The 125,382-nt window shown below is 42.9% G+C and overlaps 3 protein-coding genes across 3 annotated transcripts; 2 read left to right on the forward strand and 1 right to left on the reverse strand.

The window, feature by feature from the left end:
• The first annotated feature begins 234 nt into the window (after positions 1–234).
• Positions 235–43,366, forward strand: PRPSAP1 (phosphoribosyl pyrophosphate synthetase associated protein 1). The gene is made up of 10 exons (XM_036756029.1): positions 235–1,092; positions 19,387–19,439; positions 22,520–22,586; positions 29,589–29,761; positions 30,833–30,948; positions 31,380–31,435; positions 32,048–32,193; positions 38,948–39,018; positions 40,112–40,258; positions 41,240–43,366. Exons 1-10 carry the CDS (start codon positions 923–925, stop codon positions 41,396–41,398), a joined length of 1,158 nt encoding a protein of 385 aa, XP_036611924.1. The 5' UTR covers positions 235–922; the 3' UTR covers positions 41,399–43,366.
• Positions 43,367–53,152: 9,786 nt separating this feature from the next.
• Positions 53,153–72,840, forward strand: QRICH2 (glutamine rich 2). Its single transcript, XM_036755645.1, has 15 exons — positions 53,153–53,882; positions 54,454–54,539; positions 54,683–54,780; positions 55,440–55,554; positions 56,469–56,723; positions 58,800–58,922; positions 59,233–59,307; positions 59,564–59,728; positions 60,072–60,193; positions 62,073–62,138; positions 62,859–62,960; positions 66,973–67,173; positions 68,657–68,807; positions 69,329–69,464; positions 72,734–72,840. The coding sequence occupies exons 1-15, from the start codon at positions 53,153–53,155 to the stop codon at positions 72,838–72,840; spliced, it is 2,532 nt and encodes an 843-aa protein (XP_036611540.1).
• Positions 72,841–86,341: 13,501 nt separating this feature from the next.
• On the reverse strand, positions 86,342–98,034 carry UBALD2 (UBA like domain containing 2). Its single transcript, XM_036753429.1, has 3 exons — positions 97,608–98,034; positions 96,543–96,605; positions 86,342–87,705 (listed from the first exon to the last, which is right to left on the reverse strand). The coding sequence occupies exons 1-3, from the start codon at positions 97,725–97,727 to the stop codon at positions 87,388–87,390; spliced, it is 501 nt and encodes a 166-aa protein (XP_036609324.1). The 5' UTR covers positions 97,728–98,034; the 3' UTR covers positions 86,342–87,387.
• Between the last annotated feature and the right edge of the window lie 27,348 nt (positions 98,035–125,382).

The following is a 125,382-nucleotide window of genomic DNA, read 5'->3' on the forward strand; positions in this document are numbered from 1 at the left end:
CGTCTCCTCCCTCCCCCCATCCGGATGTTAAACATTTACCAGCACACCTCTGCTCTAAGGTTCCTTGTAACACTAAACCTATGCTCCTATGACTAACACTTACAATCCATGCTGTTAGTCGCGGATCGGGGCCTCCAGCCTTGTCCGTGGATTTTTATCTATTACTGGAGGTTCCACGTGCACGATAGGTTGCTCGGACAATCAGCTTACCCCCTTCCCCGCCCCCACCCCCCCACCCCAGCAACGCGCATGTGCCGAGGACCATAGAGGTATACGGCTATGGCGTGGAACACATATCATTTAGCAATGGATGCCCCGTCTTGAAGAAAATTCTTGGCTCTGTTCTCTCCGTCCGGTTCTCTCTAAACAACTAGTGTCCAAAGCTAAAATCTAAGAACTTTATTGCTTTGGATCTCGGCTACTGCAGTGTTTAAAACACAATGGCCCTCGGCGTCGGCCATCTTGGATTGGGGCAGAAACGTTAACCATGGGACCGCCCAGCACGGCGCCGGCCGAAGCTCCGAGAAGGAAAGAGTCCCCCTGGTGGCCGGAAGCGGAAACGATGCCTTCCTTTCTACTTTCCATAGAGAAACAGCCTCGGGCGGACCGTCGGAGGAGGAGACTGAGGCGAGAGGGAACGACGCTCTAGCCGGCGCCTCTCGGATTCTAAGAGGGGGCTGGGCCTAGCTCCTTCCCAGTAGTTGGAGCACGAGGGGCGGGGCGGGCGGTCACCAGGGCCCGGAGGGCAGCGGGGGAGGTCCGAGATTACTGGGGGCTCGGACGGAGACCACCGGACTCCTCCCTTCCTGTTCCGACTTCGTCCCCTCCTCCCGCCGCGTTTGCTTCCCCAGGCCGATGCAGCCTTCCCCTCGGCCTCAGTAGTTCTTCCTGCCTCCCCGCGCCGCCTGCGCCGGGTTGGACGATGCCCAAGAAGCTGCTGCTGCTGCCCCCGCTGTCCGTATCCTCAACCTTTCGCGCTCTTCGAGCCCGACCCGCCGCCTTCCCAACCATGAACGCCGCCCGTACGGGATACCGGGTCTTTTCGGCCAATTCCACCGCCGCCTGCACCGAGCTGGCCAAGCGCATCACCGAGTAAGCGGCTGGGGACGCGCATGCGCGGCGTCGGGGTGGCTGGGCCTGGTTTTGGAATCTGGGGAGACAGGGGTTCGAATCTTGGGTGAGTTATTTCTCCGGCTGTAGGCCTCAGTTTCCCCTTCCGTAAAGGAGAGGGGCTATGCTAAAGGTGTCAGGACCACTTTGCGGCATTAAGTTTGGTACTACCGTATGGCATTTGGGCCTGAGAGAGGGGAGGCAGGTTTGCAAAAGAATGAACAGGTGCAAGGCCTCCTTTTCACGGACTCCCTGTGTTGTTGTGTCTGGCCTAGTGTCTTTTTTATCAGTTTTGCGTCGTGGCATCTGAGGAAAGACCTAGTTATATCCACTTCGGCTGTTTCCTAATTGGTTAAAAAAAAAAAAACCAGGACTAATAGGAGATAAGAGTCTGGGTATCCCTCCGTTCCCCCTTCAATATCCTATTGCTACTTACAGACGGGCCACTGATACCTGCACTCAGTTTTTTCTTCTCATTAGAGGTTAGTGTTATCCAGATTCATCAAGCTGATCCAAATCTCAGTGGCTGTGTCATAGACAGCTCTGTTATTCTCTTAATTTCTCTGTTATTCTCCCAAATTCTCAGTGAGGTCAGTGCCCTAAAGTTTACAATTCTATTGGGATGATTGGATCTTGGAATTAAAGCTGGTCTGGATCCTAAGTACTCTAATCAACCCTCTCCCCTTTCATTTTAAAGACTGGAAACTTGTGAGATAGATAAGTGATTTCCCTTGCTGTTCTTTTTACTCCTCCCATTGTGCAAAAAAAAAAATTTTAAAGAAAATTTTCCGCCTTCAAGCTTACCTTCTTTTGGGATGATGGGATCACAGAGTTAAATCTGGTCTTTACCTTAAGTAATTTTATCTACCCTCTCTTTCATTTTGAAGTTGAAGAAACTCGTGAAATAAAGTGATTTACCCAACAGTTCTTTTATTCCTCCCTCATTGATTCTCTGGGCTGTTTGGTGATGCAGAGGATGGAGCACTAACCCTGGAGTCAGGAATTCTGAGTTCATATTCAGTCTCTGACACTTACTAGATGTATGACCCTGGGCAAGTTGCTTAATCCCTATTTGCCTCAGTTCCTAGTCTGTAATAAGGGGACACACTGGAAAAGAAAATGGCAAACCACTCCATTATCTTTTCCAAGAAAATCCCACAGACACAGCTCATGGGGTTACATACCATCAGATACAACTGAACAACAAAATTGATTCTCTGTCCCATTCCTCCTTAGGCAGTTTCAGATCTTTACTCAATCTAGTAGTCTCTGATAAAGAGGTGGCTCTTCTCTTATCTAAGAATCCTTGATCTCACCCCTCTTTTCAAGCATGTTGTTCCCACTATCATCCTCTCTCTAATCTTCAAACTCCTTGCTGCTTACAAACACACCTGAGTCTCCCTTAGATCCCACTATCCCTGCTCATTATCATCCCAGCTGGTATCTGGACTTTATCTCCTGTTAAACCCATGCAGTCTGACTTCCAATGCCGTCACTCACCTGAGACTACTCTCTCCAAAATTATCAATTGTCTCTTGACTTTCTCAGTCCTTATTCTCCTTGATCTCCGAAACATTTGAGATTGTTCACCTCCTTTTTGTACTCTTCTTTTTGGATTTTTGTTAACACTATTCTCTCCTGGTTCACCTCCCTCTCTGGCCAATTCTGAGTCTCTTTGATGATTTGTCATCCATGCCACGCTCCCTAACTGTGGGTATTTACCAAGGCTCTATAGGGTGTACTCTGTGAATGTACTCCCTCACTTGGTGATCTCATCAGCTTCCATCAACTCTCATCTCTGTGCCAATGACTTCTAAATATATATCTAGTCCTAGTTTCTGTCCTAAGCTCCAATTACTCATAACAAACTGTCAGAAGGACAGTTCCATCTGAATAACCCATAGGCACCTGAGATTCAAGTATCTGTGGGAGCCAAGACGGTGGAATGACAGGAAGCAGTGTGTTTGGGCTTCCCTCCACAAACTCCTCCAGACAGATATACACTGAATCTTGATGGGGAAATACAGAAGAAATCAGTAAGTCATTTGTCTAGTTTATCTCCAGATATGGAGACAGGGAGATCAAGTCTAGTCAGAGGCCTGTGGAGTGCTCCAGCCTCTAAGGAGAGGATGTGCACCAAGCCGAGAGGGGAATTCCAACCTTATACTGAAGGAGGCACCACAGCAGGACAGGTACAAGCTAGAAGCTTTGTGACCTGCTACCCAGTTCTGAGTTACAGATCAAAGGTGGACGGACTGAGAAAGGGACCTGTGCAGGGGAGTGGCATCCCTGGGAAAGGAGGCCCTGGACTGTATGGGGGAGAAAGGAAGTTCAGAAGCTGGCAGCAGCAGTGGTCCAGCTTTCACTCTGAGCTCAGAGCAGGGTCTTATTTCCAGCATCTAGCCTAGTTTGCAGAGGAATGACCAGGGCAGGAAACTCACACCAAGGGGGGAACCCACAGTTCTTCAACTATGAACCAGTAGCACTTTCCAGCTGGCTGACAGAAGTGGAGTCCAGGAACAGTCTACTTGTTGCTCAGGCCCAAATCCAGGTCAGGAACTTGCAGGGTTTAGACTAGGGTGGCCAGCAATTGAAATTTGCCCTGGATCACACCACTTGGGAGCCTTGAAAGCTTGCAGGTCCCCAGCCTGTCCCTGAGATCCTGGAATAACACAACACTTGAGTACCCAAGAAAACAACAGAACAGCCCAGATCCTCCCTCCAGAAGTGCCTTAAAACCCAGACTTAACATCTAGAATGAGGAAACCCAAGAAAATCCCACCACAAAGAGCTGTTACGGTGGCAAGAAACTCTAAGACACAGACTCAGAAGAGAATGATTCAAATACAGCTTGGGCAAATACCTAGAATTCCTAGAAGAAATTAAGCAAGAGTTTAAAAAAAGTTAAAATATTTTTGTAAATGGAATGAGAGCACTTGAGGAAAAAATTGGAAAAGAAATGAGAGATATGGAAGAAAGAATTGAAAGGGGAGTTAATAGCTTGGCACAAGAAGTATAAAAGCAACAAGCTCCTTGAAAATTATATAAATGTGATAGAATCCTATTGTACTGAAATCTTATCAGTGTGTTGACCAACCAGGATTCCAGAGGACTAATGATGAAACATGCTACCCACCTGATAGAGGTTAAGGACTCAGAATGCAACAAAAATTTTTAGATATGGCCAATGCAGAAATTTGTTTTGATTAACCATTCATGTTTGTAATGGGTTTTGTTTTTCTTGTGTTCTCTGTTGAGGGAGGAGGAAAGTGGTAGGAGGGAAGGGTTCTGAAAAGGTAGATCTTAAACAGATCTAAATATTTTTTTTCAAGGGAAAAGACAATGTTTATTAGGGATTCACTATAATCTGTTGTCTTAAGAAATTCCATCCTTTGTGACACCTGTTTTCACAAACTGGGCTAGATTGAATCTGAGCACCTTCATGGAAGCAAGATGAGACTTATATACACAAAGATTGTGGGAGGGATTGAGGGGTGGTCTGGGGTGACTAGAGGAGGGGTTTGGGGGGGGTTCTGAGGAGGAGTCTAAGGAGGACCGAGATGAGGTCAGACTCCAGGGTGGGGACATAGCTGAAGGCTACCTGGAGATGAAAGACAACCAAAGGCTAGGGTATAGATATTTTGATGAGTATTAAGGGTGGGAAGCAGCTGGACAATAGAGGGCTAGGCTAGATGGAGATTTGGGCCTAATGATACTGTAAGGCTTATGGCCTTAGGGGAAGCCCAGATCTTGTTGGAAGATTCAGGGAGAGTTCAAGGGGGTTCCCAGAGACTGTACTCCAGATTCAAGGGGGTTCCCAGAGACTGCGCCCTCATCATTCCCCCCTCAAACAAATAGGACCCAAATTCTTTTGGGGTCAGGGACGAAGGTCTTAGCTTCTGAAACTGCTTCTGCTGGCAAGGGGCATAGAGCTGTCCCTGCCTTGATGGGTCCAGTTCAAGGGGTCTGAGTCATAGTCTGGAAGTTGATGGCTTGGAGCCTGGAAGAGACAAACCTGGCAAGGAGGTTAAGCAAACAACCAGACAGTATAGCAGTATAGAGAAAGGACAATTTCCCTGGAGGTTATTAAAGATGACTATTTCTTACCTAGCTCACCTAATCACTTGTACTGTGTACCACACTGCTTCAGGGTTCAGGAGTGTGTAGCACATCCAAATTAACTTGGGGGGTATCCAAGAGCAAGGCTTGATATTTGGTGAGCCTGTGGTTAGCTACCCACTGGTGGCCCTTTGCTTCTAGGATGCTCTGAACTCGATGGGGATTCAGAACTTCTAAAAGCTGGTCAACTAGAGGTTTAGAAGCTTCCTCAATTGGAATGGCTGTAGCAGCCAGAGAATCTAGTTGTTTTGAAAAACAGGCAACTGTGTTGGGACTGTCAAAGCCTGTCCTCTCCTTTCAACAACATACCAAGTGAAAGGTTTTTCTAGATTAGGTAGAGCTAATGCTGGAGTGTTGGTCACTTTATTTTTTAAAGTCTAAAGCTTTTGCTTAGTAGGGGCCCCACTCTAGAGGGAATGAGTCAGGGCCTTGAGTGGCAATGAATGGTTGCAATCCCTCCCAAGCCTTGGGCTTAATTGGATATTGAAGGCAATGGAGGGGAATGTGGAAAATATTATACTATTTTATATCATTTTTGTAATTTCAATAAGACTCAGGGCCTGAACTACTTAACCAGAAGAAAAGCCTGATCCTAACAGTCTCTTTGTTCTCTGAGTAAGCTCAGAGATATCTCTATCTTATATCAACAAAATCCAGATGGAGCATTCCTTGCTCTATCCATGGCCATTAAGGGTGAAAACCTTGACCCCAGACACTATCTTGAATTATGTGACTTTTCCTTATCTTAATATTTTATGGGCATATACTATGTTGTGGAATGTTAATGGCAAATTAAACACAGATCCTGGGGTAGTAATTCCAATTGACACTCTCTCAACTATCTGATTTGTTGTATTTATAATCTATTCTATTAAGGAAAATCCTCTTCTTGTATCATGGTTAAACATACATGGGGGTCATAAAAATGAGGTCATACAGGCTTGCTAGCTCTGCTAAAATAACATATATAAGTTTTCTCATTGCTTTGTTCAGGCAGCCAGAGTTTATACTCTGACTCCTTGTACGTACAAGTAAGCTAGCTCCACTATGCTTTAAGGGAAAATAATAAACAATATGGATTTTTCTATCACCTAGCTCTGTTGTTTCCTTCAACCAAATTTTCAGGTTTAACAGTTATGGTGCCATGACTTTCGGATGGAAATGATGGAAACGGGACAACGTAGCCTAACCTTGCCAACGCTTTTGGGTGCCATAGGATTAATTTTTCCTGGAATTTTGGCCTTGACAAGGTGGGGTAAGTTGTCTCTCTTCCCAGCTTCCAAAAAGAACTCCCACAAAATTGGTTGAAGTCTGGAAATTCCCTTTAAGCTAGCTCTGGGGGCAGGGATCAAATCTGTGGTAAAACGCAGATCTGCGGTCAAACGCACATAGATCCCCTGGAAACACCGATTGATCTAGAAAATTAACTATGGCAGTCAAAAACTAGAATTAGAAGTTCAACTGTTCCTCCACTCCCTCTCTTCCTTCGCTTGGAGGCTCTGGTCCTGGGGAGAAAAACTGCACTTTGCTTTTTCCCTCCCCTTCTGCCTCCCAGGAAGGGCTCTGATCCTGAGAGAGGTAACTCTGTTCTGCTACCGTTGCCTCCTCTCTCTCTTCCCTCCCCGCCCCTTTCCCCCTTTCCCTTAAGGGCTCTTTTTGCCTTCTGCCCTATTCCTGCTTCCTTCCCTTGAAGGCTCTGATTATGGGGAGGATAAATGCATTTTATCCTTACTCCTCGCCTTCTCTTACCTGTCCTAGTCCTCCTCCATCTCCCCTTTCACCATTCCTAAGGGATAGGATATGGAGAGTCAGAAAAATCAGGAACGCCAAGGCTTCCCCAAAGACCATAGGGGTGCTAATAGCTAACTCATGAAAGCTTCTAATTCTCTGTTGTTTGAACTCTGAGCTCAGTCTGTATTTGTTCTGTATTTGTTTTGTTAATTGTCTGTTAACTGTCTGTGTGAGAGCGTGTGCTGTGAAATGTCTATACTGTGTAAAATCTGAAACGCAGGTAGCCAGAGAATTCTAAGGCTGCAGTTAGGGAAACAGAGAGTCTATTTCCTTTTTCAATGTTTGGCCTGGCCAGCCAAACTTGAAGAAAAAAATAGAGCTGAAACATTTTAGCAGATTCTGGGATTGATTATTCATTAAAAGTTTGGAAATTGATTAGTTGGAATTTGGGGAGAGAACTCCTGAGACTGTAAAATCCCTCTAGGACCTCTCACTCTTGCTAAAACACTCTCCTAATGCTGATCACTTAGGTGAAGTTTACTTAAGTTACAATCATTGAGATCTTTCACCATTGTCCTGTCTCTGACCGAGCCAGAGCTGCAGTAAAAGTTAGAGCAGCTAAACAAACTCCTTTCCTCCCAAATCAGATTAGGAGAAGAGAATGCAGGAGAACTGTAGGGAAAACTTAAATCATCTTTCCCCACCTGGCAAAAGGAGGAGAAGGACAGAAATTCACAGACTGACAGTATTCTGACAGTCCTGTGCCCCTGGATACCTTTGTAGCCCATCCTTTTTGGCAAAGCTTGGAAATATCACCCCGGTCCTATGCATTCTGCCCACTCTGTCCCTAGCAGCTGCAAACTGCCCTAGGCTCAGTAACTTCTGCAGTTGTGGGGGAAGGGTGAGGTAGATGGATTTGGACTTTCTGCCTCCCAGAATTGTCACCACTGGGATACTAGCTTCTGCTCTAGGTAACTTCTCTAGGTAACTTCACACTTCTTGTTCCAACTGCAAAACTGTATTTTAATCTCTGTTTGACCTGTTTCCTGAGTTTTAAAGGGAAAGTAATAATGATGGTTGTTACGGGATCAAAATGATAATGATTGTAAAATGCTTGACATAAAGTCTGGTATATGTTAGATACAACGTTATTATTATCTCTCTCTGATATAATGTAATTGTTAACTTTTGAAGTGGTTTTTAAAATACCAGAAGTAATAAGCTGAATAATTTCTATATGTGGTAATCTGGAAATGCAGTAGATGTCATCTGAAAATTATTGTTTCTGTATTTCTAAACTTGCATTGTTTTCCCAAAAATTCTCTTAGATTGTGAAATTTGAGAAGACCATTGTGTGGTAAGAAATGATATTATAGCAGTTTTAATCTGATTTTGATATATGTGAATTGGGTTTCCAAAGGGAGGTGATAAAATCTGGAACTGTTATATGTGGTTATAACAAGTAAATAATTAATAATACTGATATTTAACCATGAGAACAGACTTTCTGTGTGAAAAAGTTTTCTATTATGAGAATATATCTGGTGATTTAAAGTTATAGTTTCAAATGATGAGATGAAAGATTCTCTGTGCAAGGAGATTTAGGAATATGTTCACCTAACTGATAAATGGGTTGTTTCAAGTTTTAAAATGCATAATTATGTTTAGGGCGCTGTTACATTTCTAAATTGTGTAATTTGACAAACAGACGTATCAGCAATATTGAAAAAATGCGGTAATCTTTTACAATGCTTAGAGTATTGGGCCTTAGAAATTAAAATGTTACCACTAGTGATTAAAATAATTTCTCTTATAATCTGGATGTTGTTAGATTAAGAATTGTAGTTAATTAAGAAATTGAGGTTTTTAACTGAAACAAGAACTTTTGAAACCATCTAGTCATGAATTCTTATCAATCTTGTGTGGTTTTCAGTGTAGAGGAATTACTCTGGAAAAAGCTTTTGAAAGTCCTGGTAAACTTTGTTATTGTGATAGGGTTAATTTAATTGAGTATGTAATTTATAGAAATTAAGTGTCCTCCCATTATAACACTTTTTGACTAAGGAATTTGTAATATCTAGGAATTCTGGGCAATATTTGAGAATGAGGACATTTGGTACCAACTTAGTTAATGAATTCCACCATTTAAGGATTAATTTGCTTTAAGGAAAGTACTTTTGGAAAATGTTCTGTAAAATCTTTTTGTATAATTTTAGAAGGCCCGCTGAATTTCCACCTGTAAGCCAATTGGTTGCAGTTCAAACCTATTGTGAGTTCTCGGAGTTTCTGGGTGAGAACCTAATTAGAATTATTAGAATTAATGCTTATCTATAAAAGCGCCCATTCAATGTCTTATTCAAGGTTCTTTTTTGAGTAAGGAGTTGGAAAGGACAGTCTGAATTCCTTATTCCTCCCCGCCCTTAGTTTAGATAAGAAGATTCACCTTAGCCCACCTGTCAGAAGGGAAGGAAAGGGGATGGGCAACAATTACTGGGATTTGAGTTTTTACTGAAAGAAAGAACAGTAGGGGTCAGAAGCCTAAAAAAAAAAAAACCTGGCTTTTTAAAGTCAGCAAAAGTGATGCGTTTTTAGGATAAGACTGGGTTTCGAGGAGGATGTGGGTCTTAAGGATACATTATTAGTGAAGCTTGCCATCTGATGGGAAAGAACCCATCCTCAGGGGGAGATGATGTGGCAGATCTCTTTAATCAGAAATAAGCAGGTAGTGACAAAAGGGAAGTTATCTGCCAGAATCTGTTACCATTGTGAAAGAAGTTTTTGAAAAATGGGAAATTGGATAAATGCAAATATGTAAAATCTTGTTGTTTTAATCAAATGACTGGTTATATTGGTACTCTTGTATAGTCAAATGAAAGATAATATGGTTTCTAAAGTGTTAATGAGAATAATTAGAAAGGGAAGAGAAGTTTTATGATGTAGGGTTGAATCATTATCCCGTGAACTAAGACTGGGATTTTAAAGTTGTATTGTATTTATGCGAGATAGAGTTCTTGGATGTTGTGAAGTGACATAAGAGCAATTGGGTATTGACACAAATAGTGTAATTAATTACTGCGACTAAATCAGAGACATCTTCAGTCTAGGTAAACAATTCTAGAAGTATTTTGGAAAATGTTTTTGTGATTTTAAGCGAGAGTTAGAGCTTAACAATGTGTATAAGACTCAATTCCTGAAGTGTTCCTTTTTCCTCCAGAAGGAATTAACAGGGACGTGAGGTCAGTCATTAACCTCTTTTGTTTGTTTAAGCAAACTGGAATGGGATTCCAGTATACACAGTTATGTCAGTAAAAAGTACTAACTTCTGAGTTGTTTTGTGTTATGGTTGAAATGTGAAGGGACACTGAGTAATAGGTTGGAAAGGTAAATAAAAGCTTGAGGGGATACGAAAGGCAGATGAGAAAGTTAGGGGACAAATGGGAGTTAGCTAAGCCTTCCCTGTCCTGAGAATGATAGTTTCAGATGGTTTTAGCAAGTTGGGAAAGAGTGTGAGGAAGTATTTAGAAGCTGGAAATGTTATGTAGCTTGACTTGTTAATTATTAGCTCAATGAAATTTGGGCAGTCTCATGTGAAGGATATTTATTTGCTATTTAAGATTTTATGGGACTACAATTTAATATTGTTTTAAGCTCTGATTACAGGTTTAGGTCACGTGAAGCCAGTAGTAGTATGGCAGGCATTGCAAGCTGAGAACTTGAAAGGTCTGTGCCTGGGAAAAAGTCTTGAAGGCGACCTTGGACACAGCCTAGGTAGGATCTTCCTGACTCTATTTCCCAATTCTGCTATTTCCTTTCTGTAAAGGAAAATCCCCACCTGGTTACTCCTAAGCCCTGCTTTCAGCATCTAATGGCTATATGATTGGCTAACAGATATGACTCATGCCTGGAATCAAACAGAGCTAAGAAAGTTCTTTCCTTCTGTTAAGATATATGACATAGTCTCTCGTTTCTTTCATAGCAGACTTATATTATCAGGAAGTTTTGTAAGCACAATGCTAAATCTATTAGGTAATAGATGAATATTGGAATATCTCTGAGTTATTATAATAGGATACAGGAATGAATAGCTTACAATTTTAACCTATGTTCATGACCAAATAAAGATTAGAAGGAGTATAGAGATAACATCCTCCAAAAGGAGGAAATGATTAGACACAGTAATAAGACAAAGATGTAATGTGATAAATGTCTAATTAAATAGGATAGCAAATTTTGAGAGGAAAAGGCAATAGGACCAAATTGATTCCTCTAAGAATTATATACAGATGTGTATGATTGGCTCCAAAATTTATCAGTCATGGAAATTCAAGCTAGTAAGTGTGTTTAGGTAGTAAGATCTTAAATGTGGATTTTTGTACAAGAAAATTGTATGAGATAGTACAAGTGAAATTATATCTCCTTTATTAAAGTATCTGTCTGATGATTTTAAAAGGAAGATGGATTCAATTTATGGTTGAACCTTTATATTTTAAAGGACTCTTATACCAGGTACAAAATTTAGGTAAGGTTAGAAACAGTAGATGATATATGAACTGAAATACTCTGAAGTTAAAAGGAGAGCCAAATTTAAGTGATTAAGTTATATTAAGTTAGAATTGTCTGAGGATTTCTAGATCTGAACCAGAGAAGCAGAACTCTCTTTTACTATCTAGGAACCAGATAACCACAATCAGGCATCTGAAAAAAATTTTTTTTTTTTTTTTTTTGCTTTAAATGGACATTGGAAATATGTAACTGGGATTTAAAGCTATTTTGTATTTGTACTGTTTGAACTTAGCCCTGAGTGGCTGGGACCTATGTTGTGCTGTTTTTCTCTCAATTATCAAATTACATGTGTTCTGAGAGCTCCTGTCAGATCTGACTACTTCTATAGCTGCCAGCTTGTGGATATGGACTCCTTGATCCTTCTATCACATCTGATGATTGCCCGTGCTCCTGAGTGGACATCTGAGCCCATAGGACACCTTGCCCTCCGGTTTCAAAGAGCCTGAAGGGGACAGCATCGGACACAGGCAACCTTCCCAAGAGCCTGGACCAGAACCTGAATGAAGAACTGCTCTTTCCCTTTCTGAGTCCGTTGCATTCCCATTTACTTGTACCTTTGGTGTCTTTAGCTTATTTTACTTAGGTGTTCCAGTTTCCCCATTATGCTCCCTACTGATACCCCTTGCAACTTGCTCCCCCTGCTTGTTTACAAGTAGTTTATAATTACTGTGCATCTCTGGGGATGTCCAAACACAAAAAGAGAAAAAAAAACCTGAATCCACCTAGATAAGGATTTTTACAACTTTACCCCTGAGGAAGATAGAGGTTTTTCCATACCTTAATTGGTCTTCAGGTGAAGCTTTCAGCTTACCTTTGACCAAAAGGAGGAAATGTGGAAAATATTATACTATTTTATATCATTTTTGTAATTTCAATAAGACTCAGGGCCTGAACTACTTAACCAGAAGAAAAGCCTGATCCTAACAGTCTCTTTGTTCTCTGAGTAAGCTCAGAGATATCTCTATCTTATATCAACAAAATCCAGATGGAGCATTCCTTGCTCTATCCATGGCCATTAAGGGTGAAAACCTTGACCCCAGACACTATCTTGAATTATGTGACTTTTCCTTATCTTAATATTTTATGGGCATATACTATGTTGTGGAATGTTAATGGCAAATTAAACACAGAGATCCTGGGGTAGTAATTCCAATTGACACTCTCTCAACTATCTAATTTGTTGTATTTACAATCTATTCCATTAAGGAAAATCCTGTTCTTGTATCATGGTTAAACATACATGGGGGTCATAAAAATGAGGTCATACAGGCTTGCTAGCTCTGCTAAAATAACGTATATAAGTTTTCTCATTGCTTTGTTCAGGCAGCCAGAGTTTATACTCTGACTCCTTGTACGTACAAGTAAGCTAGCTCCGCTATGCTTTAAGGGAAAATAATAAACAACACGGATTTTTCTATCACCTAGCTCTGTTGTTTCCTTAAACCAAATTTTCAGGTTTAACAGGAACTATGGCTGGGGTGGCAGAAGTAGCTTGCCCAGGAATCCCCTGATCCCAAACAATTGGCTCAACCTTCTCCCACACCTCTGAGGAAACATGGGGAGGTCTGGTAAACAGAGGGAAAAGGGAGTTATGAGGTTTAACTAGAGAAAATTGGCTTCCCAATTTCACCATCAGGTCCCTTCCCAGCAAGGGGGCAGGGCCAGAGAAGGAGTGTTCAGACAACAGATCCTTGATGCCCATGACCTGGTGGGTCGAGAGGCATATAGGGCCAGAGCAATTAGTTAAAACAAGAGAACATAGCTGGGATAAAGTGGGTAACCTTACCTTCTGCCTCGATTTTACCCAGGGCTCGATGAGAGAGGTGGAGAAAGTGGGAGCACTGCCAAGCCCCAGGCTTTCACCTCCTTCCAAGTCTTGAGAAGACTGGAGGACAGGGTACTGGGAGGAGGCTCTACCACTTTTCCAACCTCAGGGATAATTCTTCCTCCAATGTCCTTCCTGGTTACATGCTGGGCATGGTCCTTGGGGTGTGGATCCTGGAAGCTTCCTCCAGGGAGTGCCCTAGAGGGGCACTCCTTGGACCAGAGACCGTCCTTGTAGCATTGAAAGCAGCTTTCCCCACTGCCCAAGTTGCAGGGCTTCCTCCAAGGGGGTGCCCTGGAGGGGCGCTTCTTGGGTCTTTTCCTGGCCATGGCAGCAGCCAAGAATTGAGCATGTTCTCTTTCCCTGCGTTTTCTTTCCTCTGCTGCAAACAGGTCACTATTGTTGAAAACTCCGAAGGCTGTCTCCAGTAATGGTGCCTGAGGTATTTGGGGTCCCATTGCCAATTTCTGCAGTTTCCCCCTAATATTTGGAGCAGACTGAGTAACGAAATACATGTTAAGTATTGCCACCACTTCAATAGAATCAGGATCCAAACTTGTATACTTTTTTTTTTTTTTGGATGGCGGAAGGCAGGGCAATTGGGGTTAAGTGACTTGCCCAAGGTCACACAGCTAGTAAGCATGTCAAGTATCTAAGGCTGGATTTGAACTCAGGTCCTCCTGACTTCAGGGCTGGTGCTCTACTCACTGTGCCACCTAGCTGCCCCGCTTGTATACTTCTTAATAGCTTCTACTAGCTGGGCTCGAAAAAGAGCAGGGTTTTCCTTTTCTCCCTGAGTAATCTCCCTAATTTTTTGAAAACTTATTTGCTTTTGAAATGCAGTTCTCAGGCCTTCTAACAGGCAAATTATCATATGGTCTCTCTTTCCCCTATCTTTACTCTTTTGGTAATCCCATCCTGGGTCACTATTGGGAACAGCAGCTGTTCCTGGGGGGTATTTTATGGGGTCATTGCTAGCCAAACGATCCACAGATTTTTGGGTGTGTTCCCAGATTCTCCTCTCAGTGGCACAACAGGTAGAGAAAAGGATATGCAAATCACACCAAGAAAGTTCAAGTTGTAGGGACAGCTCCCTAAAACCCTCAGTAAACTTAGTGGGATCTTCTGAGTATCTCCCCAGTTTTTCTTTAATTTGAATGAGATCCGAAATGGAGAATGGAACATGCACTCTCCTTGTCCCCATAGGGGAGGCAGGCACTTCCCTCAGGGGAAAAAGCCTTGAAGGCACTGTGGGGCCTGGAGCTTGGGGACAGAGAGATCTGGCTGATCTGTATTAGACTGCAAGGCTGGGGGATCTGGCTGGCAAGGGAGATCAGCTGGTACCTGAGGAAGGGTAGGGGTCAGAAGGGGAGATACCCCAGAGACCTGCATGGGTGCCACCTCAGAGAGAGGGGCTAGGGGAGGAGATACTGCCATTGAGCCAGGGCTGGAGGCAGAGGCTGGAACCTGAGTAGGGGTTGCCTCAGGGGTAGGTCCCATGGTGATAGATACTGCAGGGCCTGAAATAGGGGCAGGCCATGAGGCCAGAACCTGAGTAGGTGTCCCTTCAGGGGAAGGGGCTACAGAGGGAGACACCTCAACCAGACCCTTGGCTGGGACCTCAGCAGGGGTCACCAAGGGGGGGAGCGGCCATGGGAGGAGATGCAGGGTAGGAGACTTGGACTGTGAAGAAGGCAGGAAAAGAGAGGGGTTGCACTACAGGAAACCAAGAGAAAGAGGGGATGGCCATGGAAGGGGGAGCACAGGAAACAAGGGTGCTCTGGGGAGGTTGGGGAACAGGAGGAGGGGCTGGGACTGTGAAGCCCTGGGGGCCATAAGGAGGGGATTACCCAACATGTCCTGTTGACCCCCATTGCCCCTTTGTGGGGGGGGCTCTAGCTAGGAGCATCTTACAGTCTTTTCTGAGAACGGGTTTCTGAGAGCTCGACGAAGGCTATTATGTAGGAAATTTCTCTCCATTTTCCTTCTCGCCAGCAGTATAGCTCTAGCTTCCAGTCTTGGCTGGAGAACTTGAGATGAGCAGTATTCCCGGTCTCAGGGAACCAAAAATGAAGAGGTCTAAGCAAAAGGATGATGGTAGTGAACCATAGGTTTCTAGGGGTGCTCGTGACCCCAAAATACCGACACACTAGGTCCTGCCGAAAGAATTCGACTGAAGCCTTCCCAGCCAGGGGAAAAGACAAAGTTTATTAGGGATTCACCATGTTGGGTTGTCTTAAGAAATCCCACCCTTTGTGACGCCTGTTTTCACACACGGGCCAGATTCAATCTACTGAGCTAGATTTGAATCTGAGCCAGATCTAAATATTTTTTAACAAATATTTTAAAATTTAGTATTTATAAACAAAACTCAGCTTTTCCCAAAAATCTACTTTCCTATTTCTGCCAAGATCATCATCATCATCTACTAGTTGCTGAGGATTTTGAACCTGTGTCACATCACATATCCAATCCCTTGCCAAATCTCGTCATTTGTATCTCCACAACATCTTTAAAGGACCCCTTCACTTACAGACACCATCCTAATTCTGGCCTACATTTCCTTTTACATGCACTGTTGCATTAATCTAACTGGGCTTCATATCCCTTCCCTCTCCAATCCATCCTCCACTGGGCAGCCAAAGTAATTTTCCAAAAGTGAAGGTCTAATAGCCCTTGTCTGCAGTAAACTCCTGTGGCTCTTTCTTGGCTGTAGAATCAAACTCCTGTTTGACTGTTAAATCCTCTCACAACCTGGTCCCTTCTTACCTATCCAGTTTGTAATTCAGCCATGTTGGCAAAGAGGACACTGTGTATCTCCCATCTCTTAGCATTGGCCACCCTCCATACCTAGAGTGTACTCTCTTCTCACCTCTTAGGGTCCAGGCTTCTTTCAAGATTTAGCTCACATTCCTCTTTTTACAGAAGGCTTTTCTCTATCCCTCCTAGTTCCTTCTCTCCCATAACCATCTTGTATTTAATTTTTATATTTGTCATTTATATATTTATATGTAAACTTGTGTTCTCCACTAAAATATAAGCTCCTCTTTTACTTTCTGTATTCATCTTGTTGCATTGCCCTGTGCCTGGCATATATATTCTTAATAAATGTTTGTTGATTGATTGTTGAATTGGAATAGTTAAATGATTTATAGAACATTGGAACTAAAAAGGACCTTAGAAATATCTAGCCTGGTCCTTTCATTTTATAGAAAGGAAATTGAAGCTGTTGCAAAGTCATATCTAGGTAGGTTCCAGCCCATGCCTTCTGACTCCCATTTAGTTCAACAAACATTTTGTTTAGCTTACTGCATGAAGGACATTCGAGGTGACAGAGGAGAGACATAGGTGAATAAAATAAGCTTTTGTCTTCCAGGAGGAGCTGTCTATACAAAATAGAGCATAAATGCTTAAGAAAGCACGCATTTAAGATATTTTTTGCCCAATGTCATCGTGGACTCCAGATTCTCTTAATTTTAGAGCCAAAATGGACCTTTAGAGTCTAATCTAACTTTCATTTTATTTGATTGGGGAAGTACTGACTTCCCTATTGAACCTCTCTGTCCTTTTTATTTTTTATTTCTTAAATTTTCAAAATTAAATTTTATTTTCTAACAGTGATCAGTCTTCCCTCCCTCTCCTCACCCTGCCTTTAGAAAGCAAGATAAATAAAACCCATAGCACAAACAAGTCAAGGGAAAGAAATTTTTACATTGGCTATAGCTTTAAAAATTATAATCTGCATTCTGAATCCTCTGTCAGTAATTGGTCAGCATGTTTCATCATGAGTCCTTTAGAATTGTGATTGGCGATTGTTTTGATCAGAGTGTATATATTTGGTTTTAATCAAAGTCTGTCTTTTCACTCCCCCCCTCCCTTTTCGTCCCCCCACTGAGAAGACAAGAAAAATAAAACCTATTACAAACATGTGCAGTCAAAACAAATTTCCATGTGGATCTTGTCCTAAAATATATTTGTCTTATTCTGAATCCTTTACCTCTATCAGAGGTGGGTAGCATATTTCATCATTAGTCATCTGGAAATCATGTTTAGTCATTACGTTGATAAGAGTTCAACTTAGTAGTATTCTATCACACTTACTATATGCCATAACTTGTTTATCCATTCCCTAATTTATGGAGAGCTCTTAGATTCCTATTCTTTGCCACCTTTGCACTTCAAAAAGAAATATAAGTATTTTTCTTTATCCTTAGACTTTTTTTGCTTAGGATTTAATTTACCCTCTCCCTTTTTCCTCTGATTTCTTTGTTGAATGAAGTGTATTTCTGTACATAAGTGTATTTGTATTCCTTCTTTTGACCAGTTCAGGTGAGAGTGAAGTTCAAGTGTCAGTCACTTTCCTCTTCTACTCCTTGCTAGTACGTGAGATAATATTCCCTTTCTTTACTTTGCCTTCCCCTCCCCCCCCTCCCCCAGTGTATTCTTCCCCTCGCTTTCCATCCTTTTCTTAAGATCATCAGGACATAACAGAAAAACTTTTCCCAGACCTTGGATTCCCTCTGTGAACTCTGATCAGAGGGACCACATGTATTATCTTTCTGTATTGGAAGGTAAGACGTTTATCTCTCATTTAGTTTTTTTAATCATTGTTCATTTTCGATGAATAAACACATTTTAAATGTTCAAATTTGTTTTTGAGCTTCATGTAGAGCTCCTATCTTTTCGTCAGGAATGCTTGGGAGGCCTCTTTCATTAAAGAGCCTTTTTTTTTTCTCCAGTAGCACCATATTCACTTTTGTTTGGTAAATTATTCTTGGTTGCAAACATGTCCTTTACCTTCTGGAATATTGCATTCTAAGGTCTCTGCTTCTTTATAGTGGTGACTGCTAAATCCTGTGATCCTGGCTTCCTCTTCGGTACTTGAATGCTTTCTGTCTGCTTGCAGTGATTTTATTGACCCAAATAACATTAAACTTTGGTTTTAAACTGGCTTTTTAGTAGAATAATAGCTTTATTAAAATGTAGTAAGGATTTGGAGTGAGATGGAATCTCACTTGGCGGGAAATTTAGTTCTTAAATTATTTGATTGCTTTTGAGGAAAACAGTAGTCTATTTTAACTGTAGTTTAACAGTAGTCTATTTTAATACGTTTTGGTATTTTTTACTTGTTTGCCTTTTATATTAAATAAAATACATGAAAAACTATAATTGCTCATGAAACTGAAAAGATTTTGCATCAATGGAAAGAATGCATTTTTATAATAAAGAAAACTGGTGATGGGGGGGTCTTTTAATAAAATATCTCTAATATATATCCAAAACACATAGGTAATTAACTCAAATATGTAATATACCTCGGGCCATTTCCCAGTGTGGTCAAAGGATATGAATAAATAATTCTAAAAATAGTTATAAACTATTAACCAGTCATATGAAAAATTGCTTCAGATCATTAATAGAAAAATGCTCATCAAAACAACCCTGTGGTTTTACCTCACAACCCCACAAATTGGCAGTAGTGTTAAATGGGCTCCAGAAAGAACAGCATACTGACAGTATAGCTGTGAATTAATTCAACCGTATTTGGAAAAATGCTTTCTTTAAAAAAATGCCTAAGTTGTCTATACTCTTTGACCCAGAAATACTGCTCATACCCCAAGTTAAAGATAGAAGTAAAACTCACTTATATGCCAAAATGCTCATAGCAGTTCTTTAGTGATAGCAAAGAACTAGAAACAAAGTAGATACTTACTAATAGACTGGGGAATGATGTAACAAATGGTAGTACAAAAATGTAATGGAATATTATTGTACCATACTAAGCCATAAATTATGAAAGATTCAGAAAAGCATAGGAAGACATGAATTGATGTAATTGGAACCAGGAAAACAATGCCCTCAATAAGTAACAGTGTAAATGGGAAGTATAAAAAAAAGAAAAGAATGTAGTATATATATATAGTGACCACACAACTCTGTAGAAGCAAAAAAATTATTAAAAGAAATTGTTAAATTATTATTATATAATTATTAGTTATTAAAAGAAAAATTATTCTTCTCTGTTTTTCCTCTTGCAGGCGTCTTGGTGCTGAGTTGGGAAAGTCTGTTGTGTACCAGGAGACAAATGGAGGTGAGAATTTTGCCTTTATTCACTAACTTGGCTTACTTTAGAAATAAGTTTGGTTATCCAACATTGTTACAAGCCACCAGAGTCTTTTACATACAGAGAGCTTCTTCTTCTTCTTCCTCTTCTTCTTCTTCCTCTTCTTTTGGGGTTAAGTGACTTGCCCAAGGTTACACAGCTAGTAAGTGTGTCAAGTGTCTGAGGCCTGATTTGAACTAAGGTCCTCCTAACTCCATGGCTGGTGCTGTACTCACTGCGCCACCTAGCTGCCCCCAGAAAGTTACTTCTTTAACAATAAAGATAAGTAGGATCGTGGATTAAGAGCTGGAAGAGACTCTCAAGGTCCGTCCCTCCTCATTTTACAAATGAGGAAACTGGGTCTCTTATCCGAGGTCATAGACATGGGAAGTGGCAGAGCCTGGATTTAGATTATGCTTACCTCCTGTCCTTTATGTTGTCTTTTTCCCAGCGTGCATCACTGTTTGTTATCCAGGATCCCAGAAGTATTTGCATTTAGAAAATGTTAGCCTTTTAGTGTTGATTCAATAAGCAATTAAGAGCTGACTGATCGAATGTACTCTGGACAGAAAGATGAAAAAACGACACAGTTCTTGGCCCTCAAAGAGCCTTCAGTGTGCTAGTAGTAAAAAAGAAATCTGGTGCATACTACATGGGGGGAGGTCGTGCTTCAGTTACTGATTTTTATTTGATTAGTGTGTGCTTCCAATATAAGAAAACAACTTTTCTTCTTTTCAGGAGAAGAAAAGCAAGCAATCAATAACCATATGAAAAAAATGCCCCAAATCCCTAATTACAAATGAAATACAAATTAATACAGCTTCAAGGTTATACGTTCCATCAATTGGCAAAGATGACAAAAGAAGAATACAGTAGTGAAGTTAGTTTGTTAATCTTTTTATTTTTACATCATCTACATTTCCTAATCCTGCATCACCCTCCTTTCACCCCAGAGAGCAATCCCTGATAACAGGCAATAAAACTAACCAACATATCAAAAAAGTCTGCCTTAATGGATCTACAATGTCCTCTTCCCCCAGACAAAGAAGTAGGAGGAGGTGCCTTTTCATATCTCTTGAGTCATTGTAATTTCACAGTATTCAGTTACAATTTCTTGTGCAAATTGATGTTTTAATTATTGTGTATATTATTTTCCTGGTTTGATTACTCTGTATTCATCATATTCGTTGTTTCTTAAAGTATAGCAATAAGCCATGACATCCATTTACCTCAGGAAATGGACATACTTTGTTTCTAGTTCTTCGATATTATGCTGCTATAAAGAAACTAGCCATTTTGTTAGGTGTTTTGAGAGAAGAGGTACATTAATGTACTATCATTGGTGGAGCCCAAATTTAATCATTCTGGAAAAGAGTTTGGAACTATGCCCCAGTGTCAGTAAATACTATATGGCCTTTGTACTAGGGATACTACTATCAGCCATATACCCCAAGTAGGTCAGGGACAGGTAGAAAAACCACTGTTCAAAAATAGATTAACAATTTTTGTCAAAACAAAATAGGTTTATGTCATTTGGAGAATAGCAGAACAGATTGTATTCGGATTTTGTAAAATAGAATTACATTCAAAATTATGAGTTATGGGTTCAGAGAAACCTTTATGACTTGTTTGAAGTGCAATAGAGTGAAATGATCAGGCTCAGAGATTAGTTAATGCCTTGACATCCTTACTGTTGTGAAGGAAGAGAACTTTAAAAGACTTCAGAACTGATCAAAGCAGTGAACTATAGTGAATTCGAAAAGACAGTTGGTAAAACACACTTCCTACTTTTTGGCAGAGAAGTGATAGGCTAGGGATTTAGATGAAATATGCCTCCTCCTCTGTGGCCAGTGAATTGATTTGTTTTGCTGAACTCTACAAACTTGTTAGAAGTGAGGGCTTTTCAGGAGAGTAGTGGGCATAGTGATAGATAATACAAAAAAGCATCAATGAAACTTTTTTACTACAGAGAGGGAAAGCGTGAATAGCATCGCAAATAGCAACTTTGTTTCTACGTTGTTAATTTTAACGTGTAGTTTTAAAAACCACATAACACAAGTTCACAATGTTTTATTCAGTCCTTTCTTGTTCTTTGTATATTGAAATGTCTGTATTTGCTGATGATTAAGTTCACAATAAAAAAGGAAAAAAAGGAATTAAAAAGAAGCATAATAATGGATAATTCCTTATTATTGTAAAGGCAATACCATCCAGTCTGTCAGGTCCACTACCTGGGAGTCGTCCTGGATTCATCACTCTCTCTTACCCCCCATATCCAAGCAGTTGCTAAGGCCTAATAAGTTCACCTTTGTAACCTGTTAAAATACATCCACTTCTTTCCTGACACTGCCACCACTGTAGTGCAGGCTCTCACCTCACACCTAGACTATTGTAATAGGCTGCTTGTGGGTCGGCCTGCTTCAGTCTCTCCCACTCCAATCCATCCTCCATTCGGTCCCTAAAAACATAGGTCTGATCATGTCACTCTCCTACTCAGTAAATTCTACTGGCTTCCTCTTGTCTCCAAGAGCAAATAAAAATGCTCTGTTTGGCATTCAGAGCCCTTTCTTTATAACCTAGCCCCCTCCTGTTTTTCCAGTAATACTGGTCTCCTGGCTGTTCCAAAAACAGGACACTCTGTCTCAGCTCTGGGCATTTTCTCTGGCTGTCCTCCATGCCTGGAATCCTTTCCCTACTCTGTTCCAATTACTGACCTCTTTGGCTTCTTTAGTTCCAAGTAAATTCTCCATCTTCTAGAGAAAGCTTTTCCCGATCTTTTCTTAATTCTAGTGCCTTCCCTCTGATTATTTCCTATTCATCCTTATATACAGCTTGCTTTTTGTGTATTTGTTTGCATGTTGTCTTCCCCATTAGACAGCAAGCCCCTTGAGGGCACAGACTGTCTTGCCTCTTTTTATATCCCTGGCACTTAAGCACAAAGCTGGGCTCATAGTAGGCACCTTATAAATGTTTATTGATAAGAATACTACTTTTTATAATATACCTTCAGCTATATTATTTGAGCTGTGAGCTATCTGAGTTTAAAATCTTTTTCCTTTGCTTTTCAGAAACAAGAGTTGAAATAAAAGAATCTGTTCGTGGTCAAGATATCTTCATTATACAGACAATACCAAGGTTAGAGCTCACTTATATGTGTCTTTTTCCTTTCAAGGACCTTGTATGTAGTATTACATAAATATTTCTGCCAAAACAATTTTTAGGTTCATGTAACTGTGTGTGCTCATTATTAGTGCAATATCTATTTCCCTTAGCAGTTCCTTCTAGTTATAGGAATTCTGCTGAGGGCTTTTTGTTACACACTGCCCATTGTTTATCCCCCTCTTATCAGTGGATCTCCATTTTTCTCAGAACTAGCAAAACAATGCCACCTTTTCCACCTCTCTCTTACTTCAGATCATCCTTCTACAGTCTATAAGAGCTTCCACTAAAGTTCTGTGCACATTAGACAAGTGCAAGGCGTGACAGTGTATGAATCTACATGTTGGGGATGACAGCATCCCTATTCCTATTCAGGGTCATGTCTCCATACCCTCCAATGTTTCCCCCCCAAAACACGCCAGTTTTTATTTATCCTGGAAGACAACATTTTCTGCAATATATCACCAATTGTTTAAAAAAATTCAAATTACAAATAAGAGTCATTAATAAGAAATTCAGTTTAACTCAAACGTTTATTAAGCACTTATGTGCTAGGGGTTAGGAGTACAAATACAAAATAAAGGAGAAGCAGCACCTTCCCTGAAGCAGGGGTTCTTAACTTGCAGTAAGGGAATTTGTTTTTCAAAACATTTTGATACCTGTATTTCAGAACGTTTGGTTCCCTTGTTATCCTATTTTATTTTATGCACCTCTGAGCATTCAGAGGGGGCTGTGAAACACAAAAAAGGTTAGGAACCCCTGGGCAAGATAGAAGTTGACATTTACATAGTGATAGAGGAGGCCAGATTAGATCACCTCTGACATCCCCGCTTACTCTGACCGTTTTGATCCTATGGTGCAAAGATGATTTCTAGCTTTTTCCTTTTATATAGTTGTAATCAACATGTATGTAGTTCTGGTTTTGCTGAGTGTCCTTTCACATAGGTCTTTCCATGTTTTTCTTTCATATTTATTTTCATTATATTAGTAATAATAATGATAGTAATAGTAGTAGCAGACATTTGTTTTGCTTATTATGTGCAAGGTCCTGTGCTAAGCACTTTACAAATATTAACTCATTTGATCCTTACAACAACCCTGGGAGGTAAATGCTATTATCGCCACAACTTTACAGATGAGGAAACTTGAGGCAAACAGGTTAAGTGACTTACACAGAATCACAGCCAGTAAGTGTCTGAGGGTAAATTTGAACTCAGGTCTTTCAAACTCCAGTCCCATTGCTCTTCCATCTGCTAGACTACCATTTATTTAGCTCTTCTCCAATTGGCTGTTTTCCAGGGGTTTGTTTTTTTTCCTATCACATAGAGCAGCTATAAATATTTTTGTATTTACAAGTTTTTTTTTTAAGTTACCACCAGGGAATAAAATTCAAATCAATGATTTGGAAGTTGTGTTACTTTCTGATTAATGTATTCATTCAACAGTTTACACAGGTGCTTAAATAAAATTGTTGTGCTAGACCCTGGTGGATGTATAAGAGGTAAATAGAGTCTCATAGATCTCAGTCTTTAGAGACCTTTTTTCTCTAAACTGTCCTTGATCAGGTTATACATTTCAGGAATATTTAATTCCTCCTCTGTCTTCTGAGTACTGAAACCAGCATGACAGAGGCCTGTACCTTGGTACATTCTTTAACCAGACTACATTCCTGTCGTGGTTGAATTTGAGTGAAATGGAATTAATGCAATAAAAGGTTTCTTTACCTAGTTGACCTCCCAACTCTTTGATACTCAAAGCATCTATCTTTTTTGTTTTGATTTGGTTTAAATAAATTTAAGCAACTTTAATGCACTTACCCCGAAAGCTGTACTATTTACATTAATTGCTCATTTGCTTCTGGATTTATAAAACATTTTTATTGTTGTAATTGGCCTGTAAAATCCGACGACAAGACTTCTTTCCAAGGACCAACCTCCCTAAATACAAGAGAAGCTCATCATCTGTAGGCTGTCCATTTGGTGAATTCTTGAGCCTTTATAACCCAGGAACACAGGTCCACAGTCCTGTTCTCTGCCCCTTCTTCCATTCCCACAATGACAGTGATACAGTGGTGGAAAAGGGATGGGGTGTGCCAAGAATCTCACCAGTTCTAGAGTCTGTAAACTTTGAATAGCAGATTCTTGTTCAGTAACCATCAAGGAGATAGATAAAGTGACTCAACCATCTTGACATTCTTGTTGTGAAGTAAGGCAGTATAAGAAGTGATACAAAAGTTGTCACCAAAAAAGAAATGTATGACCAGGAAAAAAGAGAGCCCTTAGTGAGAACATGAGATAACCAGTTGGACAGAATATGTGTGCTTCATCGAGTGCCTGTGAAATAGGAAGACACAAGGAAAGACTTTTTAATAGTTACATGAGGTATTCTATCATGTTAACATGTGTTATTTTGCTTAGCCACTCCCATATTTAACTATGTACAAGGTGTTTCCAAATTTTCCACTATTAGCATTGCTGTGAATATCTTTGTATAAATTGCTTTTTTCTTTTAGCATCTAATATTGAAATCCAGTTCAACAAAATACTTCTCACTTTAGGCGTACCAGATGCTAGACTCAAAGACTATCCCTCCTCTGGACTAAAAGTGACAGGTGGCTCAGTGAATAGAGTGCTGGGCCTGGAGTCAGGAAGATCTTTGTTCAAATACAGCCTGACACAGTAGCTGTGTGACCCTGGGCAAATCACTTAACCTCCATTTGCCTTAATCCACTGGAGAAGGAAATTGAAAACCATTTAGGTAACTCATTCCCGAGAAAACCACATAATGGGGTCTCAAAATCAGACATGACTCAACAGCAACATAAACCCTGTCAGGTTCCTAAGACTCTGAGTCATTTAACTGTAATTTCAGTAATATTTTGCTGTTCCCAAACTGGTTTGGGTAGTTGGAAAAATAAGTGATGCTGCCGTTGATCTGTATCTATGTGAGTTCTCAAAATAGTAGCCTTTACAAGTTAATATTTGCAGCAATCTTGACATTGATTTTAAAAAGGAAGAGCCAGTAACCAGAAGGAATTTCTCTTTAGAGTAAAACTAGAACAGCACCAATCGTCATTTGTAAGGGTGAATACCGAGGGACAGTAATCTAAAGCTTATTCACTGTGTGCTTCCTGTCTCTTGTCAAGCCTCCATCAGTAACATTCATGATGGGCTAGAATTTGTTTTTCAGTATTTTAATGTCTTCTTTATTGTTCTATAATTTAACTGGATTGCCTTATGTCACTGTTTAAGATTTTGTCTTTTATGATATTTTTGGCTTTAATCTTTTCTTGATGGACCAAACTGGTATCATGATTTATTTATTCATTTATATTTGACAAATATTTGCACATTTACTACATGTGAGACACAGAATATACTGTAATACAGACAGTAGCCAACAGTGGGTAATTCATTTAACTCCTCAATTTCTTTACCCATATGGGAGTGTGGGCTTGATAATTTCATAGTCCCTTTTACCTTTGAAATTCTATGATATTCATAAGGCTGCTCACTTTCTAAATAGTCCCAAACCACTGCAGTCTGGGTTTTTGTTTGTGGTTTATGGATTCCTTTTTTCTTTTCCCATTTTATTTCTCATTTTAGATTGAACCTTGTCTTGTGAGAAAAACAAAATAAGCAACGATGTCTAAAACCGTGACTGTTTTTGACATCCCTCACCAGTAGAATGTCAACTCTGAGTTGGGGGGCAGGAATTTTTTTACTTTTGCCTTTGTCTCTGCCAGTCTAGCACACAGGTGCTTGATATATGTTTATTGATTGTTTCCTGATGTTGACCATCTGGTATGAACCCAACTTTGTTTTGCTGAATTATTTGTTTTCTAGACATATCTCTCTAGTCTCATTTGAGGATTTTTTTTTTGCATGAACGTTCATTAGTGAATTTAATAATTCTCTTTCTCTACTTTGTTTCTCCTTGGTTTGAGTAACAAGACTATATTTGCCTCATAAAAGAATTTGGTAGCATACCTTCTGCCTCTGAAAGTATTTGAAAAAATTCACTTCCCCATGGATTTTTTTCTCTTTTGGCAATTCATTTATAGCTTGATCTCCCCCCTGTGGGCCCCCCCCCCCCCCATTGAGCTGTTTAAGGTGTAACAGCCTTCTGGCTGGGAAATTGAGAAAAATAACATTTTGAATTTATGTGACAGTGTAAGATTTACAAAAAAGTTGTATCAACCTTGTGAGTCAGTGTAAATAGTATAATTCTCATAAAAAGCAGAAAATAATATCTAACATTCTTTTGGCACTTTTAGGTTTACAAAAGGCTTGTACATCTAGTGTCTCAGATTCAGTTTGACAGCCATTTTATAGTTGTGGTTTTCATGGTTTTTTGTATATATTTGTATGTGTACCTGTCTTTTCCATTAGAATGGAAGTTCCTTTCTAATAGGGACTGTTTCATTCTTTGTATTTTTAACTCCAGTGCCTATGTTTTCTTTTTCTCCTCTGTTCATACTGCCCCCTTGTCTGAAATGTTTTCGTCCCCTCTCTTTATCTCCTAAATTCACACTCCTCCATTAAAGCCCAACATAAGACCTCCTCTGGTCTCCCAGATGTGGTAACAGCCCCTCTCCTCTTGAGCTTCACACAGCACTTGGTTTTATACCTCTCTAAGTCATTCTGTTGTTGCTGCTGAGTCACTTGAGCTGTCTGACTTTTCATGACCCCATTTGGGGTTTTCTTGGCAAAAATCCTGGAGTAGTTTGCCATTTCTTTCTCCAGCTCGTTTTACAGGTGAGGAAACTGAGGCAAACAGGGTGAAGTGGCTTGCCCAGGGTTATACAGTTAGTAAATGTTTGAGGTTGGATTTGAACTCAGATCTTCATAACTCCAGACCCAGTGCTCTATCCACTAGGCCACTTACCTGCCCCAATGAACTTACTAATTAGTTAATTAGTACCCATAATGCACTTACCATGTAATATTGTGTGTGTTGGAGTTTTATCCCTCTTCTATTATGTAAATTCTGTGAGTGCAAGAACTAGGTCTAAACTTGGATCTTCTCAGTAATCTACACCCAGGAGGAACAGGTAATATTTGTTTTGAATTCTCTGGAGAGGGACAGTCTCATACCAACTAAAAAAGGCAGTGTCTGAAGGAAAAGACAAAAATACATTACCAGTAGAGAAGAGGAATATCCTAAAGGGTCCCCATTCTGTTTCTCCCTTTGGAATATGAAACCAGTTACAGTTGTGGTCAGCTCATACAGAGAATGGCAATCTAGAATCATTGTTAACAGGATATAGATTTGTTATCTTTGGTCTATTATTTCCTTTTGAGAATAGATTAAAATGTATGTGAAGTAGATCTGAGAACTTTTTCATTCAGGACTACGGTGCAATGGGGGTTGGTTTCCCCCTGGTGGATGCTTTGGGGGTGGCAACTAAGCAGTAATACAGCGTGGCCTGGAGAATGTCTAAACAGATTGTGGTGTGTGAATGGAATGGAATACATTCACATGTATGGAGTACAACGTTAGAAGTAACAAATGGCATTCAGAGAAACACAGAGAGATCTGTACGAGCTGATAATAGAACAAAGCGAGCCAAACCAGAAGGACAATTTATACGACAGCTCACTGATACGGATGAAAACATTAGCATACGGCAACTGAATTCTGATTCATTGCAGTGCTCTATCTTAGTTCAAGGAGAACAAATGATAAATCAAGTCTCCCTCTTAGTAAAGAGGTGGGGGACTATGGGCACAGAATATTGTATATGCTGCCTGGCTTGATCTCTGCATTATCTGGTTTTTGTTTGTTTTTGTTAAAAGTTGGGATATGTACAAGAAATGAAAGCTATATGAGAAAAAATAACGAGATAAGCAAGATTTTCCCTGGATTCAGAAAAAAAAATTAGATGCCAGTATCAAAAGTGGGAGCTGTGGCTTGACCCCAAGGAATGTATGGTCATCCAGTTGGAGGTTGACTATTCCCCCATTGCTTTGATAACCGATCATGGTTGTTATTTCTAGTATAACTGTACCTATCCTTATCCCCAACACTCCCCAACTCTGCACTCACTTCTTAACTGAATATGTACAGGTATTACTGGGGAAAATTCGCTACCTACCCCGTATTATGATCTTTGTGGCTACAGAAGGCGGATTCTGTGCTTTAGGACAGTGACCACTGAGTGAAGACCTCTTTTCATTTGAGTTAGGACAGGATGAGTTACATTGGATATGGTCTGGATCACAAAAGTCACTACATTTGCTCACCACCCCCCCAAAAAACCAACCCACTTTCAAACTTTCATGTTAATGTTGAGGGTACTGCCATCTTTCCAGTCATCATGGTTCTCAAACTTTGTTTCTGACTCCTCACTTTCTCTTATTCCAAAACCATATATCCAGTCAGTTAGCAGATCTTTGTTCTACCTTCGCATCTCTTACATTCTACCACTTCTCTCTTTTCTTCTAGCAGCCTAAACTTTTTTACCATCTGAGGGTTAGAAATAAAAAATCAAGCGTATCCCTTAGAGAGAACAGATCTTTGAGTCCAACCATGATAATATTTTCCTTTTTTCTTTTTGGTGATTAGTTTTTTGTCCTTGGTAAAGGTAGTTCAGATGCTGTAAGACCTGAGAATTGTACACAAGCAGGTGGCTGTTGGTGTTACATCATGGTGACATGCACAGAGTCTGGTAGACCAGTGGTTGGGATCTGAAATGATCCTCACAGTTAGAAATATGTTAGCAGTCCTAAAAATCTAAGCATAGGGCCCAAGTGCCAGAGGTTGTTGGCTGTGTTGGGAAGTTAAATATTCAGAAATAGTTAGCGTGGACTGCTAAGTAGGTAGGGCTAGTGAATCTTCCCTAGAGCCCACATGAACAGAAGAAGAATTCTCATGTAATAGCTTAGCATTTGGATGTTTTTATTGGTCAGGAATTGGAATGTTTTTCAGGATTAAAAAATGAAAAGAATCCTAATGGTTAGATTTTAATGTTTTTAGAGATGTGAATACGGCTGTTATGGAGTTACTGATCATGGCCTACGCGCTGAAGACTGCCTGTGCCAGAAATATTATTGGAGTCATCCCTTACTTTCCCTACAGCAAACAAAGCAAAATGAGAAAGAGAGGTTCCATTGTGTGCAAGCTCCTAGCTTCCATGTTAGCCAAAGCAGGTAAGTACAACCAAAAATAAAAGAATTTTATATTCTATCACTTTGGCACTCTCATTATCAAAGGTGGATTAGAGCCAATTATTTCAAATGTGAACTTTTGGACGTTCCTCATTTTCTTCTGTGTGTCTGTAAATAAAGGAATGAATAGATAAATGGATAAAGAGAATAAAAAAAGTGAGTTGCTGGTCATTTGCATAGTATCAGTCCTTTGCTTGGTTTCTGTAGAATTCGTGTAGGGCTCTAGTGTTAATTTTGGCACAAACTTTTTTCTGTCTACCAACATGTTTCCCTTGCATAAGTCTTTAGATATTAGTCTTGTCATTGTATTAGTCTTTTACCTTGCCTGGCTTCATATATTTGCATTTCTTATTCACTAGTTCTGTTCCTGTCCAGATTGTTTTTCTTTCTTTTAATAGTTATTTGACCGAAATAAAAAAAAAAAACCCAGAGAGATCTCTTTCTTTCTATATATTCCGTATTTCTGGTGTTTCTGATTCTTTTTACCAAGGTAGCTTATTTTTCCAGCATTATTTTGCTTTCATGCCTATCAGTCAGGTTTTCTTCTACATCAGACAAGCAGGAATAACAGAATTTATGGTTAAACCTATAAATCACTTTGCTTTTGATGTTTTCACTTTGCTATTTTATTTTCCTAGTTTGCTACTCAGTCTGGCACTGCTTCACATTCTTTCTAATTATCTTTTAGTCAAACTATTGACATCTACATCTCTTAGTGTTTCAGTATACGTTGACTCATTATTTAAATTTCTTCTTTTATCTTCTCTGTTCTTTGCTGAGTTTTCAGGAACAAGTTCAAACAAACCCTAAGTAGGAGCAAACTTATTTTACTTCTCAGTTCGGCCTGGTGCATCCTTTGTGTCAGTTATTCTCATTGAGGTGTGATGTTTAAAGGACCTGTGTGTAACTGACTTGTTGAAGCCACCTTTGTTGAGCTGCCAGCATCACTCGCCACTCTTTCTCTCAGGGATCGTTAGTTAGACCGCAGGATGTTGTCCAGTGTATCGCTGTTTGTAGGTGAGAACATTTTAATTTTTTGTTTTAAAATTTCAGGTTTAACACACATTATAACTATGGATCTTCATCAAAAGGAAATACAAGGCTTTTTCAGCTTTCCTGTGGACAACCTTAGAGCATCACCTTTCCTACTTCAGTATATCCAAGAAGAAGTGAGAAAACTCTCCTCTTATGCCAACTAGCAAAAATATAGTAGTCCTCTTTAAAATATTATGTTACATTGTGCTTTTTCTGGTGTAGGAGTTGAGCATCTAAAAGGCAGAACAGATAATATTTCTCACAGAGGTCTCTTTTAATTATTTGAGTAAGGCATAAGCTATCTCAGCTTCCCTGTCAACAAGCCATGTGTGAAGCATCATGTTATTTGTAAGACAAAAGATTGCCTTTTCAGTGATATAACTGCAGGGTTTTTGTTTTTTGCTGATTTTAAATGACCAGTGTTTTAAAGGTTCTTCTTTAGTTGTCCTAGTATGTTACTCTGTTTTGTTTCACGTAATTTTTACATCTGATTTTTTAATCAAATTCTGTGACTAGTAATATCCAGTGACATTTTTATGATTCTTTTTTTTCCTTTCCAATCCAGATTCCAAATTACAGAAATGCAGTCATCGTAGCCAAGTCTCCTGATGCTGCAAAAAGGTAAATAAGCTGGAAATGTATGAGGTATCTCTGTTGCTCCTTTTATCAGAATCTAACTTTAATAGAACTCACTGACTCTCGTATACCATCATCAGTGAGGCTTGGTTGATGTAAGTGGGCTTTTTTCAAATTGGCACTTGCTATTTCCTCACTTTAAAGACATCATTATTTATATTCTTATGAGAGAGCATTAAGTTCTTCTTCAAAATTCTCAGGAAAAGGAAAGCAACTGGAACAATAAGCATTTTTCTGACTTTTGTTTTCAGGACGCTTCTGGTTGCAGACCTCTTTCCCATGGGGGAGGGTGGAGTGGTTATTGTGTCATAATATTGAACGAAGGACAACATTAAAGTTAGTTTAAGCTGACCTTACTGAACCCACAACACTGGTGTTAATATGGTTTTCCTGTGTAGCTTCAAAAGAATTCACCATCTACATCAGATATATATAAAATTGAGGGCCGGGCCATACTTTTTTTGGAAATACTTACTATGTTGGTACTTAATATGGTGTTGAAATTCATTGGAATGTTTTCTTGATGACAAGTAAATGTTACTGAAGTGATTCTTAGGGTTCTTTCTATGTCATGAATATTCTTGGGTTTTCTCCTAGGGCCCAGTCCTATGCTGAGAGACTCCGCCTGGGTTTGGCTGTAATACATGGAGAAGCTCAGTGTACAGAGCTCGACATGGATGATGGACGTCATTCTCCTCCAATGGTCAAAAATGCCACTGTGCACCCTGGTCTTGAGTTGCCTTGTAAGATTGCCTTTGTTTTTACATCTTTTGAAGGGCAGTATTTATGTAAAGGGCACTAAACCAAGACATGAGAAGACTTTAGTTGTTACTTTCACTTGTTGGGCCTCAGTTTCTTCTTCAGTGATTTGGGAGGGTTACGATCTCTATGGTCCTTTCCAGTTGTGTGAGTAGCCCAATAGTAGGAAACAATAACCTTTTGTTAACATAAATACAGCCTCGGTTTTACCACCATTTAATGTACATTTGAAGGAGATATAATGACAAATGAACCAATATAGACAAAATTTAGCACTTTATGGGCAAGATATTCACAGTTTTAAAATGAAATAATAAAAGGGAAGATTAGAACCCTTTCAAGTTTTTTATTTTAGTAAAATGGGCAGTTTTTAAAAGAAGGGGAATAATGAAATGGAAACTAGAGCCTAGTGACCAGGTGACTTTTTCCTACTCCTGTTGTAGTCTCTGGAAATTAGAGAACAGGTGTAGTTTGTTGCACGGCGTCCAACTAATCTCCTAATATCAGTCAGGAAATAATGCCTTTATGTTTTCACAACTAGGTCCTAATTCCAAGTTTTTAAAAACAGTATTGTCTGCATTGGATTATTTGAAATATTTAGCAACATAGACCAAACTGTCTTCTCTTTAAATCTTCATATGTATAAATCTTCAAATCTTCATAAATCTTCATAAACCTTCATATGCTGATAGGTGCAGAGAGCTTTATCCCCATCTCAGCGATTTGTTCTCATATTCTCACAAGATAGCCAAGTATAATTGGATGACCTAGGGCATTATCTAAAATCATGAATGCTTTTCACCAATAAAGAACTGAAAGCATCCAGTGGTTACAGCCTCTGAGAGCAAATGGATTTCCAGACCCATAAGCATTCATTTTTAATTTAAAATCCTCAACATTACTTCCTAATAAAAGTATGGGGAGATCCTTAGTCACTTTAAATCTAGGTTGAGCTTTTTCTTTCTTAGAAATGTAAGTTCTGGAAGACATCCTTTCCCAGAATAATCTTGTTTTATTCACGTTAAAATGTGTTGATCAATATATCCCCCTTCATTTATTTTCTTCAAAACGTCCTGATAGTTTACGGCTGTGTCCTCATCTGCATTGGCTGCCTCTCTGGGAATTATTCAATCAAAATCAATTTTAAATCATTTGAACCAACCATAACTTAATAGTAAAAGTTTCTTCACCGTCCACTTCATTTCCATTTTCTTTCACTGATTTAAATAAACTTGAAAACTTGTCTGAAGGATTGCACTGCTAAGAGGAATGCATTTTTTATTGCAACCTTCAATTACAGCTGAAAGACTTTCATCCTTGTAATACTTGTCCTTGTAGTTGTTTGCAAACCACACAAAACCTGTTGCATCTTTTTGCCCTTCTCCTTTATGTTTTATAATACTCCATGCTATAGATTTGGGCACTTTGACATCTTGTCCTATTTTAAAGTTACTGTGACCGCATTCATGCCATTCATTTAAATCACTCTTTTGTTCAAATGTACTATGTGTCCATTTGAAGTGTTGTTCTTTTTGTCCGTTTTGATAGGGGCTTCTCTTAAAAGAAATTAACTGTTGTAAATATGATCCACAGCTGCATATTACATCTACAGAAGACTTAGGCAGGTGTGGACAACACATTAATCATGGCCTAGCTATAATCTTTGTCTTTTTGGAGAATGCTCAAAGGTAGTTCAAATACTGGGCCTACAACATACGTGTTTTAGTAAGTACTAGCCCAAAAAACGAACCAAACAAAAACCCAGTCGACTTTCACTCTTAATGATATTATGTTGAACGCAAAGTTATCTCTTCAGGGGCTCTTTACTGGGTTGGTTTTTTTTTTTAATTCCATGTTGCTCCTGTGCTTTTAGTCTTTGCAGACTACAGATGGTTTTCACTTTACATAAGTGGACTGTTCCGCAGATCTCCATGTAAAAAGGGAGGGAGGGAGATAGGAAGAGAACCACACAGCAAGGGGGGGTGGGCTAAAGGCCTTAAAGCACATGTAGAGGAGCTGGACAGGCAGGTGGGTGGAAGAGAGCAAAAGTCTCCCAGGAATTTTTCTAGATTTGGTTTTTTTGCTGAGGGGGTGGGAGGCTGCCAAGCACTAAGCGGAGGGGCATAAGTGCAGGGAGAGAATACACAGTACTGTATGATCAAGTTGACTTTCTTTTTTTTGAATGAGGATTTCTTTCAGAATTTTCTGCGTGAAGTCAGATTTGCCTAATGCAACTTTGTGTAAATTAAGAACTCTATGTATAGACTTTTTAGTCAAGTCTGCTTAAGATAGTTGGAATACCCCCCATTCTGATATTTTCCCATGTACTTATTGCTTTGTCTCCACACTTTCTCAACCTGGAAGAAATCTTTCATGGAAGTACAAGTGAATTCATTTACAAGAAGCAAAGTTCATAGTGGTGATGGTAATAACTTTCTCCTCCTTAAACTGACGTGGTTTATTACCACAGTTATTACACATGATGGAATTCTGTTTTGACTGGGTTATTCAGGTACCAGCTTTCCAGAGCATAGCATAGCTTAAAGATGATATTTCTTTACATATCTGCACAAGTTGAAAAAGTTCCAAAAAGCATAACTTTGCAAAATGTGGAATTATGCTTTCAAAAATTAAGTATGCTTCAATACTGGTTATTTGGGGTGCTTCAGTGAGATGAGTACACATTTCAGTAACCAATATATTTATTATGATAACTACACTTCCTGCAAGAAGGCAGATGTTTGAAATAGTCTGTGACATTTAGTGACAGTGTTCTTGTCACACAGTAGTTTATCATATTTCTTTCTACACATGTAGACCTACATGAGACATCATTGTAGAAGAGCACTTCACTGCATTCAAATCCAGGGACCCTTATTTTAAATCCCATTTCATGTATTTTTTGATTATTGAAATAGAATCTGTCTCAGTCTATCAGAATTTTGTGCTTTATGATAACCTTTCTGTTTCTCCCATATTCCCAGCCTTAACAAATCTACATTGGTAAAGTGATCAGCCATTAGTTTGGCTCTAGAGAAGCTTTTGATTCAGTGTTAAATAAATTCACCTGATTATTTCTTTCTTCCCCCTCTCCCTCCTAGTCCCTTCTCTCTCTCTCCCCTTCTCTTCCCCCTGTCCCTCTTAGGTACTTATCATTGGACTTAAGAGATTCTTTTGCTTTTGGAAGCTCTAAACCCAGTGTGATCTTTTATTCTCTTAAAGAGTTAGTTGCCCCAAACTATGCCATAGTAAAAGGCTTCCAGTTTTTCTGTTATTTGATGTATATACAGGCACAGGAAAAGAAAGGGTAATGTTCCTGTCCTTTAGATAGGTTATATGGCAGGCTATTCCTATCCTAAAAAGAAGAGTTGTTCCAAAATATGCTTCTCAGATATTTTCATGTCCCCTTCTCACCATGACTCCCAGTTTTGTATGCAGCACATAATTGGTACAAAATTAGCTTGGAATGTTGTGCTTTATAGCAGTCTTAGTGCAACCACTGCTAATATGTAAAGATAGTTTCCATCAGAGAGAGAATAAGAAATTTAAGCATTTCTCTGTTAATATGGGTCTGTCTCAAATATATGTTGGTCATTGATTGGAAAGGCACTGCTTAGCCTTGGAACATTGTTGCTGTGCTAGTAATAAGTCCTGCCTAAAGAATGGATTTTTAGGTAATGGTGTATTCAGGTTTATAGAAGTGTCACGTTCACTTATTCTAGTAGCTTTACTCTTTTAACATGACAGCCTTTAAAAAAAATTTTGTTGAGCATAACTGAGACTAGATGTCACTTCTAATTTACAAAAACTAAACCTGCTGTGGGCTGGTCTAATTCATTATACACATATACAATGGTAAATTTGAGTTTACAGAAGGGATAATAGCTATCACTGGGGCCCGTGTTTTCTGGCATCATTTTTATTTTGCTTTCCTTGCCTGACGCTGTGGCTAGTTCTTGACCTGTCTGTGTTTTCTCTATCTTATTTAGCATCAGACTTTTGTTAAGTATATTTTTCTATTAAACTATAAATGCACCAAGTTGAGATGGGTGAAGAATGAAAAAACTTCTTTTTCCTCTTCATCTTCTCTTAGTACATAGCCAGGCTGGTATTTCATTCAAGTCCAGTCTAATCCAGCAAGCATTTATTTGGCTCTAGTGAAGGAGCTGTGATGGGGTTGTTAGAGTTCTTGAGCTTCTGAGTAGCTAAGGACCCAGCTGTGACTGTCACATTGTACTGGGGGGCTGGCTTACAAGTGCTAACATTAAACTCTTAAAGAATATTGTAGCCATTTCTGCTTTTTGCCTTAACTTCAAAATTAGCTTTGTTCCTTAAAAATGTGTGTCTTTCTTAATGAAATGGCAGAATAGAAGAAAGCTTCAAAGTTTAAAGAGCTTCTGTTGGTTTAGGTTTTTTTTGCTCATGGCATTTCTTTAATCCTACACCTTTTAAAAAAAACAATTAATATCTATTTCAGTTATTTATAAATTTATATAAATGTATAATATATATTATATATGAATTAAATTTATATATAAAATTTTTAAATAGATATTTATAAATTGCTTTTTAATATGAGATGCCTATTGGTTACTTCTACTCTTTTTTTTCATTATTTTTGGTTTTATTGATGCTATATATGAAAACACTTATTCTTCTACCCTTTTCTAAAGGGTAGTTCTTAGAATTGTCTTAACCAGTTTTGTCGAGTGTTTCTTTTGGGAGGAAGCCATTTGGTCACAGATTTTTTCTTTATTTTGCTACCTACCCTATTATTGAATTTCAAAAAAATATATTGGGGGAGAGAAGAAAAGATTATTTTTTTTTAGTAGAAAACTGACCACGAAATTGACAATCATGTTTTCTGCATTACAGTGGAACAGCTTCACTTCTGCTGGCATTTGATGTGGTTATGGGTAGATATTGGCTTGCAATTTCTTTTTTTGCAGAGGAAAAAAATGATCAAGAAAAGGGATCACATCTCTTTAAGAAGCGGGTAGGTCAACATAACCACCTACCTGTGTGATTTATATTAAACACAGAATTATAGGAAAGACAGTTTAACTGCTTCCATTGATAACTTTTCCCTTTTGAAAATAACTTTAATGTACAGGAGCTTTGGGACTTCTTGGCCTCTAGAATACAAGAAATAAAATTACTCTTGGTAATTTTTTCTTGAATAGGAAGTTGGGAAATATCTTAAATTTGCCAGTAAAATAGTCATTTCTTTTTCAGCTAATTTACCATCTGAGTTCAACAGACTTCTGTTCACTGAGCCGTAGAGTAAAATAGGCTTGGATTCAACTATTATAATCTCTTTGATAGTAAGAGCAAAACCCCAAAGTTAGATGACTTGTCAAAGTATTTCACTTAACTTTGAAATCAGAGGATTTTTCCGTCAATCTTTGTTTTATGCAAGGTCAGAACTTATCCTAAATTTCTACACTCTTAATTTCTATTCTAGATATTGTTAGCCTAAGTGGAACTGATTCCTTCTTGAGGAGAGCTTCAAATTCTGTTACTTGGCCCTTATGAGAGGTTGTTTTAAGGATTCTAGTGTAGTTCTTGTGGAGTGTGTTCATTGCCTCAGAGATGCAGTTAGGGACAACCACACCATTCTTCCTCCTGGCTTGTCTCCTTATTAATTTTCTAGCTTTGTGTTCAAAGACAGTTTGCACACATGGGAATATTCTCAATAAGTTTCCAGATTTTCAGATATTCTTTTCTCTAATGAGCTTAACCTCCACCCAGGGATAAAACCTAGAACCAGGGGTAGGGAACTTGCAGCCTGACGGCCTGAAGAGATACGTTCTCCTGTGGGGTACAGTTTTTTTCTCTCTCATTCTCAGACCATGAATTTACAGGGTTAGTTAGAATCACTGCTAATGTCTTTGTAATTTATTATTGAAGGAGGCAAGGTGGCACTCACCTGGGTTCAAGTACTACCTCTGGTACATACTGGCAAGTGGGAACCTGGGCAAGTCACTTTATCTCTCAGTGCTCCCCGCAGCTCTCAAATGGGATTTGCAGAGAAGATGCTCAGTTTTCCTGTTAGGGGAAGTTCCTCACCAGGAGCTCCCTACATTACATGCATGAAGTCACAAGGCCTTTAAAAATTATTTATGAACTGTATCAAGTAACTTAGAAATTCAGACCAGGTAGAGGAGGCCACATGGCTCTTAGAGCTTTCTCTCCTACACTCTCCTCCCAGCTGGTCTGAGGCAGGGCTTGCCAAAAGTGGGGATCGAGATTTAAACTCTGGGGGAAAGGATGTTGACTGATCTTCACTCTCATCAACAATCAAGTCAGCCTGGTCTCTGCTTCATATACTCCTGCCGTTCACCTTGTTGTCTTGCCTCTTGCTCTTTGGTCTGCACTCCTAATCCATTTGTGCCTTGACCCCAACCTCTCTGCCTCCCATGTGCAGCACCAAAGAACTCCTTTCCTTAAAGCACTACAACACCAAAACAAACTGATCTCTCTTGAAAGGTGTAGACAGGATTCTTTTTCATCCTGAGAAATCTTCCAGAGCCTCAGATCCCAGGGAGGTCCTTTTGAGTTTTTCTGGCTCTTGGCAACCTTGGGCCACTCTGGGTTTGATGATGGGGAAGCTTTGAGAATCTTATTGTTCAGTGGCAAAACCATTTTATGAAGTGAATGAAATACAGATATATACATGTATGTATGTATATTTCTCTTCTGATGTATAAATGCTAACCAAATTCTGTTTTTTTCTAGTGATGATGGCCAAAGAAAAACCACCAATCACTGTAGTTGGAGATGTTGGAGGAAGGATTGCCATCATAGTGGTATGGAATCCTCCTTATTCACAGCAAAAGCATTATAAACACTTGAACTTTAAAATGTAGTTTCTGCAAGATGACACTGCTACAATGCGCACGCACACACAACACACTCACGCACACAGGCACAGGGTTCTTGCTTTTGGTCTTTTTCATATCATGGTGATATACAAACACAATCTGTGGTGAGGCAGGGTTAAGTGCCTTGCCCAGGGTCACACAGCTATTAAGTATCAAGTGTCCGAGGCGAGATTTGAGGCCAGGTCCCCTGCTTCAGGGCCTGTGCTCTATCTAGACCTGCCCCAGCTACCTGCTGCTGATTGATATATTTGAAACAATGCCTCCGGTACTTTCACCCATTACCTCTGACCAATTTCTGAGATAATTGTCAGGGCCAGAATGTAATGAAATGAAACAAAAATAATAAAAATCTCAAAGTAACATTCAAACCCATGGTTTGTCACTATGCTTTTAACTACCCGAACTCACTGGCCAAACATACTAGCACCATGGTACTTAATAACAGATGTTACTTTTATTACAAAACTAAACCCTTGTCCAGAGTTCAGATTCCTCTTAACCTTTGGATAGTGTGTTTATGTCACTTGTGCATTCACCCGCAGCTCTACTTGGAATTGCTTAGCTGGAGCATAGAGTCTTATTTCCTTACTGAGGATTTCTTCTGGGTGCGATTCCAATGGACTTTATTTATCAAGAGCTTGCATGAGAGTCATAGCTACAGGAATTTATATACACTAAAATCCTGCTGTTGCTTGGGCTGGTAAGACAGCACATGCAAGCCTTTATTCCCATTCTTACTATTTCTACATGTTCATCCTTGGCTTAGGGTTGTCTTTAGTTGGAGTAGCCAGAATAATTGTAAACTCAGATAATATACACTGTGAAACAGCCTGCAGATAGAAATAAAAAATGCATTTTATTCCCTAATATTAGTCTTTTATTCCCTTTTTTAAAAAAAGGAAAGGTTACCAACAGGAGTTAAATTGTCTTTCTTTTAAGTCTATGTTTAAGGTAAACCATAGGAGTAGGTTAAGATAGTGGGCAATGGCTCTCTGATTGTGTTCTGTTCTTCCCCTAGGATGACATCATTGATGATGTGGAAAGTTTTGTTGCTGCTGCTGAGATCCTCAAAGAGCGAGGTGCCTACAAGATTTATGTCATGGCCACTCACGGCATCTTGTCTGCAGATGCACCCCGCCTAATTGAGGAATCCTCCATTGATGAAGTATGTCTGTTAAAGAGATTGGGGGGCACCTTTCTTTACTTCCAGCATGCTTGAGTCATTGCTCACTGCTACTCTTTCTGTGAGCAGCAAAAGCAAAAACCAAAACAAAACCCACAAACCTAGTACTTTTTTAAGCACATAGAATTAGAGAATACTAGAGCTAGAAAAAAAGTTACAGGTTCAGCCCTTTCATTTTACAGGTAAGGACGCTGGATCCCACAGAAGTGATTTGCCTAGGGTCACAGAGTTGTTGGACAGATCCATTACTAGAATCCAGGTCTTAAGGCCTGGAGTACAGTGTGGCTTGTTTGTAAGATAATTATGTAGGTATATTTATACAGTGTTGTACAATGCAAAATGTTTCATTCACAGGAACCCTACAGGTTGATATTGTAAGCATGAAATTGTGAATTTTTTCCATTTCACAGATTAGGGGTGGAGAGATGGAACAGTCAAGGTCAAACAGTTAAGAGATTCACACCGGGTCTTAGTGATTCTTTCTAGGACACTAAACAGGTGGCTTTTACTTACTAACAGTAAGATCAGGAAAGTATATTTCGGAATAAGTGAGTGATCATCAAGATCATTAGAAAATGTCAGCACAAAAGATTTTAAACCTAATCTTCTTAACTTTATGGTTTATAGACACCTCCAGTTGTTTACTTATATATCTTTGGGAAGGTGATTTTCCCAATTCAGGTTCTCCAGGGTGGATCAGAAACTTCAGCAGAATATTTAATTAGGCGGTTCATGGCATCATTCCAGTGCTCAGATTCAACAGTTTATAATTATTTAGAAATGGCTTCCTTTTAAATCTGGCATCCTCTCCTCCTCCACCTTTTTTGTTTTTTAAATTGCCATCTAGCTTAGTGTTCTGTTGTTGAAACAAATCTTTAAAATGAAGTTTCTTTGAAGGGGACTGTGGGGAATGATTCCAAAATCTGATGACACTGTTTCTTTTCTGTTACTGTCTGGCTATAGGTGGTGGTGACCAACACTGTTCCTCACGAAGTACAGAAGCTGCAGTGTCCCAAGATAAAGACTGTTGATATCAGTTTGATTCTTTCAGAAGCGATACGGAGAATCCACAATGGGGAATCCATGGCTTACCTATTTAGAAACATTACTGTAGATGACTAGAATCCAGACTTGCTTTTGTTCTGGGGCTTTTGAGGAAAAAAGGCATGGCCATCAGTTATTCAAATGTTTCTTTGTGGGGAGGAGAGTGCTAGAGGTTTCTTGGAGTGATGGTGGAGAAGCAAAAGAAAATTAAATTGAGCAGTGTTTATACCAGAAACTCTTTTGCCATGTGGAGAGGCATTGTGACAGTTGTTGAAAAAGGAATGAGTCAGCAGGCTGAAGGATCTCCTACCAAGCCATTTCTTATGAAAGCCATTAAGTCCTGTGCTTAAAATGAATCCATTTCAAAGACATAAGTCTTCGTTTCATAACCCAAGTAATTTGTTTATTTCTTAGAAAATGGATTTGTTTCATTGAAACTCCTTCTACAAACAGAATACTTATCCGTAGTGTTCATTAATCAAGTGTCTGTTTCCTTAAGAAAGGAGTAAGTATTCTGTCACTTAAGCAAGAATGTGAGATTTCCTGGGGCTAAATAGAGTTTACATATGGGGTAGGAAGTAGCACAGACATATCAAGATTAGGCTGTCTAGCCTGTGAATCTGGCCACCTACATATGCAGGTTATGTTGCAAATTAAATAACTTGATCTTTACCTAACCCTGCCTTACTGCAGAAACCCATCAAGTGTGCCAAGCCCTCCCCGCATTTACCCACCCCATCTAATGTCCTTTCCCATCCTACTGCGTGAATGAGGAATGTGTATAATGAGTATTTGGGACTAAAATGATAAACTATAGCATTACAAATTGCGTGGCAATATGAGATTAAAATCCCTCTTTATTAGCTCACAGTACTGGGTGCTGTGTGAAATGAATAGATTCATGCTTTACATGGATTAACTAATCTCATCCCTTCCACTTGGGGACCAGTCATCTGTGGGAGATGAGAGTGTAGCTTTCCTCCTAAGCAGTGAAGTCACTGACCTAGAACTCATTCCATTTCATTCATGTTTGAGGGTTGTTAAAAAGCACAAACAGACTACTGTGCAATTGCAATTATTCTTTCTCCCAGCTTGAAGGTTTTCTTCTCTCCAGTAAGTTCCTAACTCTCCAGATAAAACTTGTTAACCAGTTTAATTTCGCTCTTCCAGAGCTGCCTTATACTACTGATACTAAATAGAGTTTTGGTTGGAAAGACCCTAAGGATTTAGGAAAAGCAGTACAGTTTGGGTGGCGCCCTAGAGGTCAACTAGCTGTGTAGCATTGAGAACACTATTTCACCCCCCTGGACAGATCATGCCTCCATTGTAAGCCAGGAAGGTATGGATTGGGGTCAGCTTCTAGACTCTTTTGGGCTCTTTACCACTTAGAAAATTTTGCATTCAATTCTAATACTGGTAAACATTCTGTATTGAAGTACACAATTCCCTTGTGGCCAAAATGTGTTATTTCTCCACTCTTGTCAAAGTTTGGTTTCTGGAAGGCTGGTTTCAGTAATTCTGGAGAAAAATAATCAAACCCTTGGTTCTCCAAGGGTTAACTCTTGAGCTGAGCCACCTGAGTATTGTGGTCCTTGCTGTCATAGGAATCTGTTAGGGTGTAGAGAGTTGGGTTTTTTTTTTTAAGTTTAAATGAATAAAATGAGGATGGAGCACCTGTTCGATCAATTTTCATTGACCTTTCAAGTCTGTGAAACATTAGATGAGTTAACATTCCTTTTTTTTTTTTTTTTTTTTTTTGAAATCATCACTACCCCCATGTTAAGTCATGAGATCATGTTCATCTGTGCCATGTTGAATAAAGAGAACTAGTCTTTGACTTGACATGTTCTGACTCACCAAAGTAAGGCAGACTTCCTTTAAATAATGAACTCCAGCTGCATTTTAAATAGATGGGATTTTTTTCTTTCTGCAACAGTTTAACAATACTGTATAATACTGTATACCAGATTTGAAGTTTAAAAAAAAAACCCAAGCTTGGATTCTAATCCTACCTAATAACTTAATAAATTACTGACTTTCCAGCAAGTCACAATATCACCTTGAGTCTTAGTTTTCTCATTTGCAAAGTGAAAGGATTGGACTACATTTTTAAGAGCCTTTCCAGCTATGATCCAGTTGAACATTGCACATGGTTAGGCCTGAAATGCCAAGCTTCATCTCTAATTAGCAGCAGAATTGAGACTTGACTGAAGCATATCTTTCTTTAAGAAGTCTGTTAATGTAGCAGGAGAAAAGCTTGCCACATAGAGCATTTCAAGATTATAGGTATCTACCACTTCTCTACCTCCATAATGAAACACCCTCCACACTCCCCCACTTTTTTTTTTTAAACAGCGAGAATCCTTAACCTTTTTCGTGCCATGGTGGTCTGATGAAGTCGGGGAGGGGGGTGTGGGAAGGCTTAGAATAATGTTTCTAAATTCATAAAACAACAGGGTTACAAATAAAAACAATTATGAAATGCAGTTGTCAAAGTATTTTTTAAAATAAGTTCGCGAACCCCAGAATAAAAACTAGGTAGGTGTTGCAGTGTTTAGAGTGCTGGATCTGGAGTCAGACCCGAGTAAAAATCTGGCCCTATACACTAGCTGCGTGAACCCTGGACTTGTTTTATTCGGGAATGCCTCGGTCTCTTCGTCTGTAAAATGGGAATACTTATAGCACCTGCCTCGCAGGTCATCGTGTGAATGGTCAGTGCTCACAAGGAGTGTGCTAACGTTAAGCAGATTCGCATCAGTTTCACGAACGCCTTCAGCTACTTATGTTTGAGTGTAAATTAGCATACCCTGGCCTCCAGCGAAATCCCTCAGCAAATGCACCCCACCTCTCTCCCTCCAGGTAGGCTACCAAGGGGCATTCTGGGGGAAACCTGGCAGTGGACTAGTGGGCTGTGAACCGGGAGCCTGTAGACTCAAATTCTAATCCTAATCATCACGAACTAGCTCGGTGACAATCTTCCAGATCATTCTTTGGAAAGGATGAATGCCTGGAGTCAGGCAATAACAGGTCGAGCTTTCCTTCGGTTGCTGGGCTCTCGGGCTGATGGCATCGATAGAAATACTTTTAGTGCCCTGGCCGGCTCTGGGAGCGAGCAGCTGGCCTCCCCAGTGGTCCTCACCATCTTCCACCTTACCTCCCTAATTTGGTGGGGGCTCCAGGACTTTACTCTGAATGGCACATTCTTCCCGTAGAACTCGTGGCGAGCTGTGGTGCTGCTTTTGCGACTGTTACCGAGCAACCGCAAATACTAAAAGAATAAAATCTCCCTTCGAAGAAAACAAATGGCACGCCGGGCATTTCGAACGTCCGAGGGAGCGTGCCGAATTGGCGGAGAACCAATGGGAGGGAGAGGGTGGAATGTCGGGGCTGGGAGACTTGGAGATTAGACTGGGTACTGCCCCGAGGTCTAGCTGGGAACCTAGGAATAAGTTTGAGATTCACTGAATCGACGGTGGGAGGTGGGAGGAGGGAGGGAGGGAGGTCTGCATGAGGCAGGCCTTCCAAGAGAAGGGCGAAGAGTCCCTTGCTACTGGGGCACTCACATACCTGGACTGTATCCTTAGATTCCTGCTAGCGTCGTCCCCCAGCAGGTGGGACATCGATCTGTCAGGCGGTAGTTACCAGGCAGGGCTGGCTAAGGGCACCAAGGCAGCTGGTAGCAATCGGCTGAAGCTCGCCAAAGCCGCCCTTCTGGACTCACAAGGAGAGGGGTGGGGCGGTGCGAAGAACTGGCCTATTCTTTCTGTTGAGGGATCCCATCCCGAGCCTGACCCGTTTGAATGTTGAACCGACCTAAGTGGACTAATCATGCCTGCCAAAGTCACCCTGGGGGAGCTGGTGGACCTTTCCATTGGCACGCCGGAGATTGGCGCTGTCAACTTCAATGCCCTCCATACCTTGCTCCTTGCTATGCTCAAACATCTAAACCTGCAGGATGTCAAAATTGAGTTGCCACCCCAGGTCACCGAGCAGAGCCGGAGCATAGAGTCTATCCGGGCGTCCACAAGTGGGACCCCGACCAAGGAAAAGAGGAAGGTCAGCATCAGCAAGCAGCCTTCAGGGCGACCCACACCCCATGTGATAGAGGCTCAGGTGAAGGACCTGGGGGGACAGGTACAGGATTTAGGCAAACAAGTCCAAGCCATCGGGAGTCAGGTGCAAGGAATTGAGAGCCACGTACAAGACATTGGCTCCCAGGTTGATGTGTTTGGCGAACAAATAGCTGCTTTGGACAAGCTGCCATCTGGTAGCGACCTGCTAGAGAAGGCTCCGAGTGGCTCCCGGGTGTCAGACATGTGGCAAATGATGCAGGTGAAAAAGAAAGTAGAAGCCAACGAGGACGGCATTTCCAAGGTGAGGCCGCTTCACTGTGGGGTGTGGGGTCTGATTGTCTTCCCTTTACCCATGGAGTGCTCATTCAGGTTTGGTCAAGTTAGGTCTATCCTGTAGTTAACAGACAGGTTCTGAGCGAGCAGACATTCTGGGTTCGTAGAGAGGAAGGAGCCAGCCCTCGGTGGGAAGTGTATCCCTTAGTTCTAGGTTGCGGGGCATGGCTGAACTTTGTTTCCATTCGGAGACACAGGTAGAAACTCAAGGCCCTAGAAAAAAAGGGGGGGGGGTGCGACAACACCTGAAAGTAAAGACGGATAAGGACCTCGAATGGCCAGGGGGCGTGTTGGACGGTCCAAAGTTTAGGAACAAACACTCTGGCTCCAATTTCACACCTACCTAGTCCTAATATAGGAGACATTGGAAAAGTACCTTAGAGATCAATTTGTCAAACGACCTCGTTATACAGATAGGGAAACTGAGACACACAAAAAAAGTGAAGTCACTTGCCCTAAATCATAAAGCTGCAGTTATTGGTGTAGCTGGAACTAGAACCTCACCTCCTGATTCTTAGACCAATACCATGCATGCTATGATCTTACCAGAGAAATCTCCATTATCATTTCCTCTTTGAAATTATGGTATTTTGAACAGGATACTAACAAAAACTTCATTCAAAAAAGTGATAATAGTCACAAGAACTCAGAAGAACTTTTAGGTGGTTGTGGCAAATATTACATTTTGACCATTCCAATAGTAAAAATAATCTGATATCTTTCAATTAAGTAAGCTCTAGACACACACACACACACACACACACACACACACACACGGTAAATGGAGCATTGAGCTGGCAGTGCTGAGATCCTTGAGCACTTTCAAGTCCCAGGTTGAGACCACTCTTTGTGGCCCATACAAGAGGTGACGCTAGGCCTTAGCCATCCCTCATTGGCCATACAGCCACTCACTCTTCTAGGTACAGGGGAAGAAGGCTAACAAGACCCAGACAATGGAGTTTTTCCCCAGCCTGAGGAAACTACCCCACTGGGTCCCAGGTAGGAGTGTACTGGTAAATGGTTAACAAGAGGACCTCCAAAAAAAAAAAAGTGCTCATGACATACACTTTAAGAAAACTTTTAAGTTTAATCTACATTATTAATGTTTCCCCGTTACTTTCTTATATTTAGACCATCAATAAAACAATACATCAAACCTCGTTTTGTAGTTTTTGTTGATTTTTCGAAGTAGAAATGCTTACATTGAAATTTTAACAGTTAATTCCGGTGGGTTCAAGCTGGTTTTAGCACACCCCTAGCCAAGTATATCATCCTAGCTTCTGTTGGTTCCTCCTGCAGGCCATGGGACTGATCCAGGATGTCATGAATGAAGTCAAAGAGTTGAAAGCAGATCAAGAGAAGGGGCATCTTCGGAAGGAGGTTCCCCAGGTAAGAGGGAGTCTTCCCGACCAGCTTCCAGGTCCCAAATAGGTTGAGTGTCTCCAGGATCCTTCCCTCCAGCACACTCCAGCTGAGGCTGATACAGACTTCCAGATCTTAGCAGTGGGAAGCAGGGCTCAGGCTGGTCTGATTCTCAAAAATCAGGGAACCATTTGGGCCCTTACTCCCAGGAACAAATGGATTTCTAGAGCTTCATTACTCTGCCCCCACCTCCTGTCCTCTATGGCTTAGCTGGTAACTACAGCAGTCTCCTCAGGTCTCTTGGCTACAGAGACATGCCTAAGCTTTAAAGATTTGCACTGGTTTTGAAAACTCCATACTAGTATGGAGTATGGAGACTTCTCCAAGATTAACTTTAACGGAGTTACTTTTAAAATAAAATTCCAGGAAGAAGCACATTTTTGGAGGGCAGAGGGCAACGTCAAGAAAAAAAAAATTGAAATAAATTGAGTTGAAGACCTGAGATAGGATTCATTTGGCACGTATCTGCCCTACCCCACTGCCACAGACACATCTCTGTTCGGAACACAAGGGGGCAGTAGAGAGCACGGATTAGATCAGAAAGGGGGGGGAACCTTTTTTTTTTTTTTGCTTGTTCGAGAGAAGCTACTGTACTTAAAAAAAAAAAATCAGTTTAGAACCACAAAGGAAAGGCAATTTTTAATCTGGCTTGGATTTGTTTGATTTTTTTCCTGTTTAAAGAGAGAAGTGTATATTGCTCTCACCCATTTTTTAAATGACGAAAAGAGAGGCATAAAATCATCGTCTGTTTCATATTTTTTCCCAAGGGACACCAAAGGAAATTAAGGAGAGAGAGAAACATAGAGAAAGGAAGGGGTGGAGGAGAGCTAGGTAAGGAATCCAAGGAGAGTAGGAGAAAGAGAGGCACAGGGAGCGTGGGAGATGGCTATGTGTCTGGCCCCTTCACAAAAACTGACCATGTATTTGGGCATAAAAATTTCTCAAATGCTGAAAAGCATTTATTCATATATATATATATATATATATATATATATATAATGGACCCTTTGTGGACCATAATGCAATAAAAATTATATTCAAAAAAAGGATTTGGAAGCATAGATTAAAAATTAATTGGAAACTAAATAATCCTAAAGAATGAGAACAAATTGTAGAAATCATCAATAATTTCATTAAAGATGATGCCAACAGTGGGACAGCATCTCAAAATTTGTGGGATGTAGCCAAAGCAGAACTTAGGGGAAATTTTACATCAATGAGAGAGACAGCAGGGGGGGAGAGGGAGAGGGGGGAGAGAGACAGAGAGAGGGGGGGGGGAGAGAGACAGAGGAGGGGGGGAAGAGAGAGAGAGAGAGATTGGGTCTGAAACTTAAAAAACTAGAAAGATTAAATTAAAAATTAAAAATCCCCAATTAGTCACCAAAATAGAAATCCTGGAAATCAAAAGAGAGACTGACAAAACCGAAAGTTTAAAAAAATTGAACTAATATGTAAAGCTAAAAGCTTGTTTTATGATGGGGAAAAATAGATAATTAGTTAATTTTATTTAAAAAAAAGAAAGAAGAAATGGTTACATCGCCTTACATCTTACTGTTCACCTGGATTTCAAACTAAGTATTAGACAGTTTACCTAAGACTCAGAGAAGTTATAACTTGCACATGGTGTTTCAACAACCTGGCTAGCAGCTTCTGTGGGGGTATAAGATTCACCCACAGCCAGCACCCAGAAAGCTGCCAACAGCACAGGTTCTTTTGATCTGCTTAATTAAGGAAAGCAAGGTGAAGGGGTTGACAAGCTTACTTTTAATTCAGCATTCAAATATTATTCAGTTAGTTCAGGGGAAAAAAACCAGCACCATGAACTTCAAAACAAAATGCAAACAAATTACAGACATCAACAGACTTCGTCTGATTCAAGTCCCAACAGATAGTTACCAGAGTTCAACAAAGTTTCAACATCCAGGTTTACAAGCTGGAGGGCTCATTAGCTACAGCTGCCCAGAGTCTCCTCACCAACACCACCTCCAGAGCCCTGAACAAATGGCTCTGTCCTCCCTTCTTATAGGGCTTCAGACATCAAACTTCATCTGAATCACCAGAGCTCAGGCTCTGGTGATTGGTTCTTGAGTTGGCCCCTCCCCTTAGGACCCTGGGAGGTTCACATCCACATGGATTAGGTTAACACCTAATGGGGTTTGGGCCTGGGGCTTAGCACTTAGTAAAGCTCGCTGAGATAAATTGAGTCACTCAAAGAATACAAAGGCCATTCTGGTTATACATGGTCACAGGGAGAGAAAATGTCAGAGACAAGATATGAAAACTCAGATCCTTCCGAGTGTAAGACATCTACTGGTTTTCAGTTGTACCAAGGACATATTGATAAATTCTCCAAATATTCTCAAGATTAATTTCAACAGTTTCAACAATCATTTTAGTTCTAAAAAGTAAAATTGCAGACATAAGCGCATTTCTGAGGGGGTTGGAGAAAGTTAGCAATGAAAAAAAATGCCTCAAATGGCTGAGGGACTCTATCTACCATACTGTATTTCTAAACCTCAAAGTATATATCTGAAATAAGATGTTATTTTCTCTGGGGAGTTCTGAAGGTTTTGCAGGTGAGTGAAGGAAGGACTTCAACAAAAATTGATTAAGCATCCATTATGTGCCAGGCACTAGATATTAGGTACTAGAGATAAAAAGACAAAAACAGTCAAGTCTCTTGTCCTCGAGGAAGTTTTAGTCTAATGACAGGAAACAACTGAAACTCAATGAACACAGATCAGTAAAGACATAATATATAGAAAGCAGCTGTAGTGCACAGAGCGTGCTGGGCCTGGAGTCAGGAAGACTAATCTTCTGAGTTCAAATCTGGCCTCAGACACTTACTAGCTGTGTGACCCCTGGATAAGTCACTTAACCCTGTTTGCCTTAGTTTCCTCATCTGTAAAATGCTCTGGAGAAGGAAACGGCAAACTACTCCAGTATCTTTGCCAAGAAAACCCCAAATGGGGTAGTGAACAGTAGGATACAACTGAGCATCAACAAAATTTGATGGGATAACATCTTTTCTTTGGATCAATAGGGATACATATCCATTTAAATACTTGAGTTATCAACTAAAAAGAACATTTGGAATCTTAAAGCTCTTAAGCCTAAATTCCTGGAAAGATTAGGGTCCCCTCATTCCAAGAGGCTTTGAAAGGTTGGTTGGTTGATTAGTTTGGGGGCTATATGAAGCCAAGGCCAGGGTAGGGGCGATAAATCAAAAAGATGTTCTAGATTTGCCCTTGCCTCTGAAAGCCCTCCTCTAGACACCTGTCTGGAAAATAAACTTCCCTTTTACTGGACTATGAGAACAGAGAACAGCAGGAATTTGGTTGTCATTTTTTTGTTAGCTCGGACCCTTTGCCTCTTGGTCCCCTCTCACTTTTCCTCTATAGGGATCTTAAAACACTATCCTTGTTTTTCCGTCCCTGTCCTAGAGATAGTAGGAGAGTGGAAGCTTGACTCTGTGTGCCTTTTCTCATCTTTTTCTGCAGGCATTGAAAGACTACAGATCGGTGATCACAGATATGCAAGAACGGATTGCAGATTTAGAGAAGCTAGTCAATAATCAAGAAAATAATCTGGTAACATTCTGCCCAGTACAGGAAAAAAGGACCCTTGAACTGGGGAGAGGACTATCTATAATCCAGTCCTGCCTCTAATGGTCCACTCAGGGTCCTCTCTGCAATCTCATCACAGCAGGACTAGGAGTGCCCTCTGCATTCTGGGTCTTCATCTCAGGACCCAAAGAAATGCTTTCTAAGGTGTCACTCCTTACTCTAACTTCCTGCTTCTAATTCAAGGTAGAGAGTTAAGGTCTATACCAGCTACTAGTCAAGTCTGCAGTGGAACCAAGAAGGGAGCTGTCTGAAGATTGCTTGACATTTGCAGGGGGTTGGGGTTGGGAGGACGGGGTAGTTCAGGGCAAGGCAAGAGCAGTCTGTAGGAAAACAGGATTCCCAAGCTTACATGGATGTGACCATTTTCCCACCAGGAAGTTGTATCGAGAAAGATGAGTATGTACCCAGAAGACAATTCCATAGTTACCTGGGAGGACTTGGAGCAGGCACTAGTTTCTGGTCGAAGAAGCTCTTTGGTGATTGGGGAAAGGACTTTGGGTTGGCTCCCCTCAAAGTCCATAGAGTAGTGCAACATGTGCCTGCACATTTTTTGGGGGGGGAGTGGGGGAGGGATTCCATTTCTGAAGGGATCTGAGTGTATCTACAATATTACTCCAAATCCCTGGATAATTTACCTAGTGGCCTGATATGATAGGGGTTGAACTCTTCTGTTTTATTAGATATTATATCCTGCCCTGGAAATTTCCATTAATTCCTGCGTCAGGGACCCACTGAGATCTGGTCCCAGAGATTCTCTCTTGACCAATGCCCTAAATTGACCTGATTAGATCTCCCCCAACACACAACCTGGGATCAGTATAGTTGGCTTTGACCACATGCTTCTGTCTTCCTCTTCTAACTAGCCAGAGGACCAGCCTTCAGCTCCAGAGACCTCTCTAACCACAACCACAACCACAGATATGCCCCCTGACAAGGCTTCTCAACCCTTGAAGAAATTAAGTTCACAGAAAATTCCATCTGGCATAGAGATTCCACCTGCACCTCAGGAAGCTGCTGGACCTAGGCAGATTGGCACAGAACAACATTCCCCACTGCCCTTTGGCACTCCACAGCAAGCCCCTTCAACCTTAGTTAGCCCCACATCCCCTTCTACACTTGCAAGCACTTCCCAGTTTCCTCTAGTAGCCCCAGGCATAGGTCAGCCAGCCCCTGGAGTAGGTCAGCCAGCCCCTTGGGTAGGTCAGCCAGTCCCTTGGGTAGGTCAGCCAGTCCCTGGAGTAGGTCAGCCAGCCCCTTGGGTAGGTCAGCCAGCCCCTTGGGTAGGTCAGCCATTCCCTGGAGTAGGTCAGCCAGCCCCTTGGGTAGGTCAGCCAGTCCCTGGGGTAGGTCAGCCAGCCCCTTGGGTAGGTCAGCCAGTCCCTGGGGTAGGTCAGCCAGCCCCTTGGGTAGGTCAGCCAGTCCCTGGGGTAGGTCAGCCAGCCCCTTGGGTAGGTCAGCCAGTCCCTGGGGTAGGTCAGCCAGCCCCTTGGGTAGGCCAGCCAGTCCCTGGGGTAGGTCAGCCACCCCCTGGGGTAGGTCAGCCACCTCCTGGGCTAGGTCAGCCACCCCCTGGGCTAGGTCAGCCACCTCCTGGGGTAGGTCAGCCAGCCCCTGGGGTAGGTCAGCCAGTCCCTGGGGTAGGTCAGCCAACCCCTGGGGTAGGTCAGCCAGCCCCTGGGGTAGGTCAGCCAGCCCCTGGGGTAGGTCAGCCACCTCCTGGGGTAGGTCAGCCAGCCCCTGGGGTAGGTCAGCCACCTCCTGTGGTAGGTCAGCCAGCCCCTGGGGTAGGTCAGCCATCTCCTGGGGTAGGTCAGCCACCTCCTGGGGTAGGTCAGCCAGCCCCTGGGGTAGGTCAGCCACCTCCTGGGGTAGGTCAGCCATCCCTCCTAGCTCCAGGAACAGGTCAGCTAGACACTGTAACCTCAGGAAGAGATCAAGTACCAACAGCAGTAGGCCCAGGTCAACCAGTTCCTGGAGCCCCACCCACCTATCCCCTAGTACCTGGAACCTCACCCACACCACAGCCTGTTTCTGGAACCCCACCCACCTATCAGCCAGGACCTAGCGCCCCAGTGGCCTATCCTGGTGCCCCTGGTGCCTACCCGGGAGCCCCTGGTGCCTATCCTGGAGCCCCAGTCACTTATCAGCCTGGACCTGGCACCCCACCCACCTACCCACAAGTTCCTGGAACCCCACCCACCACTCAGCCAGAACCTGGAGCCCCACCCACTTACCCACAAGTTCCTGGAACCCCACCCATCTATCACCCTTTTCCTGGAGCCCCACCCACTTATCTGCCAGGTCTTGGAGCCCCAGGTGCAGATCAGCCAATCCCTATTGATTCAGTCACTGGTCAACCAATGTTTGTAGCCCCAGACATGGGCCAGCCAGCCCCTGTAGGTCAGCCAACCTACGGAGCCCCGCCTACACATCTGCCCGGGCCTGGAGCTCCATCCATGTATCATCCACTCCCTGGAGGCCCAGTACAACATCCATTAGGTTCTACGCCCCCACCTATGTATCACCCAGGGCCCTCGCCATATCCTGTAGCCCCAGACGGTTCTCTAGAGCCCAGGGCCCCCACAGCCGCCCCTGGCCAAGATCAAGGATCGGTATTGCAGCCTGGAGGTGTACCCCCAACACCGCAGCAGCGGTCTTCTGTAATTCCGGGTGCTGATCAGCCTGGCTTCGTTGCCTCAGGCACCAGGCCGAGTGGTGAACTACCTATGGGCCAAGCTGGCATTCAGACTGAATTGCGTTCTGATAGCCAGCCTGGTTTTGTGCCACCCTATGCTTCCTACATGTCACGCCAGCCTTCCTATCCTGTCTACATGCCACCCCAGCCTTCCACAGAGCCACAACCACCATGGTCCACTCCATCCTATATGTACTCTGCACCTCCATACCAGTATCGTCGAACACCGAGCCAAAGAGATAAAGGCTCATCAGAGAGAGAGAGTTTCAGCTTCCCCTTTGCCTTAGAGACCCTGCGCTTGATGGGGGAGCTTACCAACTTCTACCTGATTCTGAAGGAGCAGATGGGGGCACTGGATGAAGACGCTGGCCACTCTGAGCTGGAGAAGCTACAATTCGTGATAGCGAAATTAAGTAGGTGGTGTCTACAATATGTAAGATAGAATGGCGTTGGGGTGAGGGAGAGCAAAAGTCTTCCTTCATCTGTGGCTGTAGGGTCTTGGGCTCTAAGATTTGAGGTCAGCCTCCCCAAAGCAAGGCCGGAAAATTCTCAGGAGAGCTATTTAGGAAGTTTCTGGAGACTTAGAACAATGGTGTTCTCATCTCACCACCAGGGAACATGAAGAGTTTTTCACATTGGTTAAGGAAGAGGATTGTGGAAGCAGGTAGTCAAGAATGATTTATTAAGCTCTGGCGGGTCAAGGTGCTAAGTGCCAGAGATATAAATATAAATAAAGACAGTCCCTGCCTTCTGGGAACTTAGGTCATAACAAACCAAAGGGAGATGAAAGGGGTTGGAGGGAAAGGAGCTTCAAGGGGTGTAGTGGGGAAGTTCGGTGGATCAGAAGCCAAGCCCAGTGGGGAATGAAGGATATCTAACCTAGGCCCCTCCCCAAAATAGAGGCCTAGGGAGGATCTCACCAACAGGAGACAGACCGGAGAGATGTTTAGACATTGACAATTCTGACTTTTGGTTCTTCTGTAGCCAGTAAGACCATCCCCGATGACATGTTGGAACAGCTACGTGGTCTTAAAGCCTTAACCAAAGAAATTCAAGAGGAGAGGGAAAAAGTGAGTGGTAAAGGGGCCCCCAACTTGTCCTGAAATCCATAGAGAACCCACCATTCTAGGGGGATAGATGGTATCATTATTAAGTGAGAAGCCTGGGCCAGGCTTCTGGGAGGCCTGAAACTGCTGAACCGCTGGGATTGCAGATGAAGTTAATGCAGCGAATCCTGGAAGGAGAGGAGGAGGATGCTGAAGAGGAGAGAGAGAGGTCTGGCCATCTGAGTCTGCAGCTAAGTATTCTCAGGTAAAAGCTAGGCCCTCTGGGAGAGCAAGACCATTTGATGTTTGGATACATAGGAAACAGGCAAGATTGAGGGGGTGGGGGAGAGAAGACCTGTCTTCTAAGATCTTGTGCTGGGAGCCACGGAGTTGATGATAATGAGTGCAGCCATTCCCAGACTGACCTTCTCTTCCTATCTTGATCTGGACTGTGAGCTCTGTCTCATGCCCTGGGGAGGTTGCCATAGTTAACTCATAAGCCTGGGTGGCTTCGGAACAAACTTGCATACACCCACCCGGATCCCCTAGAAGACAGTGCCCAGAGGATAGGAGGGAAAAGCCTCTCAGATCCTAGCCTAAATAAAGAAGTGGGATGGTGTCCTTGACTCTCTCTTCCATTCCCAGTCCTAGCAGGCTGGAGGTATCACAAGCTTACTGAGTGGGCATCTGTCCTAGTCATCACATTGACCCACTGAGGAGAGAGCTTGATTTTCCCTACAAGTATACCAGAACTAGAGCTGGAATTTTTTAGAGGGGAGAGAATATAAAGACTCACCTCCCCCAAACCTCAGTTCCCCTTAACTGGTCTCTGAACCCCTTGAGTAAAGCTGAGTGTTGATGCCTAATGCTCAAGTCACTCGGGGGCTGCCAGTAAGTAACCGGCCTCTTGGTTCTGTGGCCCAGAGTAAATGTGAATGACATAGAGAAGGAGCTGGCCCTACTACGGGAACGACAGGAGCAGGGCAGGGCCATCGTGGAACAGTCAGTGACCGAAGCCACACTTTATCTCCAGGAGCAGGTGAGGGCCCTGGGTCCCAGGTCCAGGAGCTGACTGGAGAGGGGGAGAGCAGGCCTCCCTCCTGCTAAGCACCAGAGACCAAGTCTCCATTTCTCTGCTGTCCTTCCTGAGGAAGTCACATCTAAGGATCCTCTGGCCACAGCAAAAACGTTATCTTGCTGACCATGGAGCTTCCCTAGGTTGGTCTTGTACTGACCAGCCTAGGATACAGTATCTATTTAGCACCAGTTGTCCACCCCACCTAGAAGGTGTCATAAGTATAGGCTTGAGCTAATGAGAAACTGTACAAAGGTCCCTTCCTCAGCCATATAGGATATATGGGTTAGGGTGATATAGGGACTGGCTGATATGTGATATATCAGGGCCTGTTTTAAAATGGAGTGGGCATTCTCCTCCAGTATCTTGGGTGATGACCAAATAACTCACAGTAACATTTGTCCAGTGGGGAGAGACCCTATGGAACAAGGGCAACTCTTGTGTAGCCCCATCTCTTTGGAATGGTTGGGGGAAGCTTCTGGGTGAAAGGAGGCAATCCCATTTTTAATGCCCCTCCAATACCTCTCACCTCTACTGAGGCCTGTAGCCCAGACCCTCAGGTCCATTCCCAAATTCTCTCTGGCAGTGTGACTCCACCTCTACGCCTTAGAGAATCTAGCGTAATCTTATAGTCTAATTCAGAATTTGGAGATCTTTTAGAGCCACAGATTGGGCACCAAACATTGACGTGTGTCAGGAAGGCCGATGTCTGAGTATCACTGCCATAAAACTTAACTGAAGGAAATAGTCTTGCATTGGACCCCATGAGCCAGCAGAGAAGGCCTGGAGGCCACCTCTATGTAAAGAACTCTACTGACTTCTTTGTTTCATGCCACCCCGAAAATGCTCCCCAACCTGCTTTCCTTTGAAATATATAGTTGGATAAGCTCAGGATGATCATAGAAAGCATGCTGACCTCCTCATCCACACTGCTGTCCATGAGCATGTCACCATCTAAGGCTCCAGTCCCACTGGACCACGGTAAAGTTGAGCCACACTCCACCTGTCCGGCATGCAGCCTCGACCTGAGCCAGCAAGTCAGCAGGCTAGTGCAGCGTTATGAGCAACTCCAGGATATGGTCAACAACCTGATGGTGTCTCGGCCCTCTAGGAAGTATCAGCTCCAAAACCAGGTGAGTCTGGCTGGGCTAGCTCTGACACTGGCTTAGGTTCACTAGGGAGTGAGGGTCCAGGGCCACAAATTTCAGTTCCCCAGTCTAAGCTTCACAAACCTCCACCTCACCCCCTTGGGTGGATCCAAGCAGCAGGCATCACCCAAGAGTAACTGCACCTGAGCACCAACGACTCTCCTTCCCCCCTGCTCCCCAGAGGGCAGGGACTGCTATTTTTTGGGGGAAGAGTGGAAGGTTAGCAGGGGTTTGGGAGGGAGCCCTAAGATCCAGATCACCAATTGTCTTTCGGGCAACACCAATGAGAATAGGCATCTCAAACTCAATACGGGGGGGTAGTTACATGGTATAGTGGATAGAGCGCAAGCCTTGGAGACAGGAAGGCTTGAATTCAAATCCTGCCTCAGACACTAGCTGTGTCACCCTGGACAAGTCACTTAATCCCTCCTCCCCCAAAATAAAAAGAGTCAAACTGAATATGAGTGAAAAGAACTCGTTATCACCCTCCCCTAAAACACCCTCTTCCTAAATCGCCTGTATTCTGTCAAGGACATCACCATCATTTTAATCACCCAGGTTCAAAACCTGGACTGCAGCCTCAGCTCTTCAGTCACAATCCTGCTTCCATATTCTTTGTGTCCATACCCTTCTCTCCGTCCACACGGTCACCACCCTAGTGCAGACCCTCGTTGTGCTCATCCCTGGACTGCTGCCACAGCCTCCCAATTGTTCTTCCTGGATCCAGGCTTGCCCTGGCGATGCAATGTCAACACAAAGGCCAAACTGACATTTCTCAAGTACAGATCTGACCGTGCCACTGCTCAGCTGGAGAAGATCCAAGGGCTCCCTGCTGCCTCTAGGATAAAGCTGCAAACTTTTCTGCTTGGCACTTCAATCCTTTCGCAATCTGATTCTAGACTAGTTCTAGGCTTGTTACACATTACTCCCTTTTACACATTCTATAGTCCAGCTAAACTGGCCTGCTAGCTGGTCCTCACACATGCTTTTGTCTGTTCCTTGTGCCTGAAATTCAGTTCTTCTTCACCTATGCCTCTTAGAATCACTGTTTCCAAAGACAAAGCTGGAAGGGACCTCAGAGGCCATTTAGTTCTACCGTATCATTTTATAGATTTGGAAACTGAGACCATTTGGGTTCTGTGACTTACTTAAGGTCACACAGGTAATATACATTACAGGGGGGATTTGAACCCAGGTCCTCTGCCTCAAAAGCTAGCATTCTTTCCACCATATATCCACATTGTCTCACTTCAAGGACCCTAGAAGAGGCCTATCCTGATCCCCTCAGTTATTAGGAACTCCCCCCACCCATATTACTTGATATTTACTCTGCAGATATGTTGTTTTTTATTTTTGCAAGGCAATTGGGGTTAAGTGAACTTGCCCAGGGTCACACAGCTAGTAAGTGTCAAGTGTACAAAGGTCGGATTTGAACTTAAGTCCTCCTGACTCCAGGGCTGGTGTTCTATCCACTGTGCCACCTCTCCAGATATGTTGTATACACTTATCTAACATGTTGTTTCCACTTAGAGTAGAATGTAAGCACCCTGAGGGCAGTGGCAGTTTAATGAATGCTTGTTAAATGAATGAATGAGTGGAATGAATGAACAGGCACTTCCCACACCTCCCCTGTTACATTATCTGTACCAATTAATTCAGAAACCTGAGGTTCTATGCATTAAACGGATCTGGTGAGGACCTACCCTCCCACCTGTGGAACACACATTTCCATAGTGCTGGGTCATCAGGTAGAGATTCTGCCTACCTGGGGTGACCCTACATGGCAGAAGGAAGGGGGGCGCAGTGCTGAGGAAGAGCAAAATTCATCCCCCAAACTACACCAGGAAAGTACAACTACCTAGTGTTTCTTCAGTCCACCCCCTGGGGTCGCCCAGTTCTTTATTAGGCTCTTGTCCATTTTATATGACTTGGCTTGAGACTTTGACATATCCTGGAAGAAAGGCCTATGAGTTTGTAGGGAGGGGAAGGGTCATGCCACTAAACTCAAAATGATTTCCTTTTGTCCTTCTTTTCCTTCCCCTCCTCCTCCTCTTGCCTCAGGATGAAGAGCTACTAGGTCACATCCAGGCCACCATCCTTCAGGTGCAAGGCGACTGTGAGAAACTTAACATCACCACAGGCAATCTCATTGAGGATCACAGGCAAAAGCAGAAAGACATTGATGTGAGGTTTGGGCTGTGCTGGCCTGTGTGGGGAGGAAGGGGCAGGAATGAGAAGGCGAAAAGGCTAGAAACGCATGATATCTGCAAACCCCAAGCATGGCCTGTCTGGTTCCTGGTGAGGTTTCCAAATGGCATCCGAGGTCCCCTACCTCTACCCACTACCCTGCTTCAGAGTCAGGCCTGTAGGAATGGAGGTCTTTGTCCTGAACCCAAACTTATCTCTACACTTGACATAGCTTCCCCTCGCCAACTCATTCTGCTTCATCCAATGCTTTTATTTCTGTCTCTATCCCTCTCAACCTCCTACCCAGGTGCTGTACCAGTCCCTAGAGAAGCTAGAAAAGGAGAAAGCCAACAGGGAGCACCTGGAGTTGGAAATTGATGTGGTGAGAGGTCATGCACACATAAGATACATTTGTGTAGCAGGCCTGTTGTACCAGCTATTTCTATGAAACGCATTTGGGGTATGGGGTACGGGGACACATGGGAGAGATATAGATCAAAGAGGTGCTGGTTGGTGCCAGGGGTGGATATCAGGTGGGTCGTTGGAATGGAGGATGTCCCCAGAGAGACAGATTCAATGAGGGGTGCCTCCATTGCCCTTATCCAATATGGGCACTTCCCTCATCTTTCCTGAGACAGAAAGCAGATAAGACGGCCCTCGCTGCCAAAGTGAGCCGAATCCAGTTTGATGCCACCACAGAGCAGCTGAACCAAATGATGCAGGATCTACTGACGAAGATGACCGGGCAAGAGAAGGACTGGAAGAAAGTCCTGGACAAGCTCCTGGTTGAAATGGATACCAAGGTGAGGGACCTTACCTTGGGGTTGACATACTTGGGTACCTACTCCTTGAGGGTACTTTTGGGCACCCAAAGATATGGAGATGGCAAGGCCTCAGGACTCTGTCCATCTTTAGATGGCCTGAGGGGAGAACAAACTGGAAAAAAAAATTGTGCCCAGATAAATAAATTGTAGGGTCTTCCCCTCCATGCCAAGGGTCTTCTACTATTCTCATGAGGTGGAGCCTGGCTTGGTATTATTGTTCCCCTTCTCCTTCCCCTTTCCTTCAGGGCTAGTTATTTGTTTCCCTGTTTCCTTGAACACTCCCACTCTCCTAACCACTATCCCTTGTTTCTCCCCGAGTAAGTTGGATCGCCTAGAGTTAGATCCCGTGAAGAAACTGCTGGAGGAGAAGTGGAAAGCCTTACGCAAGCAGCTGAAGGAACAGTCCCCCCTCTATCAGTCTGATGAAGCTGCCATCATGCGGAGGTGAACTGGGTGGGCAGACACTGTGAGATCAGACTTGAGTCGGGGTGGGGTGGGGGGAAAGCTGGAATGGCCTGGCACACATGAAGATAAAGAGGCCCCGGAAGAACACCCAGCCAGGGGCAAGACCACATGATGGAGTAACCGACCCTGAGAGGTCAGGGGACTCCCTTGCACCCTGTAAGGGCCCAGGAGAGGGTTGGATATGTGTATGGATTTCACTCCCCAGGCTCCATGCTATAAGAGTAGGAGAACTAAGACATCCAAAGGCTTGGTGATATTGGGGCACAGCTCCACCTCCCTGCATAAGTGAGGTTGGTGTGGAGAACCCTAGCCTGAGGACTATCATACTTCAAAATCATAAATATGATGAGCTGGGAAACCGGGAAGTTAGCAGAGCCCAGGTCCCAGGACTGGGCCACTAGAGGGCACTAGCCAATCACCTGTGAATGTATAGATACCCTAGGTAACCACGGTTCCCAAGTACCCAGGAGGCACATTAGGGCCCAGTTGGGATGGGCTAGGGCAGACCTCTCCTTTGGCAGTCCTCTTTTCCTCCTGGGAGAGAAGACGTGTCAAGGAGAAATAATTTAAGAATTATTGGATTACCTGAAAGCTGTGATCAAAGAGTCTAGACTCATATTCCAAGAAATTATAAAGGAAAACTGGCCCAATATTCTAGAACCAGAAGGGAAAATGGAAATTGAAAGAATCTACCAATTACCACCTGAAAGAGATCTGAAAATGAGAAAGAAGATGTGGTGCACCCAGAAAGAAATCTGACTGACATGTACATATATGAATGTGAATTTACTGGAGTGTGTAGTGGTTTATGGATGTGAGAGAAATGATTATTTCTTTCTTGTATTAATGACTAATTATTGAATCAGGACCAAGGTTTTCCCCCCTTTCTATTTCCTCATCCAGAAATCAACCAGTGTGGGAAATCTTTCTCAAAGATGGTAAAAGACATTCTAAGTTTGGGCTAATGGGAGTTTTCCTGCTCATTGTATTTACACAAACAGGTCTGGGAAAATGTGGATCCTCCCTTTTGTCAGACAGATATGGAAATAGATAAGTCTTTTGACCAAGACTTGTGTGATCCAGGTCATGTGCCCCAAGACTCTCGTTGTAATATGGCCCACCTTTCATTATAATATTCATTTTCTCATCAGTTGTTAACCAATCAGAGCTGATTGCCACCCTCAGGAACACCCACTCTTCCAAGGGTGTATAAACTGTGACCTTATCGCCTTAAGGTGTTTTTGGCATTCAAGAGTGCCATTGACCTAGTTTTATTAATAAACAAGCTAGCCTTATTAATAAAATAATTGAATTACCCAGAAACTATGCCTCTCAGACTTTTTAAATGTCACAGACGTGTGTGTACACACTTATGTATGTGACCATCTTGTGTATGAGCAGATGCCACCCACCCTGACCCCCAGCATGTCTTCAAGGGCTGGGATCAGGGTTATTCTTTTTTTTTTTTTAGTATTTTTTTTATTATTTAATATTTTAGTGTTTGACATTGATTTTCACAAGATTCTGAGTTACAAACTTTCTCCCCATTTCTACCCTCCCCCCACTCCAAGATGGAATATATTCTGATTGCCCCGTTCCCCAGTCAGCCCTCCCTTCTGTCACCCCACTTCCCTCCCATCCCCTTTCCCCTTACTTTCTTGTAGGGCAGGATAGATTTCTAAGCCGATCAGGGTTATTCTTATACAGATTTTATTTCCAATTTATCTGCTCCTTGCTTTCTTGTCCCAGGGTTCAGCACTGTTCTTGGAATATGGATAGGAAATCCCTCCAGTATTTTTTTGTCTTTTCATATACCATAATGTGCAAGAGAATTTATCCTCAGCTTCTATCCCGACAGGCAGCTTTTGGCACATTTCCATTGTCTTTCGTGTGACCGGCCCTTGGAAACAGCTGTACCTGGACCGTGAGTGCCCGTATACCACCACCCCTTCAGAGATCTCATTTGAGGGAAGGAGGCAATGTCTTCCCAATTCCTTAACTCTCCTCTCTTCATTCTCCTGGTTCTCCTTCTGATTCTTATACTGAGATAAATATTTGTAAAGTGCTTTGTAGACCTTAAAGCACTATATAAATTATTTTCATGATTATTATTTACTCATTCATACCTGGCGTGAAGATCATCTCCTTCTCTATACCTGGGAAGGTGGATTAAGCAGATGGGTGAAGGGTATAGGGAAGGAATGATCTTCTAGGCAATGCCAGGGGCTTTTTTTTTTAATGAAATAAGCTTTATTGGATATTTGCTCAAGTTCTTAGGCAAGGCCCAAGTCATAAGTAACATCTCTGGGGTGGGTTATTTAGCCACTCTCACCACTATAAAATGGACATGACAGAGAAGACCGGAATGGTAAAGGCCAACTGTGCCACCATCCAAGATGGCTCTCAAGACAGAGATTATCTGCAATCCCCATTGCAAATTAGGTTTCAGTCCCTTGATCAGAAAAGACATGGCCTTTACCCATCACTATAGGGTACAAATTGTCTAGAAGAATAGATGGATAAAATGATAGAGTAGTGAGCTCTCACTACCCTCCCCACAAGTGAACTTTCAGGGGCTGTGGCAATCATAAGTGGATTTTAGGTCATCTGGATTTCTCATGTTGTTCCCACTCCCCATGGACAGGATCATCCCCTCAGTGCCTAGTGGTCCAGGACTGCCAGCACATCGTTCTAACCGTCCCTACACCATCTATGAACTGGAGCAAGTCCGGCAGCAAAGCCGCAAGTATGGGATGGCTCTGCCTGAAGAAGGGTCTTTGGATGGGGATTTCAGAGGTAGAGTCATATCTAGAGGGCTGGAGGAGACACTCAGTGAAGTGTTTTGGAACTGGGTCAAAGGATTTGTGGCTTTGTGGGGATGAGGCTTGGAGAACCAGAAATGATTGAATCATCAAAGAAGTTGAAGGCTTCCCTAATTCAGCTCCTCCCCAGGGTTCCAGCTACAGGTCCTAGTCTGGACCGTTCTTTGTGGTCCATTCCCTGCTAAGGCTAAGCCCTACCCAGGATTCTCCCATATACTCATCTGTACCCTTCGGACAACTCACCGTGAGTTACAGAGCAAGGAATAAAACCCATCATTTGGGGCAATAGAGTTATGGAGAGGAAAGGGGAAATTGAGGGGGGAGGCAGGTAAACAAGCATTTATTAAGTGCTTACTATGTGCCAGACACTGTGCTAAGCAGTGGTTTTACAAAGACAGGCAAAACCAGGATCCCAGGCCTTCAAGGAGCTTCCATTCTAACAGGGGAGACAACATGCAAACAATTATGTACATACCAGATACATAGATTTTAAATACAAAGTAATCTCAGGGGGAAGATACAAGTGGTCCTAGGGACTGGGAAAGGCCTCTTGGAGCAGGCATATCTTGAAGATGGGATTTGAGCTAAATCTTGAAGGAAGCCAGGGAAGCCAGGTGAGAAGGGAGAGAGCATTCTAGGACTAGAGAAAGGCATGGAGCTCACTGGGAGATGAAATGCCACCAGTGTTACTGGGTCACTTTTTTTTTTTTTGTGCAAGGCAAAAGTGATTTGCCCAGGGTCACATAGCTAGTCAGAGTCAACTGTCTGAGACTAGATTTGAGTTCAGGTCCTCTTGACCCCAGGGCTATTGCGCTATCCACTGTGCCACCTAGCTACCCTTGGGTCACATTTTTTTTTCAGTCATTTTTCATGACCTCATTTGGGTTTTTTTGTTTGTTTTGTTTTGTTTTTTTTTGCAAAGATACTGGAGTGGTTTATCATTTCTTTCTCCAGCTCATTTTACAAATGAAGAAACTGAGGGAAAAAAGGGTTAAGTGACTTGCTCAGTCACACAATTAATAAGTGTAATAAGTGTCTGAGGTGGGATCTGAACTCAGGAAGATGATCCTGGCGCTCTATCCACTGCACCACCTAGCTGACCCCAGTGGATCACAGAGGTCCTTAAAGTGGAAGATAGCTAGAGAAGTAGGAAGGGGCCAGATTATGAAAGGTTTTAAAAGCCAAACAGAAGAGTTAATGTTTGATCTTGGAGGTTATGGGGAGCCACCATCCTTTGTGTGGGGCCTCTGACAAAAGGTATACTAGTCCTAAGGTTTATAACTTGGTGCCCCCAACCTCCAGAAGTATAACTGGATTGCGAGTCAGTAGAGCTAGTGACTGGGGCTCAGTTCACAGTTTAGAATTAAAATCCTGGTTAACAGGAAGAGTCACACTTAAATTAGCAATCCACAAGTCAAGGTGGGCCTATGCTGAGGTATGTGGAGTTTGACCATACTCATTGGCTAAACAGGGAAGCAAGGAAGAAAAGATTGCTAGCCATGACTAAGGTCGAAGGCTTTAAAAGATTCATTTTAGGGGCAGCTACATGGCATAGTGCATAGAGCACCAGCCATGGAGTCAGGAGGACTTGAGTTCAAATCCAGCCTTGGACCCTTGACACCTATTAGCTGTGTGACCCTGGGCGAGTCCCCAGCTGCCTCAAGAAAAAAAAAAAGATTCAATTTAGTTCACTCAACAAGTATTGAGTTCTTGTAGGTTATTCTGTCAGCATTGTGCTAGGTGTTCTCAGATATTATGGAAGTATAAGACATCCTCCCTCAAATCAATTTCTAATCAACTTGGGCAAAAGGCAGGTACATACACGCACAAGTACACACACACACACACACACACACACACACACACACACACAGAAATAACAATATTGGGTAGGACCTGATTAAGTGTGATGTTGAGTGGTAGAGACAAGGAGGACTGGAGAACAGAGGGGTCATCCCTGTTGGTCAGTGGTCAGGGAAGGCTTTACGGAAGAGATGAGCCTTCGTCAGGACCCTAAAGAAGGAGGAATTAGATGAACTGAAGGGGGAAGGCACACTTAGGTGAGATAGCACAAGCAAAGGTAAGGAAGCTAGTGTTTCAGGGTGGATGAGGAGACAATTCTAGGTAGAGCACAAAGTTGCCATTGGGAAATCCCTGTAGTACCACCCAACACCAATCAATCTCTTTCTCTCTCTCTCTCTCTCTCTCTCTCTCTCTCTCTCTCTCTCTCTCTCTCTCTCGACTCCCCATAGCATTAATTATTTAATCATCTGTTAGTGATAATCATCTGTTAAATAGGTGAGAGGGATGGGTGGAATTTGGACTAGGGGATCTCTTAAGTTTACTCTTTCAGATCTGACAATCCATGATAGTACATTAGCTTATCCGATTCCTCACAAGAACGCTATGTGAAAAAGGCAGCGAAGGTGTTATTATCCCACTTTACAGATAAGAAAACTGAGGCCCACAAAGGCTTGACTATCTCAAGGTCACATAAATATTTAAGTAGCTGAGCTAGGTCTTGAACCCAGGTCTCCTGACTCCATGACCAGTGCTTTTTTTTGTAGAATACACAGTGGACCTCAGTGTATTGCTTTTTACCTTGTCTAAATCATCATACATTCAATCTGTTCATTCACAAACATTTATAGAATGCTCCCTATCTTCTGTGATATCCCCATGACATTAAATTTATTTTTTAAATAAAATTAAATGGTTTCCGATGAACAAAAAGAAAAATGCTTTCTCTCCCTCCTACTTTCATTTCCCTGCTGGGAAAAAAAAGAAAGAAAGAAAAGAAAAGAAAAGAAAAATATGTAACAAAAGCAATTTTGTTTCAAGCAAAAGCAAATTCCTGAACTGGCCATGTCCAAATAGATGCTTCTTTCTATCTTGAGTCTGTCACCTCTCTATTAAGAGGTAGGTAGTGTGGTTCATCATTAGTCTTCTGGACCAATTATATTAAATGTCACATCCTATAGTAACTTGTCTTGAACTATGCCCTGTTCTCTTTCTTTTGATGACAATAAAAGTAGAAAATTGATCCCCTGTCCCCCCAAATGAAGAGAACACAAGAAAGACCTCTAGGACAATGGGTGGATCTTCTACAGAGGGCTCATGGAGAAATGAGGACAAGAAATGCCCAAGAAGAGAAGTCATAGCTGAAGCAGCGGAGGATTGTCACTGGGGCAATAACAGATCTTTCCATGTTTGAATATGTACAAGTACTCAGTTATTTCTTCTGCGCTTTGCCTTCTCCAACAGAGAATATTTGAATAGCGGACTAATAAGCACAACAATTCAATTTCTCTTGCATTTTAGAAAACAAAACTCTTTCTTATCCAATCCTCACAACCACCCTGGAAGGTAGGCCCTGAAAGAGTAGGAACTACCTCCTGCACTGGGTTGTTATAGGAAGGACACTTGGTAAGGAGAACCTTAAAACGGTGTGGAAAAATGTGAGCTATTATCTTCCCTTTATGGATTAAAAAGCAGGCCCAATAAGTTAGAAAGCTTTGTCCAGGATCACACAACCGGGACTAGAATCTTCTGCCCTTGTATGCAAAGCTCTTTCTGCTCTACCACATTGACTTTTAAGGTGGGTGCTACTTGTATTTCTTTTGTCTCTCTTATACTGCAAGCTACAGTGCCTGGCACACAGTAGGTCTCCAATAAAGAAGAGACTGCAATAGAATTGAATAGAGGGGCTTCTGACAGAGGTCTCTGTTGTTCAGAGGAAATATCTCCCTATTCTGGGTTCTGGGTGAAATTTCAAGAAGCTGAACTACGAACGTGGAGTATCCAGGAATGCAACCCTAACCTGGGCTCAGAAGTAGCTGGCCTGATGCTAAGATTGGGTGAAGGGATTGGACCACCTACCATAATTTGCTTTAGGATAAAGACTAACAGCCCTTCTCTCTTCTCTACCACCCCCAGCATGAGGTTGGGTACTGCCTTCCAACGAATGGAACTAGGACAGCTGGAAAGGAGTGTGGGACGTCTGCATTCCATGCACTCCAAGATGCTGATGGACATAGAGAAGGTACAGATCCATTTTGGAGGCTCAGTCAAGGCCAGCAGCCAGATGATCAGGGAGCTGATCCAGGCCCAGTGCCTTGGCTCCGCCTACTACAAACGGTAGGATGGACAATGGGAAGGCAGGGTCCTTCCTTACCCCAAGCCCTGTACCCTCAGGAGCTGGGTTTAGGAGGAGGGTGCTTAGAGATGAGACAAAAGTCTCGGGATAACCCTTACCATTCTGATAAAGCAATTGGAGTGTTCCAGACACCTCAAGGTTCTTATTCGGCCTCTGATCCCATAGGGTTCTGCTGTTGGGTAGATGCCCAGACACACAAGGTCTTATACTGGTCACTGTGGCCTTGTTATGGCTTTCACCAGTCAGGACCCCACAACCCTACTCCTTACCCTGCTGCTGGGGAAAAAATGAAAGAGAAAAACTGAAGTCTGTGTGTCTATGCAGAATAATAGGAAAGATGAGAGGGTTGGGATGTAGTTAGCTTTCTTTGCTCATTTTTTCCCATATACCCTGTGTGTGTGTGTGTGTGTGTAGTTTATTCGTGTTAATCATGCATTTTTTTTGTTTGGGGTGTTCATCAGTGTAACAACAATGTTGGTAGCAGCTGCTGTGGGGGCATGAGACTGATAACACCAACACATAGGAGGGCTGTTAGCACAGGTCATATGATCTGCTTTTCTAAGGAAAGCGACTTTAAGGGGTTAACAATCTTACTTTAATTAAACATACATACACCATTCACTTAGTTCAAGGGAAAAAAGTCAGCACCTTGAACTTCAAAACAAACACAAACAGAAATTACAAGCAGAAATTATATAAACAGAGCAAATAAACACAAATCAACAGACAGAGCTTCTAGCTCTCTGACCAAGACATTACATGCACAGTTACCAGAGAGAGAAGCACCAATATCTGGGTTTTTCAAAGCTGGGGGCCTCCTTAATGGCTACCCAGAGTCTCATCTGTTCAAATCATGGGACACTCTTACAGTGAATGAGCCCCAAACAAAATGTTAACCTCCAGAGTATATATACCTTTTTTCAGGGCCCAAGGGCTTCACATCTCTTGTGACCTAATTAGCAAAAGGGGGTGGGCCTTCCTACAAACAAAGGCAAGGCTCAGTCAAAGGCACTTGGTTGCTTTAGTGCTAAGAGCAACTCCAAAAGAAAAAACAGTGAAAAGTCCCACTTTGCTTGTCATTACAGTCAGTCAACCAGTTAACATTAAGCACCTACTATGTGCCAGGCACTGTGCTAAGCATTGAAGATACAAAGGCAGGCAAATATGTATATATATAACTAGTCCCCAGTGTGTGTCCCCAGTTCACAGTGCTTCTTGACCACAGCTCTCCTGACTGGGACATGGCCCTTTTTATGCTATACTTTTTGTACCTACTGCCAATCCATGAGCCACCCCCTCCTCCCTTCTAAAGCAGAAGGGAGCATAGAGTAACCATCAGCCTTTGACTCCCCAAAGAGAGCTGTTCAACTCCTCTCCTACCATCTGTGCAGGGCAAGCAGTACATCCTGCTCCATTACCCTGGTTATGGTTCCCTTATGACCCCATGGCTGTTGTCTCTTGCAGGATTCAAGATATGCCGGATTACACCTACATGTCAGTGCCACGTCGTTGTGGTGGTAGCCATACACTTACCTTCCCCTACCGCCGCTATGCCCGCCTACAGCACCTGGCTCAATGTGTCTACCCTACAGAGAATGTACGAACCTCCTTGAAGGTATGGGGGCATTAACTGGGTGGACCTGCACAGGAAGAGGGCAAGGGTAGACAGGACTCAGCTGCCTTAGAACCATAGACCTTAAGGTGTATAAAGCACTTGCGTCTCTCAGGCTTCACTTAAAGGAAGTTCTCATTTCCCTTGTCACTCTGTCTTCCTAAGGCCATATAGATGATTTTGTTCATGGAGTGGGTAGGAAGGGCAAGGAGAGAGTTGAATAGAGGTCCCTACAGTCCCCCTATCCTTCTTCTAGTCTAGGAGTTCTTAACCTAGGGTCCATGAACATACTTTAAAAAATTGTATAACTATATATCACTGTAATTGAATTTCTTTATAATCCTGTGTATTTTGGTTTGTGCATATGAAAACACTATTCTGAACAGGTGTCCATAGAGTTTTTTGTCCATGACACAAAAAAGGTTAAGAACTCCCGATGTAGATATGGGTGGCTAATGCGAGTTGGCAGTTTGAGGATGGGAAGTCTTGGACACCACCATGGTGATGAAGGTATGTTCTTGCAGCATGAGGTGGACATCTTGGGCCTGGATGGACATATCTACAAGGGACGGTTGGAGACAAGGCTGCCTGGAATCCCAAACAAGGAAAGTGAGTATCCAGGTAGCACAGAATTACCTGTATCCCTACACTGGAGAGCGGGTGATCAATCACTGGGTCTAGGTTAAGCTGACTTTTACCAGGCAGGCTAGGCAATACCACAGAACACCAGATCTCTGGGCAATCAATAAACATTTATTAAGCACCTACTATGTGCCAGGCACTGTCCTAAGCACTAAGGATACAAAAAGAGGCAAAAGACGGTCCCTGCCCTTAAGGAGCTTACAATCTAATGGGGGAAACAATATGCAAATAAATTATATACACATATGAACAAGCTATATACAGAATAAATAGGAAGTAATGGAAAGAAGGCACTGGAAGAGGAGTTAAGGAAGGCTTCCTGTAGAAGGTGGAAGTTTATTGGGACTTAAAGGAGGCCAGGGATGTCAGTAGTTGGAGCAAAGGAAGGAGAGTGTTCTAGGTTTGGGGGACAGCCACAGGAAATGCCCAGAATTGAGAGATGGAGTGTCTTGTTCATGGAACAGCTAGGAGGCCAGTGTCACTGGATGGAAGAGTACACATCAGGGAGTAAGGCATAAGAAGGAAAGGTAGGAAGGTTTATGAAGGGCTTTGAATGCCAAACAGGGCATTTCATATTTGGTCCTGGAGATGATAAGGAGCCACTGGAATTTATTGGATGGGGAAGTGATGTAGGGGTTACATGAGCAGATCTGCATTTAGGAAAATCACTTTTGTGGCTGAACGGAAGATGAATTGGAGTAAGAGGTAGACTTGAGGCAGGCCGACCCACCAGCAGGTTCTTGCACTAATCCAGACCTGCGTTTGAGTGATGGCACCACCATCAGAGGAGAGAAGGGGGTGTGCTGGTGTAAAAACAATGCTACTTGCCACTACTATGGCTGCATAAGGCCAATAACACCAGCACACAGGAGGGCTACTGGCACAGGTTCTTTGATCTGCTTTTCTACGGAAAGCAACTTTAAGGGGTTAACAATCTTAACTTTAATTAAACATACATACACCATTCACTTAGTTCAGGAGGAAAAGCCAGCGCCCTGAACTTCAAAGAAAACACAGAAATTACAAGCAGAAATTATATAAAAAAATAAACACAAATCAACAGACAGGCTTCTGTCTGACCATAGCAATACATACATAGTTACCAGAGACTCATCTTCCTGAGTTCAAATCTGGCCTCCAACACTTACCAGCTGTGTGATCCTGGGCAAGTCACTTAACCCTGTTTGTCTCAGTTTCCTTATCTGTAAAAATGAGCAGGAGAAGGAAATGACAAACCACTCCAGTATCTTTGCCAAGAAAACCCCAAATAGGATCACAAAGAGTTGGACATGATGAAAAATGACTGAAAAAACAATTACTAACAGGAAACAAGACAGCAGGTCCACATTCATCTGCTTCGCAGCTGTCCCCTTTGCCTGTGGATCCCTACAGGTTACCATGCCTACCTTTGTGCTTAGCACCCACCCCCTTTTTTCCTCTTGCTTGAATTCCCATACCCTTCCTGCTACATCCAGGTACTATGAAGAACAAACCAAAGAATCTCTGTCCTGTTGGGCAAAGCAGGCAATCTCCTTCAAGACCACAGAGTGCTCAGATGATGGTGGCATCTATGACAGGTAATTATTTGGCCGATCTTCCTGGATTCCTTCTCCCTCTCATGCCCAAGCCTGGGCCCCTTGGGTCTGGCTCCTCCCCACAGACTCTGGCACCTCACGGAGGGAGGGAGGCAAGGCAGGCAATGGACACTGGAGAAAGAGTGTTCAAGAGCTGGGGTGGATGAGGTGGAGGGTCAAGATTGGACTTGATTGAGGCATTTCTTGGTCCTGGATTCTGCAGACAATGTCCTGGATTTTGCCTCAGGACAGGTTTTTCTGGGAGCTTGGTTGGTACAAACTTAAGTGGTGGCTGAGATATGGGGATGGGTGTATGGGAGGTGGGGTGGAAGGGGAGGAAGACACAATGGTTATGGTTTTTTCCACAAGCCCCAAAACAACTAGGCACTTCCTTGTCCATAGAGTGGTTTCTTCCCCAGATTTCCCAAGAGTTTTCAGGAGTAGAGTTGTCCAGAGAGCAGAATCAGGAGTAATGGGAGAGGGGGGGTTACAGAGAGGCAAATTGAGGTTTGATGTAAGTGAAAACTTTCTGTTTGGGCTATACCAAAGTGGAATGAGCTGCCCTGGGAGGTGGCGAGTTTCCTTGACAGAAGTGTTAACTGTAATATGTTATGAGGGGGATTCTTACCCAGTTATGGGCTGGCTGAGATAGTTCTGAGATTCTGTGACTGACACTCACTTCCTGGGGCCTTGTGGCTGGAGAAGGGAAGGGACCCAGGTGGTCCTTAAAGGAGGCTCTTCCAGAAATATGGGGAGTAGTGAAAAGAACACCGGACTGGGGAAAAGGGTCCCTGGACCTGCTCTGATACTAGTTAGCTGTGTGCCCTTGGATGGGTTAATTCCCTTCTAGGTAAGTTGAGAATGTTGGGCTAGATGAGGGAATATATCTTGTGGCTAGAAGTTAGGGACTAAGCAGGCCCATTGGGGCCCATTTAGGCCCATAGCCTGGGATTCCTTGAGAAAAGCAATAGTAACCGACAGATGATCAGTCATATTCCTATTTCCCAGGCCTCTAACAGTTTTAGGCTGTTCTGATCTTCCCTAAAGCCCTAGGGAAGATATATTTAAAGAGGAATCTTAGTCTTAGCTCGGTCATCTTCACACCCACTGGAGTTTTGGGTTTTTGTTGGGCTTTTTTGGAGACAATTGGGGTTAAGTGACTTGCCCAGGGTCACATAGCTAGTAAGAGTCTGAGGCCCAATTTGAACTCTGGTCCTCCTGACTCCAGGGCTGGTATGCTATCTACTTTGCCACCTAGCTGCCCTTCCACTGGAGTTTTAAACAACATTTGATGGGATAGGTAAAAATATATGGAAGCAGGGCTCAGAAGAAATTCCTATACCAACTAGTGTGAGTTTTACCCAAAAAGAGATCACTAAAACAGTTGTTGGGGCCCATTTATTCTGTACTTCACAATGGATAAAGGGGTCCATTTGACTTTTTGTTTAAGTTAGGTGTGGGGGCTCAGAACTTAAAACTTGTACCTTGAGGTTTGCCATACAACCCTGTGCTCATTTCTGTGGTCAGTATGGCCCTGGTGAGACTTCTAGGCAAACCAAAGTCCCTGCCCTGTTGGGCCTACTAAGCAGGGAGAATTCCTTAGCACGTGTTTCTAGTGTAATTCTTCCGGACTATGCCCCCTCTCAGATATTAACTAGGTAGTATAGAGAAGGCGCCAGCAATCTTAACCCCTGTTGTTTCTTGTCTCTCTAGCCCAGCAAACCAAGGGCAGACCTGTCTCCTCCCAGGGGCGCCTCACACAGCTTAAGGCCACACATCCACCAAGCCCCACAACTGTTAACCCCAGTAACCTCCCCTAACAGATTAGAGGATGTTTATTGAGGTGTACATGGATCTCTACTCCACCCTGGATGAAGACCAAGCAGGGATACCCTGGGCCTCAGAAAAACATACCTTCATGCATAGTACTTGCCAATAAATGTTTGCAAAGAAGATGGCTGAGTGTTTATGTTCAGTCACAGAGGGTAGGGGGGTGGATGAATATGTGGTAAAGGTCAAGATGGTACTTCCTTAATTCAAATAACACAAAACTATTCTGCAATCATCAGAAACCACAGAACAGAATGGAATAATATGTTCTGAAGAGCAAAGGACTTTATGATGCAACCCAAAGAAATGTAGTCTGCAAGCCTGAACTTAATCAGCAATAAAAAAGGATGGACATTCATTAAAAGAGATATTTGAAGCATTCCTACAAAAGAAAACACAGAAATGAGCAGATTATTTGCTTTTCAAGCACATCAAAAATAGAAATTTTAAAAAAGCAAACAAATGTTGCAACCAAAGGAAACACAAATAACAAAATAAATTACCCCTGAAAAAAAGAGGGAAAAATAGAAAGAAAAAGACGCCCTTGGGTTTAAAAAAAAACCCACAATAAGAAAAGAAGGACCATTAAGAGATTGCTTTTTTTTTTTTTTTGAGGCAATGGGGTTAGGTAACTTGCCTGAGTCATGTAGCTTGTAAGTGTCTGAGGCTGGATTTGAATTCAGGTCCTTCTGACTTCCAGGCTGGTGCTCTATCCACCACACCACCTAGTTACCCCTATTTCTTTCTAAAAATGCAAAGGAAACAAAGATATAAGTGTATCTTAAATAGAAGTGGAGGAAAAGGATTGAAACACCACAGTTTAAACCTCAGCTCAAAAATAAAAAAAAGATGGCACTTCCTTGCTGCCACTCTAGTCTTAACATTCTGAATTGATAGTTTCTCTTGGAGATAGGTTATCCAACCCTGAGATACATCCCTAGCCAAATGCAGTGATGATAAGGCATGTGGCCAACCCACTTTGCACATTCCCATGTTATGGTGACCTAAATCATACTACCTAATGACCTGCTGTTACCAGAATTTGCAGTTCTTCCAATGTGGCTCTTTTCTGGGAATCTATGGGTCCTAGTCATAGTTCCAGAGCTGGAAAGGACCTCAGAAACCATCTCAACCCTGAGCTATCTGCTCTGGTTCTAATCTTCCATTTCGAGTGTGGATGCTGGCTTCCTCAGGTTGAATGGGGTGGACCAGGCAGGCCCAATGTCGTGCTGCCTGTGGGCAGGATGCTGTTCTGCTAATGGCGCTTTACTGACCATTAGCTTAGGGATGCTCAAGGCATGTGTCCATTTCCAAATTTCAAAAGCACCTGGAAGGCGGCTCTTACTCTCTACCCCTAAGTACTCTGCTCACAGGTATAGCCTACTCTGGAACGGTATCTCAAGGGTACTCGGTCTGTTTCCCTGACAACCCCAGCAGAGGTGCCTTAGGCCTATGTTTTTAGTCTGCCCTTTCTCCTCTCCATGAAGCATGAAGCTAGCTTTCCTCCTGATCAGAGCAGAGCTTATGTTCAGAATGAAGAAATTCAGGGATTTGGGAAGACTGGCATTTGGAACCACTCATCTCAGTTGCCCTGGAATGGCACCAGTTGGAAGGCCCTTGCCTTCCTTACTGTTTGTTCTCTCGAACCTGAGACCCAAGTGCTGGGTCAAAAGGGAACAAGAGGGGTGTGAGCATTCCTGTCCGGACACTCCCCTTCCCCCTCACCTCCTCCCCAAAATACCTCCACTGGGATGGCAAAAGGGAGGGGTACAGAGGTTGTCTGACATTCACATTCCTTGGCTACCTTGGGCCATCTCCAGCCTTTAGAGCCTCCTACCCAACAGACCTTCCATACCAGGGCTGAGGAACTGCCTGGGTTAGGGGGCCATGATGAAGGATCAACATGAGTTCTATTAAATGGAAGGAGGATTCTCAGAAGAGCTGTTCCTGTGCCAGGGGACTGAGGGCCTAGGGCATGACAAACTACTATATGTGCAAGATATCCTGCTAGTTGCTGGAGATGTATAAGACTAACGCAAAATACCCTCAAGGAGACAACACATCCATGTATAATATAAGGTCATTTGAGGAAGGACCATCAGGGAAGGCTTTGTAGACCCCTTCCCCCTCCCACCAATCATCTCCTGCCTTGCTGCAACTAGAGTGCAGCCCACCCTCTCCAGCTCTTGCTCTGAGGCGTAATCAAATCAACACTACTGCCCTAGTCTCTTCGGAGGTCATGTCAATATGGCAGAGAACTTCCCTATGGCTCTACTCACCATCCCTGGGACTCCCAGGCCAAAACACCCTTCCTCGGCCACTGCTCCTCTATCTGTTGTCTCCTTCGTTAGAAGGCAAGTGTGTGAGGGCAGACAGGATCACCTTTGTCTTTATATCCCAATGCTCAGCACATAATAAGTGCTTTGTGGCTGTTGTTGTTCAGTCTTTTCATTCACGTACAACTCTTTGTGACCCCATTCCGGATTTTCTTGGCAAAGATACTGGAGTGGCTTGCCACTTTCTCCTCCAGCTCATCTTTACAGACAAGGAAACTGAGGCAAACTTGCTCAGGGTCATATATCTAGTAAGTAACTAAGGCCAGATCTGAACTCAGGTCTTCCTGACTTCAGGCCCATCCACTCTAACCACTGAACCACCTAGCTGTAAATGCTTAATAAATGCTTTTTCATCCATTAATTAATTTATTCATACATAGAGGAAATGGGGATCTAGGAGCAGCTAAATAAGTGGTAAAGTAGAAGGAACATAGACTCGGAGTCAGGAAGACTTGAGTTGAATCTGGACTCAGACACTGTACTAGCTTTGTGACCTTGGGTAAATCACTTAACCTCTGCCTGCCTCAGTTTCCTTATCTGTGAAATGGGCACACCTCAACAGGGTTGTTCTAGAGATCAAATGAAGTAGCCCACCTAGCATTAAAGAGCTATGTTAATGCCAGCTATTGTTTTCCTTTTCAACCGAACTTGTCCCTGAACTAAGCATTAAGAGAAGGACTGGAGAAGCAGACATGAATCCTAGTCACAGGACATCCTATGCAGACACGTGGTAGGAGGAGGCAGGGTGTAGATTCCAGGAAACTGCTGGTGGTTCAGTTTGGTTGACACAGAGTTTATGAAGGATAGTTAGAGGCCAGGTAGTTAAGAGCCTTAAATTCCAATCTGAGGAGTTCGTAGTTTATCCTAGAGACACTGGGAGCCACTGAAGGCTTTTGAGCAGAAGAATGACACCATCAGACCTGTTCCTTACAAAGAGTATTTTGGCTGCTGTTTGGAGGCTGGATTAGAAAGGGAGGTGTTGGATACATACAGAGAGATCCACCAGGAGACTTCTGCAATACTTCAGGCCAGACATGAGCATCTGAATTAAGGGAATAACACAGTTAAGTGGAGATAAGGGGGCAGATGTGAGAGACGTGGAAGTATTATCGAGATTTGACAACTGATTGAGAGTGGAGGAAGTGGGAGAGAAGGAAAGATAGCATGACTCAGGGGTTATGAACATGGGTGAATGGAAGGATAGTGGAGCCTCAGCAGAAATAGGGAAGTTTGGAGAACGGTTAGGAGGGGGTGTCCATTATTCCTTTTGGAACATACTGAGCTTGAATTGCTGAGAAGAAATCAAGGGCAGCTAGGTGGCTTTGTTGGCCCTGGAGTCAGGAGGACCTGGGTTCAAATTCAGCCTCAGACACTTACTAGCTGTGTCACCCTGAGCAAGTTACTTAATCCAGTTGAAAAGCAAGAGAACTAAGGATCAGATCACAATCAGTTAACAAGGTAGGACTGGAGGACAGCCGAAAGCCAAGGGCAGGATGGCGCTGGGTGGCACAGCTGATGTTTGGAATCAGGAAGACTCATCTTCATGAGTTCACATCTGGTCTCAGACCCTTTCTAGCTGTGTTACCCTGGGCAAGTCACTCCACCCTGTTTGCCTCATTCTCTTTTCTTCATTCTCAAGTTAAGAAATAAAACACACATGTCCATAGCAAAGTAGAACTGAAAAGAAAAGAGGATTTCACATGAAACTGAAAATCTGTTATGTACAACTTGCTTTTCCTTTTAAATATCTTTGCAAAGAAAACCCCAGATGGAATCACAGAGTTGGACATTACTGAACAACACCAAGGGTGGGATATATAGGGTGTTCCTAAAGTCTGGACACATAGGCAAAAATGCATATTTTCAAGAAATGAAATGAATGCAATTTTAAACATTTTATTTAATTGGAATATTAACAGATAACATCTTTAATATGATTTCCATCATTTGTGATGCAAAGGTTGATGCGCTTTGTAAGATTCACGTGAATCCGATGCAGTAACTCCACATTGCTGCCCATTTTAGCACATTCACTCTTTATGCGTTCAATCAAGAGTGTTGCATCTGTGATTTTCATCGAGTACACCTTCTCCTTTAGCATACCCCAGAAAAAGAAGTCAAGGGGGCTAAGGTCTGTTAATATTCCAAATATTTCAAAATATGCATTTTTGCCTATGTGTCCAGACTTTAGGGACACCCTGTATAAACGGGAGAATCATCTACATAGAACTGATCATTGAATCCCTGGGAGTTTAGGAGATTACCACGGGGAAGGCACATCTAGAGAAAAGGAGACCCCACAGCACCCACATGAAGGGGATTGGGAGGAGAGAGGGCAGATGGATGATGATTAATAAGGGGAATGAGGCAGAGCAGAGGGACAGATGGGGAGGAGGACTGGGAGAGAGCAATGCCATGGAAGCCAAGGGAGGGAGGGTGGTAGGGATCTTCCAGGAGAAGGTAAACAACAGCACTGAAAACTGCAGAGAGGCCGAGGAAGATGAGCGCTGAGAAAAGGTCGTTGGATTTAGCAGGATCGTTGGTTACCTTGGAGAGCGCAGTCCCAGTGGAGGGCTGATCAGAAGCCAGATTGTGATAGATGGAGAAATGAGTGGGTGATGAAGAGGAGCCAGGCAGCCTGGAGGATTCTTTCTGCCCCAGACTTCTCCCCTCAAGCCTCCCACACTTTTCCCTCCTCACACCCTCCTCAGCCAAGGACCTTACCTCGTACTTAACTGAGAAAACTGAGGCCATTGTCCGGTCAGCATCCCCCCCAAAACCTATGAGAGCATCCCCCCCAAACCCTATGACATCATCCCTCACTTTCCCCCTCAGTCTCTGACAATGAGGGGGCCCTTCTTCTTGCCAGAGCTAACATCTCTCAGCCTTGCTCTTGACATCTTCTTCGGCAAATTGCATCCTTAATCTTTCTTCTTCCTGTCTAATCTTTGGTCTCTCTACAAGTTCCTTCTTTGTCACCTACAAGGGCAGGGAACAAGCTGTGTCAGCCAGCCGTGCTAAGTCCTTTACAAATATCATATCATTAGATTCTCACAACTCTGGGAGGTACCTGCTATCATTTTTTTTTTTGAAGGGAGGAAGGCAGGGTAATTGGGGTTAAGTGACTTGCCCAAGGTGTCAAGTGTCTGAGGCCGAATTTGAACTCAGGTTCTTTTGACTCCAGGGCTGGTGCTCTATCCACTGTGCCACCTAGATGCCCCTGGTACTTGCTATTATTATTCCCATTTCACAGTTAAGGAAACTGAGATTAAGAGACTTGTCCAGGATCACACAGTCAAGTGTCCATTAGTTGGATTTGAAACTCGGGTCTTCCTGACTTCAGGATTAGTGTTCTATCCCCTGGGTCAGTTAGCTGCCTCAGAGAACAAAACAAATCTTTCCCATTTTTAAAAACTCTTCACCAGACCCTTCAGAGGAAGATCTATTCCTATGTCTCTGCTCTCTTTTTCAGCCAAACTTCTAGGGCAAAAAAAGCTGTTATTGCTTCCACAGGAAGGAATTCCTTACAGTTATTCCTTCCACATCTTGACTTTCTCCATCATGGTTTCCATATATCATGGATCAGCGTAAGAAATTAAACAGGAATTTTTGGGAGTTTTCTGGAAGCCGCAGACAACACAGAACCTATGACCAAAATACTTAACGCAAATTTTACTGTAAACACCCCATAAAAGAAAAAGAAAAAATTCAGACTTCTCTGGTATGAAGGGAAGGCCAAAAAATTTTATAAGGATTTTCCAGATCTTGGGGACCCTGCACCCCAACCCCCACGATGTGGAAGGGACAACTGTACTTTCATTACCCCTACTTCCTCTTCTCACTCACTCCTCAGTCCTTTGTATTGTGGATTCTCACCTCTGAAACAGCTCTCTCCAAAGTTACCATCACTTAACTGCTAGATCTAATGGTCTTTTCTCAATCTCATTCTTCCTGACCTCTGTCTCCTAACGACCCTCTCTTCCTGGACACTCTCATTCTATCTCATTTGATGACCCCATCAACTCACACGGGTTTAAATATCTCTATGCAGATAATACCCCCATCTATATATCCAATGCCAGTTTCTCTCCTGAGGTTGTTCAGTCATTTCAATCTTGTCCCCATTTGATCTTCATGACCCCATTTGAGGTTTTCTTGGCAAAGATACTGGAGTGGTTGGCCATTTCCTTCTCTAGCTCTTTTTACAGATGAGGAAACTGAGGTAAATAGGGTAAAGTGACTTGCCTAGGGCCACATAGCTAGTAAGTATCTGAGGCCAGATTTGAACTCAGGTCTTCCCGACTCCAGACCTGGCACTCCATCCACTGCATCGTGACTATCACCTAGACTAGCTAGCTTCCCATTATATTACCTTACATTGCCAAATGCCATTTTGGATACTTTTCAATAGATACCCAATAGACATCTCAATCTCGACATGTCTAAAAGAGAACTCACTACCTTTCCCCTCACGCTCATCCCTTGATTGAACTTTGCTATTTCTGTCAAGGGTACCATCATCCTTTCAGTCTCCCAGGTTCATAACCTTAGGGTAATCCTCACCTTTTGTACCTGCTCATGCCACATAGCTAATCAGTCACAAGATTTCTTATTATTTCTACCTCAACAACATCTCTGGCACGTATAGCCTCACTACTCATACGGCTACCACCTTAGTCTAGGTCCCCAACACCCCAGATGGTCTTCATGCCTCAATTCTTTCCCGACTCCAATCTATCCTTCGTACAGCTGCCAAAACAATTCTCCTCAAGCAGGAGTCTGATCATAGTACACCTCCTCCCTTCCCACATTACATTCAAGAAATTATAATTCTATCGCCTCTAGGATTAAATATCTATTCCTCTTTTTGGCTTTTAAACATTTTTACAACCTGACCCCAATCTATCTTTCCAGATTCATTCTATGTTATCCTCCTCCAAACACCCCAGGCACAATCCAGACAAAATGACCTTCTCCTACTCCTCAAATATGGCATGCCAACTTCTCTTGGTGTCTTTTCATTAGCTGTCTCCTATGCACTCTTTTTCCACTTGCAATTCATAAAATCCTTCCCTTCCTTTAAGATGTGGCTCAAGCACCACTTTTTACAGGAACCCTTCCTTAACCATCCTTCCAACAACTGGATCTTCCCTACCTCACATTTGTTGTTACTATCAATCATTTCAGTCTTGTCTGACTCTTTGTGACACCTTGTGAGATTTTATTTTCTTTTTTTTAATAATTGATTTATTTTAGTTTTCAACATTCACTCCCATAAGATTTTGAGTTTTAAGTTTTCTCCCCCTCCTTCTCCCAAAGATGGCATGCCATCTGATATAGACTCTACTTAGACATTCATATTAAACATATTTTTCACATTAGTCATGATATAAAGAATTAGAACGAATGGGAGGAACCATTTGGTGTTTTCTTGACAAAGATACCAGAGTGGTTTGCCATTCCTTCTGCAGCTCACTTTACAGATGAGGAAACTGAGGCAAACAGGGTTAAGTGACTTGCCAGGGTTACACAGCTAGTAAAGGTCTATGGCTGGATTTGAATTCAGGTCCTTCTGACTCCAGGCTTGGTGCTCTATCCACTGCACCACCTAGCTGCCCCTCCCTTACATTCAACCACCATTTGTTTTGCTTTTGTTCTGCATATATTTCTACACTTGCATAGTCTCATTCAGGGACGATAAACCGAGCAGAGACATTTCTATGGTTTCAGCCTTTGTATTCCCGTGGCCTAGTCTAGGGCCTGGAACATATCAAAAATGAATAAATTCTTGCTGATCAATTGATTCTAGGAGTCAGAGAGTGAAAGGGAAAGATAAAAGACATTAACTTGAGGGGATGTCAGGATGGAGGGTTGTTTTTTTGTTTGTCTGTTTGTTTTTAAGGATGGGGGTAGACCTGAGCATATAATCACCGATTTAGAGTTCGAAGGAACCTCAGACAACTCATCGAAACCCCCTCATCTTGCAGATGAGGAAACTGAAGCCCAGGAAAGATGCTTAAGGTGACCAAGATCTCACAGGTAGGTAGACAGAGCCAGAATCCAAACCCATGCCCTCAGACGCTACATCCAGCAAGGCACCTTCCACTGTCCCATCTTTCTGAATGCTGTAGGCCCCAGGGAAGAAACAAGTAAAGAAGGAAAGATCTCAGAGGAGAAAAGGAATGATCCCAGGGCAAGATCTCCAAGGAGAAGGGAGAGAACGGGGGTGGGAGAATAGACAGACTGGCCCTTGGAGGAAGAAGGGCCATCACTTGATCAGAGAAAAGGGATAAAGATACAAATAAAGGGTTTTGAGGTACGGAGTAAGACAGAGTCAGCTTGGTTTTCTCAAGGGAGTAGGAGATATGGACTTCTGAGGTAGCAAAGTGATGCAGTAGAGTGCTGGACTTGAGTCAGAAAGACCTAGGTTCAAATTCTGATTCAGACACTAGCTATGTGACCCTGGATGGGTCACTTAACCTGTTTCCTTATCTATAAAGTTTGTCCAACTCTACCTCGATTAAATCCAATTCTTAGGCAAGCCAAGACATCACTCCACTATGTCATCGATCCTCTTGAAAAACCAAAGATCGAACCACAAAAAAAAATAACAGCGCCTACCTCTCCCCAAATTTTTGCAAAGTGAGTTAATGTGTGCAAAGTGCTTTGCCAACTTTAAAATGCTATGGAAGTGCTTACTATTATCACTGTCATCATTTGCATAGAGGGTGAGAATATCCTTCTGGATTTGAAGAGGAAAGAAGTGAGGAATAATCCCTGAAGAAGAACGGTGAGAGAATCGGGGGAATGTGTCACAGCAAGTGTGAATCGATAACAAAAATTCATAACCGATGTAATTACTCAGCTGTCTTTCTCCAATAGCACTTAGCAAATTAGGAATGAGAACAGTTGATAGTGTGGCAATGATCTTAGACTGAGAATTGAGCAAGAGAGTGAAGGGTAAAGGCCCTTGCACCGTTGAACTGGTTAACCACAGGGTCCCGAGAGGAAGGTGAGAACTGCTATGGAAATTCTAAAAGCTGAAAAGGAAAAGATGAATGAGGGCCACATGATCTCACCCCCTCTGGGAGCTGAGTACGGACCCTATCACCTTGGTGACCTTTATTCGAGGAAGAAACACACCAGTCAAGAGGTAGTGAAGGAAATCAAAACCCTGGGTTTTTCTGATCAAATTCTCACTGTTGTCTGCTGGAGAGACAGGTGCCTGGAACTCAAGACAGGGAGTCCCCCCACCCACTCTAAACTTGGTCCCACACATTCTGGTGGGGCTACCTTACCCCACACTTGGTGGGGCAAGAGGCCTGGAGGCAACAGTGGAGTTCTTGAAAGGAAAAAGGCAATAGTTATTAGAAGCCTTTGCTCCCTTCTACCACCCAATGTAGGTGTTTGGCAGGGATGGGGGGGCGCTACACTATGGGTGGGTAGCTAGGTGGATAGAGTGCTGGGCCATTAAGTCAGGAAGACTTATCTCCCTGAGTTGAAACCTGGCTAAGGCCCTTACTAGCTGTGTGACCCTGAGCAAGTCATGCAACTCCAATTGCTCCAGTCTCCTTATCTGTTAAATGAACTGGAGAAGGAAATGGTGAACCCCTCTAGTATCTCTGCCAAGAAAACCCCAAATGGGGAAACGAAGAGTCAGACATGACTGAAGACGACTGAACAACAACATAAACACAATGTGTGCCAATGTGGAGGGGAAGCAGTAGTGATGTTTATCTTGCTGGGTCTTCTGGGAAGCACGGAGGGAGTCCTTCCCCTTCCTCTCTGATGGACCTGACAAGGCTTTATGGCCCAGGCTCTGTCATTCTCTTGCTTAACCAGCTAGGGTCTGTTCTCAAGGACAGGACCAGGGGTCAAAGCAAACACACCTTCTCCTTCCGCTCTCAATTCCCTCACCTTCTGCCTGTGCCGTTAAAGGATCAAACCAGCGCAGCCTCTCCTTTTTCTGAAATCGAAATTGAAGTTCCATAGGGAAAGTAAGGATGCAGCTAGGTATTGTAAATGGATAGAGGGCTGGACTCATCTTCCCGAATTCAAATCTGACCTCGGCTGCTTACTAGCTGATTGACCCTGGGCAAGTCATTTTTGCCTCATCTGTAAAATGAGTTGGAGAAGGAAATGGCAAGTCACTCCAGCATCTTTGCCAAGAAAACCCTAAATGGGGTCACACAGTTTCAGCAGGACCAAACTAGGCTAAGCAGCTTTTTCTTTTCCTCATGTACATACATAACCACCCACTTAGGATAGCCACTCCCAAGGTTGAGTAATTTCCAGTCACTACAATCTAGGGATTCGGGCAGCTGCTTTCTACCTTCATCACCCAGAAAAATGCCAAAGCTTCAGGTTACCCCAAGTATTGTCCCCTGGAGGAGGTTCAGCCATCCCACATCTATCTGACCTGGTTAGTCTACATTACAGGGACACATAATCTTTCTCACACAAAAGGGACTCTCCCTTCAAGCAGGGAGAAGAAAAAGAGTTGTGTGGGAGGAACGGGGTTTGATTTCTCACATCTGAAAGGACCCAATCCCTTCATTTTATAGATGAGGTCAGAGGGGGTAAAGTGATTTAACTCAGGTCATACAAGCCGTATACATTAGAGATAGAATTTGAACCCAGATCTTTTGACTCTAGAAATGAGAACGTTGCTCCACTGTACTGTATGTGGGCACCTCCTCGTGAGATACCTGGCTATCCAGGGACATCTGAGGAAACAAAACTGAAAGGGGAGAGTAGCATGTGAAATGTGTGTGGGAGGAGTCACATTTTCTACTCCAGTTTGATTTGGGGTTACCCCTCATGTAAATACCTCTGCGAAAACCCACAGGTGAGAGAAGTTGTGGCAGGGGAAAATACCTGAATGACCTCCAAGCTCAGAATTAGAAACCAGGAAGACCTCACCTACTTGGCTCAGCTTTTTCACACCGATCTTAACCTAGGCCCCTCTGCCATTTTCCGGCAAGTTTTCCCTTGCCCAGAATTTTGCTTTTCAGGGGTTGATTTCATTTTAGAGGCAGCTTAGGTGGCACAGCAGATAGGATGCTTTCAAACCTGGAGTCAGGAAGACCCGAGTTCAAATCCCACATCACTAAGTAACTGTGTGACAAGTCACCCGTCACTTAACTTCTGGTCTGCTTCGGTTTCCTCATCTGTAATATGAGGCTAATAAAAGCACCTACCTCCCCAGGGTTGTTTTGAGAATTAAAAGCAAAGCACTCTGGAAATTTTAAAGCATTATACAAATGCTATTATCGTTCTGCCTGTTTTAGCTGTCTGGACTTCTAAAATCTCCACCACTAAGCTGAAGCTTCTTGAGATCCAAGGGTTAAGTTTTGCCCATTTCAAATTCCTGTCAACATTTAGCACAGTGCCTCGGCAGAACTGGGTCTGAACAGGACAAAAGGCTAGTTATACCAGACTCCAAAGGAAGAGAGGGGAGCAGGAGTTATGGAGAAGACATAAGATACTTGTCTACACCAGCTCCTCTTCAGCTCTCAGAGAGCCCTTGTTTCTTTTAATTAAAAATGGTGTATACAGCACAGTGAGGGCCTGAAGTTAGACTCACATTCTCGAGTTCAAATCCAGCCTCAGACACTTACTAGCTCTGTGACCCTGGGCAAGTCACTTAACCCCGTTTATCTCAGTTCCATCTGTAAGATAAGCTGGAGAAACATATGACAAACCCCTCCAGTATCTTTGCCAAGAAGATCCCAAATGGAGTCTCAGAATCAGGCATGACTGAAAATGACTAAACAAAACATATGTGCATATACATACTAGCTCCCTTCTGGGGCTCCTCACTATAAACTTTATCAATACAATTTAATTGGCTCAGTACTAAAATCCTGGTCCAGTCAGGCCATGCCATCTTGAAGTTCCTCACACCTGATATTCCATCTCCAGTCCCCCATGCTTGGTATATATTCCCTCCTCACCTGCATGAGCAGGAATGGAGTTTTTCCAAGGCTCAGTTTGGGAACCTTCTCTTTCCTAAAGATGACTTTTCTTGATCTTTCCCCCCCCACCCCCACCCCCAAATTATCTAGCCTGTGTGCCTCACACAAATGAGGTGCTTAATAAATGTTCATTGATGAATTTATTAAGCTCCTCATCTACTTTACAACTTAAGCAGGACTTGCCTCTCCTCTCTAGGAAACAGGTTAGGATGGGCTCAGCCCCCCTAAGTACAACAGGGGTGTACTCAGAATTCAGTGAGAGTGGAATTAAATTCTAAGATGCCTTTGTTAATAAACAGTAGGTCCACCTGTGCTCACCAATATCTATTGCTCCCCTCACTTCCTTCTTAGGGACCCCAAGATCTTAACCCAGGTCTCACAACGTGCCCTTGCTATTCCTGAGATGCTGGGCTGGGAAGGACTGAAAATACGCCTTGACTTTGCTGACAAGACACCCCAGAAAAGCCTGGCTAGCCCCAAGAAAGGGGCTCCCTTCAGAGTTTGGCTGATACGCAAGCCAAGTGGCAGGGAAGGATGTGGAGTGGGATCTTGGGCAGGTACAGGGAAGAAAATCATCCAAGGAGCTAGGTTTCATGTTAGGATCAGGGGACTTTTTCAAGGCTATTTCCTCACCCCAGCACCCAATTTGACCAGGAGTTTGCTCTTCCCTTGGGAGCCTAATGACTGTAATCCAAAGGAACAAAGAAGGAGATGGGACTGGTGCAGAAAGGAGGGACAAACAGCTCGGGCCTCAACCTCAACTCCATCCCACCCCCTCCAACCAGGACCAACACAAGAAAGAGGGATGACTGTCCAACTTAATGAAGAGGAAAGGGGCTAACAAATCACTTAGATAAGTAACTGTGACCCCAAGCAAGTCACTCCCTTCTCAGCTCAGGGGGGAAGGCAGGGCAATTGGGGTTAAGTGACTTGCCCAAGGTCACACAGCTAGTAAGTGTGTCGAGTGTCTGAGGCTGGATTTGAACTTAGGTCCTTCTAACTCCAGGGCCGGTGCTCTACTCATTGAGCCACCTAGCTGCCCCCAAAGCCATGTTTCAAAGGCCCCTCACCTTTCCCACCCAAACTCCCCTTCCAGTCCCACGCCAGTGTCTGAGGGCACTGGAGAATATGGAGGATTTGTTTCTAAGTAGGAAAGAGCAGTACCACAAGACACAGGAGGTTAGAAAATTCATTTTTTAAAAAAATTTTAAATTAATTAAAAAAAAAACTCAACCTGGCATGAGCAAGATTCTGATTTGGGAACTAAACCAAGAGTCCTTGGTTGCAAACTTGTCCTATCCAGCTCAACCAAGCGTGCAGCCCCCACCACTTGTGGCTCTGGTGGGAGACACTTAAGGGTCCTCCCCACCCCCATCCCTCACATACAACAGTGCAGGGCCCCAGCCCTGGAACAGGGAGGAGATAAATCTTATCTGGAGGTGGGCCACCCCACCCCTCTCCAGACCCTAGGAGAGCCGGCAAAAAGAGCAGTTGCTGCCTCCAGGGGCTAAGCAGCAGTGATTGGGGGCAAGGGAGAAGATACCATCCAGTTTGAGGTCAGAGGAACAGTGGTAGCTGTGACCAGCATTTCTGGAGGCAGAGTCCAGATTGGGAGGGTGCACAAAGTCCTCACTGCCCCTCAAATCCATTTTTCTGTTGTCGCTATTCCTAGGGAGTCGCAAGGAGAGAGCCTGGCTTCTTCTCGGGCCGCTGCCGCCATCCAGGTTCACAGCCTCAGCATTGCAGAGAATGGGGGTGTGCCCCCTCATCCTATCCTCCACTGTCACAGCTGCTCTAGACCCCTCAGGTCACCAGACCCTGTTACCCAGAGATCTATCTGTTATTAGGCAAGCACTCCGCTCTGGCGTAAGTGAAGCAGGGGGAAAGGGGGCAGAAAAGAAGTGTTCGCCATCTTTCCCATTCTCCAAAGCTGGCCCCATTCTCCTATACATTAGATATATCTGTATATTTATATATATTATAGTTATATATTAAAAAGAGAAAAGACCAGTTATTGACTTTCCTGAAGAGAAATCCCCCCTGAAGGCCTCAGGAGGCTCAGGAAGTTTAAAAAAAAATTATAAAATTTTCCAGTGCAATCTTCAGGAAACACCCCACCCCATCCCACCCCACCCTTCCCTAACCTGTCCTTCTCTGCACCCACCCCTACCCCAAGCACTTCTAGCCCCTGCACCCCCAGCCCGGGCCCCAGCAGCACAAAGTCTTATCTCTGCCCATCCATCGCAGCCACAGCTTTCTGCTGGGAACCCCCCTGTTGTGCCCCGGGGGGCCACGTGGGCTGAGGATGGTGGAGGTGGTGTAGACTGTGAGCTGTGGGGGAAGAGGGTGGGATCCAGGCTGCCTGATGGCTGGGTGGAGAGGAGGCCCAAAAGGGGCTGAAGTTTGCAGGGGGGGAGCAAGCCATGGCGGTCATGGGGCTGTTATTGCTCTGCAGGGTCTCCGAGGCCCGTAGCTTGGAGAACATGGCCAACGCATCCGGGAAATTGGGTGGTGTGGCAGGTGTGTTGCTAGGTGTACACATCTGTAGAAAGATCAAACACAGGATGGTGTTCAAGCCAAGTGCCGACCCAGAATCGGGACCCACGTTAGCTCCCAGAACACCCCCACATGCTCAGCAAAGGCCTCCTCCCTTCTCACTAAAGATCTGTGGCACTGGGCTTTAGAGTCAGCTTTCCCCGATCATTTTCCCAACCCTGGCTCACTCCCTACCTCCAGGGCTCTTCCAAATTCAGCCTCCGAGCAGCAGCGGTTGAACATAACCACCCACCCCATCGGGCTTGAAACGATCCAGAGAAATGAGGACAAAATCCAAACTGATTTCACCAGAATTCCAGCAGAGCACGGGCACTGTATCTTCACCCAACATAAACCAAAGGAGACCCCATTTCACAGGAGAGAAAATGGAGGCCCAAGAAGTGATTCAGGGACTGCCCAAAGTCTCATCTGCACCACATCAACTCAACGTTCCTCAACCCATCTTATCCTTTAGGGAATTCCTCCCCTTTGCTCGGGAAGGATCTCGGAAAGAAGAGATTGATTCAGGCAAAATCCAGAACAAGCCATAGTCAGATGTGCAAAAGGAAAACCACATGTGGAGACCTCAGACTCAGCCGTGAGTCTCTGGACAGACTCTGGACCATCTCCCTGGGCCTTAGGCTAGATATCTCATGTAGAAAGGACCTCTAACATCTAACCTCAGATTAGTTCTGAAGGAATTAGGTAGTATTCTCCTCTAGCCTGGCACTTAGGAGGGGAGGAGCAAAGAGGGCATGGTTAGGCTGGGGTCAAGCAATAAGAATGAAGGCTTTTCCACTTCTACGGTGTTTGTACATTACAAAAAGCTTTCACAAACATAAACATAAATGACCCTGTGTGGTACAGAGATTATAATTCCCATTTTACAGAAAAGGAACACTGAGGATCAGCAGGGCAGTTAAGTGACTTTGCCCCAGGTCATATAACTACTTGAAGGTGGAGTGGCTAGCAAGGATGGGACTTAGAGGGGTCTCTACTACCCCAGATTCAGTGGGGTGGGTTTGGTAGAGAATGCTGGATTTGGACTCCAAGGATCTGAGCTCAAATTCAACCACTTAAGTTACTACCTGCTATCTTGGGCTAGTTCAGGGGTGGAGGACCTTCTGCCTCTAAGTCCTGCAGTGAGGTCCTTTGAAAAGTTTCGATTTGGTGCCTAGAGGGCCACAAGGAGCCTCAACTAGAGGCTTATTTCCTCACCCCTGGGCTAGTCACTTAACTCTGCAGGAGATTAGATTAGCCGAGCCCTCCCCCAAAGGCCCCCTTGTAGCTCCAGGTCTATGACCCCGAGACCCAAGCAAAACAGTCAAGCTTAGCCACAATATGGATGCTCCCTGCCCGAGGGCTATTTCTGTGTATGCCAGACAGACACTAACTATTCTAAATGAGCTGTTTCTGGGCCCCCCGGTTCCACAATGGGAATGAAGGAGCAAAGAGAAGAACCCAGGCGAGGCAAACGAAATTCGGGCACCTTAGAAGCTTCTCCCTTTCCTCCTGAAGCCCTGTTCTCTGAATGTCACCTAATTTTAGCTGCAGCAGTGGTCCCTCCCTAGAAGCCAAGAACATGGGGGAAGGGAAGAGGACATGGTTGTAGAAATCTTAGACTCCTGTTTAGTTTTTCATCATTCCCTGATAACCTCTAGCTGGATAACCTCTAGCAGGAGTGAGGCCTGGCCTGAGAACAATCTTCTCCCCTTTCCAAGGACAGTCCAATGTGCTATTCAGTACAAAGGAAACGGAATTTGGAGGGAAAAGATCTGGGTTCAAATGCTGACTCTGCTACTTACCACCTGTGTGATGGGCAAGTCACTAAACTTCTCTGGGCCTCAGTTTCCTTAACTGTATAAATACGGAGAGCTAAAGACCTCAGAGGTCCTTTCCATCTCTAAATCTATGGTCTGAAGAACCCTCTCACACCAGCATCCCCATCCCCAGGACTACAAAACTGCCCCCATTTGCACTCTCTACCCAGATGAAGGCCCAGTTAATGGCCTCCCCAACCCAGTACTCTCCTCACCACACCCCTACTCATCAACTTTCGATGACCCACTTTACCCACCGCAAGAAATGAGGAATAGGAGGAGGGAGGGGAGGGCCAGTAAATTCTATCAACAAGAATCCAATCCAATCCTCCAGTCCAGCCCAGCTCCTTCAGAAGGAATCTGGTTAAAAGCCATTTCTACAAACCACATCTCTGCTGAGGCTCAATGGTCCCTATCAGAGGGCAGCCTATTCAGTCACTAAAGGGTGGCACCGGAGTGCGGAGAGAATTGGGCCTGGAATCAGGAAGACCTGGGTTCAAATCTGGCCTCAGACTCTTACTAGCTGTGTGACCCTGGGCAAGTCACTTAATCTGTTTACTTCAGTTTCTTCAACTGTAAAACAGGGATAATAAGAGTACCTACCTCCCAGGGTTGTTGTGAGGACCGAATGAGGTAACAATTATAAAGAGCTTAGTGCCTGGCACATAGTAGGTGCTATAGAAATGTTTATTCCCTTATTCCCCCACCTGGGGCTTCAGTTTCCTCATGTGCAATAAGAGGGAGTTGAACTAGGTGAGATGATCTCTTCCAGCTCTGACAGTCTGAGAAACAGGAGAAATAACAGAAGGGCTCTATATTTACATAGTTTCTATCAATCTACAATTATCTTAATTTGTCTACTCGCTATTCCCTCTAACATATTAATAGCAGATGACATTTAATGCAGTCCTTTAAGGCTTATACTTTACAGGAATGACTTTCACCTGATGCCCACATAACATGGCCAATGGGTATTATAACGCCCATTTCACAGGTGAAAAAATGGAGGCTCCAGTTTCAAGGAATGCCCAAAGTCTCACTTTGACTCCCAAGTTTGAACACCGCACCATCTCAATGTTCCTGCACCCATCTTCTTGGCTGAATTCCTCCTCTTTGCTCACATGCCAGCTTTATTTTCTTCTATTTTACAAAGACCAATCCCAAGCCATCTGATGGCTTGAATCGTAAATCCTTCCCTGACTACTGCAACCCCATGAATTTACTGTCCTCTGTAGTCTTGCAGGATTTGTCTATACTAATGGTTCTCAACATTTTTGGTCTCAGGACTCTTAATTACTGAGGATTTCCCCCACTACCACCAAAGAGTTTTTGTTTATGTTATTAGAAAATAAAATGTATTATGAAAAATGTTTTACCTCAAGGGTCTTGGGACCCCTGAGGGGTCACTGGGTCCCACTTTAAGAACCTGTGCTTTATACCATTCACTCAATTATCAAATGACCACTATGTGCAAGATGCTGGAAATATAAAAATGAAAAACACAGTCTATACCCTCAAAGGGCCAGTAATCTAATATGGATCCAGGAACATAATGCACACAAATAAGTGTAAAGCAATATAACCTGTGATAAGGCAAAGGATAGCTTCTCCAGATAAAATGCCAAAGAAAATTTCAGAAAGGACATTTTTCAGATGGAATGATCAAGGAAGACTGCCCAGAGGAAGGGGCATTTGAGATGGGCCTTGATCGAAGAAGATTCTCCACAGGCAGAGAGATGTGAAGGGGGTATGTTCTACACAAAGGAAGCAGAGGGTAGAAGGACACAACTGGGAAACAGCTGGGCGTCCATTGTGCCTGAAATAGGTGAAAGGGGGTGAAGGGGAAACAAGACTGAAAGGGCAGGTCACAGTAGGAAGGCTAAGGAGTTTTCCTTTTATCCCAAGGGCCAGCCGTTTCCCAAATGGGTCAGGAGGTACAAAGGATGATTCAAACTGAGGAAATGGGAAGATATTAAGAGTTGTACATATGTTCTTTTTTTTCCATTTAAAAACAAAAGTAAGCTTTGCTTTAATACTGACTACACAGATAGACTCCGGTGTCCTCACTCTCTACAGGCAGAGGGTGAAATGTCCTGAGCAAGAGGCTAAGTTCCCTAAAATGGAGGAATTGGCCATCTTTCTACAGGCTGGCTTAATCAGATTTTATAGATCATCTCAACTAGCTTGAACTAAACTAACCAGCCCCAAATGGACAACTGGTACAGAGTCCTCTGCAGAAACCTCAGAGTGACAATAATACGGAGAGTATGAGCACAAGACAATAAGAAAATGACAGAAACGTTTGTTCTACTCTCACTAGGAGCTCTTCCATCATCTATACTACAAGGTAAAAAAAGGGCTTTAATTAGACCCAAGTTAGCCAAAAAAATTTATAAACCTTCAAAGTTGTTTGAGATACAGATTCATATCCACCATCATTAAGAACCTCATCTTAAGGAAATATTTTGCCTTGAGATACTAGCTAATGAGAGTATAAAGCTACCACTGTTAAAAGTGTCACCTATAAAAAAACAAAAAACACCAACCTCTTATATACCTCACTCTGAAAACTTAGAAAAAGAAATTCTTCTAAAATGCTTTTAAAAAATTCTCCCAAACAAGAGAGTCAGTGGGTTTTGAACCCATTTGTTAAAAATATATTAAAATGTTAAAACCTTGTGATGAGCATGTAAGAACAAATGATTGGCATCAGAGAAGATGGAAACTTACTAGTCAAATTTCCACAAAAATTTTTACCATGACTGGTGGATGGGCCTGAAAAATGAGTATCCTGATTCAGCAGGCTCAGTCAACAAAGAACTTCTTCCATTTGGACTTATTCATCTTTCTATAATTTCCAGACATGATAACTGCTTCTATCACAAGGGATTAGACCCAAATTTTAAAAAAGAAGTAGCTTCTATCATATCAATAATTTTTAGAAGAGCAGAAAGGTTTTGTGTAATGTTAATAAAATTATTTTACAAAGACCTGATTTCAAATCTGGCCTCAGACACTTACTAGCTGGGTGACTCAAGGAAAAGTCACTTTAACCCTATTTGCCTCAGTTTCCTCATCTATAAAATGAGCTGCAGAAGGAAATGACAAACCACTCCATTATCTTTGCCAAGAAAATCCCAAATAGGTCAAAGAGCTGGACAGGACTAAACTGACTGAACAAAGCCATTTTTACCAATGAGGACCTGAAGCCCAAGGTCAATGGGGAATTAAACAGCAGCAATGGGTTTTGAACTCTTGGTCTTCTGACTCAAAATCTAGCACTTTCCCCACTGTCAACACATTGTTCCTGTACTGTCTCTTATCTCTTGTACTGCTATGCTTAAAATGGTGAGGGATCTCTAGGGACACCCAACTTACTTCTCTCATTTGGTTTTTATTTCCTTAACATTAAACTCTTTGAGGACAAGGAATGTGCTACTTTATATTAACTCACCGGATGTTTCTGGAAAAATGCACGTCTGTCTCTGTGGATTTTGCATGGGACCTCCTTTCAAAACTGAGTTCATGCCACCTTCTATGGGAAACCTGATGGACACCCCCCTACCCTGCCCCCCCCCACTTTCCAGCTATCACTGCTCTCCTTCCTTAAGTTATATAGAATATACTTGTGTAAATATTTATCCTCCCTGCCTTCCCCCCCCCCCACACCCAAGTAGAATGTGAGCTGATTGGAGGCACATGTTAGACCAATGCCATGCATATAGAAGGCATTTAAATGTAGATTAGCTAGAGTAACTCCCAGAGAAAACAGAAGGTCTCGTGTATAACTGGAACTTGAACTGCCCAGGAGAGGGACCATTTCTCATTCACAGTGTCTGACACTCATTTCTTCTAAACTTTGAATCCCTCAGTGCTAGTGCAACTAGGCTTTTAATGTTCACTAAACTGAAATCAGCTGACTGGTATTCTTACGTATATATGTTTCAGTAATTTGTATCTTAGGGGAAAACTTGGCAAATATTATTTATGATACCAAAGGGTACATTCACTTAGCAAGAGTCAAGCTCTGGGGCAGGTAGGTGGCACAGCGAGTAAAGCACCGGCCTTGCAGTCAGGAGGACCTGAGTTCAAATTCGGCTTCAGACACTTGACAAACTTACAAGCTGTGTGACCTTGGGCAAGTCATTTAACCTTCCCCCCTCCAGAATAATTTTTTAAAAAGAGTCAAGCTCTTAGCCTGTCCTATTTAGCCTTGGGGGACAAGGAATCAGATAGCTGGTTGATAAACATAAAAGAGTCTATTTCACACAGATCCGCCCTCCTCCCTCCCTACATAGGGGCTGCTATGGCAGTAGGTGGCTTCCACCTGGGAGAGTAACAATCCCTAGCACTTACACGGAGCTTTAAAATCTGCAAAGTGCTTTGCATGTTTATCTCATCTGATCCTAGCAAAAATCCTGAATATTATTAGTCCCCTTATTAAGGAAACTGAAGCTAAAAGAGGTTGATGCAGGGTCTCACGGCCAATATAAGTCAGGGGGGAGATTTGAATTCGGGTCCTTTGGTCTCCGAGGCCAGCTCCACATTTGTTATCACCACCTAGCTGCCCTAGACACTGTCTGAGAACGGCAAGATAAAAACAGGAACAGGTCAATTTACAGTTCCTTTCTTAAGACACACCTCCCTTATTAGATTCCAGCACACTTGCTTCACTAACACAGCCATGTAAGGAGTCTCAGAATGGACACACTGAATCAAAGAGGAAGGCGGTCTCAAACCCATTAGGGCTTTGCTCCAGCTTGGGGTGGGGGAGGGGAAGGAATGCAAAACTATCTTTTCCTGAGGACTCCACCAAAGATTACAGCAAACAAATAGTAAACACTAAAGTTGAGCTTCTAAGAAATGGGTCATCAGCAGGTCCCCAGGCTAGGGAGGGAACTGGTGAGGAAGGAGGCAGGAGATAACATCCATCTCTCTGATGCCAGCATTCAAACACAAGCCTCATTTTAAAGCTGGAGGAATTTGTGGGGTTTTTTTTCAGCTTTTTAATTTTTGTCATGGACCCCTTTGACAAGTCTGGTGAAGCCTAAGGATCCCTTTTCTCAAAATGTTTTTTAATTTTAAATAAAATAAAAAAATCAGATAACAAAAGAAACCAATTACACTGAAATACAGTTATCAAAATATTTTTAAAAACATGTTAATGGATCCTGGCTTAAGAATCCGACCCTCTTTTACATGAAACTTTCTCAGGAGGATTTCTGAGTTCACAGTGGACAAAAATTAAGATCCTGGGAAGGTTGGAATATTACCAACTTCCCCTTAGTGTCCTAATCTCCCTACCTTCTGGAGCCTATCAAACCTTTTCCTTTGGAAGAAAGCAGACAGGCAGACAGACTGCTCTGCTAATTTAGACACTTAACACTTGGTCTGTAAACCTGGGGCAGGTGTTGCTGTCAGCAACTTGTCCAATTTATTCCAATTTCTTCTTCTTATTATTTTTTAAAGTCTCCAATCCTGAGAGAAAAGGAAGGACTTCCATTTTGTAAAGTAACAGCTTAAAAGAAATTCCCCCATTTCTCCTTTATGACTAAATGGAATGGGAAAGCAAAGCAGATTAAAAATTATGATTATTTTTAAAAAGTCTCAGCAATTCTAAGAGAAGAGCTCCCATTTTGTAAAGTACAACTTAAAAGAAATTCCAGTTTCTCCTTTAGGACTAGGTGGAATGAGGGAACAAAGTAGATCAGGGAGATTGCACACAAAGTATTTCTTCCAGCAAACATCTGTAGATAATGTAGGGGGAAGGGAAGGCCAAGGACACAAACACTGGTCAGAAACTTACTCCAGAAGGCATCAGAGTAGATATGCAGGAGAATAATATTTGACAAGGTGAGGTCACCAGGGCATTCTCCCAAGAACTCCCCCCCAACACACACACACACACCCACCCTCTAGAGCATTCTCCCCCCAATCCCAAAACACACACACACACACACCCTTAGCTAATAGGTAACTAGCTAGAAAAACAGGGAAAGAATAGGCATTTGGCGCTGGGGCACTGTATCCAGGGCTCCAGAGAAAAAAGGAAAAAAAGGAACCTCCTTCCTTTCACCCCACAAGGGGTGGACTATGGATGTGGAATGTAGCCTATGTTGTCAGACAAGAACAACATGTGGCTGGTTATGCTGAATTATTTTTTCTCTTAAAAGTCTTTGTTTTAGGAGAAGGATTACTGAGAAGGGGGGAGCTGAGTAGAGGGGGAATTGTAATGAAATAAGCTTTAGGGGGATGTTATTCTGGGTCCATTATAAATACTAACACAAGCTGCTGCACAGAGATGAAGTGGGATTCTGCGCCTCATCTTACCCCCGAGCAGGGTCCCAGCCGCTCTGTCCCCAGCTCTACCAGGGCAAGGCGAGGGGGCCTCACACACGAGGATGTCAGTTTCCCCTTCCTTCTGGGCCCGTTTCCTCTGGCTGAAGGGTCCGAGAAGCGGATCATTCCACCCCCCCCCCTTTATCACAGCCCCCCAGAGCAGCCCCTACACGAGCCAGGGAGGTTCACGTCTGCTCCTCTTTCAGCCACCTCCAAACCTCCATCTCTCCAAACTCCCGAGGCTTAAAAACCTCTTGTCCCCCCCTCCCAGGAAACTCAGCCGCGGCGGGGGAGGCCCCGTGCCCCGGGTCACGGTCAGGCAGCTCGGGGGTCCGGGGTCACAAAGTTCGCTCTGGGCCTGTCTGAGCGGCCCTTTCCTGGAAGACATTTTGGCTTTGTTTACATTTGCAGGCGAGGCGCTCGCTCCAAGGCAACATGGCTGTCACCGGCCTCGCTGGCTGTCAGCGACCCCCCACCTCCGGCCCGCTGCAGCCCCCACCGAGCGGCGGTCTGCTGGGGGTGGGGTTGGGGGGGAAGCCCCGGCTCTTCCCGCCACACTAGGGGCCCCACTTCCGCACTGGCTCGCTTGCATAAGTCTAAAATCGTCGGGGATGGGGGGGGGAGGTGTAGGGTCGGGTCTCTCTACTTCCTCCCCCCAGCCTTCCCACCCCCTACAATAACTTACCATCTGGTGGTGATGGTGGCTGTTCGGAATGTTTGTTTCTTGGAAAAACGTGCTCAGGGCGGTCTGTGGGCAGAGAGTGGCAGTTAGCCAAGTCGGGGGGGGGGGGGGCAGGCAGAACCCCAACATTAAGAAGCTCCCGTTCGGCCGGGATCCCCACCACCCCCTAGGCACCGCTGCCCCAGCCTAAATCCAGCCAGGGCCGGTTATCAGCCTGGCATCCGCCTCCAACCCCGCCGCCCCCAACGCGTCCTCGCAAGGCCAAGCCGGAGCAGCTCCCCCCTTTTCTCCCAATCGCCAAATCACCCTACCCATCCTGCACTGAGCCCGGTGTCACTCGAGTTAAAAGTCGCCGCCGGTTCCCACGTGGAGAAACAAGCAATGGGGCCACGGGGGGAGCGACGTGGGGTAGCATTTGGACACTTCCGCACCCCCTATCCTCCAAGCGTCTTCCTTACAACCGCTTTCCCCCGGACCACTCCCCCTATGACCGGGAGAGGAACCACGTCCCTTTAGGGCCGCCGCCACCGCCCACCCCCCTAGAGGGAAAGGGAGGCCCAGCTCCCGGTGCCTGAGCTCTCGGGGCTCCACGCGCCACCGCGATCCCGGGGGCCCACGGGCTCTCCTTCCCCAGGCCCCGACAGCCCTAGCGCACCCCTCCCCCGTCACCTCGAAGCGGAAAGGGGAAGGGGGGGGGGAGATTCACTCGCCCTTCTTTCCTTGGGGTCTGAGAACTCATGGGTCAGCACCCTGCCCCCTTCCCCGAATAAACTTGGGGCGGAGGCGAGGGGGGAACAGAGGTGTGTTTGTGTGTGTGTATTCGTGGGAGCTGAACTCGCCGCTACCCACTCGTGGCCTGGCTGGCCCCGTGGGTTATTTAAAGATACACACACACACACTATTCTTGGATCGGGTCCGGCAGGGATAGAAATAGATGAGGTGAAGCGCAGAGGAGGCGGCGGCGTGCAGTGGAGGAGGGTGCCCACCCGGGGCATAACGGGAAGCTCGAGCCAAGCCCTGGGCGCCCGCCCGTCCGTCCTCCCGGAGGCCGGAAAAGCACGAACGCACCTCGAACTGCCAGTGGGCCGCCTGCAGCAGCTGCTTCGCCTGGTCGGCCGCGCAGCCCGCGGCCAGCACGAACTGGTTGATCATGACCTGGTGCCTGAGCTCCTCCATATTCACCGACATGGCGAGAAGAAGCGAAGCCGGCACCAGCCGCCCAGGGGGGAGGAAGAGAGTCCGAGGTCCGAGAGGGCTGGGGGGAGCTGGGAGGCGTCCGCCGAGGCTGGCTTCCTCCTTCTCTGTCGCCTTTCTCTCCGGCCTGCGCCCGCCTGCCTCCTTCGCCTGCTCTTCTCCTCCTTCCCAACCCCCAGCAATCGCCGCCTGCACTCCCTCCCCTCCCTTCGGCCCGAACAGGCTGCTTCAATCGGCCCCGACCGGACGAATGTTGTGGTTCGCCCGCTCTCCCTCCTCCCGGGGAGAACACCACAAACAACAGCGCGGGGCGGGGCCTGGGAGTGTCCCAACGTTCGAGGCTCCGTGTTCCGCGGCCGCTGATTGGACGACGCACCTCTCTACCAGAGCCCCGGCGCATGTATGGTTGTTCGATTCGAATCTCCGAGTCTCCCAGGCTGTTACTGTTGCTCTTTTTTTTCAACCACTTGCCCCTCCCCCCCACCACGGCCTAGTCCATTGGAGGAGGCTTGAGCTGTCGGGCTCCCTGGGCATTGGCTGTTTGCTGTGTTTTGGCTTCTGGGGCCGGTGGTTGGCTGCAACCTAGCAGTGGGGGAGGAGCCGCCGGTGCTGATTGGCCATTCGTGCTCCTGTTTGAACTCAACTTGAAAACCTTGAGTGTTTGCTGATTGGCTGAGGCCCTTCTGTTTTCTGTTGTAGGAATGGAGCTGGTGTAGCCAAGTTCATTCATTACTTCATTGAAACTGAACATGCTCAGCTGGAAAAGCAAGCCTGAGTGGGTTTGACTCATTTCCTCTCGAAGATGTGGTCATCTCAAGAAACAGAATTATCAAAATAGAAAACAGACAGAGTTGTTGCAGCTGCTCAAATCACAGTCCTATAACTTTCAAGACCCCTCACTTTTTTTCTTTTTGCAGAATTTGAGAACTTTGATCTCTGAAAATGTAAGACAATAAGAATTTACAATGAATATTGTAAGCATTCCACTGATGCAGAGAGAAAATATATGTGTATATGTTTTCTCAGTCTTTGGAGCTGAAGTTTGTTTTCTTTTTTGTTTTTCTGGACAAACTGAAGCTTTAATTTCTTTTACAAAAAAAAAAAAAAAAAACAAACAACACAGGGCTGTAACTGTTATCCTGGATCATTAAAAATAAAAACAAAATGAAATCAATTTGATCTTAAGGACCTTGTGTTTGGGAGTTTCTGGGTTGTGGGGAAAAGGAATAGAATAGATGTGTGATTGTATATGTTGATTTGGTCAAAGTGCCCCAGCTGTAGGCTTACACAGAACTGGAATCGGTCCTGCAGGAGGCTGATCACTAAAAAGAAAGGATCAGGTTATTCTAGCTCTCCAGAATTCTGGAGAAAATTTCTCAGTTTCCATTAGGTTCATTTCCAGGGTCTCACCAAAGAGAAGATACTTAGTGTATAAAGTAGCAGATGTGAAGTATAGGATAGGTATTTATCTTCTTTCACAAAAAAAAAATGCTTATAACACAAAAGACTCATAAGCTTGAATTGACAGATACTTAAAACATGAAACTGTAGCCCCCACCTTCCTTGGATACTCTCCATTGAGGTAAGAAAGACTGAATGGGACAGATAAAGATTCACAGGGCTCAAGGGAGTACCTACATTTATGTAGAAACATATATTACCTATTATAATCCCCTAGGAAGTAAAAATTCCTGGGAGACTGCTGAACAGGTTTGATTTTCCTCTCATTCCGTACTATCTGAGCAGCAACTCAAGGTCCAGATCTTCTGGCCAGCTTCTAATGCATGGGTCATCTTCCTGGTAGTAATCTTCTTTAAGAAGGCTGTAGTTGTAGAAAGCTGCTGCTGTAGAAAAGCTTTTAGGAATTCCCACTCTCCTGTCCTTATGAAGTAGCAGCCAAGGCTAGAAACATCTATCTCAGTATTGCTGTTCACTTACCTGTGCTCAGGAGAAGAGATACAAAACAAAAGAGGATGCTAAGGACTTGAGATCCAGGCTCAGACTCATCCAAGCAAGTATATGTGAAGTCACACATGCAGATGTAGCTGCCAGAGTGAGAAAGAGAGAGAAATCCTTCTATCAGAAGGTCCAAGAAAGAACTTGTTGGAATCTCCCAAGTCATAAATTCAAAAGAGAAAAGAAAGCAAGAGTGGAAGTTTTTTCTCCCTTTAAAACTTACTGAATGGGACGCTCTTTCTGTTCAATAATCTTCAACAGTACACCCACCTCCACCCCCCTCTCCATGATAAGGATTTTCAAACCAGGGAAGGTTCTCTGGTCATGTGTATCTTTTTACATGGATCTGAGTATGGGGCCTACCTCTGAGGGACCAGGATACAGGCTCAACTCCATGGAAAGTGCCTAAATCTAGCTAAACATGGTGACTCCTCTGATTATATTTGGAGAAAGGGACCTGGAGTGTTGCAGAATATGAAGACAGGGAAGGAAGTGGGGAGAAATATATAGAGAAAAGTAGGCCTAGAGAACAGAGACAATTGAAAGCATTTAGGTCTAGTCTAGTTCTAACTAGAAGGGAAGTTAGATCATTTAGTCCAGCATTTTCATTTTACAGTAAGAAAATTGAGCCCCAGAGCAGTTCAGTGATTTTTCTCTAGGTAAGGGTTCATTACCTGGAGTTTGTGAACTTGTGTGTGTGTGTGTGTTTTTAAAATGTTTTATTAGCTGTTTTTCAATAGAATTAGTTTCCTTTGTACTCCTATATTTTATTTTATGCATTTAAAAACATTCTGAAAAGGGATCCATTGGCTTCCCCAGACAAGTCAATAGGGTAGGGTACACATCACACAAAAAAGTTAACAATCCTGGCTCCCAGTAAATAGTAGAGCCCAGATCTGATTCCAAATCCAGGGTTCTTTCTATTACATTTTGCAGGACTACTGTTTACAGTATATGGTCTAGCCAGTCAGGTCTGTAGGGAGGGAACATGGTATAGTGGAGTGACCTAGATTCTAATCTAAGACACTGATTAGATGTAGGATTTTGGGGATGCCACTTTTGAGTTTCAGTTTCTTCATCTGTAAATTAGGGTAATCAGAGGTTCCCAAACTCATTTGGCCTACCACCTCCCTTAAAAAAAAGAATTAACTCCCCTCTTCTCAGCTGGAAATCTATTTTCTTTAATGCTTTAACAGTTTTTTTTTTGAAATTTGTGTCATTTAAAAAAATTATTTAAAAAATGTATCTTAAATTTAATAATTTATTATAAATTAATGTTTTTTCCCAGCATTAAAATTTTGATGATGCAATATTGTATCATGTAACCACATAGTATCATACTGTAAACAAGTCATTACACCAACATATTCCTACAGATGCATGCTGGACTTCCTGACAATGCATGACACGTTCACTTGCCAACACTTGTGTGTCAAGACCTTATCAGCGGACTTGATTACTTGACCACTGATTGATTATAACTTGAATTTTGTGTATTTATTTGGAAAATAATGCAATCACTATGACTTTAACTCTGTTACATGACAGATGAAACATGTACAAATGATTTTTCAAAATTTTCTTCTCTTCTTACCTTATGCTTCCACTGCCCCCTTATTTTTATTCTGTGCCCCTCATTTGCACCCCAGGCTACTACTATCCCCCATCATTGCAGTGCCCCCCCAGGGAACAGTATTACCTACTTTGGGAACCTCTGAGGATAATAATTCCTTTAGTAACAAATGGGAGAGATGTAAAGTGCTTTTTAGACCTTAAAATGTCATATAAATGCCATTATTATAATGAGACAAAAAGCCATAGTCTTTCGTTTGTATTCACACACTCATCTGTGGAAATGTAGCACTCTGATGAATTGATCATAGTAGACAAGATTCTCATTGTTCTGTTGTCCTTCTGTTTAGGATAGGGATGGGACCTATGATTTCATTGTCACTGGGAACTTCCTGCTTGGGGAAACTCCCTCTTACTAAGGTACTTGGCACCTTTTCTGTCATGTATGATCTTAGAGAGTTGCTGGCAGCCTTAGGGCTGATTTGCCCAGGGGTTACACACCCAGTACGTATGAGACACAAGACTTGAACCCAGGTGTTACTTCCCATGTTTCAGGGTTGCTCTTCATCATGCTGTCTCCACTTCTTTTTAAAGGGATAGAATTTGGCTTCTTACTTGCTGAAACTTGTGTTTCTCTGGCAGCAAACAGATTTCAGAAGCCCCAAGACACCAAGTGGGCAGGAGCACCCAAAACATAGCTGTCCTCTTCCTGTAATTGTAGGGTGAAAACAAAAGTGAGCAGCCTCCAGCTTCTATTGCTAAGGAACTGAGACAACCAGTGGGCAGAAGAACAAGGAAGTGTGGTAACTGAGTGAATCCAGGCTCCAGAACATGCAAACAATAAAAACACGAGGCTCAAAAGCAACACGATCCTGCCGCCTAAGACAGAGAAGGTTTCGGGGGGAGGGTGAACATTGCCCCCCTCCCAAATAAACAACCTTCCAAATCTCGCTCCAGATAATTTAATTTTAAAACACTGAAAGCAGAGAAAGTCTTGAAAATGCAAAAATCACAGGGTCGATTGTCTGATAGGTAGAGATTGTTGTTGTTCGGTCTTATCCAGCTTTTTCTGTGATCCAGTGGACCATACCGTCCATGGGGTTTTCTTGGCAAAGATACAGGAGTGTTTTGCCTTTCCTTCTCTGGTGGCAGACAGAGGTTAAGTGACTTGCCCAAGGTCACACTCCTAGGAAATTTCTGAGGCTGGATTTGAATTCAGGTCTTCTTGACACCAAGACCAGCGCTCTGTCTATTCACTGTGCCACTTAACTGCCCCCGTAGGTAGAAAGGCAGTTCACAATTACTCAGATATGCCCAACGGGGGTAGCACATTATTTTGGGCCCTGAAAGGATAAGGATGGAAACTGGACCTTTGATTTCATTAATATATGGAACTCTTTACCAATGCAGATTGTAATTCTCTGTAATTTATAGTTTTATAGGGTTACATAGAAGAGTTTAGTTGTTTTTCAGTTGTGTCTTCTTGATCCCATTTGGGGTCAAGAGATACGGGAGTGGTTTGCCATTTCCTTCTCCAGCTCATTTTATAGATGAGGAAACTGAGGCAAGCAGGGTTAAGTGACTTGCCCAGGGTCCCATGGCTGTCATGCAGACACAGTAAGTATCTGAGGCCATATTTGAACTCAGGAAGATGAGCCTTCCTGACCCCAGATAAGGCACTCTATCTATTGTACCATTTAGCTGCCCACTTACCTAGAGCACTGAGAAATTAAGGTACTTGTCCAGGATCACATATTGAGTATGTGCCAGAGGCAACAACTCAAACCTGGGTCTTGCTGTCTGGAAGGCTTGCTTTCTATCCAGAAGACACCTTTTCCTGATCTAGAGGAGTTTACAATCTAATTCCAACCAGTGCATAATGTCGCTTACTGATTCAGAAGTTTATTTATGAACTGTGTTTGTGGAAGTTTTGATCCTTTTGACTTGAGATTTTGTCCTAGGCAGTCAGAGCTATAACAGGATTTCCCAGCAGGAGATAATAAGAGTGGTCTCCCTCAAAGGAGTGTTTTGAGAACGAATGATGTAACGTTTGTAGAGAACCTAGAATTGTTTGGTTGAAAGCAACTCCCCAAGTAGAAGGTATTATTAAATCAAGTCATTATTATTTTAATCTGAAAGGGTAATATGTGGCAGGCATAAAACAGTAATAAAAGCAGTAGGCACTAATAATAAATAATAACACACCAGCAAGTCACAGAAAGAAAAACCCTCATTACATTAATGACTTTGTATGATATGTGATGCAGCAACCTGAGGGAAGAGAGGGAAAAAGAATATTACCTTGTATTTCCTCTATGTGAGATAATAAGGGAAGTCATGAATATGAGTAATTGTCTGAATTCTGAAGCAAGCACACACTAACTGAGTATGGAATATTTGCCATCTTAGTACATCCCAAAGGAGGATGGGCCTATTTCAAATAAGCACTGTTCTATTCCATATTCCATGAGGAATATTTGAAATGAGGAAGCCTGAAGAAAAGGGAAGAAAGGAGGGTCTGGGGAAGTCTGGGCATTCTTGCCACTTCTTTCTTCCACTCTCAAAATATGTCCAATTGCTGTTCCTATGGCACTCCAGAATTCAACAACTCAACAAGCAACCTACAATAATACATTGTGCATTGGCCTCCCTCAGCCCCACTTCCAGGAGACCATAGCCGAATAGGTTAAGGCATGCAAATAATCAACATGTGCTCTCTACACAAATCATAACAGAAGCAGTGCATTTAAAAAGTCTAAATAAAGCATTGAGAGATCTACTGAGTGAATCACTTATGCCTAGCCCTCAAACATCACAGAGTAATAAGAGATGGGATGAAGAAGGGAGGAGAGGCAAGAAAATTTGAAAGGACAAAAAGAGGAATCTACGTAGGCAAGTGGGAGTTAAGATGAGACTATGCCTCTTCTTTATTTTTTTTTTTTTTTGGATTTTGGAGGGGGGAAGGTAGGGCAATTGGGGTTAAATGACTTGCCCAAGGTCACACAACTAGTAAATGTATCAATTGTCTGAGGCGGATTTGAACTCAGGTCCTCCTGACTCCAGGGCCGGTGCTCTACTCACTGGGCCACCTAGCTGCCCCTGCTATGCCTCTTCTTAAAGACAGATAGAAGGATGAGTTAAGTGAAGACTGAAAGACCCCAAAAGGGAGATGAAATCAGCTATGCAATGGTCCAATCTTGATCTCAAAGACAGATGATAGAATTTACTTCCCCCCTCTTGGTAGAGAGGAGTAGGGAGACCAGGGGTGCAAAATGTTGTATATGCTGTCACACAAAGTTGCTTTTTGGGTCAGTTTGATTTAAATGTTTTCTTCCTTTTATTGGGGTGGCAAATATTGGAAAATGTTGCTGTTTAGTCTTTTTTCGGTCATGTCCTAGTGACCCTATTTGGGGTTTTCTTGGCAAAGATACTGAAATAGTTTGCCATTCCCCTCTCTAGTTCATTCTACAGAGGAGGAAACTGAGGCAAATAGGATTTAGTGACTTTTCCAGGGTCACACAGCTAGTAAGTGTCTGAGGCTGGATTTGAACTCAGAAAGATGAGTCTTCCTGACTCCAGGCCTGGCAGTCCATCCACTGCTCCTAGCTGCCCCGGGGTCAGTGTATGGCCAGTGCAAAGACACAGAGTTGGTAGACAGAGGGCGATGTGAGAAATAGCCAAAAATAAATAAACAAATAAATCTGGTATGGTTGGAATAACGTATAATAAGACTGGAAGGGTAGGAGGAGACCAGACTGTGAAGAGCTTTAAACACCAAACAGAGGGGTTTATATTTGGTTCTAGAGGGGCTAAGGAGCCATTGGAGCTCATTGAGCATAATGGGACATGGTCAGGCTTACAATTTAGGCAAATCATGTTGCTAGCTGTGTGAAAGATGGATTGGAGTAGGATTGAGTGGATTAAGAAGAAATTGCATTAATCCAGGTGAGAGGTGATGAGGGACTGAACTAAGGTGGTGGCTGTGTGAGTGGAAAGAAAGGCACACATATGAGAGATACAGAGAAAGAAATAACAAGACCTGGCAACCGATTGAATATGTGGGGTGAGTGTGTGGGTGAGGGGCCAAGGATTCTGAATCCGGTGACTGGAAGGATGTCCATGAACTTGATAGAAATAGGGAAGTTCAGAAGAAAATCGGCTTGGGGGTGGGGAGGAATAGAATATTCTGTTTTTAGACATATTGAATTTGAGATGGTTATGGAACATATAAAGGAAGCTAGGTCGCATAGTGGATAGAGTGCCGGGCCTGGAGTTTGGAAGACCTGAGTTCAAATCTGGCCTTAGACACTTACTTGCCGTGTGACCCTGGGCAACTAATCCCTTAACCCTATTTGCCTCAGTTTCCTCATCTATCAAATGAGCTGGAGAAGGAAATGGCAAACCACCCATATTTGCCAAGAAACTCCCAAATGGGGTCATGAAGATTTGGGCACTACTGAAATGACTCAACAACATGAGACATACAACTCAAAAGGCCTCATGGGCAGTTGATGATGTGGTACTGGAACTCAGGAGAGATAGTGGGGCTGGATATACAAATCTGGGAATTACTTGCATAGAAATGATTATCAAACATAAGTGAGCTGATGAGACCACCAAGTGATAGTGTAGAGAGAAAAGAAGGTACAAGATAGGGCCTGGGGCGGTTAAGATAAATGAAATGGATGGTGAGCCAACAAATCACTCTGAGAAAAGGTAGTTAGGTATGTAAGATGAGAACCAAGAGAGAGGCAGGTCATAAAAAACCAGAAAAGAGAGTATATCTAGAAGAAGAGAGTAGACAATAGCCAACAATATCGTCGAGAGGCCAAGGAGGCTGAAGATCAAGAAAATTAAGAGACTGTCAATTAAGAAGTCATTGGTAATTTCTAGAGAGCAATTTCAGGTTGGCAATAAAGTCCAAAACCAGACTGCAGAGAGTTTAGAAGAGAGTGAAAAGACAGGAAGTGGAGACAGTGCATGAAAATTGCTCTTCAAGAACTTTTAAGAATTGAGAAAAGGAGTAGATATAAGACCATAACTGACAGAAAGGCAATATGATGAGAGTTTGTTGTTTTTTTTTTAAGGCTAGAGAAAACTTGGATATATTTATAGGTAGTGGAGGGGAGAGGAGCCAGTAATAAAGAAAGAGAGGGGAGGGATGATGGTAAAGATAATCCAATGGCGAAGACAGGAGAGTATGAAATTGAAGGTACATGTAAAGGGGTTGGACTTGTAAGGTGAAGGGTCTTCTCTTTATCAGAGAATGGAGTAAAGGAGGAGGTCATAGGAGATGTCAAGGAGTTGGTTAATGAGAAGAAGAGGAGAAGAAGGAGCTTGAAGTGAATAGCCTCAATCTTCTCGATAAAGGATGAGGTAATATCTTCAATTTAGTGGATGGGGATGGGAGTACCACCGAAGGTTGGAGGAAAGGTTTGAAGCAGCTGCTGTGGTAAGTAGCACAGAAAATAATTTAGAGAGGAGCAAAAGGACTGGCTTGCTATATCAAGGGTCCAGTAGAGATTAGATAATATAAATTTCTGGAGAACAGTTAAGCAAAGCCAACAGACACATTATCTGGTTCTGACAGTATATACAACATCCCACAGCCGCAGTATCCCACTTTTCTACCAAAAGCTTCCTTTACCCCCATCATCTCCATCTCCTGTCTCCCTAAATGGAATTGATATTAACTAAAGCCTGACTATATTTCCGGGAGGAACAGAAAGGTAATCTAATTGGAAGGTGTTTTTTTTAATATTGGTTCATCCAGATTCTATTTTCCCCAAATATCACCTGTCCCACAAAGGACAAAGATCACACCACTCCTATCCCAGATCATTAATCCTTTCCCTAAAGGAGCCATTGTTGCTTTGTACACTCTGTTCTGTACATTCCAGCACAGTGATAAAGGGAAACCACACCTTTTGTTACTAGTTTATTTTCTGGTAGGTAAGGCTTTGGCAGTCATTTCAAAGAGGGGCCCAAGGTTGGATTGTACGCAGTCCAAATTGTGGTGCACAAAATGAAGGGCAGGGTGGCATCTTTCCAAAAGAAAGAACCTGTTTCTTTGGAGTCTCTTTGGAGACTTTGGAGTCTCCAAATTATTCTTGGGAGAATAATTATTCTCTAGCAGCTTCCGGTTGGTGGAATGGGAAAGTGGCATGCCTTGTCAATCAATCAATAAACTTTTATTAAGCACGTATTCTGGGTCAGGCACTGCTAAGCCCTGGGGATATAAAAAGAGACAAAAGAGAGTCCCTGCCCTCAAGGACCTTACAATCTATTGAGGGAGACAAATATACAAGGAAGGAAAGCACTGGAATTCAGAGGGGATAGGGAAAGCTTTCACTAGAAGATGAGAGTTTATTCAGACTTAAAGAAAGTCAGAGAGGTCAGCAGTTGGAGCAGAGGAAGGAGAATATTCCAGGCATGGGGGACAGCCACAGGAAATGCCCAGAGCTGAGAGAGGGAGTGTCTTATTTTATGGAACAGCCAGGAAGACAATGTCACTGTATTGAAGAGTACGTGTTAGGGAGTAAGACATAAGAAGACTGGAAAGGTAGGAGGGGGCTATGTTATGAAAGGCTTTGAATGCCAAACAGAGCATTTTGTATTCCATTCCAGAGGTGATAGGGAGCCACTGGGGTTTATTGAGTGAGGAAGTGACATGATCAAACCTGTTTTAGGAAAATCACTTTAGTGACTGCATGTAAACTGGAGAAAGATATTGAAAACTGAAATCAGCAGTCCTTGGCAAGACTGGATTGGATATGGGGGTGGGGGGTGGGGAGGAGATAGTAAGGAATAGAAGATGACTCCTAGGTTTCAAGCCTGGGGAACTGAGAGGATGGTATTGTCCTCTATAGTCATAGGGAAGGTAGGAGGTAGAGAAGGTTTAGGGGGAAAGATAATGAGTTTTGTTTTGGAAATATTGAGTTTAAGATGTCTACTGGACATCCTGGTCCAGATGTCTGAAAGGCAGTTGGATATTTGAGATTGGAAGTCAGTAGAGAGATTGACAGGAAAGACAGATTTGAGAATCATCAGCAAAGAGATGGTCATTAAATCCATGGAAATTGATGAGGTCACCAAGTGAAGTAGCATAGAGGGAGAAGAGGAGAGGGCCCAGACAGAATCCTGAGGGACACCTACAGTAGAGGGTGTGATCTGGAGGAGGATCCAGTAAAGGAGACAGAGAAGGAGTGGTCAGATAGGTAGGAGGAGAACCAGGAGAGTGGTTCCCAACAATCTAGAGAAAAGAGAATATTAAGGAGGAGAGAGTGATCAAGTGTCAATGATCACAGAGAAGTCAAGGAGAATGAGAAAAGGCCACTGGATTTGGCAACCAAGAGATCATTAGTAACTTTGGGGAGAGCAGTTTTGGTGGAATGATAAGGTAGGAAGCCAGACCGTAAGGAGTTTAGAAAAGAATGAATGGAGAGAAAGTAGAGGCACTTATTGTAGATGGCCTTTCCAACAAATTTTGCTACAAAGGGCAGAAGAGTTATAGGATAAAGGTTTTCAGGGATGGAAGGATCAAGTGAGGATTTTTTCAGGTTAGACAAGCATAGGTATATTTGGAGGCAGTAGGAAATGAGGTAGTAGAGAGGGAGAGATTGAAAATAAATGAGAGTGGAGATAGTAGAGGAAGCAATCTATTGGAGAAGATGGGATGGAATGGGATCACTGGAACAAATAGAGAGGTTGGCCTTGGTCAAGAGTAAGGCCACTTCATCATGTGAAATAGAAGTGAAAGAGTAAAAGTGGCAGAAGGTACCTGAGTGGTGAAAGAAAAGGAAGAAGGAAGAAGGGAATTCATGACGAATGGCTTCAATTTTTCCTGTAGAGGAGGTGGGGAGGTAGAGAGGGAGTCACAGGAGATTTGAGGAGGAATAAAAAGATTTAGAAGAGTCACTGTGGATAGTGGAATAATGAATTAATAAGGAAAGTACAGTACTATTGCCTAATGGCAATGAGGGACCAGTAGAAGTTGTATAACATAAATTTGTAGTGGACTTAGTTGTGAAATTTTCTCCACTTTCATTCATCAGTACACATGTAGGCACAAAGGTCAGGAATGGTGGGAGTGATCCAAGACTGAGCCTTGACTAGGTGTAATAGGTGATATGATAAAGGAGCAAGGGATTCAAGAGAGGAGGACAGTGTAGAGTTATATTGGATCACCAAGGAGTTAAGATCGGCAGAAGAGGAGAGAGTGGCTACTGCAGGGGAGTGGCCTGGCAGAGAATTGAGAGGTCAAGAAATTGGCCTCTACATACAGGACAGCAGATTATGGTCAGATAAGGGGATTTCAGAATTCTTGAACATGGAGGTGGTACATTTGTGGGTGATGGCAAGATGACCCTCTTTGTGTCTCTCTGAAGTGGAGTGGAAGAATAGCTCATGGGAGGTGAGTAGGGTGAGGAACTGGTTAGAGTGTTTGTGGGAGAACTAATATGTATGTTGAAGTCCTCTAGTATGAGGGCAGGAGTTGAAAAGGAGAGAAAATTTGTCAGCCAGGTACCAAATTCATTGAGGAAGGAAGGAAAATGACTCAACAACAACTACCAGGATTTTGATTGGGTGGTAGATATGAATGACACGAATCTCAAAGGAAGAGAGCTTACTGAGTGATAGAGGAAGGAAGAGAACCTGGAAGTAGCAACGGGGAGCAAGGAGTATTCCAACACTCCCACCTGGACCAATGAGCCAAGGAGAATGAATGAAGGTACAGTCAATAATGAAAAGGGTGGCCAGGGAGGTTATATATATACATATGTATGTATATATATGTATGTTTGTTTTTTCCCTAATTATACATAAAAACAATTTTATCATTCTTTTTCAAATTTTGAGTTCCAAATTCTCTCCCTCCCTTTCTTCATCCCACCATTGAAAAGGCAAGCAATTTGACATAGGTTATAGACATGTGTAGTCATGGAGGCCAGGTTTCAATAAGAGCTAGTAGATGCAAGGAGTGGGAGAGGAAAAGATTGAAGATGAGGGGAAGTTTGTTGCCTATGGAACAGGCATTCCAGAGGGCACAATGGAAGGGCCAGGTGGAGTTAGGATGAAACTTTGGAGTGGAGGGTTGAGTGGACTAGAGAGGGGCATCAGGGGCTGTGGTGGTGTGTGGAATGGGGTTTGAATGTCTCAGGAGTAAGTACTGCAGCACAATCTCCAGAGAGAAGGAGGCCCTGCTGTTGAAACAACAACTTATATTCATATAGTGTTTTAAGACGAACATTATCTCATCTGATCCTTACAATTCTGTGAGGTAGGTGTTATTATTGTCCTCATTTTACAGGTGAAGTAATTGAGGCTAAGAGAAATTAAGGGACTTGCCCAAGATCACAGAGTCAAGTGTCTGAGGCAGATTCAAACTCCAGTCTCCTTGACTCTCGGTCCCAGCACTCTATTGCACCCCTGATTGTGAGTGCCTAGAGGGCAGGGATGGTCATTTGCCTCTTTTTGTATCCCCTGCACTTTCTTAACTAGCCTTAATCGTGGAGTGGGCATTGTCTCAGTCAAAGGAAGAACTCAGAAAGTCTTTAGCTTAAAAAAGATCAAGGTGTCCAGTCAGCCTGACCCATATTTGGTCACTGGACCCAGATGGCTCTGGAGGAAAAAGTGAGGCTGGTGACTGCACAGCCCTCCCTCACTTCAATCTAATTCACTTTCAAGTCATGGCATCATCTTCCTGATGTCATGGTCCTCTTGAGAATGAAGGACTAACAACCACAACAATATCCCCTGTACTTAGCACAACCCCTGGTACACAGCAGGGACTTAATAAATGTTTATTTGGCTGACTGGTTGTCTCAGGTGCCTTGTGGTCTTCTAAGGGTTAAAATAACCTTCTCACCCAACTTGCAATTTTTAATAAGCCCAACAACCAGCTGAATAGCTGGTTAGCTCATTCGCTTGGGCCACTGTAATAGGAAGCTCAAGCCCAATATTAAGGCTGGATCTGTTATTGCTCATGGATTCAATTCAATCCAAAAGATTGTTTATTAAACTCCTGGTATGCTAGGTGAGGGCACAAAGACAAAAACAAATGAATCTTTGACCTAAAGAAGGTAACATTTTATGTTGGGGGATACACATGTTCACAGGTAAGAAAATAAAATATATTTTTGTGTTTTTAATAGATTTTTATAGATAGCTTTGATTTTCACATCCTAGATTTCCCTGTGAATCCCTCTTTTCCTTCGCAGAAAGCCACTCCTTACGTTAAAGAATTTTTTTTAAAAGAAAAGAAAAAAACTCAGTCAACCCTCTCCACCCATGCAAAGGATTGGGGGGAGGTGTCTTCTCATATCACTTCTTTGGGACCAAGCTTGTTCTTTGTAATTTCGCAACATTCATTTTCCATTTTTTTTTTTTTTGGTGATTGTGCTCCTTTTCATTTACATTGTTGTTTTCATTGTGAATATTGTTTTCTTGGTTCTGCTTATTTCACTTTCATGTTAATTCTTTCCATGCTTTTCATCATATTTGTCATTTCTTCTCATTTTAATGGTTTACTTAGCCATTTCCCAGTGGATGGACATCTACTTTGTTTCCAGTCTTTGCTACCACAAAAAAATGCTGCTGTAGGTATTTTGGTGTATATGAAGACTTCCTTTTTTGTCAATGATCTTCTTGGGGTATATGTCTAACAGCAGAATCTCTGGGTCAAAAAGGATGTACATGTAGGAAAGACTAGTACATGTACAGAATGCCTCTAATGCCCGCTCACCATGTGGAGGAGGCTTGGGAGCCTCTTTCCTGCATAGTCAAGGTGATACCTAAGGGAAAAGCATCGTAGAGATGCTGGAGCATGTGTTAACACTCCCATTTGAAAAAGTTAACCACGTGGTGAGAGGAGCCTCTTTGATTGGCTGCAAAGGCCTTTGAAAAAGCGCTAGTGAACAGAGCTTGGATATTTTTTTTCTCTTTGGCTGTGCTCTTGGTAGTACTCCTTCCCTGGTGGAACCCAGTGAGAGGCAATGTTGTAAGAGGAGAGGCTTTGAGCTCTCCTTACGGAGGCTAACATGTAGCCAGTGAATACAGGTCTGGGCTTTTTGCTGCCATCACATTCAGGGTTTGGTTTTTTTTTTCCATTTTAGGTGAAGGGAATGGAGAGAGTACCAGGGTCCTGGTCCATGCTTGCAGTTTTGATGCTCTGAGGAGCCAGGAGTGACTTTTTGGATCCAGGCAAAATGAGGTCTCATTTGGCAGCTAGGCCACATTTGGACATGAACATGAGGGAGCCAATGTTATGTAGGAAGTAAGCTAAGCTTGAGCCCACTCTCTTTAGAGACTAAAATAGGAGAGTTGTATGGGGGCAGGGGCAGATATTGATGCCGTTCTAATGGGTTCTAATGGCTGTCTCTTCAAAGTAAATAGTGCTTTGTTAAAGTTAATGGATGTTAAGCAGAATTAGAGTACTAGTCACTGATGGTTAACAGAGGGGAAACTTGACTGGTGGGGGCTTGAGCAAATAGCATTAGAGAAGAGACACTCTTAACCCCCTCAGGGAAACCCTAGAACTGTGAGGGGTAGCTTACTTGTCTCTGAGGTGGTGAGCTGAAGCACGCTCTCTCCTTACTCCCACTTTAGACATTTTATTTGCATAATTTGAAATTGCTTTCTACAAGGATTGCACTAATTCATAGAAATGAAAAAAAAAATTTAGGGAGAGAGAGAGAGAGAGAGAGAGAGAGAGAGAGAGAGCGAAAGAGGGAGTGTGAGAGACAACACTAATAACTAATCCCAGGAAGTGAACTACTCTGATCTTTGTTTTAGGAATGCATCATTTGTGTGAAAAACAGATCAGAGAGAGGATAGATTGGAAGCCAGGACACCAACTAAAAGACTATTAAAAGAGTCAAGGTGAGACATGATGAAGACCTGAATTAGAATTGTGTGACTATGTGAGCGGAGAGAAGGGGGTCATAGGATCATAGAGCTAGAGCCAGAAGGAACAGATAATTTAGATGTTATAGAAATGTAAAGAACAAGCTGTGGCCACTGATATGTTATGGGGGGGCGGGGGTGGGAAGGGGGAGGAGGGGATGGGGGAGGGGAGGGGTTAGGCAGCTGAAAGGGTCAAGGATGATTCCAAGGTCTCTATTTTGGTTGACTAGGAGAGTCATACCCTCAACAGAAATCGGGATGTTTGGGTGAGGGGTGGGCTTAGACAGAAAGATGATTTCTGGTTTGGAAAGAATGGATTTGAGATACCCATGGGACATCCAAGTGGAGGTGTCCAATAGGTAGCTGGTGATCAGAGAATCACAGAATCATTGCAATTTTAGGTTTAGAAGGTACTTCAGCAGACCAATATATATCCCCAAAGGAATCCCCACTACAACGTAAAAGCTAAAAGGGGTCTTCCAGCCCCTCTGTCAGGAACTTCAAGGAGGAGCTCTAATTATCTAGAAATTTCCTTTGAAATGGAGCCTAAATTTAACTCTTTATAACTTCTACCATTTGCACCTATTTCTACTCTCTGGGACCAAATAGAGCAAGACAAATCCTTCTTCCATAATAACAATCCTTCAGTTACTTCAAGACAGGTATTATGTCCCCTGAGTCTTCTCGGTTTTTAGAGTAAATATCCCCAGTTCCTTGAAACGGGCATCATATGAAATAAACTGAGTCATTTATCAACTTGGGTGCCTTCTTAGGTACAATCTCTAGCTTATTAATGTCCTTTCTAAACTATAGTTCCCGTAATCGTACACAATATTGTGACCAAGGCAGAATGCAGATGAAGTATCACTTCCTTATTCTTGGAAGTTCTCTTAAATGCAACTTCAGATCATGTTAGTTTTTTGGTTGCCGTAACATATTGCTGACTCATATAGAGCTTGTAGCCCACTATAGCCCCAAGTTCTTTTTCAGACAAACTGCTACCTATGCCGCCTCTAAATTGTACTCGTGAGATCAATTGTGTGTGTGTGTGTGTGTGTGTGTGTGTGTGTGCCCAAATGTAAGGCCAGATTGATCCCTATTCAATTTTGTCCTCTTACATCCAGCTCAAGGTCCAAGCTGGTCAAGATATTTTCTGTATCCTGACTGCCATTCAGCATGTGAGAGAGTTCTCCCAGCTTTGTCTATCTGCAAATTTGATGAGTATGTCAAATGTTGAGTAGCATAGAGGTAAGAACGTATCTCTGAGGCACTTTATTGGAGACCTCCTGTGAAGTTGATACCTTTGTTGAGTGACATTGACCAGTTCTGAATCCTTTTAATCATCTTGCCCTTTCCCTCGATCTTTTCCACAAGAATAGAATGAAGGGCTTAACTAAACATTTGGCTAAAAATCTAGGTAAAGCCTATCTATAGAACTCTCCATGACGTACTTGTTTAGTAATTCTGTAAACACACACACATACACACACACTAAATGTTCACTAATCACTGGACCCAGATGGCTCTGGAGGAGAAAGTGAGGCTGGTGACCTTACACAGCCCTCCCTCTCTCAAATCCAAGTCAACTGCAAGTCATGTCATCATCTCCCTGATGTCATGGTCCTCTTCGAAAACAAAGGACAAATACCACCTGTGACCTGTGAGTAGATCGAGCTGCCTGAAAGGGACCCAGCCAGCTGAGTAACTCAGCTTGTCCTCTTCCTCTCCCTCGGAAGGTAAATTTTGATGGCCAAAAGTTGTCCACTTAACTTGGTGTTTACTGGCTAGATTCCTTCCTTCCTCCCTCTCTCCCTCCCTTGCAGTTCACTCTGAAACTCAGAGATTGGGCAACAATAGGTCCCTGCCCAAGCTCCACTTAATGTCTGTATTTTGGGCCCTCCAGACTTAGAGTGAATGTCTATGGGAACTGTTTCTCTTTGGAACAGCAACCCAGAGAATCCTCCTCCCCTCCCACCTGGATTTTTTTTTTCTTTTTTCTCATTAAAGGGGCCATCCCTTGACTCACTTCTTAAAGAGGCCTATTCACTGAATGGGCGTTACCTCACTCTAAGTGAGTACATGAAAAGGGCTGAGCCTAAAAGGGCCAAGGTCTCCCATTGCATCCTGGGTCATCTCCAGTCATCCTGTTGAATATCAGGTCACTGGACCCAGATGGCTCTGGAGGAGAAAGTGAGGCTGGTGACCTTGCACAGTCCTCCCTCACCCAAATCCAAGTCAACTGCAAGTCATGTCATCATTTCCCTGGTCCTCTTCAAAAATGAAGAACAAACACAATCACCTTTTTAATACTCCATTTAATTTTTCTAAACATTTCAAAAGTTATCTTTTTTCTCATTTACATGCAAAAACAATTTTTGACATTTGATTTTTAAAATTTTGAGTTCTAAATTCTCTCCTTTCCTCCCTTTCCTCCCCTTTTCCTGAGATGGCAAGCAATTTGATATCTTATACAAGTGCAGTCATACAAAGCATATTTCTATTAATAATCCATTTTAAAAGTTTCCAGCACTTAGCACAGTGCTTGGAATATAGTAGGGGCTTAATAAATGTTTGTTCGATGTTTTGAATTAATAATCAAAGTCAAGCTCACTCGTCTATAGTTCTCAGACTGTATTCTCTTCCCTTTGTGAAAATCAGGACATTTGCCCTTCTCTAGTCCAGTAATGCCTTTCCTATTTTCCATTTTCTTTCTGATATCACAGACAGTATCCTGTAATCACATCCACAGATTCTTTCAGGACCCAGGGGTATCTTTCGTCTGAACCAGCTGACATGAATTCATTAAGCCTAGCTCTTACCCCAAAGAGAGCAAAGAAAAAGGAAAAAGACCTATACGTACAAAAATATTTATAGCAGCTCTTTTTGTGGTGGCAAAGAATTGGAAATCGAGAGGATTTTTTTTAATTTTGAGGGTAGCTGAATATGTTGCGGCATATGATTGTAACATAGGACTATAGGAAATGATAAAGGGGTGGTTTCAGAAAAAATATGGTAAGACCTATAGGAACTGATGCGAAGGGAAGTGAGAACTGGGAAATCATTGTGCACAGGAACAGCAACGTTGTAACAATGATTAACTGCGATAGACTTGGCTACTCGGATCAATGCCATGATCCAAAGACAGTTTCAAAGGACTTGTGATGAAAAATGCTATCCACCTCTAGAGAGAGAAAAGATGCAAACTGAAGTATTATTTTCTCTCTTTTTTTTTTTGCTTTTTTTTTTGCCATGTGACTGATATGGAAATATGTTGACCTGATGTCATATATATAATTGATATCATATTTTTTGCCTTCTCAGTGGGTGGAAGAAGGGCAAGAAGGGGGAAGAGAATCTGGAACTCAAAATTTTAAAAGTACATCTATCTATCTATATGTATATATATATATCTATATCATAGCTCACTGCTCCCTTTCTGTCTTCTTCTTTACCATGAGTATCAACTGCCTATGATTCATTTTTGTTCTATGTCTTCCTATCCAAGGATTGTTCCTTGCAGAGAAAACAAAAGCCAGAAGAATTAAGCAGCTGTCTTCTTCCTTCATGTAATCCCATCCACTCCCAAATAGCCCCCCTAGACTTGCCTTTATCTTCTTTTCTTCCTTCCCTTCCCACCCTGCCCCCACCCCAGCCTCATCTTTCTTCATCGGCCTCAGTTCAATCTGATTAATAATAATAAAAATACTCAAAGTACTCTGAGGGATCTGTGATCTCATAGATAGTAACATTTCCTCCTGGGATGAAAATTGTTATCCATCTGTGCCAGCACATCTCTTTGGGACCAATCTATTGCTCGACATTGATTAAGTGCCTACTACTTGCCAGGCACACAAGCTGGGGATACAAAAAAGAAAAAAGATAGTCCCTGCCCTCAAGCTTACTACAGTCTAATGGGGGAGATAAAATGCAAACAAATAACTACAGCTAAGCTGTATGCAGGATAAATAAGAAATAACTGAGGGAAGGAACTAGAATTATATGGGGTCTAGTAAAAGAAAGTATTTTAATTGGGACTTAAAGGAAGCCAGGGAGGTCTGTAGGTGGTGTGAAAGAGGGAGAGTGTTCCAGGTCTGGGGGACAGGCAGAGAAAATGCCCTGAGTCAAGAAATGGAGTATCTTGTTAATGGAATAGACAGGAGGCCAGTGTCACTAGAGTATGCATTGGGGAGTAAGGTATAAGAAGACTGGAAAGGTAGGAGGGGCTAGGTTATGAAGGGCTTTGACTGCCAAACAGCATTTTATATTGGATCCTACAGGTGAGAGGAAGCCGTTGGAGTTTATTGAATAATAGGGAGGGTGACATGGTTAGACCTGTCCTTTAGGAAAATCACTGGGTGACTGAACGGATTGGAGTGGAAAGAGACCTGAGGCAGGAAGCCCCACCAGCAGGCAACTGCAAGTGCCCAAGCACAAGATGATGAGGGCCTGCGCTGGTCTACGTCTTGTCTAGAAGTCTGTCCTCTCCTATTTTTCTATATGGGGTCTGTCCAATTACTTTCTCTCAACATCATGACAAGACTAGTAGAACACACTGGCTGTCCATCAGTTCTCCCTCGCTCTCACTACATTATCAGTCCACCTACTTTTTCACTCATAGATTTCTTGGATGACCTTTACTCCGGGCTTCTGTGCAATTGTAAAGTATTGCAGCTTATTCACTTCTACTTCACTACTACCACCTGGGGAGGGATACACAACATATGAGAACAATCTCATATGGCATTGTTAATTAGGTTATTCATGAAGAAGCAGGTTTTTGTAAATGATGCACCACAGTAGACTACATCTCTACCAACATACTAAAAGTTGTAGAAAATACAAGATCTCACTGATTTGGTAGAGGAAAATGCCACCTTAAGGCACTCTTTTATCCAGGTGCATCCCATACTAAAATTATACAAGGTTCCTCGAAAGATGTAATAGCATTCAACCTTCTGATCTAAAGAGGCAGAAAACAGTGATAGAGGTACTTATCAAAGATGTCAGCCACTGTCATGCAGCTCAAGCACGGAATCTAAGTTGAAGAAGAATTCCCCATACAGACATACCTTGGTGATATTGCAGGTTCCATTCCGGACCACCACAATAAAGCACATATAAAGTGAGTCATAAGAATTTTTCGGTTTCCCAGTGCATTTAAAAGCTATGTTTTCACTGTATTGTAGTCTATTAGGTGTAAAATAGTATTATGTCTAAAAAACAATATACATACCTTAATTAAAAGTGTTTTATTACTAAAAAATGCTGATCATCATCTGAGCCTTCGGTGCATTGTAACCTTTTTGCTGGTGGAGGATATTGCCTCAAAGCTGATGGCTCCTAACTGGTCAAGATGGCAGTTACTGAAGGCTGGGTGGCTGTGGCAATTTCTTAAAATAGGACAACAGTGAAGTTTGTTATATTGATTGACTCTTTCCTTTCACTTGAACACTTAGAGGCCATTGTAGTGTTATTAATTAGCCAAATTTCAATTTTGTTGTATCTTAGGGAAAAGGGAGGCTCAAGGAGAAGGTGAGAGATGAGGAGCTGCTGGTTGGTGGAACAGTTAGAACACACACAACAGTTGTTGGTTAAATTTGCCATCTTACATGGGCTTGGTTTGGGGTGCCCCAAACATCAAAGATCACTGATCACAGACCACCATAACAGTATAATTCTGATAAAAAAAAAAGTTTGAAATGTGACACAGAAATGCTGTGAGCACATGCTGTTGGAAAAATGGTTCCCATAGACTTTCTCAACACAGGGTTGTCACAAAACTTCAATTTGTGAAAAACACAGTATCCTGTGAAGTGCAATAAAGTGAAGCTCAATAAAACGAGGTATGCCTGTAGATTGTTAGGTCCTCTAGATCAGAGGTGTCAAACTCACCACCATCAGGCCACAAGCTGCTCTCAATACGCCCAATGTGGCCAGAACCAGATTAAAATGTAATTGGGAAATGTTTTTTTTAAAATAAAAATATAACAAAGCATAGATAACATTTTTTGTTTAGTATTTTATTTTCCCCCAGTTACATGTCAAAACGATTTTAAACATTCGTATTTAAAGCTTTGAGTTCCAAATTCTTTCCCTTCCTCCTTCCCCACCCTCATCCCACATTGACAAGGCAAACAATTCGATATAGGTTATCCATCTGTAGTCATGAAAAATATTTCCATAATAATCATGTTGTGAAAGAAAACATAGACAAAAAAAAACTCAAGGAAAAAAAGTAAAAAAAAGTATGTTTTAATCTGTATTCAGACACCACAAATTCTTTCTCTGGGGATGGATAGCATTTTTCATCCTAAGGCCTTCAGGGTTGTCTTGGATCATTGTATTGTTGAGAATAGCTAAGTCATTCACAGCTGACCATCACCCAATGTTGCTGTTACTTTGTACACGGTACATTTCACCGTGCATCAGCTCATGTAAGCTTCTCCAGATTTTTCTGAGAGCATCCTACTCATCATTTCTTATAGCACAGTACTCCATCACAGTCACACAGCACAAATTTGTTCAGCCATTACCCAACTGATGGACATCCCCTCAATTTCCAATTCTTTGCCACCAGAAAAAAGCTGCTATAAATACTTTTATACATATAGGTCCTTTTCCTTTTTTTTTTTAAATCTCTTTTGGTCTACAGACCTAGTAGTGGTATTGCTAGGCCAAAGGGTATGCAGGGGATAACACTATATTTTAAAACTAAATTTTAGCATGCAGCGGGTAGGGATCCTTATGTACAGATAAGTATTTCTATTTGAGTTTGACACCACTGGGTTACAGCAGTGGTTTTCAAAGGGTGGTCTAGCGACTCCAAGGATCCCTGAGGCCAAAACTATTTTCACAATAGTACTAAGACATTCTAATTTCAAATAAGACAAATATTGATAGACGTAACCCACATGAACAAAAGCTCTTTGGAGGGAGGAGGGGTCTTCAATAATTTTTGAGAATGTAAAGGGGTCCTTGAGACCAAACAGTTTGAGAAACTCTGTTCTAGATGCTCCTGTTTGTGAATGACACTGTGCTAATCGCCTTAAGCAATGGAATGTTACAAAGCTTCATCATTGCCATAGCCACACGGGAGAGTTTATCCTACCTGTCCGTATAGGAAGAACAAGTGGATTTTTGCCCAGGCAATGACAGCATTTAGATGAACAATTTATATTGTTTGTTCATGAAGATGATAGAGATATAGCTACAGTTGTTTAAGATGACCAATGACATCATGGAGTGATGTCTTGACCTGTGGATTTAAATGAGGCAGGTTGGATTTAAATTGGATTTTAAATTGGATTTAATTGAGGCAGAATCTCACAAAGTCATCCATCTCACTTTCTTTTCCAGAGTCATCAAAGTCCAGTGGCAAGACAAAAGTCAGGACAACTGGTGGTGGCTCAGGATGCAGCAGATGACCTGGGTGTCTTCTATGTCTGACCAAGCTCTAAGCCCTCTACAATGCCTGTGTCAGCCATCTTCATGGCTGTTAGAACAAATCATTCTCATCTACCTATTCTGCTGGGAGAAGTCTTCACATGCTGGGGGTAGACACCCCCTAAATCATTAATAGGTTTAAGGCCCATCAGTTACTCTCAATCTGCCAAGATGTTTTACTGAGGTGTGGCTATTGCATGCTACAGCTTCTTGGAGCCACAGGTGAGAGTTGAATGCCAGGTAGATATTAAAGGTGGATGAGCAACCCTGAAAAGGGCTCTACATGCCCTCACACCAGAAGTCCTAGTCCTCTTTGAATACCCCATACACCCCAATAGATAATATAGATATGGATATAGACATAGATACAGATGATATAGATATAGATACAGAAATATAGATATATGTATATGTGGGCAGCTAGATGGCACAATGGATAGAGGGCCAGGTCTGAAGTCAGGAAGACTCATCTTCCTAAGTTCAAATCTGGCCTCAGTCACTTTCTAGCTGTGAGACCCTGGGCAAGTCACTTCACCCTACTTGCCTCAGTTTCTTCATCTGCAAAATGAGTTGGAAAAGGAAGTAGCAAACCACTCCAGTATCTTTGCAAAGAGAACCCCAAATGGGGTCATGAAGAGTTGGGCACGACTGAAGTGACTGAACAACAAAGATATAGATATGGATATGGATATAGATACAGATAATATAGATAATGATATAGAAATGGACACACACATATAAATATAATTAATATAGTATAGATATAGATATCTTGAGTAGATATTACATAAGGTAAATAAATTACTCCCAGAACTAAACAGGATGAATGGAGCAAGAACTGGCCAAGTTCTTTTAAAGATCCCAAACTTTTTCCCGAAAGGCTCACTTAAAAAAAACACCAATATTTTACTGTTATTGTTATATGACTTCAAGTCATAGAACACTATTGCCCTGAAAGAATGAAAAATGAGTAATAACATTAGTTGAAATTTATATTGTACTTTAAGGTTTGCAAAAATGATTTACATGTGCTGTCTCATTTGATCCTCAATAGTCACGTGAGGTAGTGGCTTTTATTATTCTCATTTTACAGAGATTTTTAACATCAGACATGTTAAGTGACTTGTTAGTCTCACAGCTAGTATCTGAGGCAGGATTCAAACACAAGTCTTTAGACAGCAAGTATAGTGTTCTACCTACTATATACAATGCTGCCTTTTTTAAAAAAAAAATATTTTTGGTTTTCAACATTCAGTTCCACAAGCTTTTGAGTTTTAAATGTTCTCTGCCTCCCTCTCCTTCCCCCTCCCCAAGACAGCATGCAATCTGATGTAGGCTCTACATCTACATTCATGTTAAGCATATTTTCACATTAGTCATGTTGTAAAGAAGAATTAGAACCAATGGGATGAAACACGGGAAAGAAGAAACAAAACAAAGAAGAGAGAGAGCAAATGGTATGCCTCAATTTGCATTCAGACTCTGTAGTTCTTTCTCTGGATGTGGATAGCATTTTCTATCATGAGCTTTTTGGAGCTGTCTTAGAAGCTTGCATTGCTGAGAAGAGCTAAGTCTATCAAAGTTAGTCATTGCACAATGTGGCTGTAATAGTGTACAATGTTCTCCTGGTTCTGCTCTCCTCACTCAGCATCAGTTCATATAAGTCTTTCCAGATTTTTTCTAAAGTCTGTCTGCTCATCATTTCTTATAGCACAATAGTATTCCATTATGTTCATCTTCTACAACTTGTTCAGCCATTCCCCAATTGATGGGCATCCCCTCAATTTCTAATTCTTTGCCACCACAAAAAAAGCTCCTATAAATACTTTTGTACAGGTGGGTCCTTTTCTCACTTTTCTGACAATGCTGTCTCTCTTTAGTACTGTTGAAAATATTATTACAGTACTGTGCCATGCTTTTGCCCACACTCCCTGTTACCTTTCATGTTCTATACCTCCATTTAAAAAGTATAAATTAGTTGGTGAGTTCCTTGAGCATCCACACTGGTCTCTTCTGATAACTCCTATTTTTCCTCATGAGATTTCTTTTACTTTGTGGCTTCAGAATGTCATTCTTGAGAACTTTCCATCCTTTTGGGGCTGTCTTAGAATTTTAGTCAAAAGCATCCCACCTATCCTTCCTCTGAACCCTTAGAAATCTGACCTTCTAAAATCTAGGGTGCACGTCAGACTGTGCATGGTTTTCCTTCTCTATCACAAACTCTACCACGGAGCTGTGGAAGAAAATAGTCTACATCTTGTGTTTTATCCATAACCTGCCAGACAATTTATTAGTATAGAAATACAGGTTGCCTCCAAAGTCTTAGTGTAGCTTTAAGTTTTAATGTCTTAAAACTACAGAAAGATTTTAAAGACAATCTGTAAAACTGACAGGAGGTGCTGGTAACCAAGGCAGGCCAAGCAGTTATTCACCCCTGAGCCTAACCCTGGATCTCTGTCATGTCTGGGACTCATGCTCAACCCTAGCCTTAATAGGCAGGGCTTCCCTGTCAAACCTACTGTCCTGGGGATTTGGAGCTACACATTTAACAGAGAGGATGCTTATTAGGTTGTTTCAATAAACGCCCTTAAACAAGAGAGGGAGCCATCACAAAAAGAAATGCTTGCCTTCTGCTGGAAGGCAGAAAAATGTCTCTTCTAGAAAGACTTGATTAGATCTATGATTCAGGTGAAAACAAGTATTTGAAGGTAGTACACTATCTCCTTGGCATTGATTAAGTCTTCTGTTTAAGGAAGACAGATCAGGTTTTTCATTCAAGTGAGACCAAAGAATGTCAGCATATTATTTCTTAAAATTGTATAATACAACTAATGCTTTAGTGCTAAATGCTTGCACATTATCTTGTTTCTAGGGCTGCAGTAGCTTTCATTTACCAAGGATTTCTTTTTGATATGGCTCCTTCTCTTTTTGGGGGCAGCTAGACCGGGAGTCAGGAAGACCTGAGTTCAAATCTGGCCTCAGACACTTATTAGCTGTGTGACCCTGGGCAAGTCACTTACCCCTGTTTGCCTCAATTTCCTCATCTGTGAAACTGAGCTAAAGGAAGAAATGGCAAACTACTCCAGTATCTTTGCCAAGAAAACCCCAAATGTGGTCACAAAGAGTCAGACATGACTTAACGACAACAAAAACCTTTCTTTTTTTAAAGGTATTCACTGAAACAATCTAATAAGCTCTCCTCTCTTTAAATGTATAGTTCCAAATACCCTAGAACAGGGACACACACACACACACACACACACACACACACACACACACACACACACGCACTCACGCGCGCGCGCGCGCGCACACACACACTAAGTAAAAATACAACAGGTAGTTTCGGTTTATGTTGACCAACAATTTTATGATTTTGAATGGCTTAGGAGTGAAAGTAAGCATAAAGAATGTAGACTAATGTTTCTTGACACCCTAAAGGAAGCAGGAACATCAAAGTGAATAGGTAACCCAAAATACAAAGGGGTGAGGCAAAAATAGGTCACTTTCTCTTTTCCCGGTCCAAGTTCTAGCAGCACTAAAGATTTTGCCTGGGGTCATACTTTGAGTCTGGATAGCCTGAGTGCCCTAGGTTAGGAATTATCAAAGCTACCAGGCAAGGTCTTGATTTCCGGAGTCTGTCCTCCATAGCTCCTCCCTCAGGTCCATTTGCTTGCAGTGGCCCCTCTTTCCATTTGCTTGGCTGCTTGCTTCTGTTTTTCTGTTCTACAGGCCTTTAATTAATTAATTTTAAGTTTTTAGCATAAATTCAGAAGCAGGTGAACCATACAGGGATTTGGAGGATTCTTTATAAACCCCACCACAGCCAGCTGGGCAGTTAGTTACCTAGGTCTCAAGTATCTTAAATCTCTCCCTACATGGATGGAAAGGCTAGGCTACTCAAATATTTCTGCTTAGAGGGAGGTTTAGATAAGCAGAGTTCCCCCTTCTAATCAAATTACCCTCTGACCTTAGCAACTTCTAATTTACAATTTATGATAGTTGCGAAACCAAAGAGGAATTCCTCCCCAAAGCATTGTAAAAATAAGGTGCTTGTGAGCTGATCCAGCCATTTTGGAGAGCAATTTGGAGCTGTGCCCAAGGGGCTATAGGGGTGTTCATACCCTTTGACCCAGCAATACCACTTCTAGGGTTGTATCCCAAAGAAATCACACAAGCAGGAAAAGGACCCATATGTACAAGGATGTTTATAGCGGCTCTTTTTGTGGTAGCCAAGAGTTGGAAATCAAAGGGATGCCCATCAATTGGGGAATGGCTGAACAAGCTGTGGTATATGAAGGTAATGGAATACTATTGTGCCATAGGAGATGGGGATGATACGGACTTCATAACAACTTGGAAAAACCTACACGACATAATGCTGAGTGAGAGGAGCAGAGCCAGGAGAACACTGTGCACAGCCACAGATATATGGATTCCGTGAGGACCAACCCTGACAGACTTCGCTCTTTTCAGCAACACAAGGTGCAAGCATAACTCCAAAGGACTCACGATGGAGAGTGCTATCTACATCCAGAGAGAGAGCTGTGGGGTTTGAATGCAGATTGAGGCACACTTCATGCTCGCCTTTTTCTCTTCTCTTTTGTTTTTGTTTTTTGGGTTGGTTTTTTTTTTGGTTCTGTTTCTTCTTTCTCATTATTCATTCCATTGGTCGTAATTCTTCTCCGCAACTTGACTAGTGTATAAATTAATTCAATGCGAAGTCATTCGTGGTAGTTATATGAGATTCCATGCTGTCTTGGGGAGGGAGGGG

This window comes from Trichosurus vulpecula, chromosome 4, assembly GCF_011100635.1.
Source record: "Trichosurus vulpecula isolate mTriVul1 chromosome 4, mTriVul1.pri, whole genome shotgun sequence".
Taxonomy (NCBI): domain Eukaryota; kingdom Metazoa; phylum Chordata; class Mammalia; order Diprotodontia; family Phalangeridae; genus Trichosurus; species Trichosurus vulpecula.

Excerpts from the sequence above, each read along its gene's own strand:
- UBALD2 (XM_036753429.1), bottom strand. The coding sequence starts at position 97,727 with ATGTCGGTGAATATGGAGGAGCTCAGGCACCAGGTCATGATCAACCAG. Across the intron at positions 96,606-97,607 it reads CGGCCCACTGGCAGTTCGAG|ACCGCCCTGAGCACGTTTTT; the intron begins GTGCGTTCGTGC and ends CTCTGCCCACAG. Across the intron at positions 87,706-96,542 it reads GCCACCATCACCACCAGATG|ATGTGTACACCTAGCAACAC; the intron begins GTAAGTTATTGT and ends ATCTTTCTACAG.
- QRICH2 (XM_036755645.1), top strand. The coding sequence starts at position 53,153 with ATGGGCCAGCCAGCCCCTGTAGGTCAGCCAACCTACGGAGCCCCGCCT. Across the intron at positions 53,883-54,453 it reads ATTCGTGATAGCGAAATTAA|CCAGTAAGACCATCCCCGAT; the intron begins GTAGGTGGTGTC and ends GTTCTTCTGTAG. Across the intron at positions 68,808-69,328 it reads ATGTACGAACCTCCTTGAAG|CATGAGGTGGACATCTTGGG; the intron begins GTATGGGGGCAT and ends ATGTTCTTGCAG.
- PRPSAP1 (XM_036756029.1), top strand. The coding sequence starts at position 923 with ATGCCCAAGAAGCTGCTGCTGCTGCCCCCGCTGTCCGTATCCTCAACC. Across the intron at positions 30,949-31,379 it reads TTCAGTATATCCAAGAAGAA|ATTCCAAATTACAGAAATGC; the intron begins GTGAGAAAACTC and ends TTTCCAATCCAG. Across the intron at positions 31,436-32,047 it reads TCTCCTGATGCTGCAAAAAG|GGCCCAGTCCTATGCTGAGA; the intron begins GTAAATAAGCTG and ends GTTTTCTCCTAG.